This window comes from Lycium barbarum, chromosome 9 (assembly GCF_019175385.1).
Source record: "Lycium barbarum isolate Lr01 chromosome 9, ASM1917538v2, whole genome shotgun sequence".
Lineage (NCBI taxonomy): Eukaryota > Viridiplantae > Streptophyta > Magnoliopsida > Solanales > Solanaceae > Lycium > Lycium barbarum.
In genome coordinates this window covers 10,204,447-10,331,741 of record NC_083345.1, presented here as the reverse complement: position 1 = coordinate 10,331,741, position 127,295 = coordinate 10,204,447, and the positions used below count along the sequence as shown (strand labels likewise).

Here is a 127,295-nt window from a genome sequence, read left to right as displayed (position 1 = left end):
GGCCTTTTTCTTATAATTTTTTTGATATATTTACCCTTCTTAGCCAACTTTTAGGCTATATTTTTCTTTGCCATCTAACTTTCAGACCATATATACCTCCATGTGTTAAATCTCCATCTTTCCACGTAACATTATCTATGTGGCACATTTTATTTTTCAGTTTAATCTATTCGATCATTTAAACTTTTTTAACCTGCGCCCCCCCCCCCCCCCCCCCCCCCCGATCTATTAAAAAATTAAGACCTACTAAAAAGTGAAAATTCAAAAACTTCATTGTTCATCTCTGGTGAATACGATGACCACTCAAATCTCATCCAACCAACTGTTATTCTTCAGATTCATACTAGCTCGAAAATACACTTCCTGCACCACTAATTTTGACTATCACTTGATTCCTTTCATGCCAAAGTTGATACACACAACCAGCCGGAGTCATCCTGTATATAACAGACCTTGCTGTGTTGGTTCTATGGTGAGTCACCATCCAAAAGCATTCCTCAGGCCATTCCCAACACTGCGACTGGACATGTAAAAAATAGGTGATTCGGTGATTCAATTCAAATTAAAACCAACTAAAATGAAGTTTTGATTGACAATATTGATAATATTAACCAAAAGGGTAAGAAATACTAATTAAGCTTTATATTAGCAGGGGCGTATGTAACACATTGGGTGGGGGGGGTTTTCAATTGAACCCCAAACTTTCGACACGGAGTATAAATTTATGTGTAAAAATCTATCAAAATTGCAATAATAGTAGACATGAACCCCATAACTTTTAAATAAATGGTTTATACGCTAAGAATGTTAAAAGGTTGAAACCCTAAAGTTTAAATCCTGGATCCGCCTCTGTATATTAGTGGAAAAACAAGGTTTACATAGCATGAAATAGGGGGTTTTTTTTTTCCAAAAAATAAAAGATGGCTTTTGCCTTCTTTTTTTTTTTTTCCTCTTTCTCTCGTCTTTTTTGTTTTATTTTCGTTGATGTACGTTTTCATCTATCTTGATTTTTTTTGTTTTGTTAATGCAGCATATGCACCTTCAATGGTTATCCTATTGGGGTTTTCATTTTTGTTTAGCAATTGCAGATTGTTGGAGGATATGGTTTAATACATGAATCTTTGTTTACTTATGAATTGAATCTGAAAAAAAACAAGTTAGTTGGACGATATTTGAGTGGTGAAATAGTATCCACCATGGATGAATAATGAAGCTTTTGGATTTTAATTTTGTGGCTTTTAATTTTCTAGTAGAGGATTTAAATGGATGAATAGATTTAATTGAATAAAAAAACATGTCACATATGCGGGAGATGGAATTTTAATGGATGGAGGGTAAATATGACCTGAAAGTTGGATGACAAGGGCAAATATGACATGAAAGTCGAATAGGAAAGGCAAATATATCGTAAAAGTATAACAAAGGGTAAATATTATGTTTTTTTAAGAGTTTAAGGACAAATCTGACAATTTTCATTTTAAAAAAGAGCTTTTGGGCGAGTCCGGAGCAATGCACATTAAAAACGTATTGCAACGTATGGTTGGGCGCAAGTATCATGCAGTGCGATTCCACTCTTCTAGAAATTTATTTGGGGCGTAAGTCCAAAAAAAATTTAATTTAAGACCAAAATTACTTAATAATTTTTTTTTTTAAATGCTTGGCATCAATTAGTTAAAACTCTCTTCTTTTCCTCTTTTTGTTTTGGATTAAATTTCACTAAATCCTTGGCGGACTAGTGAGAAATTGAGATTAAATTTTTTATTTTGAAGTGATATCTGGTCAAACATATTAACTTTTAATTGTATCTAAATTTTTCATTGAAATTTTGATTTGATTCTTGAATATAAGGATAATGGTTTTCGATTTTGTTTTGCATTATTCGAATCAAATTTGGTTTAGTTCAACTCTGTTCTTTATTCAAATAAATTTGGCTTGGTTGTTAAAAATTTAATCAATTTCACCAATTTATCTATTGTATAAGAATCAGTTTGTAGTGCTAGTAGAAAAAATAATTACTCCCTCCGTTCAAATGTATATGAAGGTATTTGACTTAACACGAAATTTAAGAAAGAAAGGAAGACTTTTGAAATTTATAGTCTAAAATGATTCATAGATATTTATGTGGCTGTAAATCATTTCATTAAGGTAAAATGGGTACTTTAAAGTTAAATTGTTACTAAGTATAAAAATGTGTCATTTTTTCTAAGACGGACTAAAAAGGAAAAAGTGTTATATTAATTGAGACCGAGGGAGTACTAAATGCAGTTGATTTCTTTACTTATAGAATAACTTTTCATTTAAATTGCTAATTCAAACAAATTAAAACGGGTATACCTTCTTTAATGTAAAACTTACACAAATAACTATTTTTTAATACATTCTAACAAGTTATAGCTATAAGTTGAATATTTACAATTCGTAATTGCTTTTGGTTATATTTCAGTTGTATCTCGCGTTTTTGAAATACAGTGAAATACAGCGCAGCTGTTGAGTGAAAAAAAGGCAATATTTATGGCAATAAAAATATTTTTCAAATTATATGGTAATTTGTATTAATGGTTTCATGATTCACGCAAACCTCATGAGGTTTTTGTTGTATTTCGCGTTTTTGAAATACACGAAAATACAAAATTTGGTAGAATAAAAATAAGTTGTATTTATGGAACATATTCTCTTCTTTCATTTTAAATGGTAAGTCAAATTAAATCAATCATGTATCATGCATAACGGCTGAAGTTCCATAACAACCCACGTTTCTCTCTCCAAATTACTTCATTCTAAACTTTTAGAAATACTTCCAAATACAAAAAAATATACACTGAAATACAATGAAATATGGTTGATTGTTTAAGAAATATAAATTGTAGTATGCGTATATACAATGGAATACAATGAAATGTATCAGAAACTGTTTCGTAAATTAGAAATACATTGAAATATAGCGAAATATACTGAAACAGTACACTGAAATATACAAAAATATACTGAAACAGTACATTGAAATACACTAAAAAAAATGACGAATATACATTTTCTCCTTTGAAATACAATGCGAATACAAAAAATACACTATAAGGAAAGATATTTTCCTTCAGGTGACGTCTATCTATTTAAGGAAAGGCCATTATCGTCCTTTCACCTTTACTCTTGCCCTAAACCTCAAAATCGAAACCTGCCAATGCCGCCATATCGTTCTTCGCATAATATTCCTTCTTTTCTCTCATAACATTAACACTCTTATACTACCAAAAATTCTTCATTAAACACTCGTTAATTAGGGTTTAATAACTTAATTACAGTGGGATTTTTTTTTTTTTTGAGTTTGGAGATGGAGATGGTAGTAATACAAAAATTCTTCATTAAACACTCGTTAATTAGGGTTTAATAATTTAATTACAATGGTTTTTTTTTTTTAGTTTGGAGATAGAGATGGTAGTAATAGTGGTGGTGGTGTTGACGGCGGGGTGGGTGGTGTAGATAGATAAGGGAGGGAGGGGTATGTGAGGGAAAGGAGAAGAGAGGCCGGTGATAGAGAAAGGAAGGGAGAGAGGCGGCAGTGAGGGGAAAGGGAGAGAGGAGAGAGAATTTTTTTTAGGGTTTGGAGAAGATGATAAATCTTAAATGTGTAGTGAGGGAGAATAGAGAGGTACATGTATTTTAAAAGTTACTGGACCAGTTATGAAATGTAATTTTGAAAAAATAAAGCTATAAAAATTAAATAAACAATAAGGTAGTCATTATTCATAAATAAGTCTTAGAAGTAGTTATGACAAGTAAATTTTACTTCTTTAATTTCACGATTTTTGGTTGAAACCCATCACAAATTCATGTGGGCCCAATCCACTTGGTACTGACCCGACCCAATATCCCTATAAATCTCAAAATCCTCTTTTCCTTTGCCATTTTGACGATTTTCCCTTCAAAAGTACACCCTAGCCGCTCCTTTCTCTTTAAACTTTGCCCTATAAATTAGACCAACGCATTTAACCCGATAGGTTTCAATTAGATTCGGTAATTAAAAAAGCATAATATGTTTCTATATGCATCCCGTGCGCCGCACGTGCATCCCATGAAATAAACTTATAGTCTGTTTGGCTAAGCTTATTTTCCCTCCAAAAGTACTTATTTTTTCAATAAGTGCTTATTTTAAAAAAAGTGAGGTGTTTGGCCAAGCTTTTGGGAGAAAATAAGTGATTTTGAGTAGTAGCAGAAACAGTTTTTCAGAAGCTAAAAAAATAGTTTTTACCCAAAAACACTTTTGAGAAAAATACACATAGAAGCACTTTTAAAAGCTTGGTCAAACATTAATAGCCTGTTTGGCCAAGCTTATTTTTCCCCCAAAAGTACTTATTTTTTTAATAAGTGCTTATTTTAAAAAAAGTGAGGTGTTTGGCCAAGCTTTTGGGAGAAAATAAGTGCTTTTGGGGAGTAGCAGAAGCAGTTTTTCAGAAGCTAAAAAAAATAGCTTTTGCCCAAAAGCACTTTTTTGAAAAGTACTTTTGAGAAAAATACACATAGAAGCACTTTTAAAAGCTTGACTAAACACTAATTGCTGCTCAAAAGTACTTTTTAAATTAATCGGCCAAACACAAACTGCTTTTAGGCAAAAGTACTTTTGAAAAAAGTACTTTTTAAAATAAGCTGTTTTTAGAAGCTTGGCCAAACAGGCTATAATTGCTGCTCAAAAGTACTTTTTAAATTAATTGGCCAAACACAAACTGCTTTTAGCCAAATGTACTTTTTTGAAAAGTACTTTTTAAAATAAGCGGTTTTTAAAAACTTGGCCAAACAGGCTATTAGTTGGAATATGGCTAGTACGAATTTTCGCGCATGAAACGTACATATCGTTATTTTTATCAACCGATTTATGGATAACACTAGTTACAATTTTTCATATGCTTCGAATTATTCAAATCAAATTTAAGGTTTTCTTTTATTTTTGAATTAAAAAATTATACTTTTTACTTTAAATACTCATTTTTTTCATAAACTAATTTATAAACCTATAACAGTGAAAAATGTGGCCCCAAAAATGCCTTTAATTTATCAGCTTCACCCTAAAGCCAACACTGAAGATCAAGGGGAGCCCTATCGAAAACGATACAATTATTCTTCCATATGATATCCTTTTTGAAATCCTTATTAAGGTACACGTTGCATATCTGTTACGTTTTAAATGTGTTTCTAAATCATGAAATGCTACAATTTCTGATAATCTATTCACGAAATCTCAGCGCGATCAATCCAAAGCACTAGGACGTGAAAAACTCTTGTTACAAACAAGTTTTAGTGAGTTTGAATTTATACACTTGAAAAATAGTAATGAAGTTACCATGGAATTCACTACAAACAAATTGGGTAATTTGCGGAGATTGAAACTTGCAATTCGTGAAGATTTTAACCTCCGCTATTTACTAAAGGAGGCTAAAACCTTCGCGAATTGCAACTTTCAACTTCCGCACATTACCCTTTTTTTTTTTGTAGTGAAAAAGCAACAATTTCCTCTAAAAGGATTCCTAGGTGCTCATGTCTTATGCTCATATGATGGCTTGGTACTATTGAAGAAACTTAAGGCTTATAGAAATTTATTTTATGGAGTCCATCATCCGGAGAACACCGCATTCTTGAGTGTCCATATACTAGACGGTGCGCACGGGTCCAACACTTTAGATTATAGTGCATCTATGTGTATGTAGTTGTCTTTGAATAATGATTATATATATTTATATATATATAGAGAGAGTATATATTATGTTCAAAACACGATTAATATAACGTTGTAGTTTGTGCTCCGTATCTAAAATTTTATTATATTAATGTTTGCTACGAATACAAAATCGCTAAATTTATTAATATTTTTTAAAAGAGAAGACTTGTTTAAAAGGAAACTATTTTCCTCTCTTTGAGATAAAACAATAGCAATATTTAAGCATACTTTCAATTTTAATTCGATTAATTTAAAGGTGTAAAATACTTATTATTTTTTATCAAATTTTGATTTGGATAATTCTAATTCAAATTATTAAATTAATTTTACATGTTTAAAACGAAACAAAGTAGAAATTGATTTTCTATTTAAACGAAGAAATACTATTTTTTAATTTTTGGTAAATATTCTCGGTTTAGCTCATTTTACTTGTCATGTTGTCTTTTGCATTAAATTCTATCTTATTTTAAAATATAAATATTTTAAGTAAATTTATTTTAATATTGCTTGATTTTGTTAATATGGGGTTCACTTTTTTTTTCCCGTGAGTTTGGTTGTGGTGGGTTCCACTTTTTTTTTTTTAATACTGGATGGTGTTTAATATGGTTTAATATGGGGGCTCACATTTTTTTTAATATTAGTTGTTATTTAATATAAATGGGCCCACAACTTTTTCTTTTACATTTTTTTTTTAATGAGCCTGTTTAATATGGGGCTCAATTTTTTTTAAAAAAAGAGCTATATGATGTTGTCGAAATTTATTTAATACAATATAGTACGAACAAAGACTTGACTTCTTGATTTTGAGATGCTCGTAGTGAAGTCAATATTTAAATGTATATGGGAAAAATCATACATGTTCTCGTAGTTTCATCAATTTTCAAAGTGGGCTCATCCTGAAAAACAGCCCTATGCTTAATTCTGGTTAATCTTCAGTGGGCAATTTGCAGGATTGTTCTTCACTGGGGTGGTCTTTAATTTTTATCCCTCAAAATTGTTTATTTTTTTAATATGGGATTCATTTTTTTTTATATATATTGCTTGATTTTGTCAATATGGATACTATGTTCAAAACACGATTAATATAACATTATAGTTTGTGCTCCGTATTTAAAACTTTATTATATTAGTGTTTGCTACGAATACGCATGGTTTTTAATATGGGGCCCACATTTTTTTTAACATTGTTTATTTTTTAAATATGAGATTCACTTTTTTTTTTTCAATAATGCTTGATTTTGTTAATATGAGATTCACTTTTTTTTTCCCGTGAGTTTGGATGTGGTGGGTTCCACTTTTTTTTTTTTTTTTTTAATACTGGATGGTGTTTAATATGGGGCCCACAATTTGGGATTCATTTTTTTTTTTATATATATATTGCTTGATTTTGTCAATATGAGATACTATGTTCAAAACACAATTAATATAACATTGTAGTTTGTGCTCCGTATTTAAAACTTTATTATATTAGTGTTTGCTACGAATACGCACGGTGTTTAATATGGGGCCCACAATTTTTTTTTTAACATTATTTGTTTTTTTAATATGGGATTCACTTTTTTTTTTAATATTACTTGATTTTGTTAATATGGGGTTCACTTTTTTTTTCCCGTGAGTTTGGATGTGGTGGGTTCCACTTTTTTTTTTTAATATTGGATGGTGTTTAATATGGGGCCCACATTTTTTTTAATATTAGTTGTTGTTTAATATATATGGGGCCCACAATTTATTTATTTTTACCATTTTTTTATGGGCCTGTTTAATATGGGGCCCATTTTTTTTTATTTTTATTTTTTATATATACTATGTTCAAAACACGATTGATATAACATTGTAATTTGTGCTCCGTATCTAAAACTTTATTATATTAGTGTTTGCTAAGAATACAAAGTCTGTACTTTTTTTTTTATATATATTGCTTGATTTTGTCAATATGGGATACTATGTTCAAAACACGATTAATATAACATTGTAGTTTGTGCTCCGTATTTAAAACTTTATTATATTAGTGTTTGCTACGAATACGCATTGTGTTTAATATGGGGCCCACATTTTTTTTAACATTGTTTGTTTTTTAAATATGGGATTCATTTTTTTTTTTCAATATTGCTTGATTTTGTTAATATGGGGTCTACTTTTTTTTTTCCCGTGAGTTTGGATGTGGTGGGTTCCACTTTTTTTTTTTTTTTTTTTTTTTTTTAATACTGGATGGTGTTTAATATGGGGCTCACAATTTTATTTTTTTTACAATTTTTTTTTATGGGCCTATTTAATATGGGGCCCAAATTTATTTTTATTTTTATGGGGGGGGGGGGGGGGGGGGTCCACAACGGACGACGAAAAAGGAGCACCACGTGCTTCTTAATAGTAGTAATGAAACCTCATGGATACACATATATTTATGCTTGTGGGTTGTGTTATAATGTACATAAAACTTCTGCATTCATATATTTTGATGTGACGTCAGTCGAATTTAAAGAGTTTCCGATACCAACTTCTACAGGTGATCATGATAGGGATCACCACTTCCTTTAGCGGAAGCTCCGATATGAAATAGTTATTCGATAGCGGACATAGTGGATTAGTTAGTAATGCCTAAGTTAACCCATTCAAAAAGTAAGTGTGCGCCATACCTACTCTCGCCCTGGGCCGGGTCTTTCCCTGTTGTTCTGTTCCCGCCACGAGAAAGACGCACGGAAGAGGTATTCCCAGTGCACGGAGGATCCGTTGAGAGTTTGTCTCAGTAGGGAACTGTACGATCTTTTCCCCTATTGTATTAAATCAATAAAAAAAAGAGAAAAATGGAAAGATTTGTACCAGTTATACATTTCGTTACCACTTTGTGGAAAATAGTACTTGTTTGTCTACTTTGAAAGGTGACCTTAGTGCACATGGCGGCAACGATTATTTTAATGAGCTGAACATCTGGATCATGAAACAAGATGGTTGGAAATGGTTGTGAGCATTTGCAACATACCAACCTGTAATTCTGAGCCTTCTTTCAGTAATTATAAGCTTTTGTGCTGCACAGAGAATGATGACCTTATCTTTCAAGGACCAAGGCATCACATTCCTTTCATCTATTGTCCTAAACAAAAACTATTTGTTAGTACCACTTATATATGAAATCATCTCAAGTATTGTGTTTTGTCCTATAGATCCAATATGTATGGATAGCTTATATTTTCCCAGGTTTAATGTCACGCTCAAGAGGAAGCAACGCAGTACTCCATCAGAATGAAGGCCATAGATTTGAGGAGACACTCGTGATATCAAGAGAGCAATGACAAATTTTTCAAATTCAATCATATGCATTGATGTGTAATCTTGAGTTTCTTAAGTTTTATACTCAATTTTCTTAGTATTCTTATCTTCTTCCGTTCCTTCTTATGTTTTTTTTATATCAAAGGGAATTGATTGTTGTTCTTGCAATTCCTGAACACTCATTTCTTCTTGCGGTTTTTATGGAAAATTGTTTTAACTGAGTTCTTCAAGAATTTGAGCGCGGAAATATTGAGGTGAATTTGGATACTTATAGAGAACTTCTCTCTCTCTCTCTCTCTCTTTTTTTTTTTTTTTTTTTGGCAACAAATGTGAATATTACCATTAACACAAACAAATACTTATCAAAAAAAAAGAGCACCCTCCCCTCAGATCCACCTTCTAAGAAGGTTAGACTGAGCAATAAGTCTCTCTAGTTATAAATATTTCTGCCAAAAACTCCCTACATCTATATGCACGTTTTGTGTTCTTAAAAAACTCTATTATGTCTGCTATATCTCTTGTAATCTGCTTTACCGTTTCTATGTATTGTATTGTTGCCTTCTTGAAGTGTTTCCAATTTCTTGCTTTCCATACGTGATACACCATTGCTCCCATCAAAGCAGCCACCACTTCCTTTTTAAATTTTTTCCAGTGTTTCTTCTTTATCTCCCGTAATACTGTCTTCATTTTTACTAATCATTTTTTCTTCTTATTATACTTTTTGTGAAAGGGGGGAAATTTATCTGTCCAACATAATACTTTTGAGAAAATGATCAAAATGATTCTTAATGTACGGGGTTTAGATTGTTTTAGTCCCTGCTATATATAATTAACCAAAATGGTCCATAAAAAGTTAGATGATTTTGGTCCTATACCCTAAAACTTACGGTATACAGTAAAACTGCCGTTTAAATTAACCCTTCTCCCTCCTCAAGGAAAGAGCAGAGAGTGGAAAAAAAATTAAAGAGCAACATACGTGAAAATTGAAGTGCAAAACTGTAAAAAGTAACACTAATTTGTCAATATTATAAGGTTTTCTCCCATATAGTATTCCTGATTCTACTCAAATCTTTCCGATTGTCGTCCTCTCCTAGTTGAAATCATCATCAATATCTCTCCTGCCATACTCTTTATACTTATCCCTCAGTATAGGCCATAGAGGCCTAATTGGTGTTGGTAATACTCCTCTATACGGTATCATAGTGTCCGACAAGAAAAAGATATATGAAGCACTCCATCCGTTCAAATTTTAGTGTCTTACTTTCATCTTTGGTCTATGTTTTTATATTTAGTTAGTTGACAATTCAAACATCGCAGTTTGTAGGGACTTAGTAGCTCAGTTGGTTGGCTACCTGAACTATCACCTTATTGGTGAGGGTTCAAATCCTCACATTGTAATCCCCTCCCCCATTTTCCCTTCCCTTACCCCTATGTAATAATAAAAAAAAAATATCGCAGTTTATAATCAAAAGATTGAAAGGACATTTTATTACATTTATACATCTTTAATTTAGGACCTTAAGATTCAAAAGCTCTTTATTTCTTAAACATCGTGCTTAGTCAAACTAAGATAGTTAAATTGGGACGGTGGATTAGTACTTCTTTTTTTAAGGTACTATTTGATGTGGGTTTTCCATGATATCGCCAAAGACTGAGTTTTTTCAACTTGGGAGTGAACTTTTCTCTTCTGAAATTAATCTTTCTGTTCCTAATTTTCCATATTCATGAATTAATTTGATGTGTTCAAACTCTTGACTGTGAATCTGTTTGTATGTTTCTTCACTTTTTCTACTTCCTCGACCACTTGGTCCATTTGGGGTTCCTTCAATGCTGAGTTAGGTTTTTGGGAATTTTGGGGGAAGAAGAAACCAGACCACACACTCCACTCAATCAGTGTTTTAAAAGACTGTTTTCTGGCGAGTCTCTAGGTGAGACGCACTAAAAATATATAAACACGCACTAGTAGAGTGTAAGTATCGTGGGACGTAAATTCAATTTTCTCAGCATTAACTCAGGTGTATGTCTCAATTTTCTAGGCGTTCATTTGGTGCGTAAATTTAAAGAACTTTTCCTAATTAGAACTAGAATTGCTAATAATTAACCTAAATTAGTTAAAATTCTCTTTGTTTTCTTTTTTAAAAAACAGAATTGTTGGAATCTTCACTAATTCCTTCTGCGATTTGATTAAAGGTGGTTATGATTTAATTAAAGTGAATGAAGTATTCGCGACAAAATTCACAGAATAGTGATAAACCGAGACTATATTTCTAATTTTGGAGTGATATCTGATTAAACATGTTAACTTGTAATTGAATCTAATCTCATATTAAAGCTTTGATTTTGATTCTTGAATATAGTTTTTTTTTTTCCAATTTGGTTTTTCGTTATTTGATTTTTTTTTTATTATTCTTTGAAAACATGTTTTAATCCGAATCAAGATTAAATTTAGTTTGATTCAACCTTTTTCTTGCTTACTTATTTTTTGGCTTGATTTTTTAGGCTTGATTGTTAAAATTTTGATCAGTTTCACTAATTTATCCATTATTATACAAGAATTAGTTTGTAGTGCTAATAAGAAAATATTAATTCAATGAAATTGATTTCTTTATTTATAAAATAATTTCTTATTTAAATTGATAATTCAAACAAATCGGAACAGGTAAACCTTGTCCCATAGATTAAATCTGAGCATTTAAACCAGCAGATCCCAATTAGTTTTGTTAATTAAACCTAATATGTTCCTACATATGAAAGTCCTATTTTCTTCCTCCTATTTATGGACTTACTTTTCTACATGAATTAAGGAAAGAGTTTAAGTTATATATGTTGATCATATATAAATGAGTTTAAGTTCACGCCATCAGGTAAATTAAAAATATTATCACACTAAGTCCTAACTTATTTAACTAAAATTTAGGGGAAAAAATATTAGAAGTAAATTCGTAGTTGTACTCTTAACAAAATTAGTTAAGCTACTATTTCCTTTTATAAAATAAATCAGATCTATTGTTTTAATGTTTTTTTCTCAGCAACATTCTAACACCTCAAAATATGCTAAACTTGCGAGAGTAATTCTTCATGTTTAGATGAGGTTGCTCCTGCCTTAATCAGAGGTCTCGAATTCGAGCTTTGAGTATGAAATTTTTTTTTGGTAGGGAGCACTTTCCCCGAATGGGGCCCTACGCGGCACTGATCCGGATATAGTCGGATTCCAATGCGAATACCGAACACCGGGTGGAAAACCAAAGAAAAATAAAAATCTTCATGCTTCAACCATTGTTGACCTTGGGGAACTTTTGGTGAAAGGGTTTGCTATCACATATTCTTTTTGTTTTCTCGGTGATTTCTCTACAAATGGATTTCAATTTTTCCTCCTCCTTTTAATTAGTTGAAATCCAGCATCAAATTTTATGCGCTTCAATTAAATTATGGGAAGAAAGATACTGGGGTAGAAAGGCAATTTAAAGAGATTCTTATAACTAATTCGGAAAAGGCTTAATTATGCCATTGAATTATCGGAAATGACTCATTTATGTCACTCATCAACAGTTTGGCTCATTTATGTCACTCATTAATAGTTTGGCTCATTTATGTCATCGCCGTTACCAGTGGCGGAGCCACATGCATCCAAGGGGTGTCCTTCGCCGAAAAATTACACTGTGTAAATAAGTAAAAAGAACTTTTTTTATGTATATATACTATGTGTTGAACCTCTTAATTTCATTGTATATTTACAATACCAGATATGACACGTGACCTCCAATTAGAGGTCTATGTCGCTTAATTAAATCAGCCCAATTTAAAATCATTTTTTTGCACGGATTGCCCTTCTTTTGGGGTGGTCTTTAAATTTTGCCCCTCATATTTGTGTTCTTTAAGTTTTGCCCTTCGCTTGGATACCTGAGGTTCTGGGTTCGAACCCCCGCTCAGGCATAAAATAAAAAAATAATTTCGCAAGGCAGGGCTGGGGGGAGTGTATGTCGGATCCGGCATACAATCCTTAAGGAAAAACTAAAGTTATGCCGGAGGGGGCAGATTTTGCCTTGAGACATATATATATATATATATATATATATATATATATATATATATATATATATAATTTTTATTTTTATTTTTTTACTTTTCAAGGCAAATTTTTAATTATGCCTTAAAGAAAAGTTCCGCCTTATGGGGCATACTTTTAGTTATGCCTTAACTAAAAATGTGCCCCATAAAATATAACTAAAAGTATGCCCCATAAGGCGGAACTTTTCCTTAAGGTATAACTAAAAGTTTCCCTTAAGAAAAAGTTCTGCCTTATGAGGCATACTTTTGGTTATGCCTTAATTAAAAGTCTGCCCCATAAGGCATAGTTCCTTAAGGAAAAGTTTTGCCCCATAAGGCATAATTAAACTATGTCTTGAGGAAAAGTAATGCCCCTTCCGGCATAACTTTAGTTTTTCCTTAAGGACTTTATGCCGGATCCGGCATACACTCCCTCCAGCCCTGCCTTGCGAAACTATTTCTTTCTTTTATGCCTGAGTGGGGGTTCGAACCCAGAACCTCAGGTATCCAAGCTAAGGGTCAAACTTAAAGACCACAAATATGAGAGGCAAAATTTAAAGACCGAAAATATGAGGGGCAAAATTTAAAGACCACCCTAAAAGAAGGGCAATTCGCATTTTAAATCTCACATTAATAAAAAAATTCGACCCATACACCTGTAACACCTCGTAGCTTCGGGCGAAAGTTTGACTCATAAGATGATAATATAATGGAACCAATATGAGGGTTATACGAAGTGTTTTGAAAACCAATTAAGTCATAAGAAATGTCTTTGGGCAAAGAAAAGTTGGAAGTCACTCTACGGGGCATGTTTGCAAGTGAGTTTATAGAAGGTCTTACTTCCAACGACCATAACCCATATATTAATTTGGAATTTGGGAAAACTTCCTTGATGAAAGTTGTAGCCCTTTGAAATAGCTTTCCAACGGTATATTATGGGTCCTGAACGGAGTTATGTACAAAAAGTTATGGCCATTCTACGACAGACTGTTCGGCAGAATATCACATTCTGTCGCACTTTGCGGCGCAACATGCGGCCCCGCAGCTCCGCCGCAAAGTGTGCCAGTGACATTTTTGGTGGTTCTGCATGGTTTGCGACACAACATGCGTTTAGCAAAGCATGCTTTGCGTCCAGCAAAGTGTGCCGCATGTTGTGTCGGTCCAGAATTTTCTGGACCACTATATATATATCAAATTCGACCCTAACTCATTATTTTCACCATTTTAGACATAGAATACTCTCTAACCTTCATCCACACGAAAATTCAAGGGAAATCCATGATCAATAACACCAAATCCATGAACCTAAGTGTATGAAACCTAGCCAAAGTTCATCTAATTCAAGAAAACCCAAGGGAAGTGAAGTAGGGTTTTGGTGCTAGAGGAGTAACACCACTCAAGACTTGTTCGACCACTATCTAAGGTAATGTTTCTACTCCCTAATCATTTATAGTTGTGAATTGATGAATTCTTGGGAGAATAGTAAATGGGTTTGATAAAGAGAATTATATGAACTATGCTAGAGTTTTTGGATTGTTGACTTGGGATTGTTGTATTCATATGGGTGATGAAGAATGATGTTAATTACATCTAATTGAGATTGTAGAATCAGCTAGAAGTAATTGAATGGGGATTTGGTGAAGAAAACACCATTAATGAAGGTTGTGGAGCTTCATGCCCACCAAGTGTTTGATAAAATGCTTAGATGATCAAAGCATGGATATTGTTGCTAATATAGAATCCCTATGACCTGTATTGTTATAGATTAAAGTTGAAGGGATTGAAGGACATTGTATTACGCTCAAAGGCTGGAATTAAGGTATGTGAGGCTAACTATCTACGTTAGGGAATATTCATGATTCTCCTTACGCCTCATTCTTCATACTTGTCAGCAATTTGACTCAGAATATAGTTTAGCCCTAGTTTCATGATATGATATAGAACTGTTATCTTCTAGGGTTGCAGTTATAGAATTCATTCATGGTTGTTACTTTGAACATCATGAACTCATCACGTAATCTTTATAGACTTATGCATTGTTATCACATGAGTCTGAGTCAGTGTATAACCCGTTATTTGCATGAGTCCCATAATCAGAAACAGTTATCATGCTATCAGCTATAGCCAGTCTCAGTCTTATAAATTGTTAATGTTGAACACCTGTATCTGTATTTTTGGGCCCTAGGCCACATTTTATGCATACGTATTGCTTGGGCCTGAGGCCACAGTTTTTGTGCACATTATTTGGGCCCTAGGCCACAGTTATATTTACAGTCTTACAGGTGATTCTTCATCCAGAACAGAGTACTTCAGCTTCTTGCTTTCCTATTTAGTACAGTTTCAGTTTCAGTTCCAGTATTTTATTGCTTCAGTTGCTTTATATACCAGTACAATTCAAATGTACTGATGTCCCTTTTATTGCTTGGGGGCCTGCATCGCGATATACAGGTTGACGACTCAGCTATTTAGGAGTGCACGTATCAGCTACTGGTGAGCCCCAAATTCCTTCGGGGCGTTTTCAGCTATCCAGTTATTTCAGTTTATAGACAACTCTATTATTTAGTATTCTTAGAGGCTTCATAGACACAGTTCAGACAGTCAGATATTTATTATGTTAGCCTTGTTGGCAGTTGTTCGATCGTTTTGGTTTAGCCATGTTGGCTACTGTCAGATATATTTCAGATTGTCCAAGTATTTCCGCATTATGATTTCAGTCAGACCTTTAGTATATCATCATGTGTTTAGTTGTTTCCACATTCAGTTATGTTTTGATATCACATGTTGATTCAGTCAGCCAGTTGGTTCGCTCGGTCACATGCAGTCAGGCACCGGGTGCCGTATTACGTCCAGGCCCAGGTTCGGGGCGTGACAACACCCGACCCACCCACAACCATCTAGTTGGAGGTCACGTATCATATTTGGTATTGCAAAACCGGCGTCAATGAAAAATGACATGGATGAGTCATTTTGATAACGACGATGGCATAAATGAGTCATTTCCGATAGTTCGATGGCATAAATGAGCCAAACTATTGATGAGTGGCATAAATAATCCGTTTCCGATAGTTCGATGGCATATTTGAGCCTTTTCCGTAAATAATTTAAAAAAGAAGCAAAGAAAGATAACGTGGTGGAAGGATTTTAGAAGAAAAATTGAATTAGAGGTAGAGTTTCAAAGAAAGTAATAAGTGCAAGAATTTTATTAATAAGTTCAAAATTGGAAAAGAAAAGAAAAACTTGGAAAGAATGTTAACCTGCAATAGCAGGTCATTTTTATCTGATGGTGTAACACTCATTTTATCTGATGGTGTAACACTGACTTGACCGCGGATAATATAAATAGTTCTTACACTAAACCCTAATTATAGAGTTCTAATTTTGTTCTAGCGCCGCAGAACTTAACCCCAAGTCACTCTGCATTGATCTTCAATAATTATGTCAAAGGCAAAATTACGAACGACAAAAGTGGGGAGCCGTATCAAAAAGGATAAATTTGTTCTTCCAAATGATATCCTTTTCAGCATCCTTATTAAGGTATACACTGCATCTTTGTTACGTTTTAAATGTGTTTCTAAATCATGGAATGCTATGATTTCCGACAATGTTAAATTCACAAAAGCTCACCGTGATCAATCCAAAGTGCTAGGGCGTGAAAAACTCTTGTTACAAAAAAGTACTGGCGAGTTTGAATTTATATATTTTAACAATCTTAATAAAGTTATCACTGAAAAGAAACAATTTCCTCTAAAAGAATTCCAAGGTGCACATGTCTTGTGCTCATATGATGGCTTGGTACTATTGAAGAAACCTAAGGCTTACAAGAGATTTGTTCTGTGGAATCCATCATCGAGACAACACCACATTCTTGAGTGTTCATATATGAAACCTCGTGAATATACACTTCCTCGTGCTTGTGGGTTGTGCTATGATTCTACCACTGATGATTATAAGGTTATATTGATTTATAGCTTATTTTATGTTGTGTACTCTACGAGTAGGGATTCTTGGACAAAGAAACCAACTCTGCCTGTATTACAACAACGTCTCCCTGAACTAGAATTAGTATCTAATTCAAGGAGAAACGTGTGCAGTCAAGGAATTGGCACTAAAAATCATGTATACTGGTCTTTGAATCAGGAGCTTGACCATTATGTACGTAAAACTTCTACAATTATATACTTTAATGCAAAGTCGGATGAATTGAAGGAGTCTCCGATACAAATTTCTACCAATGAATATGAGTACTTGTTTCATTTGTCTACTTTGAAAGGTCGCCTTTGTGCATATGGCGGCAATTGTGATTTCAATGGATTGAACATCTGGATCATGAAACAAGATTGTTGGAAATGGTTAATGAGAATTCGCAACATACCAACTTTTGATTGCGAGGGTTTTCTCAATAATTATAAGCTTTTGTGCACCACAGAGAATTGTGAAGTTATATTTCATGGACCAGAGCGTCACAGTTTTTCCATCTATTATCCTAAACAACGACAATTTGTTAGGACAACTTATATATCAAATCATCTTGAGTATGTGTTTTGTCCAGTAGATCCAACATGTTTGGATAGCTTATATTTTCCTAGATTTAATGTCATGCGCAAGAGGAAGCGACGCAGTACTCCATCGGAATGAAGGCCATAGATTTGAGAAGACACTTGTGATATCAACAGAGCAATCACTAATCTGTCAAATTCAATCATGTGCAGTCCTTGGAAATGGTAATTGTGGAGTATCACTGCTGGTGTCACCGGAGATAGAATTAAGTGGTTAAAGTAATGTGTGCCGCCAATAGAGGGTATTTTTTCAGGTGTTTCTGCAGTAACGGTGGCGGCAGTGATGGTGTATTACAGCGCAGCTGAGGCAGAGCATGGCGATGCAATCAACGGTGCTGGAATCAAAAGGAATTGATTGTTGTTGTTGCATTTCTTGAACTCTCATTTCTTTTTGCGGTTTCTATGAAAAATTGTATTTTAAGGTGCATTGGCTATTTATAGAGGACTTTTGCTTATTCTACTTTTTATTTGGTTTACTAGTATATGTACCCGCGCGATGCGCGGTTGCTATCAAAAGAACTAAGCGTAACAAATTTTATATGCAAAGTACTAATGTGTAAAATTATCATTATTGAGTTTTCGAACTCAAGTATTCACCACACTAATCTTGAATTGATATTTAATAGTTTTTTATTTAAAATTATAGCTAATTTATGTTTGAAAAACTGATGCATTGCTGTAAATATTTTTATTAATTTAAATTTCTTAAACCAATTTTGTTGGATTGGTCTTTTCGATAAGCTTAATTGATCTTAATTATATATTTCAACTTTCACTATGTAGATTGAAATAATAAAGACCCTTAATAAAGCTTTTTCCGATAAAAGAAAAAAAACGATTTGTTCCTTGAATTTTTAATAATTTTTGTTTTTGCTGTTGAGATTTTACTTGCATGATTTTCCAAAATTTTATCATAATTCACAACACTTTCTTGTATCAAATTCAAAAAAAATCTTATCCCTCTGTATTTTTATGTCTTTTCTTTTCCTTACTAATCATTATTGCCTATATATTACCTAGTATTGTTATATTATTATGTGACTTTTAATAACTTATCAGATGATTTAGTACTCTAAATGTTTATTACTCCCCTTTTAATACAATATAGATAAACGTAGATTGTTTTACTGTTGTAATTTAATTACTTCACATTTTTATGTTATATTACTCGAAATTCATTCTTTTTTTAATATATAATTAACTTAATTTTATTAATCACCAAAAAGTGTTCAGTACAACTCCACAACTGAACTATACCACAGTAAGTTGTCCAAAGAAGAAAAAAAATCTCAGATTCAGTTTTGTTAGGGGGTGATACCGCTAGAAAGAGCAAAGATGCAGTAATCTTCTAATGCTAGGGGCATCTCTGATGTTGCGTGTATACGTCTTTGCCATAGGTTCCGCAGTTTTACGTACATTTTTTAAATTGCCTTTGGTTTCTCTCCATCTATATACATTGTAAATACCCATCTTTTCCCTGTTATGTTAATTTTTACCAGTTTATCTCATTTAGTAATTTACCTATAATCCAAATAATTTCATATGTTATTCAAAATTGCAATTTTGAATTCCTCTAAAATATAAAAACATGTCCTTCGATTTTTTGTTTTGAAATCTATTGAATGTTTTTGTTAATATTATTTTCGTATTATATGTATTAAGCAATTAAACTTTCCTTCTCTTTAGCTAATAATATAAAATTTGTTGGTTTTAATTTTTATTCCTGAAATTATATGCATGAATAGAATAACTAAAAGACTTATTGTTGGCTATGTATTTGATTTAATATCTTTTCTCATTACTTTCCTTTAAATATCATATCTATATAGCTAAATATCAATAGACAGAGAATTTTTAACTCTTGTTATAAGTTTCTCTTATACTTTTAGGTGTCGTTTGGTACGCGGGATAAGGTGGGATATTTCAAGATTAAGTTTGGGATTAATTTTATACTCCATTTGATAGAAGGTATGGATAAATTTATCTCTTTTACCAAACATAATATAAAATGAAGCTCAAACTTAATTCTGAGATATCCCACCTTGTCCCATCAAACAGGGTATTATTTTATCCCACCATTCAGATGGGACAAATTAATCTCAGGACTATAATCCCGAGATAATTTAGTTCACATACCAAACGACGCCTTAAATATTAATCCATTCCTAGAATTTCTTTCATTGTATATATTGATATATTATATTTTTAGTTATTCGTTATTCACTTTATTTTATTGTCTGAACTAATGCAAAGTATAAATATCCTCACATTATCTCTATTTTATTATCATTTTTCAATATTTGTTTAGTTTTAAATTTTATGTATTGAGATTTCAATTGCGTGATTTTATTACAATGCTCATTAATTTCGTCGAAATACTGCCACGTGACCTTTTTTGAAGCACCACTTGGCTTAATTTCCAAGAGACCTATTTTATATACATAGATTCATGATAATATAAATTATATTTTAAGTATTAAATATATTTAATTTTTGACTTATCTATTAAGACTTTAGTTAGCAGGTCTTATCTACGGTATGACTTTTCTTATCATAATAAAATAACCTTATCATTTCAATTTTAAAAAGGTTTATCTTTCAATTCAAAGTTAGTATTTTCTTTTACTTCACATTTAAATTACATTTTTTTAATCTCAATTTCATATTAAAATTAAAACTCAAATCAATTTTATAAATCTGAATTCAATAACTTTCAAATTAAAAAATTTATACAAACAGTGTGGTGTAGTAATCGAATACATTTATACACTACATTTTCAAGTGAAACCACAAAAGGACAGTTCTGGATTATTGTGAAAAAAGTGTAATTTAAATGTAGTGTTGCTACAAAATGATCAAAATACTGTAAATTTAACATTTTATATTTTAAATGAATCTAAAGTGCCTTTTTGTCTCCGTGATGCAAAGTCTAATTATAAGTTAAAATCATTACCCAAAATAGTTGATAAGATAATGATATATTAGAAGGTTGAATTAAATAAATGAGTTTTACGATGTAAAATAAATATTGAAAGTGTCAACTGTTAAATAATTTCTAAATAAAAATGAATTTTGATCGATTCTCAAAAGATTCATACAAGCAATTTTGCAAAATACATTGTTTTTCAGAAACTCACCATCATAGAGGACAAAAAGAAAAGAAAAGGAAACTCACCTTCATGATATGTGCAAAGCAGTGTTTTAAAAGGCGTTTTTGAGGCGAGCCTCGGGGCGAGCCCCGAGGCGGGGCGTACCAAAAATGCCTCGGGGCGATGGGTCGAGGCGCAAGTCCCCAAAGGCGTACGCCCAGCAATTTGGGGCGTACGCCCAGGCGTTTGGGGCGAGTTTTTTTTTTGTTGGGGCGTAAGCCTAGGCGTTTGGGGCGAGTTTTTTTTTGTTGGGGCGTAAGCTCAGAAAACTTCTTCAAACTAAAACGAAATTTGTTAAAGAAGTCCTTAGTATAATGCCCAAATTTTCAAAAGTCAACATGTAATTACTCAAATATTTTAAAAAGGAACTGAAACATTAAATTTAAAAGTCAAGACCTTTTTTTATTGCTAGAATGCCTAATATATGTTCTTTTCCAATTATTTAACTTGTCTTCTACTATCTCAAAAAAGTAACGAGCAGTCACTTATACTTGTAAGTACGTATAATAGATTGTTCTAATTAATTTTTTTGTGGGGGTGGAGTATGTATATGTGTATATATATATATATATACATATATATATATATATCACTTATTTATTGTTTTCTTCAAATTTTTACGTTATTTAACCAATTTAAAAGTATTTATTATAATTATATCATTTTATAAAATACTAAAAATTAAAGTCCCATGAGGCTTACGCCTCGTGCCTCGGGGCTTACGCCTCGCTGAGGCAGACATAAAACGCCTCGCCTTACGCCCCCGCCTTTTAAAACACTGGTGCAAAGCATTCTGGTTGTGCATTCGAGAACGCATTGTTTCCATTTGCATTCACTCACCTCTTTTTGCTTTCTTTATTAGATAATCCTGCACATATATCAAAGAAAATAATATCAAATGTAGAAAAAAAATACTAACATAAACTTAATAAATTTAAAAATAAACTGCAATCGTAATAACCATATAACTATATAAGTTAGCATCCTAAAAATAGAAATTAAAAACAAACAATATGAAACAACACCAAAATAAGATTATGCTTGCACAATGCTTCTAAGATAGTGAATTATACGGATAAAAAAACTCTTGTTTTGAATGAAATAACTTTTCATCGTGAGAAAATTAATAAGCACGAATAGAGCTAATGATCAACAATTAAAAAAACAGAGGAAAGCTTAAATGATTTGTGTCACTGAAGGGGTATTTCAAAATTGCATGACATATCAGTTTGTTAGAAATAATTATTATTTTTTTTCTAAAAAAAGGACAATAAATATTTGTAAAGATAGGATTGGAAGATCTTATCTCATAATCTGTATATTTGAGTTTGAAATTTGAAAGTAAACATATACGTAATCATCTTTCAAATGTTTTTAAAACCATTTTTTATATAGATTCAATTCAAAATGTAGTATTTGGTTAATTAATTATTAAATAATTATTTCTTGAACTCTCATTTCTTTTTGCGGTTTCTATGAAAAATTGTATTGAGTGAGAATTTTAAGGTGCATTGGCTATTTATAGAGGACTTTTGCTTATTCTACTTTTTATTTGGTTTATGTATTCAACGTTTTTCCTACCCTTTGTGTTGTTTATAGTTTTATTAAATTTGGGTTGCTTATTAATTATTACAAATGCTGATTATTTTTTAATCGGAAAAAGGCTCATAAATACCCTTCACCTATGGAAAAAGGCTCATAAATACCCTCCTTCCACCTTTGGGTCTAAAAATACCCTTAAGGTTTGTTTTTGGCTCAAAAATACCCTTTAAACTAACAGGAAAAAATTGGCTGTTTAAAAAGACACGTGTCATTCTTTAATTGGTGCCATATTTTAACTCAAAAATAATTAAAAACAAACCAAAGTTTTTAAACCCAAACCCATATTGACCCAATGGTTTATAAGCTGATGTTATGTCCTGGTTTATAAGCATAAGATGCACACCAGGACATAACATCAGATCTTGTCCAGTGGTAAGATAATGTTACATTCTCACTCTAGTTAATAATAGTATGTTTCAAGTATCTAACTTACATTTCAACTCATGTAGGTCAAAGGCAAGCACAAAAAAAAATTTCAAGATGAGCAAGCTTCTCAATCAGTAGAGGATGTGAACATGATAGCACCTACAGAATCTCAAGACTCCGAATCTTTATTCATTCCTGTACCTGAATTAAATCTGCCATCTACTCAGCTTTCTAGTAATCGTTCAAGTCGGCCTGAATCTGATCCAACCTTTCTTGAGTCTGATCCGTACTTTCATCCTGAATTTGATCCATCCTTCCATCCTGAATTTGATCCAGCCTTCCAGTCTGATGATGAAGAGATCGAACATGAGTCTGATCCAACTCTAATGCCCAAGGTGATTTCAGAAGCCAACACTAGGCTTAAACAAAGACGGTTGTTGCAAGATCCTACTGGTACAAGGAAGATCAGTTTTATTACAGATGAAAGTGGTGTAAGTTTGCCTACTAATCTGCCATATTCATCAAGAAAGATCAGTTGGAACGGAAAGGCTGCAATGACCTCAAAGCAGCTGCTAGAAGAAAAGGAAAAAAGACTTGGCAAAATGAAGGCTAGAAGGGGTAGACTTTAGGGCAATTCAAACTTAAACTTTTTTTTTTTTGGGTTACTATGGTGTTATGTAATGTCAATAGACAAGTAAATTGATGTTTTTGATGTTTTTGTGTTGCATCAGTTATGCAATTACTACTTTTGAGGTGAATGACTATACTGGTGCTGTTTTAATTTCTGTTCTGGTGTTGATTTTGATTACTATTCTGGTTTTTATTTGGTTTATGTTGTGGTGCTGTCCTGAAGTTTGATAAATATTATCAGTTTATGTTGTGGTGCTCTCCTGAAGTTTGGTTAGACATGTTCACAAGTGTCCTTTTACAATTGTTATTTTGTCCCGTGTATTTTCCACCTTCTGGAAAGAGTACTTCAACATTCAATTTGATGCGCTTTTCAATTCACTGATGCAATAGTAATATTTGTGACACTTCATTCCCCTGAAATGGAGGTGATTGGACTCACAATAATATTTGGTAATCTCCACACAATGGCCGCAAAAAAATCACTAGCTGCATTGGCTAAAAAGAACTGGTGCTAAAAAAAATGAGAGCAGGTAGAAATTAGCTTGAGTATCAACCTTTATAACCCAATTGGCGGTATAGAAACTAGCTTGAGAATATGCCAGTACTAGCTTATTTTGCATCAAGCCTTATAACTCATTAGCATTATACATCAAATGACTATGTAAAGTCTTATTTTGCAGCAACAAAATAGCCTTCAATATAAACCAAATTTTACAATTTCAAAAACCAAATGGATATAGTCAACCTCCATTTTAACATATCACCATTGAAATACTAACTGCATAACTTCAAATCTGAAATTTTACATAAAAAATGGTTACTTTCAAATCTGAAATTTTACATAAAAAATGGTTACTAATCACCATTACATCACTTAAGCAGCAACAAAAACAATGAAAAGAGACATTTTCGCATAAAAGAAACAAACTTTATGCAAAGATAACAGTAGATTTTGATAAACAAGTTTGGAAGAAAGAAGAGGAAGAAGAAAGAGAAAAAGAAGAACCATGGCAGAACCATGGAGAAAAAGAACATATTGTTTAATGTTGAGGTGAAAACGGGTTTGGGTTTAAAAACTTGGGTGGGTTTTAATTATTTTTGAGTTAAAATATGGCACCAATTAAAGAATGACACGTGTCTTTTTAAACAGCCAATTTTTTTCTGTTAGTTTAAAGGGTATTTTTGAGCCAAAAACAAACCTTAAGGGTATTTTTAGACCCAAAGGTGGAAGGAGGGTATTTATGAGTCTTTTTCCATAGGTGAAGGGTATTTATGAGCCTTTTCCGTTTTTTAATTAGCCATCCTAAAAATGAATATTTGTCAAAACCATCCCTTTTAAGCAATAAGGGTGGGGGGTCACTCGTGGGTCCCTTTTAAATGTTACTCACAGATAAATCAAAATCAGACACAACTTACAACAGAATTCACCTTCAGTTTCACAGGTGATGATGAGCTATACATAGGTGGAGAAGCTAAAACTAACCCAAAATTGCTGCAGCCACTGCAGGTTGAATTGCTCATCCCTTAAAATTTCCAAAACTAACAGCCTAACAATACAGATCTGATATACAATCTTTATACACCAACTTGAACTCTTCAACAACAGATTGATGGCGAGTTCATCTAAGCGCGGTTGAAGGTTCCAGGGAGAGACTAGTCGTGCCAAAATTCCGATGCTTACCGTCAGCAATGTTTGTTAGCTGAAAACCATAATTAGGAAGCTGGTTTATTAGAAGAGTTTCCAATTGGCAGGCTATGCTCTTGCCAGAGACTAAGAAATATAGGAATGAAGCATTTTCCATTCCTTCCTTCAAGCGATGTGCACGGACTCTGCCCTCAAGATCATCAGTCTGTACATATAATAGAGAAAAAAGAATGTATAGCATGTAAATGGAAGTAATAGCTCACAATAACTGAAAGGAAGATTAACGTTCGGATGTGCCATAGACTTCATTTGGATATTAGATAGTGAAATCTGTCTACTGGACCATTTATTTCGAAATATCTTTGAACAGAATTACATCCTCAACTTTGGAAAGGCATTTCGGAAAAGGAAACTTCACAAAAATACTAAAAAGAAACTGAAGATAGAACACCTATTCAGTTATTCTCTAGACATTCGCGTAGGGAAACAATTTTCAAGAACAAAATGAGCCTCAAGTATTTATGAGATGCAAAATACGCAGGCATCCTCCAACTCGTAGAGAAGTAATAGTTCAAAATACCCAAAAGGACTAGATTTTGCACTTAAGAGGCACCACAACTTTAAAAATCAAAAACAAAAACAAAAAACTTCTGAAAGAAACTGACAATAGAACACCTATTCAGTTATTCACCAGACGATCATGCAGCATAGCAATTTTTTAGAACAAAATGTGCATGCTTCCTCCAACTAGTACAGCATCACGGTAAAGCATAACATATACAACAATTGATTCGACAGCATATGGTTGCACTTTAAGACACAAACTGGAAGAAGGGATAAATGTACCTGTCCGACGTAAAACTTTTTGTCAGGTCTTAGCATAATATAGACACTTGAAGCACCAATTGTAGATGGAGCTGGCTGCTCCCTGGCAGCAATAAGAACACAATTCACTGTTGCCACTTCTGATTCATTTTTCATTTTATACAGCTCAATTAACTTCTTCTGACAGATTAGAGAGATAGCATCTTCAAGTTCCTTGCTCGAAATTCCCATTCGCTGCATTAACTTTGTGCTAGAATCCAAAGCTATTTGTCTTGTAGCATTTAATTGGTTGGAGCTTTTGAGGTCAATATCTGAACAAACAGGTCTTAATTGGTCTTTCTTCTTTGGTATCTGATTCCCATAAGCTGAATTATACAATTCTTCTGCTCTTCGAACTAATATTTCTGGAATTCCTTCTCTCTGAGCTGTTTCAAATGCTAGACTCTCTTTACAGACCCCATCAATGAGTTTCCAAGTTGGTATTGGTTGACCATCAACATACTCAGCTCCCATTGCTTTATACACAGTCCTCTTGATTTTCAGGGGTAAATCGAAAATTCCATGCAAGTGGGTTGATACAATTCCCAAACAGCCAATTGCATCCAGGGTTTCTATGACACTTCCAGCAATACATGTCCCTTTTGCTGTTTCTGTTCCTCGACATATTTCATCTATAAGTACAAGACTGCTTGAAGTGGCACCAGTAATCAGAGAACGAATTTCAGACATTTCAATCTGAGGCATGTTAGACCACTAAGAGTCAGAATGTTGCCTTCAAAAAACCATGAGACTTTACTATTTCACCAAGGAAAAGTGAAAACTGATGAACAGAAACACCAACACCTAGAGTCAAGATTATTACACACAAAAGAAGGAAATAGCTTCACTCTCAGAAAGAACACATGCTATAAGTGGAACTATCATCACCATAACCTACAGATTAATCAAAGAGACAGATGCAAGGGAAGAAGATCCAAAATAAGAACCAATAATATAACCAGAAGATAATGATTACCGTTTTTACCATGATAAAACTACAGTAGAACTGCTATGTACTAAATTTTTTCTGTCAAGACAGCCACAAAGTTCTTGTCATACATCCACTATACTCGATCCGCTGCGCCAAAATGTCAAACTAAACCATTCAAGGAATTTTGCATCCCTCTTGACTATGGATTGCAGTAAACACAAGTAGTCTTAACAAGCAAAATCATCAACAGCGAGCAAATGCATGCAAAAAGTGAAACGATTAGCTGCTAGGAACTTCTCACCCGAGGGAGGCAGGAAGCTACCACTTCTAGAATGGAAGCTTCTCCTTTACTTTTTCAGAGTGTATCGCTATTTTGAAATTAAAAGAAGGTTTATGGATGAAGTAATCGGAATGACAAGTGGTTACGGTTGCGGAAAGCGGAGAAAGCACCTAAGTCTTGGTTTATTTGCAGATAAAAGTACTGGTTTCTAGCAAATAGGACGAGAAGAGAACCATCTATGCTATAAATTGAAGAATATGGAACATATGATGTACCTGAAATGAACTTTTTCCATCAGCAGGACTATCATATGATTTCATATGCAGCATAATTGAGTCAAAATGAGGAATGACAGCTGATTCAGCTGGAACCATGAACCCGCACAATCCCAACAATGCAGCTGCACATAATGATCGCAGCAAGCTTGATTTGCCCCCACCATTCGGACCTGTCAAAAGAAACACTGACTGCATATCTACTGTATTCTGTACACCAGTCCCTCGTACTGCATCAAACCAATAAGGAGAGAGACCAATTATCTTCATTCCCACACTTCCATTAAGTGCCTCCATGTCCTGCATTTTAATGTCAAGTAATTGGACCACAGGAATATCAGATAAAATTTTGAAGACTTTCCCCACGAAATGAGACCAGGATAAGGGTTGTATTCCATGTCATATTTTTCTCCTTAAGTAGTCTTCCGAAAAAAATACAGCAGAGCATGAATGCACCAGTCATCACACCCGAATTCTTAAAATGTATTTTCCCTCAAATAGTTGTGAAGTTTCTTAAAGTCATCTGGTGGATATGTGTGAAGTGTTGAGTTTAGACCAAGCTGTGGTGGTACTAATATTTAGAAAACGTCAAAGAAGCAAAGATTCTGAAGAGTACCTGACATTTGTTGAATTGTGTGATTGTTGGGAAAACCCAATTTCTTCTTCTCCCTTCACTGATAAGAAACCAAGATTAAGATTATAAGCTCAAATCAGGGGAAAGGTAAACAGGATAAGTGAAAAAGTAATGCAAAGCTCTGAGCACATTCTATACAACTCTTCAAAATGAAAAGGCTTTATTGGCACTTGATGAGAAAATTTTATGAAATACCAATATAAAGAGCCAACAGAATATAACAAAAGACCTAGAGAGAATTTTAGAAAGCCCCACTTATATCCTATATTCACTTTATATGCACTTCTAATTTTTCACAAATCTATGAAATAGATCAAACTAGTATTATATATGCAATATCCTTCTCTACAAAGTCATGCAGTCCTCTAAACACGATGGTATTTCATGTGTAATCCAAAAATACAGCAACAGTTTAGCATCTGGAACAAAGTACTCTCTCATTTTGAAAAAACACCTCAGTTTCCTTCCTTCCAAATCTTATGCAGCATTCATCAGGATAGACAATGCACTATCCTTCTCCTTCCACTTGCTCTGATTCTTCATTAGCACATTAGCGTAACTGAACTCAAAACTACAAGGTACAAGCTCATTCTGTTCATATCACGCAATAGATTAATAGCATTGATGTCACTGTATTCTTTAATGGCTTATAGCAGTATCGCTGTGATTCTTTCTGTAGTGAAGGATTAAGTTGTTCATCAGTGCAATGTCATTTCTGAAAAGGAACCTTCTAGACTATAGCATTTGCGACGGACAAATTCTGTAACTAAACAGCAAAAATCCATTGCTAATCCTATTTAGCGACGGATTATCAGAAAAATTTGTTAACTACGAGCAATTTAGCGACGAAGTTTGTAGCTAATTCCAGTTTTTCTTTTTCTGTAGTGATATGCGAGGAATGGAAATATATTATATCTAAGAAGATAAGTACACTCTTTGGCAGTTTGAGTCAACAAAAACAAGAAATTGCAGAAGTGCCACCCACCCCTCAAAGGCGGAAAAAAGAAGAAGCAAGCCCTTAAGAAAGGAAGAAAACTGCTTTTTCAGATAATCAGTAGATTCGTGTCACTAACCTCACATGAGAAAATAATGCCTTTGCTATCACAATCAAGACGGATGCAAAGATAAGGATATTGATCTTTGCTTGTAATTCAGAAGAAAGTTCCCTTAGCAATTCCAAGACCCTTGACTTTGCCTTGGCACTTGCCTCATGATACCTGTGAAAGAGATCCAAACAAATATTTACCAAAGAAAGTATTTTCTTGTGAGAATCACAAATTGGCTTCAATGTAAACCAAGAAACCTCGCTATTGCATCTTCCACCCTCATTGTAGTGAACCATTCTTCTCCAACCTTCTTCCCCTTTGAATCTAGAGCAGGTCTGAGATGCTTAATTTGTTCTTCTCCAGCGGTTCCAGCCCAAACAGTTGGAATAAATCGCTTTCCCTTAAACCATACAGCTTCATGCTCTCGAGCATACAAAATCTCCCCTTTGGTTCCTCCAAGTGGGGCCATGGTGGCCCTTATTCTTGAAATTATAGGCAGGAAATCTTCTGTTATCTAGAAACAGAATGGAAGGCCACTTAAATATTTGAGAGTTTGGTTGTTAAGTTCATTAATTTCAAATTCTTGTGTGTCTCTTTCTGCTTCTTTTTTCCTTTTTAATTTTCGCTGCCAGTCTTGGGACCGACTTGCACAGTTGCTGCTATAAAGTACAGGTTGAACTTCTATAGTTCAAGATCTATATGCCTGAAGCAATTAAAACCACTTCACCGAAAACTTTATTTTTATAGATCATTTGTTTCAGACACAGAATCTCAATCTGGTTAGTCAACCAGCAAAAGCATATAAATAATTATATAGCCTAGACACCCCGCCCCAAAAGAAAAGAAGCTAAAACCCAATGGCATCATACATTCTTAGAGCAACCAAAGGCTAGCACAGCAACCCCAGAAACAGTACCAATGGTTCAGAGCTGATTGCCCCATTCTTCAAAATCAATCAACATAGATTATCTTTAGGACCACTCAGATTGACAACATTTCAGTTAATTCCGTGCCACTATTAAAATGTTACCTTGTTTATTTGTCTAATGGTTACCCCAAAATTGTTAGTCAGTCAGTATAATCCGTGATAGTCTTACTGTTTATCCACAAGGCTTTCACTTGACATTAAAAAAGCTGACTGCCTTTACAGCAATGAATATTTTAGTTACCAGAAAGAGTACTAAAGCGCACGCAGATGCACAACTTGTAAATCATTAGAATTATTGAAGATAAATAGAAGAGACTCACAGCCAAAGATAAAGCATGTGCAGCCTTTTCTACTTCTGCATATGCTTCCTCCAAATGGATCCTCTTGACACGACCTTTCCACGAAGACTCCATATCTTCAAAAAAATCATTTGGGATGATAGGATAGGAACTTATCTTTTGATCACTTTCACCATGTACAGATATTATTTCACTGATTCTACAAGAAATCTCTCCACATTCATTTACCTGAAGTAATGAGGGGTTAATCTTAATCAGATCTAAAATCAAAGCACCTTTTGAAAGAATGGCAAAAACAAAATCCAAGTAAAACAGCTATGAAGAGCACACTGGGCATGGACCAAACTAAAAAAGGCAAAAAATAAAATCGGTATAAACCCTACAAGAGCAGAAAGAATTATAGAAAAAGCAAGAGGCATGTGCATGTGCATGTGTGTTACCACCAGGAAGCTAAATTATGATCGCCAAAGTTTATATTTCCAGTATATTCAATAGTTATTACATACCTCTAAATGCTGTTAGTCCCATGTATAAGCTATAAAAGAGTATGTTCATCCAAAGAAGTATCACGATCTAGTATTCCTTCAATTCTTTTGATGATCTTCATATCTAAACTTTCTATCGATCACCTACAGTTGTAATAGAGTTGACATAAAAGGTTCTCGCCAGGTAGAAAATGTAGCCGAGCTTTTACAATGTAAGAAGAAATTTAAAAACTTAATGGAGGAGTTATTCAAATGACAAGGTACACTCTCGCTAGACAGTTAGAGCAGCTCCAGACTTTCATCTTTGATCTCTAACCCAATTCAATGCAAAAGCATTTAATGAAAAAAGCAAGAGAAAAGAAGCAATTAAAAAAAAAAAAAAAAAAAAAAAAGAGAGAGAATGATTCCTGTCCACCTATCCCAAACTGAAGTGCACGAGATTATTGCTCTTTATGCACCACTCAATAATATACTGTACGGGAACTCTTAATGGAAGTGGAATAGAAACCCCAACACCACTTACTAGTGTATCAAAATCAACTTTTAACCCAGTTGCCACCCAAGTAGGATCCATCAGTAACTCTAAAATAGCACGAAGCTCTGAATTTCTATACATCTGCAGTATTTCATCAACCACATTCTTTATTTTGCAGAACTCGACGTGATTTGCCTCCCTCAACTCAAGCAACTTGACCAGCTGTAAATAGACAACAAAAAAGCGCAATATTAGTATTTACAAACTGAAGCACAGAAAGCTAAAAATTGTTTGAAAAGCAGCTTGAGGAAGAGAAAAGTTCTTTTATACTCTAATGAAGTTTTCCTACCCAGCACAAGGTTTGAAACTCAAAACTCAAAACACATAACATAATGCCAGAACCAACTTTTTATGGTATGAATGGTAGATAAAAGTATCAATGCTGTTAATCTGATAACAAGTTTCAGAATAGTAGACAGAATTAATGTACTTAACATATCTCCAGAAGTCATGGGTCATAGAAAAAATTCATTGCAATCATCTGTTTTATGTCATTATTCATGGAGGAAAAAGTTTCCCTAACAGTCAAAGTAAAGATAGTAGAACTAAAAGTTCTAGTCCAGAGATAATAATTCGACAAGATAAACCAATCTTATCTGAATCTCAAAGACGAACATACGACAAGAAACATGCGATGAGTTCAGACGAAATAATGTTGGTACACAAAAGGCCTCAAAAACCCCAACATTAAGCTCTAACTAGCTAACAATTCATTCACTTTTGAACTGGGAAAAGAGAGAACTAAGCAGTCATTGGAATCTCACAGCCTCAAGAGTTTATAGGCATCAGCACTAAAATCTAGGCTCTTATTTCAGACAAGAAATACTACTAAAATGAAACAACCCAACTTTACTAGTTAAGAAGCAAAAATTTGTGACAGCATACTTCATTAAGAAATATCTGTGTATCTATTACAAATAGATAGATTTTGCAGTGAGAATAAATTGAATAATGAAGTGCAACCTTTGCAGATGAAATACAAGTAAAATCAGGAATTGAACATGTGACACTCATCATAAGTCTGCATGCCTCTGCAAAAGCAAATGAAACATATTAGTAAATAAAAATTCATTGTGTTGTTATCAGCACTGAAGATAAGAAATAAGGCAGACATATTAGCAATATATGACTCTTCAAGAAAATGCTTGACACAAACAAGTCTCTCTCTCCCCCTCCCCTCTCCTCATCCGGCAAAAGAAAACAATAGCAACTATGCCTCAATTCCAAACTAATTGAGGTCAGCCCTGTGAATCCTTCAACTTAGCTCGCTCCAGGTGAAGCATTTCATTCCAATACTTAAACAGTTGTCTTTTACAAATTAGGATTTCTCTGTTACTAGAGGTTCTCTACACTTTCTCCTATCAAAGCTCTTAACACACTAAAAAGATGGTAAACACCAGACCTAAAGTAAGTTTAGCAACGCGACTAAGCCCTAATCAACTAGTTGGACATTGCCCAAATTAGGACAAATTATTCATTGCTCAGCCTTCTGTTGTTTTATCTCAAAGTCCACCAAGCCCTTGTCTGTAAGAAAACTCTAGCTCAACCGAACATCAAAGCTACAGCCTGATCTTAACTTCACTAGCAAACTGCGGAACCGTGGAACTTCCAATTGCTTTTGACTTTTATTCCTAAACTAGAAGCAATAGAGTTTTATAAGTCAATAGAGAAGATCAGAGAAAAGCATGATCCAAATGTCTGCTTTGAAAGAGAACAATTTAAGCAAAATATGATCTTCAATAACTTCTGTACATATTAGGGCAAACCTTTTTATTTTATTAAAATTATGGTGCACTCCACAAGGACCTAATTGGCATAAACGATCGGATTTCTTTGGGAGAACCATGTTTTTGTGTAGGCTCTCCACTTTCAGTATACCATTTGGTCCACTTATATACGGTGACTTTCCCGCCTATCAATGATATAACTCTTTATAAAAGAAATGATTTTTCAAGTTTGTTTCAATTTATGCTATTTGCACATGAAAACTGAAATAGAGGAAGAGAGAGGGAGGGAAAAATTAGTATAATTATTATAGATTCAACTCGCAATAAGAATGATAAAAAAACAAAAATTTAATTACAACTCTCTTTTTAGAGAACATAGTTGCAGAACCGCATTATTGAGGTCCACCTATGCAAGAGAAAAGAAGATTTTTAGTCCTTGGTTAAGTAAAGAAATAGGAATTATTGATCAAATGCCTGAATCATCTATAGAGTGTTGCAATCATCTAAACCTAAACAATGTGAGAGAGAAAGGGAAAGGTGGGGACGGTACAAAAACTAGTCCTTACGACCTACACACTAGGTGTTTCCTGGTAGTCTGCAGAGAGACGAGATGAGATGAAGGGACAGTCTGAAGGACATAGGTTGGAGGTGGAACAGAGGGCAGTGGTCTTAGTCTTCGCTTGGGTTGTAATATCTGCGTAGGTTGTGGCAGCAATGGGAAGGAATGAAACAGATAGAGAGAAGGGGGTTCAGAATGAGTGGCAGGGAGCATGAAAGGAGGCGTTAACAGAGAACAACAACAAAAGCATCTATGCAATGTCTCACATCTTTTCATGAACCAGCTTTTGACTGAACAAAATAATAAAACTATTTAAAAAAAAATATTTTCCTTATCAAAAATAGAACGAACAAGCCAAATAATGAAACTTCACTCACTTTAATATGTCAAACAAAACAAAGTTAAAGCTGTAAATATGATCTTAAAATTGATCAAACCTATGATACAGTAATTAGTAAAATGATTGTCACCATGAACAAGTGAGGGATGCACGAATATCTACACAAGACGTTTCTCACCTTGAATGTCTGAAGCAATCTCATAGGCTGGCGGATTTAAAAGAAGATCCCTAATATACCTGATAGAAATAATATCACGGACACCAGAAATACCAGAACGACATCAAATGTAAGAAATAGGGAGCAAAAAATGATACAACATAGACAAAAAGATAAATGTTATAAAGAAATAAGTAAACTAATAGGAAGATTAAATAATCACTTCAAAGGAGCACTGAAACAAAATTCAGTATTCAGAAGGTCGGGAAAGTTATTGACCTGAACACTTTCTTCTGAAAAAAATACTAAAGGGGAAGTACAGTAAAAAATGCAGCCTAAGTGAAAACAGTCACATTTCTTATATTAATCTACAAAATCAGACGGAATACCCCATTTCCGTCTGTGTTTCTTAGGGGTTACCCCTCTTATAGCTTGGACAGAATCTACTTAACAGATGCAGTGTTTATCTAATGACCACATGATTTGGGGGTGTAACAAATATAAGATTCAATTGTGTTCCTTTGAAGTATTTCCCTAACCACATTACGAATAGAAAACTCTTTCGGAGCAATTCATGGATGATGACAATATAGTGCACTGTCCCATACCCAACGTGTGAAGACTATATAATCGGCTTACATTGATGGAGTAAGCAACTTAGCTTTAAAAGTTTCTTAATGGAAAGGATTGACTCGTCGCTATTACCATGGAGCAAGGTGAAAGAGTTATGAGTGTGGGAACAGAAAGCTATGCAAAACTAGGCAAAAAGCTATGTGGTAAGACGCGAGGCAAACTCTTGATAATATAGGAGATCACATCCATCTAAAATTTAATAATAATCATTACTTTATGGCAAATTAAACAACAACAAAAAATTCCAAAGCAAAAACAAAGAGGAACATTATTTCTTTTTCTTCTCTAACTAAAACACCCAGATCACAGATTAACAGTTTACGACTCTAATTAACAGTGTTCTTGATGCCATGCCAACCTATATGATGTCTGTATTGCCCATGCCAGTGAATGTCATTGAAAAGCTGGATACCATCAGAAGAAATTTCCTATGGCAAGGAAACAGTGAGACAAAAAAGATTCATTTGGTGAAGTGGTTGACAGTCATAACCAGTAAGCAAGCAGGAGGAATGGGTATTAAAAACCTGAGGACACAAAACCAAAGCCTTCTGTTGAAATGGCTATGGAGATTTGTTTCAAATGAACAGTCTTGTGGAAACAGGTTGTCCTGTCAAGATATGGAATGGAAGGTCAATGGGTCACAAAGGAATTGAAGAATCCTTATGGTGTTGGCTTGTGGAGAACCATCAGGAATCAGTGGCCTAAAATGTGGATAAATACCAGGATCAAAGTAGGCAATGGAGAGAAAACATCCTTTTTGGAATGATGTTTGGATTGGGCGACATTCCTTAAAACACATGTTTCCTGATATATATATAACTTGAACCAACAGAAGAGGGCAACAATTTTGGAAGCTAGGGACAACCGAGGGTGGAATCTCAGTTTCAGAAGACTACTCAATGATTGGGAAGTGCAGAGGTTGACAGATTTCCATAGCACCCTTGAACTTTTCAAGGATTTTTCCACTAATGAAGATGGTCTAGTCTGGCTGAAGGAGAAGAAAGGGACTTTTTCTGTCAAACCTGCTTATAAGTGCTTACAATATATAAGGCCTCAGCCTGGGTTTTGGCCTTGGAAGATGATATGGAAAGTGAAGATTCCATACAAGGTGGCATGTTTTTCTTGGTTAGTGGCTATACAAGCTGTCCCAACTCAGGACAAAGTGATGAAAACAGGCCTTCAGCTTTGTTCCAGATGCTTTTTTTGTGAAACTGAAGCAGAGACAATAAACCATATCTTCTTACACTGTAAAGTGACACAACAACTTTGGCAGATATTCATCAATTTGAGGGGAATCAGGTGGACTATGCCAAGGAGTACATTGGATGTTCTAGCCTGCTGGAATAGAGATGGGAATATGTCAGGGACACAGGGAGAGATGGAAGATTGTCCCAGCTTGCATTTGGTGGACAATTTGGAAGGAGAGAAACGAGAGATGTTTTGAAGACAAGAGGCTGAGGACATTGTCAGTGTTTTAGATTGTCTGCGAAGGTCCTAGGTGGTAGGTTTTGCCTTTGTAACCACTACTTGTAAGTATTACTGAAGTACACCTTTGGTGTAGCCGCGTAGCTTTATCTATAATAGAATGGTAACTGTTTCAAAAAAAAAAACAGATCAATTCATTGAACCCCATGTATCCTTTTCCTCCTAAAACTTAACGGTCACCTCCCACTCCCCCCCACCCCAAAAAAAAAGTCTCCTTCTGTTAAGCTAAACCACGAAAATGAAAGAACCCGTAAATTCTCAGAGACCGTGAATTACCTATACATATGGACCTCTATAAAACAGAAAGACAAGTACCAGTTCGGATACATAAACTTGAGTTCTTAAGGAGCTATAGGCTCTCAATGTCTGGAAATAGAATACAGTCATTATAATATGCTGCTGTAAAGAACAATGATTCCAACACCTTTGCTGCTGATAATTCTGTGGCTGAGACAAGGATTATTGAAATGGCAGTTGGGTGGAGCAAAAACTATAGCAGCACAGGTACAAAAACAATTACTGCTGGTTTACGGGAGCTGGGTTTCAAGAAAGAAACAGAGAGAATTCCAAGCAGTAACGGCAGGCAGTTGTTTGCTGTAAAAAATGTTCACTTACAGAACTGGTAGACCACTGCAATGTGGAGGAAGCAGCACCTTTAATAAACATGGAATTCCTTCGGTTGGAATAGCACCTAAAGGTAACAAACCCCAGAAAGAGATGTCTCAGCCTAGGGTGACACCACCACATAATGACAGAATATAACTGAATTAAACACAATTTTAATCAATTACCAATTTGTGTGGCAGTTCCAAGGTGTAACGGACGGGGCCTATTTTCTGAAACAACAGTGACATTTCTGAATGGGATGTCATCATCGAGACCATAAAGCTCTTTTACCTGAAATTGCATCACTTTGCATGTTGCAATTTCAAACTGAAGTAACAGGTAGTGTCACAAAATGAAAAGATGTGAAGCCAAACCTTGAACAAAAGCTCATCCATAGGATTGCCATCTAACCATTCGTGCTGTCTAGCATTACATTCTCCCCACAAAAGGCCACCTTCACCGAACTCCCCCCAACGCGATGTTCCTGCGAGGAGACCCTCCAGCTAAATGAAGGACTGAACAACATTTACATATATAAATAGAGTAAATTAAGAAAAAAAAATGTTGCCTTCCGATCTAAAGTTAAATGCAACTGCCTAAACATCACTGTGGATTCAAAACACAATATTTGATTAAATAAACCTACCAACCTTCCCTTCTTCTTTCCCCCTTTTTTGGGAGCTGGATAGCAAAACAAATTAGTTGAGAAAATGGACGACCTAAAAGTAGCACAGAAGTTGAACATGGACAGGAAGAGGTCCAAAACAAACTCTTCAAGGTTTTGTTTCTACCAAATCATATCCTATGCGGTTTTCTACATTTAAGTGAAGGCTAATTCTCATCAAACTCTCCTTGCTTCCTTGATTAATATGAAGACCTAAATTATTAACAACCACTCAGACTGACAAAATTACAGAAAAATGTTAATGTAGTTCTATGCTACGGGGAATTCTCCAAATTTTCCTTTTCTTTTGTCAGAAAAAAATATAGAAAATCTGGAGAATTCCTCATAGTAGAAAACTGCTTCTCAATTAGAGTGAATTTTCCCTGAAACCATTCTCCAATGCCAGAACATACAGGAAATGATAAATGGAGCTTTTACATGCTTTCAACTTATCCATGGTTCAACGTAATGAACTAATGTGGTCTTCCATGCAAATTATCTCTTATCAAACTCTCCATTTTATCTATTCTCATCTCGATGTATCTCTAACTGAAACCCCTTCCCCCCGTGTTATCCTATCTCACTAGTCAATTTCAAACTAAAGGTTATTGTAAATTGCTAAACTTCCTAGGCGATATACATGAAATGATGGTACCTATGAAGGGTGGACACCCTGTTGATGTCCTTCCGGTGAAACTTTTTATCTTTTACGGATCAAAAATAGTATTTTATTCTAGTACTTTCCACAAGCATAGTTGGGCCTCTATCCCTAAAGCTCTAAATTCTAAAGCCATCAGGACCATATTATATGCAATCACACCAAATTGTTCTCCTACAGTAACACGGTGAATTGGTCTCTTCTCAAAATTTAACTTCACCTACATTATATACAAACAGATATATGCAGCTATAACTAGATTGACAGAGTACATGGGTACTAGGTCCCTTAGCCAAGCTACTTTACTCTCTAATTAGCAATGGTAAAAACAAAAAGAGCGATCTGCAAACCTGAAGAATTGTTCTTCAATGAATTATGCAAAAACAAATGATGGCATCGACAAGTACGAAGCTTGGTAACTACGGCTTCTTCAGTTAGGCCATCCTCCACAGAGTAAGTCTTCATAGTCTCATAAACAGAGATAATGCAATACCCCTTCGCTGAACGGGATATTCCTGTATCCACCAAATAAGAACTCTTTGTGATTTGCAAGTGAAATTTCTTCATATTTCATAACTATAAATATGAAATGCTAATAACCAGAAAAAATCTTATTTTTTTACTCAAGCGGTCAAGGGAGTAGTCACTAGTCAGTAGAAATGTAGAGGACTCTAGAGTAGGAAGGCTCTGAATTACAGAACCTTGGAATGAAATGGGTCCAAATGGAGCGAAATAGATAGTGATGATTCATATAGCCGAGCCTAATTAGCTTGGAATTGTGAGTAATTGTTGTAGTGGTCAAGCAGTAATGACCGAAGTCAAGCTGGAAAGTGTATTTGCAGGGAAGAAAATATTGATAAACAAGGCCAACATTATGAATACTGATTTGGAAAAGAAAAAAAGTCAGGCTTGGAAGTAAACAATTTAATTAGAATTGATGACTCTTTGCTTGCAAAATCATTACGTAAAAAACACTGGTTCCATGCATAAAAGGGCAGCAGGCACAAAGCAGCCCGCATTAGCAGGGTCCGGGGAAGGGCCACAACCCAAGGGGTGTGATGTAGACAGCATACCCTAATGCAAGCATTAGTGGCTGCTTCCACGGCTTGAACCAGTGTCCTATAGGTCACACGGAGACAACTTTTACCGTTACTCCAAGGTTTCCCTTCTTCGTTCCGTCATGGGCAGCAATTATTTATCTTTAAAACTAAGTAGCAAGAGAAACCAATTTATGCAAGAATAATTTGCTTTGCCATACCAACAACAGGCATTGGTTCTGGGAAATCAAGATCTTGATCATCTCCAACAAGACCAAAAACATAGGGACTGCCTGGATGTGCATGCCTGAAATATTGAGAACAAGTCAATTGTAAGTCGCCACAGATTATGTTTGTCCAGCATCCTTTCTAAAAGTATAAAAATGTCAGTGATGAAGGTCTTATGAATATTTAAGATACTTTGGTTTATGCTAGCATGCTGAAAGCTTAGCTCTCATTTTTCACAATTAATATTTTTGCATCTCAGCAGACATTAATTAATATTTTTGCATCTCAGCAGACATTAATTAGTAGATTCAATGTACACGGAAAAATCCAAGAGATACAAAAACTAAAACTACATAATCGCACCCAGAAATGAAATTATAATTATAAGAAATCTTGAGCTATTCATAAGTAATTACCCTGATATAAATCGGCTTTTACGAGCACGAGCTTGAGTTGGACCCTGAACTTCCTCCACGACACACTACACATGCAAACATGCCACAGCTGTACAAGTCACTAAATCTGTTTTGCGCATGACTAAAAGGAAGCGAGGGACAGAGAGGCACTTGGTTATATGTGGAAAAAAGAAAAAGAGGGAAGAAGTAGGAAAATATCAAGTCAAGTGGTCGAAAGAACATCATAAGAAACTAGCGCTTTAAGACATTAATCAGTTCAAGTTCACTAGCAAAAAGACGTCAATTTTAATTCTTAAAGAGAAAAAAGTGAACTGTTACAAGTTCATTAACACACCAATATAAATCACCACTTCACCTCTCATGTATTAAAAAAATGTATAGGAACTTATCCAACAAAAAGGATAATGAAAGTTCCGACAGATTGTTTGGGGATGGCACTAACCACAGAGAAGCCATTTCGTGTGAGGTCATCCAATGTCTGTCTCAGATTCTGCAAAAAGAACAAAAAAAATGACACACAGTTTACAGGACAAAGAGAGAAATTGAGAGAGTATGACGACAGAATAAGAGTAAATAAATGACAAAAATTAATCCTAAAAAGCAACAAAAGGAACACTGGAGGAACTCACCATACTCTACAGGCAGTTTCTCGGGTATTATTGTGCAGGAAGATAACAGAATAAAACTGCACAGCTTTTATGTTAACATTGAAGTGGAACCAATTCAAGGACATAAGGCAGTCAAAGGTATTCTCACTCAACGAACTCAAAAAGATGGAACCAATTATAATTGAAAGTAATCAAAAAAGTAAAGGGCAAGGAAACAAAATGAAAAAATCAAACGGTCCCCCTTTTTCATTGGCATATTAACAGCTTGGATATATCTAAGCACTTCTTCAACCCTTTTTTTTTTTTTGGTAAGGTAAATAATTTTATTAACAAATGGGGGGAAACCCCATATACACGCCTTCTTCAACCTTTTAAAGGAGATAAAGAAAACAAATCCAGCCTCAAGCTCGGCTTCTACATGGTCACAGACATGTATATCCTTAAGGGCACAAAATCTGGTTCACAAGAGAAATCAGTTCTGAATCCTACGTCAGCATGGAGGTCCATTCATGCAAAATAGGTATTCGTACCGTATAAACTTTTCAAACATTACTTAATTCAACCTTCCCTTTCCAGAGGCTCAAAAACTAGTGGTTTCCAAATTCTTGGTCTTACATGTCTTAACATTATGTATGACTTCACAGAGGAGAAAATCTAAAAAACATATTAACAGAAAATGGAAACAGTACCACAACTGGACAACCAGCTTTTGGTATACTATCTGAACGCAGGCCACCAAATGGATTTAAGCCAGCATGTTCCACAAGAATACAAGCATCGAATCCAATTGCTTCATAAAAATCACCCACCTGAAAAGTCAAAGAATAACAAGAAGCAGTCCTTATTGATTTTGATCACAGTAGTCCTCATTAATAGAGGAACTGAAGCATATGTAAAAGAAGAGTAAATGAAAGAGGTAAAATCATACTCTACAGAGCAAAACTTCACGTGGAAATTTTGACTTGAACTGCAACATCTCTGAGTTAAGTGTTCCTTCTTTAAGACTGATAAATTTACAAAGGTAACCAACTTAAGTAATATGGAACAAGTAATAGACAGACAAAAACACAAGGAGACATAAGCATATGCATATTACGTATATATTATACTTTTACATGTCGGTGTGTAGACCTGACAGTTAGTGGTCTGTACAGATTATTATTTTTTTGCTTCTTGGTATGGACGAACTTGAACCGTACTCAAGAAGCAATAGATCTGTACAAATTGTTTTTTGATGAATTTTTTAGCAGCCTGGATTCTTTTGCTTTTCAGCATGGTTCCCTAAACCATGTCAGAAATCAAATAATATCACTATGGAGTTTTGTGCAATTTGCAAAGCCTGCCAACCATCATTTAGTGCATTTTTATTTTTATATTTATGTCCATGAGAGTATAGGCAGAAAATTCAGCTAAACAATATTGAAAGACTTTGACGTTGGAGTTTTGAACTTTGTGGAATTCACAAGTCAACAACTCATTTCTGATAAGATTATATCTATATGAGGATATTAGACCAAGAATGAGAAAATAACAAAAAATAGCAGCAAGGCTAGGAGATCTCAAAGAAAATCTGAAACTCTTCTCAGCAGAGCTTCAGATACCAATTCATAGAGGATTAAACTAAGAAATACCGAAAACCTATACATGTTAGGTTTACACATTAAGCTTTATGGAGAAAAACAAAGAGATTCTCCCAGGACCCTTCTTTTTTCCTTTTTCAAAATGGTAAGGATTGAGATTCTCCCAGGACCCTTGATTAAACCCTTCTCTAAGTTGGAACACAAACTAGTTTAAACACTTCATAAAGGAAGATCAAAAGACAAAGTGAAAGAACTGACCTTCCGTTTCTCAAATCCGGATCCACACCCAGCAAGTTACAATATGTAAGCCTCTTAGCCAGTAGAACAGAAGAAGGCTTTCTCAAAATTTCCATTCTCTAGAACATAAAATCATGGTGGCATAACATTATACGATAATTAAACTCTTGTTTATAATTGTTAAAAAAAAAAAAAAAAAAAAAGGAAAAGAATCACATGTTCGCATCCCGAAATTATGAATCAACTGAGTCATGAAGAGAAAAGTTAACAACCTCCTTCCACCACATAATGTTAACATAGTCTTTTTCCGCTGGAACACCTTTTGGTTGTTTGAGTTTTCTTGCACTTGTGGCAAACAACTTTCGCTCCTTCAAGCAACATGTCTTCTCTCGCCACCTGACACTATGAGGGTGAATACAGAAATTGGAAAACAAAATTTATTTGAATCCAGAAATATGTCATCAGTTGTTAATATGATAGTCATATAAGATAATGAAATGAAAAGAAACAACATAGAAGACTGAAGTTAGCTTATCCCAAAGCTTAGAATGATAAATAGGAACTCCCTTAGTCATAAATATCTTAAGTATGTCCAACTCGCAACAACTTGTAAAATATACAGTGTATGCCATCGAGCATAAAGTGGCTGATTGTTCCTCTATTTAAGCGTTCTCCGTTTGCCATCAAATATATCAGAAAAATTTATTATCCTCTTTACACCTTAAAACCTTCTACTTTTATTTATTCAGCCCTTAACACTTACAATAACAACAACATACCCAGTGTAATCCCACAAGTGGGGTCCGCGGGAGGGTAGGATGTATACAGACCTTACCCTTACCTTTGTGAGGTAGAGAGGTTGTTTCCGATAGACCCTCGGAAACAGCCCTCAATACTCATTAAAAAAATAATTATTCAGCCCTCAAAACTTTATCTTTCTATAAACCATTTAGAGAACATCGCAGATACAGTTTCCATTCAGCCTCAAACTGATTAAAGACCCAGAAGCAACTCTCAAGAAAGTTTCTACAACTTGTAAATTAGGCCAGAGGCAGGCTTTAATGATGGAATAATCCCAAACTAGACAGCGTCAGAACACCAGGTGTGCTATCCAAATGAAAGTTTCAAACTCTATAGGTAAGGAACAGAAAGCTCCTATACCCATGGCTGAAAGGGCAAGTTTTCCGCTGACAAACTAAACTCCCATTTGTAACTAGGATTACAAGGGATTAGATAATCTATCACGTGCTGATTTACTGTGAAGGAAATCGGTTAAACAAGAAGAGAGAGTCGTTAGCTTCTTATATTGTTCATCTATTTATTTATCTTGTTTGTCATGCATCACTGAGCCCCAAATAGAGTTTATTCAAATCTCTACTCACACGGTGCCTCAAGGAGAACCGAAGTACCCTTATACAAAAGTAAGGCATCAAGTATGGAGTCATATCAACTGCAATATAAATAGGCTATAAAAAGCAGAGTCTTAAACTATGGAAAGAAACTACATTGAGCAACAAGGAAGTTTGACTAAGAAAAGAAGTAAAGAAACAACACTACTTTAATAGCCTTGTCAAATAGGAGAGCCAAGGCGACCTGGAGAAAAAGTTTTGACTTATAAATGAATTTTTTTTCCAATTTACAGAGAGAGCTTTTACTTCATATTATGAGACGGCTCGTTCACAGTTAGATGGAAAAATGAAATTTGACAGGGCCACCAAGATAGAGGATCAGAAGGATTTGTATGAGTGTCCTACTCCTGCCTGACCTTTTTGAAAAAGAATCACCTATTCAAGCACAACTCATTTAGGTAGCTCACGGATTAATATTTGATATGAGCCCATCTCTCTAACCTATCATTTGATGGACAGTCCGGCTTGCGGCTCCTACATCGCTTGTGTCTATATGAGAGCTTATGTTCTCGAACGAGTAGAACAGATGGTCGAGATACTTTTTCTAGTACTTCCATAATTGTGCCTCGTGATATACCTGCACTTCTTTTTTTTAAATTAATGTTTGGGCAAGTAAAGTACCAAACACAACTCCATACTATTGTAATGATTCGTCGCAAATATGTTCACTGACTGCCTTCCAATACTACTGTAATTTCTAACTTCATTCATTCTTTTGATCTATCTAAATTCCAGAAAGTTCCATTGGTCTGACGTAGAAAAATGTGGAAGCTTGGGCAGAACTAGTCACCCTAACGCAAAAGTAGCATGATTAGGTGCCAATTTCTAATTCATTCAATTTTCTTACGCCCAATTACAGAAGTGAACTTATAAGTTACTAAAGATTGAAAGCATTAACCTTTATGAGCACACATGGAGCCGCTGCTCAGAACCTTTGTATCCCCATTTCTTATCCTCAAAATAAGCATAATTAATTTCAAAAAAACTTTACTGTATTCGATCCTCTTATACTGCATTTGGTCCTCTTTCAATGAGTCCCTCTTCTACGCTACTCTCAAAAACCATGATAAAGCCTTACACCACCACCAGCAGGGGCGGAGGGAGAGTATTAGTTACGGGTTAGGACGAACCCAATACTTTTATTTAGATTTTGTATTTGTATTAGGATATTCAATAAATATGTATAATATTTAATTGCGAACCCAATAACTATGATGATTATGGGTTCGGTGGCAAATTTAGAACCCACAAATTCTAACTTCTGGCTCCGCCTCTGACCACCACCACCACATCCTCACAAAAAGCCTACGTAATAAAAAGAGGGTGCTGGTTGGTGGTTCTCACATACACACACACACACACACACAAAAAAAAAAAAAAAAAAAAAAAAAAAGGGAAAAGAACAGATTTGGGGTTGCCCTCATTTATGCTTCAAAAGCTAAAGCTTAAGTAACTTCCTAATCAGCTACTCAACTTTCCAATATAAACGCACAGAAAACAATACAAAACAAGTCCCTCCGTCTCAATTGATGTGACACTCTTTCCTTTTTATTCTATACTTAGTAACAATTTTGACTTAAAACTTCTCAATTTATCCTTAATGAGATGATTTATAGACCCACGATTATCTATAGCTTATTTTAGACCACGAGATTCAAAAGTCTTCCTTCCATTCTTGAACTTCCTGCCCAGTCAAACACTTCACATAAATTGGAAAAGGGAACAAAGGAAGTAACTTTTTCATGAATAGCAAGGTCTGGGACCTTTAGTTCTTCCTACTAATAACACATACAAGGAAAATAAAAATCACAACATTTTCAAACAAGATAACAAATTCTTGCCTTCTGGGCTTCCACCACTCAACTAACCCGACAACAAGTAGTGACCTTTCTCAACACCCATAACTATATACATAAAAAGCATTAAACATTAGGCAAGAAAAAGAAAAATGACAGCATTTTCAAACAAGATGACAAATTCTTGCTTTCTGGGCTTCCACATCCAATGCCCAAACCCAACAACTAGTGACGTTTCCCCACACCCAAAATTACATACATGTAAAAAGCATTAAACTTTAAGCAAGAAAAAATGGGGTCAAGGACTTACATAGCTTGTTTTTCTTATAATTTTTAGACAAGAAGACAAATTCTTGCCTTCTGGGCTTCTTTAGCATAACAAATACTACTACCTTTCCCTATGGTAATATCTTCACCACCACCAGCGCACGCACACACAAACCAACTAACCCAACAAGTAGTGACCTTTCTCCACACCCAAATATATGTATATAAACATAAAGAGCATTCAACTTTAGGCAAAGAAAAAATGGGGGGAAAGGACTTACAAGGGACGATGTGGAGAGGAACACACAGAAAAGAATACAAAAAAGTCCCTCCGTCCCGTGACACTCTTTCTTTTTTAATCAGTCCCAAAAAGAATAACACCTTTTTATATTTAGCAACAATTTAACTTTAGACTTCCTACTAATGAATGAGACATACAAGAAAAAGAAAGCATTTTCAAACAAGATAAAAAATTCTTGCTTTCTGGGCTCCCCCCCACCCCCCCTCAAAAGTAACCCAACAAGTAGTGACCTTTCTCCACACCCAAAAATATATAAAAAGCATACTACAAGAAAAAGAAAAAAAAAATCAAAGCACTTTCAAACAAGATAACAAATTCTTGACTTCTGAGCTTCCACCCCCCACAACTAACCCAACAAGTAGTGATCTTTCTCCACGCTCATAAATATAATACATAAAACTTTAGGCAAGAAAAATGACAGCATTTTCAAACAAGATGACAAACTCTTACCTTTTGGGGTTCCACAACCAGAACTAACTCTAACAAGTAGTGAAGTTTCTCAACAGCCATACATAAAAAGCATTAAACTTTAAGCAAGTAAAAAAAAAGGACTTACAGAGGATGTGGAGAGAAAGAGAACAAGTGGCGACGAAGCGGCGGACGAAAGAAAAGGGAAAGTGAACACCAACGTGGAACTGAAACGACAACGTTTTTCGCCGTTACCCAATACATTGCAATGTGTGTGTGTGTGTGTGTGTTTGTGTTTGTGTTTGTGTGTTGTGTTTTAGTGTGTTTTGTTGTTCCCGCCAGAGGGTAGTGAAGGAAGGAGAAAACCAGGAAATGGCAGCAATGTCGGAAGAAGGGGACCTACTACTAGTTTTTCTTTTATTTTTCAAAAATAAGCTTTTTGGCAAATTATATTTGAGTTAATGGGTATCCTTCCTAGTTTATTGTTTGTTGTCTCTTCTATTTCAATAACCGCATTTTGTGGTAATTATTATTTCTTTTTCGGACTGTTTGTCATGTTTTATATAGTATTTTATTATTGATTCTTCATTTTCGTTATTTCTTTTTCTAAACTGATTTGAATCGCTTTTCTTGAACCGAGGGTATATTAGAAATAACATTTCTACCTTTTCAAGGTAGGAGTAAGTTCTGCTTATACTCTACCCTCTCCAGACCTCCTTTATAGGGCTATTATATGAGGAAAACACATAAAAATCTTGAAAATAGTTAGTGGGCATTATCATAATTCCTTGTGAGGAGACGATTTGTGTATATAGCTCAATCCTTAAATATATAACCTATAAGGCAGTCGTAGAGCTTCTATGACAGAAAATAAAATAATAACATGAAACGTGCTCAAACGTACAATATGAATGAAATACCATATCAATGTCGTCATTGATCTAGCGTGAGGCTCGCTATTAAAAGTGAAGAAGTAGTGTTCGACTTGTAATATATAAAGATATAAAATGATAGGTAAATCGGGTTAGTATGGAATATCTGTGATATTCTTATATGTAACACTAGTAGGATTTTTGGAGCAATTCCTATGATGAAATAATTAGATTATTCCAAGGAGTATTTGAAGAAAATTAAAGTGGTTGTAGTTAACATAAAACTTTAATTTTAATTTCTAAGATGTGCCCAAAAGAAGGCTTCAGTTCAGCTTAAGTATGTATCAAGATTTTCTATTGGACAAACTACAATGTTTTGTATGTTAAAATTTACGTTCTTTATATGTTATGATTTATATTAATGGTAGAATATGTACTTTTCTTATAGTCTAGAAATATTCTAGCATATTTAATTTCCTTTGGGACTCTTGGTTAAAAGACCCATTTAAGTCTTCTATCTAATTAAAAGGTTTCGAGTTTTTTTCTTAGTGAAATGACCCACTTCTTAGATTAGGTAAAAAACTCTAATTTATTTGTGATTTAGAATTTAATTATTATGCCAGATTAGTTCCCATCTTTTAAGAACTACAAATTGATCCAAAATCAACAATAAAAAACAAAAACAAGAAAACGCTCCAAAATCTCTTTCGTCGTCTTTTCTTCTTCTTTCTTCTATTGTTCTTCTTCCACTCTCAATCTACCCTCTCTGCACGTGATTGTGTGTTATTGAGGTCCTAAAGCTCTTCTCTTTTTGGTGAAGTTGGTTTCAACAAGCTATATTTGGAGAAAGATGGTGTTAAAGTTTTAAAAAAATAGTCAAGCTCAATTTAAATCCGATTAAAGACTATTTTGGAGTAGCATTAGCCTGGGCTTCTGTTAAAACATTGTATCAAGACCTCAGTTTGAAGGTACAAATGAATTTTATATATTTTTAGAGTTATTATGCAGATGGAATCTGGTCTGCGATGGACCGATTGACCATCGATCCGACCGATTATATATCAGTCCTCTATGTTATTCAATAGTTGACCGATCATAGTAATTAGTCCAACAGATTCATTATTGATTTTTTTATTTTTTATTTCCGTGTTTGCAATAATGTTTCATTTTACTAGTTTCTAATAACGTTACATTATCTATTGTAGGTACAAAATCATGACAGGAGTTGTCTTACTTGTTGATTATTTTGGAAAGTGGGTGGATGACAAGAAATGGTGGAGATGGAATTCTCAAAATGATACAGTTCGAATAATGCTTGTGAGCAGTGATGTTACCTTTGATAAATTAATGGAAACTATCATTAGAAGAGGTGAATTGAGTTGCGGACATGATCCTATTTGTGTCAAGTATATGACTAATGCAGGTGCTTTTTCGAGGGACAAAGCACCGCCAGTTGAACTAAAGAATGATGAAGATGTCCGAATTTATTTGAATGTTGTAAATGGTGAAGGTGATAGGCCAATGTTATGGGTTTTCTTGATTGAAATTTTTTTGGAAAGCGGTTGTGGTTTGAACAACCAGCAATTTGAGAATGAAAATGTTTGCACGCACAATGATGATTTTCATGGGGGAGGAGAGACAAATACTTTTATTGAAACTAATAAGCGTGTAATAGAAGACGTTCTCCCTTGTCAAGTGGAGAAATTTATGGAAACTAATAAGCGTATAATAGAAGATGCCCTCCCTTACCAAGTTGAGAAATTTATGGAAGCTAATGAGCATATAATATAAGATGTTCTCCCTTCCCAAGTTGAGAAAGAGGTTCCACTGGATAATGAAGATGACGATGTTCAGTTGCCTGAACAATTAGAGGATGCAACGATTGGAACACATCATAGCTATATTTTTTCTGATGGCTTGGGTTTTCATAAAGGATATAGATTTCTGAGCAAAGAAGTCGTAGTGAACAAACTGAAAATTGTCGCAATCAGAAAGGGTTTCGAGTTTGGTACAAAAAAGTCTAACAAATCATTGGTAAGTGTTGCATGTGTTGAAAAAAGTTGCAAGTGGAGGGTTCGTGTTGTTAAGTATATTAGCTCAAATGCCTTTCGTATCACCAAATATGATCCTAATCACTCTTGTGACTTGAGATCTATATCTGGTAGACATAGGCATGCTTCTGCCAGCATTATTGCAAAATTTATCAAAGAGAGGTTTAGAGAAGGAAAATGTCCTATACCGAAGGAAATAATGAACATTGTGAGTATAGAGTTGGGATGTGATGTTAGTTACTTGACATGCTGGAAGGCCAAGCAACTTGCACAAAATATGATATGGGGAACACCGGAACACGGATATGCGGCATTGGAAGCATATCGGTACGAGATTGAAAAAGCAAATGAAGATAGCTTTACGGCTTTGGAGGTTCAAGATGCCAGATTTTTATATGTTTTTGTTGCCTATGGGCCATGCATAAGAGGATTTAAGAACATAAGAAATGTCCTCGCTGTGGATTGGGACTTTTTAACGGGCCAATTTGGTGGTGTAATGCTAATTGCAAGTGGAAAAGATAGTGAAAACCAAATATATCCTATAGCTTGGGCTGTGGTTAACTTAGAGAATGATCTTTCTTGGACTTGGTTTTTTCGTCAATTACTCAATGTAGTGCCAAATACAAATGAGTTATCATCATATCAGACAGAAATGCGAGCATAAAGAAAGCAATTGCTACAGTTTACGATCAAGCTCATCACGGAGTATGTACCAGGCACCTTGGGGAAAATATTCGTACAAACTACCATGTTGGTTCTTCAATCCTTGGTCTATACTATAACGCATCAAATGCGTATCGAGTTGAAGAGTTCAATGAGTATTTAGAAGAAATTCGATGCAACGGTTATGGTAATGTTGTTGAATACCTCGAGAATGATGTTAGTTTCGAACGGTGGAGTAGAGTTCATTTTCCAGGAAGACGGTATGATGTCATGACATCCAATATTGCAGAGTCTGTGAATGCCAGACTTGTAATTGAAAGAGAATTTCCTATCATTACTTTATTAATGCAATTCAAATGATGTTGTGTCGACGGTTCCATGAGCATCGTGGTCTAATGTTGTGCATGAGTAACTATTTAGCTCCCACGACAAATATTTTAGTGCGAGAAACTAGACGTGAAATAGCAGACAAATTATCTGTACAACAACTTCACGTGAATAAGTTTATTGTTCAAGGGTGTGGTCAGGATGCAAGAGTTAACATCAACGCCAAAACATGCTCTTGTAGGGTGTGGGATCTTCAGCAATTGCCTTGTGCCCATGCAGTGGCAGCACTCAGAGCTCAGCGATTACCAGACTATGGTGAGAGAGTTTACAATCTATGTTCACCATATTATTCAGCAGAATTCCATCGGTTGGCTTATTCAGAGATTATAAACCCCGTTCCTCCATAAGAGCAATAGGAATAGGCCATTAAAAATATAATTAATCCACCCATTGTGAAGCGTGTGAAAGGTCGGAAACATAAGAAAAGGATCCCAACAGTTGGTGAAGGTGTTAAAAAGCGAAACAAATGTTCTCTCTGCAAGCATATCGATAAAACTAATCAGGAATAAGACGATAAAGAGCGATCGATACCACATCTGGCGGACCAAAGCATCTGCTGTAATAGGCAGATCACGCATCTGTCTGACAGATGCTCAATTTATCAGCATTTATACGAGAGAAAATTTAATGTTACATTCTTTTCTTTTTTTATGAAAAAGAAAGGAACAATATTACAAACTAAAGCGCAACTTGGACGTATAAGTAAGAAAACAAATATCTGAACTCTACATGCACAAGATGGTGCCTTCACAGAAACAAATAATCAGTCTTTTTGTAAATCCTTTTATTGTTTACTCGAACGATCAAACTTACTATTTTTTGAATTTTTCATTAGTTTTACTCCTTATTCATCAACTCTCAAGTCAATACGAAATATCATCATAAAACTAATAAGGAATAAGATGATAAAGAGCGATCGATACCACATCTGGCGGACCAAAGCATCTGTTGTAACAGACAGATCATGCATCTGTCTGACAGATGCTCAATTTATCAGCATTTATATGAGAGAAAATTTGATGTTACATTCTCTCTTTTTTTGAAAAAGAAAGGAACAATATTACAAACTAAAGCGCAACTTGGACGTACAAGTAAGAAAACAAATATCCGAACTCTATATGCACAAGATGGTGCCTTCACAAAAACAAACTGTCAGTCTTCTTGTAAATCCTTTTATTGTTTCAACTCGAACTATCATACTCACTATTTTTTGAATTTTTCATTAGTTTTACTCCTTATTCATCAACTCTCAAGTCAATACGAAATATCATCATAAAACTAATAAGGAATAAGATGATAAAGAGCGATCGATACCACATCTGGCGGACCAAAGCATCTGCTATAATAGACAGATCATGCATATGTCTGACAGATGCTCAATTTATCAGCATTTATATGAGAGAAAATTTGATGTTACATTCTCTCTCTTTTTTTTTGAAAAATAAAGGAACAATATTACAAACTAAAGCGCAACTTGGACGTACAAGTAAGAAAACAAATATCCGAACTCTATATGCACAAGATGGTGCCTTCACAAAAACAAATTGTCAGTCTTCTTGTAAATCCTTTTATTGTTTCAACTCGAACTATCATACTCACTATTTTTTGAATTTTTCATTAGTTTTACTCTTTATTCATCAACTCTCAAGTCAATACGAAATATCATCATAAAACTAATAAGGAATAAGATGATAAAGAGCGATCGATGCCACATCTGGCGGACCAAAGCATCTGCTGTAATAGAAAGATCATGCATATGTCTGACAGATGCTCAATTTATCAGCATTTATATGAGAGAAAATTTGATGTTACATTCTTTTTTTTTTTGAAAAATAAAGGAACAATATTACAAACTAAAGCGCAACTTGGACGTACAAGTAAGAAAACAAATATCCGAACTCTATATGCACAAGATGGTGCCTTCACAAAAACAAATTGTCAGTCTTTTTGTAAATCCTCTTATTGTTTCAACTCAAACGATCATACTCACTATTTTTTGAATTTTTCATTAGTTTTACTCCTTATTCATCAACTCTCAACTCAATACGAAATATCATCATAAAACTAATAAGGAATAAGTCGATAAAGTTTGCATCCTTCATCTCATCAAACATATTTGCACATAATTCTTTCATTCAACTTCTTGTTCATATCCTTCATCTCATCAAACATATTTGCACATAATTCAATAAGTTGAGAAAGTTTGTCTGGTGAATCACTCAAATTAATATTTTCAGTAACTCCCTCTGATGGTTGTCTTCTAATATCATTTTCATGTCCGTCATGATCCATAGCTACCGTAATCTCATGCCTTTCGAGAGGAGAGTTAACTAATCGTGTCACACCGCTAATTGCTTTTGTCAACCGATCTATATTCTCATCCACCTCATCTTTCAAATCTTCCCAATTGATCAAATATGATTTTTTTGACTCAACTTTAGTAGGAACCAAAGTAGGATGCACCACAACCTATAAGAAATAAATTGTTAAATAAAACTACGATAATAAAAGCTTCTAAAATGAAATATTGCACCAATCAAACTTAAGTATTCACCTCTTTATTTTGCATTGTTAATAACACTGTTTTATAATCTGGGGGTGTCTTCTTTTTATCGTACCATCGGAGCAATCTTGGAAGTGGCAAGGAAGATTCTGTCAATGGCTGTCCAAAAGCCTCTCCTAGTATAGGAATTGCTTCGAAAGCCCACACCTATATTGAAAACAAAAAAAAAGTATCAAATAATATTAGTATATAAATTTCATATTGATACATAACCTGTCATGACCAATTAAATTTCAGATCGATACATAATCTGTCATGACCAATCACTACTAAAAAAACTAAGATTTTCGACCAAAAATTTTGACCACACCAGGTCAAAAAGGCCTTTATTTCGACCAATTTTTCGACCACACGCATAGGTCGCTAATCGATAGGTCGAAATTTTTTTTCGACCACACGTGGTCGCAATCACATTCTACCGAATTTAAGGGAAAATTATTTTCAACCACATGTGGTCGAAAAAATATTTTTATATTAAATTATATATTTAACTTTTTCGACTACGTGTGGTCAAAAACATTATTTATATTTAAATATAAAAAAAAATATTTTCACAATTTCGACCACATGTGGTCGAAATTGTAAATTGGGCCCAGATTTTCGACTACATGTGGTCGAAATCTGGAAATCATATTGCTAAATTTCGACCACACGTGGTCGAAATTGTGAAATATCTGGGTCGAAAATCTGGAATATTTTTTCCAGCATTTGCCTGTTTTTGACATCCCACCTGCCAATTTTCAAATAACCAAATTCATCAACCAAAACAGTCATCCAATTCATCAACAATTCAACACAACAACCATAAATAATGTTCAAACACTTGAACACTTAAACATTGTCCATTCAAACACTTAAACATCATAAACTACGTTCAAACACTTAAACATCATAAACTACGTTCAAACACTTAAACATCTTAAAATTAAAAGTACTTCTAGTTCAAATTAAAACTACATTCAAACCCTTAAACATAATATAAATATCCATTTAAACATAGCAGAATTAGAATCCAAAAGCACATTAATCAAAAAGGTCAATGTTCGGTGTTAGAGACATGATTCGTATCCTCCCCACTAGAATCATCGACAAGAGCATGATTTATGTCAGCTTGTGACCAACGTCGTCTACCTTGGGAAGGTCGGGGTTGGCTAGGAGGCTGTGACCTACGAGCATCCCCAGGACACGGGGGAATCGAAAACGGCCGCGAATTAAGTAAGCTATTAATCTAGGCTTGCATACCCAACATCCTGGCCTCCGAGGAATTAAGTGTTCTTGTTAGCAGGTCAACTTGATGCTTCATAGCTTCATACTCCTTAGGATCAACTGTCCCATCATCAGTAACACCTACGGCTTCAAGTGCCGACGGGTATCGACGAAAGGCTCGATTAGGCATCCCATAAACTGTCCCATGCCTTGTTGGGGGAGCAACCTTCTCAATCCATTGTTGCTGTATTAACTCGTCGGTCATCTGCGTGGTACTTGGCTGAGTGGCTCGAAACTCCCCAAAGTGTTGTTGAAATTCGTTCTGAAATTAAAGGATAAAATGTTAATAGTCTAATTTAGTACAAAAAATATATTATTATTGTTAACTAACGACTTACCCAAGTTTGCTCAGCCCTTGGCTCAACCCATCAGTCTGTACTATTAGCGTTCTTGTCCTTCCTCGTGTGAGTAATCTTAAAGATCTCATCTTGAGGTACCGCCTGACCCATCTTGAGTAATCTTAAATATGCTCTGCTTTGTCCAGTTATGGTAAACCCTATACCCATTGAATCTTTCTTCTTCGGTAACTTTGGGAGGTGTTGAACCCTCGCCCAAATATTCTCACCAGACAGTATTGGAGGTGGACAATCTTGTTCAATTGTGTTATTCTTGAATGCATTTTTCATTCTCCTAAAGGGATGATCCATCGGCAAGAACCGACGGTGACAATCAAACCATGAATTTTTTTGCCGTTTTTTAAAGTGAAGGACTTAGTATTTTCCATGCAGGGAGGACACGCTAACTTTCCGGCTGTCATCCACCCAGACAACATCCCATACGCAAGAAAATCATTAATAGTCCACATTAAAGTGGCCCTCAAATTAAAATTCTGCTTACGCGAAATGTCATATGTCTCAACCCCTTCAACCCACAACTGTTTCAGCTCATCAACCAAAGGTTGCAAGTACACATCAATCAAGACTTTTGGATTACGCGGGCCAAGAATAATGCAATTAAGGAATATATATGGACTAGTCATACACATCTCTGGGGGAAGATTATACGGTGTTATAAACACAGGCCAACAAGAATATGGAGCAGCAGAGCCAGAATGCGGAGTGAATCCGTCAGAACATAAACCCAACCTAACGTTACATGGTTCAGCTGCAAAGTCTGGATAGGTTCTATCAAAATGCTTCCAGGCCTCACCATCCGATGGATGACACATAATACCCGATGGCCTTCTATTTTCACTGTACCATCTCATATGAGGAGCAGAGCTATTAGATGCATACAACCTCTTCAACCTTGGTATTAGAGGTAAATAATGCATCGCCTTAACAGCCACTCTCTTCCCGCTACGTGTATCCCTAAACTGTTCACTACCACAAAACTTACAAGATTCTAGATCAACGTCATCATTATAGTATAACATGCAGCCATTTTCACAGCAATCAATTCTCACCGACGAGAGTCCCAACTTAGATACCAATCTCTTTGCCTTATAGTAATTATCGGGTATCTCTAGAGTCGGGTCAACCAATTCATGCATGAGGTCAATCACAGAATCCATTGCCCCTTGGGGAACATTGTTATCTGCTTTGATACTCAATAATGTAACAACGACAGATAATTGAGAGTGGGTGAACCATCATGTAAGGGCCGACTAGCTTTTTTTAACTTTTTATAAAAACGGCTGGCCTCTTCATTGGGAGGTTCTTCAACATGGCCACTTGATTCAAAGCCCCAATGCATGCCATAACCATCTTGAACCATGTCGTGCATTCTAGAATTCTGGACAGTAGGTTCTACCATCCTACTACTTTCACCCACAACAAAGTTCTGAAATCCACCCAAATTGTTATGCGTTTCTCCATGACTAGTCCAAACTGTATAATTACTTTTAAAACCTTTTTCCATTAGATGTCGCCTAACAATCTCTGGGGTCTTAAATTTCATACATTCACATTTAGAACAAGGACACCTAACCACACCATGAATTGTAAAATCCTCAAGTGTTTTAGCATAGTCAACAAAATCATAAACGCCGGCTACAAATTCATTCTTCAACCCAAATCGACCAGGATTAATTCTATCGTACATTCAACTACGAGATTCCATCTACACAAATTGCAGAAAGTTTGAGCTTGTTAAACCATATTTAATTTATATGATTAGTAAAAGAATTTTATTTCAAAGTATAACCTTTCTACCTGTAATGCGCAGTTTGAAACTAGATAAATAAAGTACCTAAATATTTTTAACTTTAATTAATAACTACATAATAACCACTCATGTATTAACAACTAGAAAAAACAGTACAAAAAAATAGCCAAAAACAGTCCAAAAAAAAAACAGTCCGCAAAAAACAGTCCCAGAAAAAAATACAAAAAATGACCAAAAACGGTCCCAAAATCTGAACCAAAACAGTCCCAAAAAAATGAACCAAAATACTCCCAAAAAAAGGACCAAAACAGCCCAAAAACTTTGCTAATTGACAACTTAAGCGCCCAAAAAGAATGACAACTTAAATTTTGCTACGGAAATATACTTTTATTTTTTTCCATTGGCATACAGATGATGGAGAATACGTATAACCAACTAGGGGAAAAAACAATTAGTAAAGAAGAGATAATTAATTGTTTCTAAATCTACATAACCAAAGTAAACCAACAAAATAATGGTTGATCATGATTAGCACTATGTGGTTCATATAAGCTGTCTTGCCTTATTAAGGACTTAAACTATTGATATTACTTCAAAAAAACATAATATTGGGCGGAAAACAATACGTGCTTAAGTACACAGTAGCCTCAATAATGTTAGCACTTCATAATGGAAAGAAAAAATAAATAAAGAGCAACAAAATAAATAAAGAGCACATAAATAAAGAACCAAAATAAATAAATAGCACATAAATAAAGAATCAAAATAGTCCCCAAAAAAGGGACCAAAAAAGCCCAAAAAATAACATTCAATTTCAACTCAAAATTCAAAAAAAAAAAAAAAACATAAAATAAACCCTAAAACAAATATTGAACACTAAATAAAGTTATCAAATCTACTAAATATAGAAGGTAATGTAGCTAATAACATGAGATTATTATGTATTGGTAAGTGTTCATGACATTGGAATAAAAAAAAAAAACGTACCTGAAAATGCAAGGGCTGCGCCGTCGACGGTGGATTGGCGGTGGTCGGAAGGCGGTGGGTTGAGGGTCTGGGCTGGTGGGGCGGTGGGCTGGGTAGAGAGAGGAGAGGGAGAGAGGTGGTGTGTGTGGGTAGAGAGAGAAGAGGGAGAGAGGAAAGAGACAGAAAAAATACAAATGTGGTCAGATGTGGTCAAGTGTGCGTGAACAGATGTGTATATACAAATGTGGTCCAATTTTCGACCACATGTGTGGTCGAAAATTGATTTTTTTAATTTTTAATTTAAACGTTTCCCATTTATTATTTATACAAAATTTAATTTCGACCACACGTGGTCGAAATTATATTTTCATTTTAAAAAATCGACACCGTGTGGTCGAAATCCTACTGAAAATAAAATAAAAATTAAATTCTTGATTTTTCGACCGCGCGTGGTCGAATTTTTTTCGACCAAAAATGTGGTCGAAATTTTTTGGTCGAAAACGCCATTTTTTAGTAGTGAATTCAATATCTATCTCACCATAAAATTATTTAAACTTACCATAAAAGCCCAAGGGAATCCTTGCAAGTTGTAACCTTTAGATGTGGAATTATTTTCCTTCCATTCTGCAGATTTTTTCTTTAAGTTAACATTTATGAGGAACTCAACTGTCATCTCAAAAGAACACCTATCCCAAGGATATGCATTAAAGTAATCCAAGTTTGTCACCATTTTCATATTCTTTATATCAACAGTTCGCTTTTGATCACCAGCCCATAAAAAAAACTCAGCAAACCACACCATAGCGATTTTCAACTTTGTTTGCGCATCAAATCTGTCACTCTTTAATATTTCCTTTAAATCATTTCCTGTTAGTCTACTATTTTTGTTCAACACTAGATCTAAAAAATCTTTTGCCTTCCCTTCATCATATAAAGCCTTACCAGTGGGAATTTTTCCACAAATCAGTCCGGTAATCATAGCAAACTCCTTCATACCAAATCGAATTGGCTTACCATCAATTATGAACCAAACTTCCTTTTTCTTGAAGCTTACAACACGTCTTTGTAGAAGATAGTGTACGATTTGGCCACAAAAAATTTTGTTCCAATTCTCTAGGTTCACTTTTAATAAGCAGCCAAAACAATTATTCATAAATTGGTTGTACACTTTTTCCTTCTCCAAGTAATATTGTATATTTTTAACAACATCCCACCTTGACAAAATGCTCACAAGTCCATCAAAGTGATCTTCGTCCTCCAATTCCTTACGCAAACTATATTGGGAGAGGTCTATTGAGGTTTCACATTCTGGTATCAATAATGTATCATTCTTCTCAGCAGATTCATCCCCGTTACTAGATGTCTCGGAAGACTCATCCCCATCACTAATTGTTTTGGAAGCCTCATCCCCATCACTAACGGTTTTAGAAGACTCATCCCCCTCGCTAGATACATCATGTTCCTAAAGATATTGTAACAAATGTAATATCAATTATACAAATAAGGAAATCTAAAGATTGGTGTCCATTTTAAAGGACTGATTGTAAATCGATCCGACCAACTATTAGTCGGTCTATTATATATTTAGAAAATCAGCCTGATTTATAGATTGTTCAGGTTAATTTACTATCAATCGCCTGATTTGTTAAACAAAATATTTTAGCCTTTAGGATGATTTTATAAAACAGATCGATGGTTGATTGAGTAGACCAATTAATAGTCGGTCACGTAAATTGTGACAGATTTTTACTTGGTCGGATCAATTTATTATATGTCACTTAATTTATAAAAGCTGTGATTCCTTTCTCACTGATATGAAAAATTTAAGTTGAAAAGCTAAAAAATGAAGGTGCACCTGATTCTCCTCGAGCTCGCGGCAAACATTTTTAGGATCTACTTGCACCATGAATTCTTCAAAGAACAAGTAAAAGTTATGATCAAGAAACAACACCCACAAAGAAAAAGCAATTACTTAACTGTAACTCCATATAAACTTTAATTGCATATCTATTACTACAATATTTTCTTTAGAAAATAAGATTGATGCTAGAGTTAAGGGAGAGTAGAAAATTTACAATTTAAAAATTCAAGAAGAATACTCAAAAAGAAAGTTCTAAAGATGAGTAAATTGGATAAGCAATCTGTCTTTAGCAAGAAGGGAGGAGAAAGAGAGAATTGCCTTCAATGGACATAGCAATTTTTTTTTAATGTGCCGTTGCAATGGGGAGAGGGATAGCAGATTTGAATTGTTGGAGGAAATATTAGGTTTATATGTTTAATTTATTTATAAATAGGTCCCTAGCTTGTCTAATATTTTAATTATAGCCCAATCATTCATTAAGTGTCTTCTCTTATTTATTTTGATATATTTTAAAATGGATAAATAATAGAAGACTATTTTGTGAATTGAAGACTTCAATGGGTCTCTCAGCCAAATTTTCTCACATTAATTGCATGATATTTAGTTTCCTTTTAGTTTAGTAAATATAAAGAAAATAATTTTGTTTTTCTTGTTCCATTTAAATCTCTATAAATAATGATGTATGATGTAATCTTTTAATTTCAATGCAAGAAATAATGTAAGAAATTAATGCAATGAGTTTTGTTCATTCTCTCTTCAATTTCCTTCCCTGCTTTTTTTAATTTCATAACAAAGGTATCAGAGCTTTCTTAGATCTTCATGGATCTATGAGTTTTGTTGAGGAAAAAAAAAAAACTTTCAATCAATTTTAATCCTGCAAAGGACTCAATTTTAACTCTACAAATGTCTCATTTTTAATCTTGCAAAGGGCTAACTTTTAACCTTGCAAAAGGCTATTTTATTCCTGCAAAGGGCTCACTTTTAACCCTGTAAAGGGGTCCAATATTCCTAACCCGCAAGGACTTCAATATTTTTAACCCGTCATGGTTTCAATATTTTTAGCCCGTAGATGAAACATAAAAAATGAAAATGCCAAAAAGAAAAGAAGAAGGGTTACGAAAAGTTAACTAATAGTAATAGCAAATGATCCAATCTTATAAATTTTCAGAATTTTACCAATGATCATCCAATTTCAATTTATTGTAAAATAAATTATAAAATTAATTTTTGTAACAGAAGCATAACTCGACTACGCCAATAAATCAAAGAAAATAGACTTAAGAACATAAAAGAAATGCTACACTCGATCCCGGAAAACACAAGTAGGCATCACAAAAACTTCTACTCTAACTTTTTTGTTTATTGGTGATCCAAAAGTTTTAGCGTGAATTTAGGAACTAGCTATCATCTAATTATGCATCAAAGTCACAAATAGTCATTTAAATTAGGTAAAGTTGAATGACTTTTTGATACTGAAGATAGTTAAGTGACTTTCAATACTAACGATAGTTTAGTGACTTTCACGATACCTATGCAAAGAGGTATTTTTATTACAAAAAATTATTTAATGAATTTGGTGCATTAATTTTTTTTGAGTGATCATCCACGAAATTACCCAAAACTTTATACGTGACAATCCAGATGATTATAGTTACCATTCACATACAATTTAGGCAATTTAACGACATATACATGGAAAGGGATATCATTAGCCGATTCTTTGCATTTGGACAAGTAGAATGATAGACATAATAATGACAATTTATCTAAAACCTAACAAAATGTATGCTTCAAGATTACCCATGTTAATTGTGGACAAGAGAGGGTCGCTCAGATAGTAAGCACCCTCCACCTCCAACTCAAAAGTTGTGGGCTCGAGTCACCAAGAGAGCAAAAAGGGGAGCCCGGGGGAGGGGTAAAAAGAAAACCATATTAATTGTGATTTAATAACATATACTATGAGAAAAGGTTCTCAAATTTTAACCTACAGTCTACAGATATATAGTGCTACCAAATTTTATTTATGGCCATAAAAACCATACGATTGTTATGAAAAGTAAGTAGGGTCAAGGGTGGAAGGCCAAGAATATACCATACCAAATCTTGCTGCTTATTGAATACTAAAGCCTAATTGCTTCTTTCATTTATAATTTGAAGAAGACACACGACATGGGTAGTACTGTACACCCAAAGTATGTGTTTTCATTTATTTATTCTTTTTATATTAACGTTGTGTTATGAAACATATGCTAGTATTAATTAACAGCAAGGTTAGAGCTCGGGAACAAAGGAAGGAATTTAACTTGTGATAGTTAAAAATAAAGATGTGAACAATAGAAGGTATTTGAATTGAAATCAATATCGAAACTAAGACGGCTATTTAAACACGAAATAAATTTTAGAAACAAGATGAAAGAGATCACATACTTTGAGGATCATTTTAGCAATTTTTTTTTTTTTTTGAAAAAACTAGACATTTACATGTTTAAATCTAACTGAAGAATGTTTTAAAAAAATGTTTGACGAAAATCAAAGATATTGACTTTTGACTAATTTAGAGCACCAAAGGTGTTCAAGAATATATATGGGGAACTCCTTTAAACCTACCAACCAGAATAACATATCAGTGTGGTTCTATAAGTAAAGTCTGGAAAGGATGCAGATTTTATTTCTATCTTTATAAATTTGAGAGACTGTTTCCGATATACACTCGCTTAAATAAAAAAGACATCACAATAAATAGTGTATCAAGATAAAAAAACATGATATCAAGGGAATCATGACAACAAAAATAGCATGATAAAAAGTAATGAGGTAACAGAAAGTTGTACACATTGAAGAAACGAATCTACACGACTTCTACCTAATACTAATACTAAGGGCTCTAGACTGTTTTCGATATACCCTCGCTCAAATAAAAAGACATCACAATAAATAGTGTATCAAGATAAAAAACATGGTATCAAGGGAATTATCACAACAAAAATAGCATGATAAAAAGTAATGAGGTAATAGAAAGTTGTACACATTGAAGAAACGAATCTACACGACTGCTACCTAATACTAATACTAAGGGCTCGCTTGGTTAGAAAACAAGTTATTCCGAAATAATTAATTCCGGGATTAGTTATCTCGAAATTGTTATTTCACCCTTAATATGAGATAAAAAACACTATAATTCCGGGATAACTAATTTAATTTTTATTCCAACTAAACGTGGGACCCGATCCAGGGGTTGGGTACAGTTAATCACCATAACCGCCATTTCACAACCTTCAAAATAGCTCCAATTTTCTTTAATAGACAGCTTTAATGACTGCCTCCTAAAAACTAAACTTAATTTCTTTCAACAATGGCTTCTTCAGCTATAACCTCAAGCTCCACACCTTTCATCAACAAGGTCTAATTTGTGTCTACACAAGAAATTATAAACTTGATGCCTACATTAGTCTTAAAAATTTAATCTTTCTTGAATTTAGAGTGACCCATTTTCTTGTTTTTTGTTATTTGTGGTGCAGAAAGATGTGGGTTCATCAGCTTTCTCATCACAGCCTTCATTTTCCATTCAAACTACCAAGAAGAACATGGGTTTCAAGAAAATAATCTGTGTGATGTCACCAAAGCATACTGAAAGGAAACCAGCCACCACTGGCTCAGTTGGGTATTTGATTGTTCAAATTTATTTATTTTCGAAAAAGATTTGATTTTGATTAAGAAAACAAGCTTGGGTTTTCACTTAAAATGATCCTAAGTATAATAATGAATATTATTCAGATTTTGAGACTAAAGAACTCCTTTGCTATCAAAATATCCAATATTTCGAAAAAAAAAATCACTGATTACCCATAGTCAGAAATAGAATAATTGAGGGAAAGATATTACAATGATTAAAAAAAAAATGACTGGCAAAAGATGAATTGGCTAGTTCTCATTATTTAATTAAGAAATGTGTGGGAGAGCATTAATTTGCACATTTTGTCCAATCTAACTTGTCTGTTTATCTAATGGAAAAAAAAAAAAAAAAGAATCACTTGTGTTTCAAACTTACTGAAACTTTAGAAGACTTCCCTATTGTATTGTTGGAATTCAATCTTGATTTCTTCAACTGAAGCTGTTTTATTGTTTATGAATTTCTGTTTTAGGTTTCTCGTGAATCGCTCAATCAGGGATCAAGAATAATTAGGAATAGTAAAAAAATGATTTGAGTCATATACATGGTTTATTCCATTTTAATGGACTAAATCTGCACCATTAGATTTTTGGTTGGATTAAATCTGCACCACTTGGAGGAATATTAGTAACTCCACCGTCTGCATTAACGATCATTTTGAGTAAAATCCTGAATTTAGATAGTTTTTTGGCTTTTTGTTGATTTTCCCATATGGGTTTTTGATTTTAGTGAATCTTGATTGTGGCTTTGTGATAACATTTGTTAGCTTAAGACTGGGATGACTATGACTGAGAAGATATTAGCTAGGGCTTCTAACAAGCCTGAAGTTACTCCAGGTGATAATGTGTGGGTCAATGTTGATGTCCTGATGACCCATGATATTGGTGGCCCTGCCTCTTTTGCAGTTTTCAAAGAGCAATTTGGACAGAATGCTAAGGTATTTTCTGCTGCTAATAGAGTAACCTTATGTTGCTAATATGATCGATAATAAGATTTATCTATTATTACTAACTTGGTAATTGATAACACCACATTTCCTTGCTTACTTAAAAATGCAAATTAGTTATATACACCAAAAATGTGCCTTCACATATATATCGGTATAAAAAAATGTCACTACACATATGATTCCTGATTGTCTGATAATCATTGTTTGTGTAATATGACAACAGGTGAACCAAATAGAGAACTTTCGAATAATAAGCATCCTTATAATTTTTGCAATGACACCTTATTTTATAACTACAAACTTATTTGAACTCCAGTCAATTAGGATTTTTGCTTTTCTTGTTAGTTTGAAGCTTGATCTATTATAGAGTTGAATTGGATTTAGTTGTGAGGTTATAATGGCTGTTCTTTACATGGTCAGTTCTCCTTTTCTTTTACTTTTTGTTCATTGCTTTTTGCCTTTTAGGTATTGGAAATAGAAAAGCTCTCAAATTTCATAAACATGTTCTGGATGTTAAAATCAAAGCAACGTGCAACTAGTGGCACTTTATGTCATTCTTTGTGAAGTTTTTAACGAACTAAAAACTGTTAAGGCCAGAGCTAACTAAGTTGAGTAGACACATATTTGTCCACATAAACATGATGTAGCTGTTCTTGATACCATAGGTCTGGAATCCTGAGAAAATTGTCATCATACCTGATCACTACATATTCACGGCTGATGAACGAGCAAACCGTAATGTGGATGTATTGAGAGACCTCTGCAATGAGCAAAATATTAAGTATTTCTATGACATTAAAGAACGTGGGAACTTCCGGGTATGGCTATGGTCTTTATACAGAATCCAACTTATTATATGCTTTGCTGAAGCTTAGTCCCTTTATCTGGTGTTAGACAAATGAAAAAACTAAATTATGATGACTGTGTAGGCTAATCCAGATTATAAAGGCGTCTGCCATGTTGCTCTTGCCCAAGAAGGTCACTGCAGACCCGGAGAGGTGAAAATTATTCGCCAATAACCACACTATGAAGGTGTCATAAAATGTGCTGGCATATACTTTAACTCTGTAAAATTCTTGTATTGTCATCAGGTTCTGCTAGGCACAGACTCTCATACATGTACTGCCGGAGCTTTTGGGCAATTTGCTACTGGAATTGGCAATACAGATGCAGGTTTTGTGTTGGGTACTGGAAAGCTTTTGCTCAAGGTCTGTTGACGTGCCTACGCCAGAAAATGTGGTTTAGTATCATGGTGTGCTGTTTATTTTTCTTTGGAGCATGAAACTTCTTAATTGCTTTTATTGAGACTAGCACTATCTATGAATATTTATTCTGTTGCCAAAAGATATAAGTTCTGTACTAATGTACGTTGGCCTTTATTATGCATTCTTGATTCCTGATTCAGAATTTAAAGCTGTGATATGCAAAGTATGGTCATTGACATTTTTCACCAATAAAATTTGGATCTTCATCACCTGTGTGTGATTAACAATTTAACATTGGTGCTGAAACAGAGTTTATTTTCTTCAGATTTTGTGTCTACTGTATCACTTTTGGATACTGAACTGAGCTTTTTCTCCTTTGCATCCCACATGATGTTGAGAACCTTCTTTGCTTAAAACCTCAAACTTTCTATTTTTACTGTTGAATGCCTGTAGTTGAGACTTTCATATGATACTTATCCATTAGCCCTCTTAATTTGTATTAAATAAACAAAATAAAGGTTGTTCTTGCTAATGGACATCATTTATGAATTTATATCTGTATGATGTAGGTGCCTCCAACTCTGAGATTTGTCATGGAAGGCGAAATGCCAAGTTACCTGCTAGCTAAGGATTTGATTTTGCAAGTAAGTTTTGTTATATGCATTGTAGCTCATTTCTATTAATTGGATGCCTTATGTGGACAAAACGAGCTGCTATCTTCTGTACTTCTGTCTTCTGCAAACTTTGTTAGACCAATAATATTCCAAATCCACTTGTTGTCGTACTTTCATGTTGCAGATTATTGGTGAAATTTCTGTGGCTGGTGCTACATACAAAACAATGGAGTTTGTTGGCAGCACAGTTGAAAGCTTCAGCGTAAGCATTCTTGAAATTTTGATGGAATTAAGCAGGTTGCATATTTAAGAAGTTAAACAGCTTTTGTTGCTGTAATAGATGGAAGAAAGAATGACGTTATGCAACATGGTTGTTGAAGCTGGTGGGAAGAATGGTGTCATTCCGGCCGATAAAACAACTTATGACTATCTCAAGGTAAATGGATCCAAGCCGTGGGTTCAAGTTACTTCTTTAGATCCTTTCCCCCCTCCGTAATGGGCTTAATGTTATCCAGCACATGCTGTCCAAAATCAATAATATATTAATGTCTTAATTGCTTGGTCTAGTGAAGGAAAAGAGCTGTTACTCGAAAGCTAATGTATATTCATTTGATGCTGTCACAGGACAAGACTTCTGTGCCTTATGAACCTGTTTATAGCGATGAAGGAGCCAGGTAATTAACACTGTATACCTTATTTTATGAAGCCATAATGGTTTCACATAATTCTAGTGTGTATACGGTGTATCTTTTTCTTAATAATAACGTAATTATAAACTTGATTCACATGCTCGACTTTTAGTACTTGAAATAGCAGCACATCCATATTGCAAATATAGAAGGAAATGGTTATGCACCATGCTTCCTCACATTACATTAAGGTCCAGCCATGGTACATTCTAGTGGTTCCCACTTGTCCAAATCCTGTGTGTAGTGTAATATTTCCTCAATTGGAATTTCAAATTGATTTTTCCCCCCCTTCTCATCTCCTCTGTAATATGCATTCATGTATCTGCTTATTTTTCTGGAATGTAGCACAACAAAGTGTGGCTCACTTTCTACACATTACCTTAATGTTATGATCTGGGAAAAATTATGTGGAGCTATTGTACGGGTGTTTGTGAATGCGCCCTTTCTAGTTGGAATTTCAATCCTTAAGCTTTATTAAAGCTTTTTGGCAGTTATTACCCAATGTGGTCATTTTGACATCTATCCTGAATACTATAGCAGGATCAAGTGTATTGATCTTCGTTTTGCTAAACATATAGTTTTTTTGGTTACATTCTCTGGATGGACCTCCTGCACATTCTTTTGCTCTAATAGAGCCTTCTTAATAGCAACACACGCAAGTATGGGTTGCTATCCCACATTTAAGTTTATTTACCAGTGTTATATTGGAAAAAAGATCTCTGATTTCCTCTAAATCATTTCAGTGGAAATTAATGAAACTTGAGATTGAATCAGGAGCAATAGGTTTTAATTTCACTTGCTTTGATCAAACTAGCAATGGGAATAAAAGGGTGAGTCTCAAATTATCCTTAGTCTCAAACTGGTGGAAATGTGTTTGCTCAGAGGAACGCAACTCCTTTTTGTTCCCCTTCTTCATTTTCTGGAATTTGGTCAAATAATGTTTGGTTCTTTTAGTGCGTTTTTGTTGTAACTTCTTGTTACTTAATTGTATTGCATGGCTATCTTTCGAGATCAAACTATGACACACAAGTAATGGAATTGTGAAAAGAATGACACATTTGGTGTCCAATTTCAAGGACACGGAATTGTACTCGCTTCTGTTTATGTTGCTTCATTGTTGTAACAAGTTCTCGTCGTATCCAGAATCGATATTTTGTTACCATTTGTAGGTTCACATCAGCATGACCTTTATGAGATATTTTCTTTTTTCATCTCAGATTTCTTAAAGAGTACAAAATTGATGTCTCCAAGTTGGAACCTTTGGTGGCTAAGGTTGGTTTATGATCTATCTTTTTCCCATTTGTTGAAGGCATCACTAGTATTTAAAAGTGTTGTGCTATCAATATAATTTTGTATGTTTCTTCTAAATGATAAGTCGGCAAAAGCTTGAACATGAGTCAGTAGCATTTTTACAATTTTCTCTTGCGAATAATCAACTAGTATAGTGTCTTGCTTAGTGTTGATATATTTGCTCGGAAGCTTTGTTTTGTGTCATACTCTCATTCTAAGTATCATTTGCTCTAAATGTTTAAAATGTTTTCTGCATTTTGCAGCCTCATTCACCGGATAATCGTGCTTTCGCAAGAGAATGTAAAGATGTGAAAATTGATAGAGTATATATTGGATCTTGTACTGGTGGAAAATTAGAGGACTTCATGGCTGCAGCAACAGTGTTTCTAGCTTCTGTAAGATGTTTACTCCTCTTAATAGTTCTAACAATGTAGTCTTTTAATTGGCCATGGCTCAGCAAGAAGTCATCCACTTCATGAGTTGGTGGCAGTTTAGCCTTTCACTTCTCGTGACAAGTACTTGAAAACTGTTAGAGTGGGTTAGAGTCCCACATTAGTTGGGGAATGGACTGGTGTTCTGCTTATATGGACTTGGGCAATCCTCCCCTCATGAGCTAGCTTTTGGGGTTGAGTTAGGCTCAGGTGCCATATCTTTACATGGTATCAGAGCCAGGTACATCCCTATTTGGGCTCTCGGTCCATGCACCAGTTGGGCCTGGGCGTGAAGGGGGGTGTTAGAGTGAGTTAAGAGTCCCACATTAGTTGGGGAATAGACTGGTGTTCTGCTTATATAGACTTGAGCAATCCTTCCCTCATGAGCTAGCTTTTGGGGTTGAGAGTTAGGCTCAGGTGCCATATTTTTACATGGTATCAAAGCCAGATCCATCCCTGTTTGGGCTCTCGGTCCATGCACCAGTTGGGCCTAGGTGTGAAGGGGGGTGTTAGAGTCCCACATTAGTTGGGGAACGGACTGGTGGTCTGCTCATATGGACTTGGGCAATCCTCCCCTCATGAGCTAGCTTTTGGGGTTGAGTTTGGCCCAGGTGCCATATCTTTACAAAAGCAACCTCATTAAGTTACCACTAATGGTGTAGTAATTGGGCAAATGACGTGACCGCTCACATTTAGATCCCAACAATCTATTACTACTTGATTGTTTTATGTTTCAGCCATACCGGTTTATGCTTACGCAGTTAATACCCATAAACCCATCTTGCCATCTCCTTTAGTGTTGTGCCCCTCTGGTAGACAATTTTATGTGCATGATGCAATGTTGCATGGGTGTGTCAGTACACGTCTTATATGGAAGTCAAAGTTTCTTTTTTCCTTAAGATTTTTGGTCTATACAAGAATGGTGCTTCATATGCTTCACAGACTCTCTACTTCCCAAGGTAGGGGTAAGGTCTGTGTACACTCTACCCTCCCCAGACCTCACTTTGTGGGATTTCACTGGGTATGTTGTTGTTGTTGTTGTATGCTTCATATGTTTCACAGTCTTGTCAAATGATTATAACTGTTCCCCCTAATTTTTTTTTTTATGCGGCACTGCTTCTTGTTTTTAGTTCATCTCCTGCTAGGAGACAATGTAGTTACCGGTTTGCGCGATGAAGTCCTTGTTGTTATGTTTCCGAATCCATAGAAAGAATCTTCCTTTATGTCTTCTATGGTTTCCTTCTGTTTAAAATGTGAACAGCAAGACATGAGCTTAATCAGGAAATCCGATCAAGCAGTTTAAATTAGATCTTTTCAGGCTAAGAAATTGATTGTGGCTTGTGCAGGGAAAGAAAGTAAAAGTTCCAACTTTCTTGGTTCCTGCTACTCAAAAGGTTTGTTATATTATCTTTATATACTAGCCAGCTATGATATCAATGTAGACCGAACCGTATAATGCAAATTTTTTAAAATGTTTCAGGTGTGGATGGACATATATAGTCTCCCAGTTCCAGGATCTGGTGGCAAAACATGTTCCCAGATTTTTGAGGAAGTAGGTTGTGAAACACCTGCAAGTCCTAGTTGTGCGGCTTGTCTGGGCGGTCCTCAAGACACTTACGCACGCATGAATGAACCTAAGGCAAGCTGTTAATAATCTCATGTGAATTGTAGGAATAGAAGATCAATTTTTCCTTTATTGCAGTGTAAATCTTTACCTTACTCTATTACTTTTCAGGTCTGCGTCTCGACCACAAACAGAAACTTCCCAGGTAGAATGGGGCACATTGAAGGTCAGATTTATCTTGCATCCCCATATACAGCTGCAGCATCAGCATTAACTGGCAAAGTCACTGATCCTAGAGAATTTTTGCTGTGAAGTTCTTAAGAGTAACTTTTTCTCGGTTCGAGTTGGACAATATGTTGTGTACACTAGCAGATAACAGAGCCTAAGCTGTTGTTCATACCGTTGCAGTATACTAAAAGAGGGCTGTTTTGTTCTACTTTCATTTTTTTTTTTTTTGGTTATTTTTACCTTTTTGGAACTTGAATAAGGACTAATAGTTTGTCTTCTTAGTTGTACTACTAAATTCTGATAGTCGATGCAATGAGAATAACAAAATTTCGAGGTATATTCTGGCTCAAGCTCTTCTGTGAGCTCAAAGGAACAATGTTAGATGTGGTTTTTTGCTAGTTATGCAGAAACTAACAGAATCAAGAAATGACATTTTGGTAACTTAGAACTTCAAAAGGCCCGGTTGAAAATATTTTTTTTGGTAAGCAAAATTTTATTGATACCAGAAGTGATAATTACAAAACCAAGTAGGAGCTGACCACCTACTTCTCAGAAATCTCCCAACAGCTACAAAAACTCTAAACAGAATATAGCTGCAAGCAACACAGTTGATGCATTCATTTACATTTGCCTAACCTCTTCTACTACAAAATAAAGAAAACAGCAGTACAAGCTAATCCTGAGTACAACATAAAAATCTACAGCTATGGCATGTGATTTAAAGAATCCAGTGTGGCTCGCCACTTCTGCAGCTTGTTTCCTCTGATGTGTATGTGAATTGCTATTTCCCTGCACACCTTGTTGCTGTTGAACTGCCCTGCCTGAAACCTGAGGTTGTTCCTCTCTCTCCAGATAACAGACACCAACATAGCAAATACACTACTAACTATTGCTCCTTGACCTGTCTTCTTCCTTGTCCATCCGCAAGCCCACTGAAGTTCCTCCTACCAAGTGCCAATGGTTCTATGAAGTCCCATCCATTTCAGTAACCTGCTCCATAAACCATCAGTGACAGGACAATCAAATAGCAAATGATCAAGGGTCTCTACAGTATTATCACAGAGATACACTCCATAGGCATATGAATCCCAATCTTGAGCAATCTATCTACTGTGGCAAGTCTTCTCCAAGCTGCTAACCACAAAATAAATTTATGTCTTGGATGGATATTCTGTTAGGGGGCAACACTCTCCCAAGCAACTTTCTGGTACTGGGGTATTAAGCACAGATACAACTTTTTGATGGAAAATCTACCCTGAGTAACCATTGTATTCAGCTTGTCAGAAAGAGTACCTTGCAAAGACTGAGCCTGCATCAAGTATTTCCTGAAATCCAATATTTTCCTTATCACCCAAGTAGCATTTACTGCGATATCACAAGTTTCAACAGTGTCATCCTTCATATAGTATTCAAGTACCCATTTTATCCACAAGCAATCTTTCTTGCAATTGATAGCCCAGATATTGGAGTATTTAAAAGAGAATTTGGAGAAAATGCCAAGGTATGCTAAAATAGCCATATTGTGAATTTAAGTTGAGTTTCATTGTCATTGTTATAAAAGTTTAAAGATTTGTGTTTTGTGGTTTTCGAATTTTTTAGTTTATAAAATTCACAATTGAGGAAAATTTCCAGGAAACATTAAACAAGAGCAAGTTAGAATTCAATTCCTTCCAAGACTTGATTAAATTCGTTACTTCTATGGCTATAATAATAATAATAATAATAATAATGCCAGGGATTGTTTGTTTTCTTCAATATCTTAGGTCTGGGATCGTGAAAAGGTAGTTGTCATACCTGACCACTACATTTTCACAGCTGATGAACGAGCAAACCGTAATGTGGATACTTTGAGGGACTTCTGCATTGAGCAAAATATTAAGCACTTTTATGACATTAAGGACCTTGGAAACTTCCAGGTAGACTATTGAGTCTCATATCTCCAAGGTTTTGTATCATTTATGACAGTTGCTAAAGCATGGAGGACTGAATATGTTGACAGGCTAATCCAGATTACAAAGGAGTGTGCCACATTGCTCTTGCCCAAGAAGGTCACTGCAGGCCTGGAGAGGTGAAGTTTGCGCTAGACATGTAAAGATCCTAATATGCCTTGTCCGTCAATGTACTTCTTTTGACTTTGTACGTTTATCTGCAGGTTCTGGTAGGTACGGACTCACATACATGTACTGCGGGAGCATTCGGGCAATTTGCATCTGGAATTGGCAACACTGATGCAGGTTTTGTGCTGGGTACAGGAAAGATTTTACTCAAGGTAAGTAACTTCTTTATTTCTGTTCCTAATTGTATTTGATTTTCTCTTGGACCGCATAACTCTTTTAGCATGAGAATCATCACTTCTAGGTGGATAAGAAAAATAAAATAAAAAATATGTTCTTTAGATCCCTGTGTTTCAGGTTCCTGCAGTTCTCACATAGATCTACTGTGAAATACAGGTTCCTCAAACTATCAGATTTGTGTTGGATGGTGAAATTCCCAATTACATTCTAGCTAAGGATTTGATTTTGCAAGTAAGTTCTTCAGACAGCCTCTTACTATTTTCATATCTTTCTCATTTTGGAAGTACTAGGAACTGACACGTGCTGCGCATGTGTATATCACTCAGGACTCAAGTATTATGTATATCTACTTAGAATCTTATGGTACACAAATAATTATATTCTATTTTATGTTTATATTGTTAAATATCACATACTAATGTAAAAGAGCTGTGTTACAAAAATGTGATGGTCTATGTTAGTTGCTTGTTAAGGTGTGCTAGCCTTTTCAGGTTGAGCAGCTGCTTCAATCTCAAGACTATGAGGTCTTACTTCTGTATAAGACTAACTAGACCATTTATCCTAATTGAGACTTCATTTTGTATATGACTATTGCGCTTAATATATCTCGAAGATAGTCTAGAATTTCAAGTGAAGCAAACGAGACTTTGTTTCTGTAAGGGATTGATTAACTTATGATAATTTCTCTCCTATTATATTCCTCATTAGCCTTTCTTCGGCGTAAACAAATTTAGAATGACAGGGTGTCAATGATGTTTTTGTTAATTTCTCTCGTATTGGATAGTCTATATTAGACTTTCTTCAGTGGAAGCAAACGTATAATGACAGGTTATCCTAGTCTTAAGGAAAAGGACTGGATACAAAGTAGGAAGAGACATATCACACTTTAAGATTATACATGTGAGTTAAATGATGAATCGTGTATCATTTCTTGTTGAATTTGACATATTTGGTGGTCCCATAAAGTTTCAGATTCCAATAGACATGATTGTAAATTTGACATCCCAGGTTATTGGTGAAATTTCTATGGCTGGTGCAACATACAAAACAATGGAGTTTGTTGGTACTGCTGTTGAAAGTTCAACAGTAAGTTTAAGTTTATTGACTTTACAATGGAAGTAACCTAGTTACATTGTTTTGGCTTATTAAAATCTCTATGCTTTACATTTATTAAAGATAGAAGACAGAATGACGTTATGCAATATGGTTATTGAAGCTGGTGGAAAGAATGGTGTTATTCCAGCTGATAAAACAACATATGACTACCTTAAGGTAAGTGTGACTAGTCCAGTTCAGCTTATGATAAAACAACATATGACTACATGTCTTAATTATTCCCTTTAGCTGCTTCGCGTTTGAGCGAAATAAGACCAGTTCTCTTGCTAATGAACATCATTCTTGTTTTCTTGTCACAGGACAAGACTACTGCGCATTATGAACCTGTTTACAGTGATGACCAAGCCAGGTAACCAACACAAAAGACATTGGAGTAGAACCATTTGTGTTTTTTTTGTGAAGGGTTCGAGCCGTGGAATCAGCTACTGATGCTTGTGTCAGCTACCCTGCCTACATCACACCCCCTTAGGGTGCAGCCGTTCCCCGGACCCTGCGTGAATGCGGGGTGCTTCGTGTACATGGCTGCCCTTTTATTGGGGAAAAAATTGTATATTTTTGGGCTTCCTACCTTTTTCCCAGTTCTCTGGTTTCACATTCTATAGCACTTTCATGATCTTTGTCTTTTGTGCATCAATCTGAGAAAAGTTTTAGTTGCCAACTTGATTCCTGTGACCACTAAGGCATTATAATCTATCCACAAAACCAAAGCTTTCCCCTCCAAAGTAAGGCTTGCCTCCCACTATGGTTGAGCGCTCATGTTAACAATCTCTCTTTATGATATCCATGACCTATTAAAATGCACCATAGCTTTGTTGAAGAATTTGCTTGACACCTTTGCTAAGATGATATGCATGACTTATTAAATGATTGCATTTAATTCCAGATTTCTTGTGGAATACCATTTTGACACCTCAAAGTTGGAGCCCTTAGTAGCAAAGGTGGGTCATAATCTCGCTGTTAATACTTTTGATCATAAGTTCCTTGTTTGTGCATATGATCTTCAATATTTCTTTATAGTTCTCTCTTGCGCATTGAATTTTTAGGTTTGCTTCCTTGATTGACAAAATATATCACTGATTTTGATTCATTTCATTATTAGGGACTGAAAGGAAAGTCGCCAAAAAGTTAAAAGTTCCCTACATTTGATAAATAAGGAACTTATGGGACTTATTTTCTTAGCCTTTCCTGCAATTTAAGTATCACAAAAACTAGATCTTCTCATTAACTTTCTTTTCCCATTGAATATCACATGAAAGGAAATGCTGCTTATCTGATGTTCAAACAAACACTTCTTTGTAGATTAAGAAGAGGCCATGCACTTACTTAAGTGAACTTGAATATATCCTAATCCTTTTTATGTACTTTTCAGCCTCATTCTCCTGATAATCGTGCTTTGGCAAGAGAATGCAAAGATGTTAAGATTGACAGAGTATATATTGGATCTTGTACCGGTGGAAAAACAGAGGACTTCATGGCTGCTGCCAAAGTTCTTCTAGCATCTGTAAGATTATATCTCTTTCTTAAAACTTCACTATGACCATTCTTAGTCAATGTGAGCTTAGATATTTATTATGTTGCACTTGTCAATTCCTTTAACAGCCTGTTTAACTCAACCCTCCAGGATGCATATTGATATGCTTGATTTGTTGTTGATGCACGAGTCCCAAAAGCATATTTTGTACTAATCCAACTAGATCATATTCCTTTATGTTATTGTTAAATAAGCATTTTGTGCTCACATGATGCTTCTAGGTGGAAGTTTGGGATGTGATGTTTTTCCAACCTTTTTCAGACTATTGAAGACATAATTAAGTAATTAATGCACTATCCAAGCTTTTAGATGAGCTGGTTGCACACTTCAACACAGACTATCTTTGAAAAATTGAACAGAACTTCAGGAAAACTGCCAGTCTTTTTAGGGCAACCGATTCTTTTTAACATATTCTTCTGAAAGTATCCTGTTTGTTGCATCTTTGGTGGCTAACGGAGTTTTACAATCATTTCAGGGAAAAAAGGTCAAAGTTCCAACATTCCTTGTCCCTGCTACTCAGAAGGTTTGTGCTCTTACATATTATTTCTCCGGATTTGGATACTCATTTATCCAACATGAATCTTATGGTGTTGTACCACATGATGCAAACCATCCCAATATTTCAGGTCTGGATGGATTTATATACTCTCTCTGTCCCAAAATCCGGTGGCAAAACTTGTTCACAGATTTTCGAGGATGCTGGCTGCGATACACCAGCAAGTCCTAGTTGTGGTGCTTGCATGGGTGGTCCCAGAGACACTCATGCTCGGTTGAATGAACCTCAGGTAAGTTTCACTTTTTTTAGAAGTAAAAATTTGTCAGTAGTCACCAATTCTTGCATTTTTTCTGAATCCCTTGTTAGAATTTCTTGCCTGGCTCCACTATATCGTACCATTCAGCATACTTGACATTGTAATCCAAAATAATAATCTGGTCTTTGCATTGTGGATCAGGATATTTTTTCCCCCTTTCTAATATACCAGTTCAGGATTAAGATGTAGTTGATAGATTGATCTGTTTGTACAAGATCAGCTCATTCTTCTTATGGATAGTTCTTCAAGTTACTTATATTAACAAGGAAATGAAAGTTTATCGAGCTGTTGCAATGTAGAACAACTTTGAGCTGAACGAATGATTTGATTTTGCAGGTCTGTGTCTCGACCACAAACAGAAACTTCCCGGGACGAATGGGACATAAGGAAGGTCAAATTTATCTTGCATCTCCATATACAGCTGCAGCATCAGCATTAACTGGTCATGTTACTGATCCGCGAGAGTTTCTGCAGTAACATGCTTGATTATTAATCTTAAAACGCGCTTAAGCTTGAACGTTTTGTATGTTGTTCACTTGTTTGTATACCTGTGAATTTTGTGTTCCAATGCAGTAAGATTGACAAAATACAGGTTTCTCTAGTTCTCTTAGCTGTAGTTACATTTACGTACTCGTGGAAAGTGAAAAGACGTGCTGAATTTTGTGAATCGCTTCATCTATAAGATTAATGCCTCAATATAACTTCTCTAATGTACTCTTTATTTGCCCTAACCACACGTGAAAATATCTTGTCGATGGGATGAGATTCAACTCCATGACTTCTACTTGTTCTGATATCATGTTGAATTGTGTGGATCCCTTCGGTTATGCCTTTAACTGTTAGTAAGTTAAATTAGTATTTTAGTCCTACACATGACCATTACAGAAGATTAAAAATCAATGTAATGCATGAGCACTATAAAGTACTCACACACTCAACTAGAATGGAGATCTTTTTTTTTTTTTCCCACCCGGTGTTGGCGTTCAGTACTCGCATTAGGGTCCGATTTAATACGGATTCTCGGAGGGAAGTCTTAGTGGTTAATTAGGATAAAAGAGTACTTACTACTTCACCACAACTCTTGTCGGTAGAATAGAGATATCCTTATAAGCAAGTCAGTACAAAGAGCTGAAATATACTAAACCAGAATTTTCATGGGATGGCCTATTTAATGATCAGCGTCTAATTTTTGACTCGACTAAAAAAATGTTGTTCAAATATAGCTATCTCCTCATTAAAATGAATATATTAAACCTATTTTCATATGTATGCTTGGTATATAGCTAGTATTTTTTTAAAGTTATGATAGATATATAGGTAACTATGGCCTAAATGAATTTCTTTTTTGGATGGGTACCACAAAAATGAAGTTGGTCTTGTCTTATCACAGATAGAAGTGTTATAGTAGAAGGTCACTTTCGTGATCCTTTTGAGATATGGAAGTGATACACAACAGTTGGTGACTGATATCCGAACTCAGATAGCTTCATCATTGAGTAGATTTCCTATTGTTGGGAAAAAGTGGAAAAAAAGGAAGAAGCACAATGGATCGCGCATGAGAATTATACAACTTTTATGTTAGGAACCTCCAAGAAACACTTTGCAAATAACTAGTATTTGTTTATTATCAGTATTTTATTTGTATCAAACAAATGAATTTATAGCATTCATTTTTTATATTTATTTATTACTTAATGGAAGGGAAATTTTTTTCAGCGATAAAAACGTCCCTGTGTGACCTATAAATCACGGAACCGAGCCATGTTATCAGCCATTGATGCTTACATCGGGTAGGTTTCCTGCATGTGTACTGTCCTTCGGGATGCAGCCCTTCTTTAAACCCTACGTGAACGCGAAATACTTCGTGTACCGACTTGTCTTTTTCTTATTACCATGCTTTCTTCTCAATCTATCATTTACCTATAGCATACTAAAATGTTGTTTGTTTATTGCAGATGTCGATTGTTTATTGCAGATGTCGAGTGTGAGCAAATCTTTTAATCCAATACAAAAGAGAAAAGGAAAAACGAAAAACTAAAAAGGATCGAAGAAAAGTCAAATTAATATGTACGAAAGACAATTATGTAGCGCATTTATTAATTTAGTGTAAATATTGGATGCGGCTATATTTTTATAAGTACTTATTTTGTCTATCATGAACTCCACGGGTATTGGAATACAGTTGTCACTTGATAAGTGAAATAATTATGTTTAGAATGACTAACATTAGTCATAATCAGAATTATGGCATCATAAGAATATAAATTAGAGTAGTATACAGTTTTTCTTGGCCTAATGTATATGCGGCCCTCTAAACTTGTCCTTTTTTTTCATTTTGACACTTCAACTAAATGTTGTTCCTTTTAAATCTCTGAACTCATCCTTAAGTGTGTTATCAAACACATTCGACTTACATAGTATTCCATCTTCAATGTACAAACATGTTAATATATATTTTAATTTAATTATGTCATCTTTTAGCTAAGATTAACAGCAATTGAGAGAGAAAAAAGAGTAGCTCTTAATTAAGCTAGCACTGGAAGGGCAAAACCAGCAGAAATCGACACGTCCCTGACCTAAAGAATAGCTTACCGCATGTCTAAAATATTACTCCACCTTCATTTCCCCAATTTAATTTTGCTTCTAATAAAAATCAGATTTAAGGGGTTTGATAGACATACTAGAGGATAAGTTCAGGGGTTCAATAGAAATAATATTTAGTTGAGTTGTCAAAATGAAAAAAAAAATAAAAAAAATTAAGGGGCCGCATATGCATTTAGCCGTTTTTTTCTCTTTGAATTCTGACCTTATCCAAACTAAAGGTAAAGTGATTAGACAAACGAAACGTGCTTGTACTTAGAGGGAAATATGCTTGTCCAGTTTTCATATATGAGAAAAAAAAATTAATAGGAGTAGATGGACAAGTTTTTAATAACTTATCTTCTCCGTCGAATTGTTTTAAGCACTTCAACAACAACAACATACGCAGTCAAATTTCACAATGTGGGTCTAGGGAGGGTAAAGTGTACGCAGACCTTACCCCTATCTCGGAAGATAGGGAGACTGTTTCCGAAAGACCATCGGCTCAAGAGAAAACACAACGAGAAAGGTTAGATAAGCACAAGCAATTCAAAGCAAAATGCAAATGAAACTAAAGAAAACGAATAAGTCGAGATAGAGCAGTCTCAAAAAAGGAAGCAGTAGCTACCACAGATAAATAAGATAATCGAAGTACAAGAAACAACATATAGTAGCAAGAATCAAAGGACAATAGACTATAGATCGAAACAGCGACTACCTACTAGCCTTCTACCATAATTTGAGTCCTCCATAACCTCCTATCTAAGGTCATGTCCATGGTAAGCTGAAACTGCGTCTCAGCACCTCTCCCCAATATTTTTTCGGCCTACCCCTACCTTTTCTGAAACCATCCATAGCTAACCTCTCACACCTCCGCATTGGGGCATCTGTGCCTCTCCTCCTCAAATGCTCAAACCATCTCAGTCTCGCTTCCCTCATCTTGTCCTCCACTGATGCTACTCCAACCTTATCCCGGATATCTTCATTCCTAATCCTATCTCGCCAGGTGTGCCCACACATCCATCGCAACATTCTCATTTCCGCAACTTTTATCTTTTGGACGGGAGAGCTCTTGACTGCCCAGCATTCTATCCCGTACAACAAAGTCGGTCTCATAACCACTTTGTAGAACTTGCCTTTAAGTTTTTGTGGCACCTTCTTATCACACAGCACTCCTGAAGCAAGCCTCCGTTTAATCCACCCTGCACCAATACGATGTAAGACATCATTGTCAATATCCTTATTTTCTTGTATAATAGACCCAAGATATTTGAATCTTCCTTTCTTTGGGATGGTCCGGGTACCAAGCCTCACTTCCACGCCAGGCTCATGTGTCACGTCACTGAACTTGCACTCCATGTACTCTGTCTTGATCCTACTCAACTTGAATCCTTTAGACTCCAGAGTTTATCTCCAAACCTCCAGCTTAGCGTACACTCCGCTGCGTAGCTCGTCAATCGAAGACTATTTCATTCGCAAATAACATACACTATGGCACCTCACCTTGAATTTGCCGCGTCAAACAATCCATCACTAAGGCAAATAAAAATAGGCTAAGAGCTGATCCCTAGTGCAACCCCATCTCCACTGGGAAGTGCTCCGAGTCTCTCCCACTGTCCTTACCCTGGTCTTGGCTCCCTCATACATGTCCTTAGTTGTCCTAATGTACGCTACAGGTACACCTCTGGCCTCCAAGCATCTCCATAAAACCTCTCTTGGCACTTTGTCTTAAGCCTTTTCTAGGTCGATAAAAACCATATGCAAGTCCTTCTTCTCTCCCTATACTGCTCCACCAGTCTCCTCACAAGATGGATGACTTCTGTAGTCGAGCGCCCCGACATGAATCCGAACTGGTTCTCTGAAATGGACACGCCTCTTCTCACCCTCGGCTCGAACCCGCGTCCCCAAGCACCTTTGTTCCCCCGAAGAGGACGTCTCTTACCAATTGAGTTGCAGCTCAATTGGTAAGAGACGTCCTCTTCGGGGGAACAAAGGTACTTGAGGTTCCGGGTTCGATCCTACCTTGGGCTCTGCATGAGCTGGTTAAACAAGGGTATAAATGGTCGAATACTGAGCGACTGAGTACGGACAATACTGAGTAGTGAGTCCCCTGAGGGTGGTCGTCACAAAAGGCGTCTTTTTGTGACGACCACCCTCAGGGGGACCCACTCCAGGTATTGTCCGTACAGGGTACTGCCAGCTCACCCATTTATATCCCTGTTTAACCAGCCCATGCAGAGCCCACCCATTTATATCCCTGTTTAACCAGCCCATGCAGAGCCCAAGGGAGGATCGAACCCGGAACCTCAAGTACCTTTGTTCCCCCGAAGAGGACGTCTCTTACCAATCTCCATAGTATAAATTATACAACAATTTTCCACTATATACAATCCTTAGACACCACCATTCCAAACATCGCAATTGGCAACTATCCTTATTTTTTTCAATTTTGTCCATGTCCATTCACAAAGCGAGTAACATCTTACTACTACAAATAGTTAATCAAGGCCATACAACCTCATTCTTTTTATGTTTTAACCATTTGATAGTCGAAGCTAACTAGCTGAAGCTCAATCTGATAAGTATTATAGAGTAATTTTTCGCCGAAGGACTTCAGATGACCCCTTAGACACATGTCGCTCCGCCCTTGCAGCCCCCCCACCCCCCTCTTTTCTTTGGGATGGGTGAGGATGGGAGTGAGGAATTAAAGAATAGAGTTAACTTGTATTATCTTGGATGATAACTCCAGTACCAAAGACTTTTTAGTTTTTACTTCATGCAAGCACATGATAGGATTTTGACAAGCACAACTTAAAATCCCAACTGTTCAGTCATGTAATGATGGACACAATCCACAACTTATATGTTAAGAACTTTCAACAGTCAGTGCCTTTAATGACCACCACTAATAAATTCCAAACAATATTTCTATATACCACCAAACAAAAAGAGATTGATCAACATTAAAATAAACAAATAAATAGAATTTCTTGCAACAGACACAAACACACACAAAGAAGAAAATAGCATTCCCATATTTACATTATGAGAAGAGTAGGCTTGGGCAAAACATTGGTGTATCAACTATATGAGGGGCTTGAGACCTAAACCAAAAAAAAAAAAAAAAAAAGCACAAAAAAAGCGGGGCACTTTTTGAAGAGAAAATGGTGCAAAACAAAAAATGCAACCATGAAAAAGTAACAATATCCCTGGACTCTTTTGACACTTCCCTATTTCTGTTTTACTTTTTTTCTTACAAACTGTTTTTTTCATGCATTTCCTTGCACCAAGCAAAATTAGATTGGTTTTCCTTCGTGTCTTTCCTGCTTCTGAGGGATTCTTGGAGCTGAAAATAAACCAGTAGCTAGTATTAGAGCTAAGGAAACAAAATGACAAAAGGCTATATTGCTCGGATTCTCCAAAATGATGCTGTACCCGACACACCCGACAACATTCTTGAAGAGTCCGAGCAACATAGCAAAAAGGAGGGGCAGAGTTTCATTTGGAAGTATGTTATTTTGGCATGCCTATATACATACCAAGTCCATTAGCCTCAGAAGTCCTCATGATTCTTAGCCTTTTCACAGTGTTGAGAAACATCCTATAAGACGTGAAAGTATTAGAACATATAAGAAATAGAGTGGAAAAGAGAAATGATAACTAGTTGAATTTTCAGAGATGTCGATCATACTTTTCTTTTAATGGTCTTCTACGCCACCTTTTTTGGCATCTGGTATCCAGAACCTATTGGACTGACTAATCCAATCCAGATTCCGAACGCTAAGGCCCACTAAGGGAAGAGCGCTTACAACCAAGAATTTCTCCATTCCCGAAGCTGAAACCCGTGACTTCATGTTAAAAAGTACAGGGATCCCATCTATCCTACCATATTGATGTACTACACTTATCCTTAACAAGGATAGTTTACTACCTATTATTTTATTCATTTTCATTACTATACTTTCACTCTTTCAAAGGGTGGGATGGTTGTTGGGAAGATGAAGGGGTGATCATTTGCTTTCATGAATTAGGTCCACCAAAAGCACCATATATAATATATATACTTGAGATCATCAATACTTCAGGCTTTGCTAATATATTCATGCTTTTGTTTTTGCTTTATTTTATTTTTTTTCATATGAAAACTTCGGGCTTGCTAATATATCCATGTTTTTTCTATGCCAGGGGTTTTTTGCTACTATGGAGTACTAAACGGAATTCACTTACCCCCATGGAACATCTCCAACAAGCATCCAGTCTCCTTCTTTATCCTCATACGTGAGCACAAATTCGGATGATCCATCCAAGAGCTTAAAAGACTTAGTTGCTTGTTCCTTTTCACCACCTATTTGACAGAATATAAATCAATGGAACATCAACAATCACTTCATAACAATAACATCACCTAACAAACAATCGACTCATTACGTAAAATAGCTCTAATTTTTCTGAAAATAATGACCATGCAAAACATATTTTTAGAGCCAATTTAAGTAACAGCAAGACGTAAACTTTGAAACAGAATCCATACTTTTGGTTGATTTGAAGAACATATCCTCCAAGGTTTCGGCTAACAATTCATAGCAAGTGTGAGCATTCAAATCCACCTTTCTTCCAATAGGCAAACCATCCATATTCACCTTAACAAAACCAAGGTTCCCTTTTTCTTTGTTAGAAGCTGCATCATCCTTACTGTTTCCGTGATTGATTTTCTTCTTCGAATGCTCTTTCTTATCGTTCCCGCCAACTCCTTTGTCTTCATCAGCATTTAGAACCTTCGATTGATTAACCAAGCTGTTCATTCTGTGTGCCCTGATGGGTGGCCATCCCACAACCTGACTGCTTTCAGAAATCAAAATAAATGAATATCAATTATACTCTTTCATCCACAAATTTATGAACTTTGCAACTAATTCTAGCTAAAAATGACAAGTCAAAAGAATGAGAAAAAAAGATTGCCATAACTTATCCATTTCTAAATTTCCCATTCCCTGCCTACCAAAAAATATTATAGTAAAGGATAATGTTCTGTACCCAAGTGCAGAAAGTAAAAGCCAGATGTGCGCAATCTCAGAGGAAGAAGGGGGACATATGAACAATTGCAAAATGAAAGAATGTTTTTTTCTTCTAAAAGTGCAAAATATATTGTAAAAAATTATCAAAGTTGCCCTAAAAAAAGGATTAATGTCCAAGAGAGAATATAATGATAGATTATTCAAAATGACAGGGAAACCAAAAGCAACTTTTGGCAGATTTTAGATTAAAGATTTAAAGGTAATGAGATGAACAAAGTGATGCACGCTCTGCCAGCTTCTCAGGATAAACAGCCAGTAATTAATAATAAACAAATAACTCAACAAAGACAAAAGCTAAAACAAATTCAAGGAATATATACTCAACGACAAAAAATCCTAGAAACAAAAATAAAAATTTATTCTTGAGTAAACTAAACATAATTTCATAGATAAACATGAAATTAATGTTAAAATTTTATCTTAAAGGACAGAACTTTTCTTTAAACAGTACTCAACAAAGACTAAAATCCTAGATCCAAATGAAATACTTCAAACTATACATAAGAACCAAGATCATTAAAACCATTCAAGAGATGCACCATTACTTGAGTAAACTAAACAATTCTTCATGGATAAACAAGAAATTCATGTAAAAGTTCTAATATCAAAGAAAAAAAAACTTTGCTTTAGGAACCCACCAAAGACAAAAGCAAAAACAAATTCAAGGAACACATGAAAAAAAATCCTAGGAAAAAAAAAAAACTTACATAAGAACCAAAATCATTAAGACATTTTAAGAGAAACAATTTCTTGAGTACACTAAACATAAACTTCATAAACAAACATGTTAAAAATGCAATTTTTTTTACTAATATCAAAGGAAAGAACTCTGCTTTAAAAAAAAAATCAAGGAACACATGACAAGAATCCTAGAGAACAAAATGAAACTTTACATATGAACCAAAACCATTAAGACCCTTTTGAGAGAAACAATTTCTTGAGTAAACGAAACATACCTTCATGGATAAACAGGTAAAAAAAAATATGCATTTTTTTTACTAGTATTAAAGGAAAGAACTCATTTTTAAGAAAAAAAATATGAAATTCTAACCTTGCACCAGTAGGTGGAGATCCAACCTCGGTGTTAGAACCAGCAAAATCAGCAGCTCTTTTAGTACCACTAACACCACCACCACCATTATTAATTGATCTCCCAGCTGAAAATCCATTAGGAAAATCTTTAGCTGTTAAAATTCTACCATATTCACCCCATGTTGATTTCTTAGCCTTTGTCCCACTACTTAGACTAAGGCCTAAACCCAACTCAAGTTCTGTTTCATCTTCACAACACATGTCCATATTGTAATCTTGGTCCATTTTTGAACCTTTTTTTTCACCAGTATCAAGTAAACCAAGAGTTTGTTCCATTCAAAGGGGTTTCAAGATTTTATGACTAATAAATTTCAAGAAAATGGATGAGAATAAAGGAGTTATGGGGGATGAAGAGAATGTATAATGTGTGGGGGAGGGTGGGGGGGTTTAGGTGCGTGTGGTAAAATGGTGGAGATAGTGATGATTTATGGGACCCATATGTCTGCTAGTGCAACAAGCACTGTAATCAAAAGAGATGGAAAATTCTTCTTCATCAAGTTTCTTTTCTTTTTATTTGCATTCATTTCAATTTTCTTGAACTCATGATTTTTTTTGTTTTTGGTTTGTTTTTGACATGCTTTTTGGTATTAGTACTTGAAAGTGGTTTTTCTTTGTCCCCTTTTGCCACTTTTGTCCAAATGTTGGAAACAAATATTAGTACAGGAATCATTTTGTATTTCTCGAGTTCTGTAAATGTCTAAAATAACTTTACAAAGTAATCCCTCGGATTCAAAATTATTGTGAATTTAATCTTTAAAAGTTGGTTTAAAATAAGAGTCTCTTACTTTGAGGTTTTAGTCTATTAAAAAGGTATTTAATTTTTTTTTTAAAATTTACTCTCGACACATTCTTAAATCAATGAACAAATTTAGTGTTTGTTATAGTTTCAAAGTCTTTCTTAATTAAGGGTATTTTAATTAATACACTTCTTAATTTTTATGAATAAGTAAATTTCTTAATTCATGTGCCCAAATCGAACCTCAATTATTTTGGATCGGAGGGAGTATAACATTGTTATGTACTTAAAAAATAATGTTATGCAAGTACAACTATTATGAGAATCATTTTGTATTAGTCGTGTTTTTTTCAACCATTTCGTTTTTAAAATTTATTGACTCGGTCAATTTGAATTTCTATAAAAAAAATATTACTATAATAACTCGCTTTGACATTGTGACAGTGCACTATGGATTTTATCGCTCCTTACCAAAAATAAGATTATTTAGAGAATTTAAATTCGAGACTTTTAGTTAAAAGCAGATAATTTGGTCACATGATTCCACCGCTTCTTCAATAGAAATAAGACGATGATATTAAATCATTTGATCGCGTTACTTAAAAATTAAAATTGGAGAAAAGTACAAAATTATTTTTATGGTGTGTAAAATGATTTATTTTTGTCCTTTGTTTAAAATTGGGGTCAAATATACCTTGCCGGTATAAAATTGGCTACTCTTATTTACCAACTCAACTAATAATTTAATCATTACTAGATAATAAAAATATCCAAAATTAGCCCTATGGTTTGTTAGATTATCCAACTTGCTCCTTTAATTTACTATTGCTTGATTCACGAGTTGTTTTATGTTTGCTTATATCCATGGGCATTATTTGATATGAGATATATACTTAATTCTAGTTAATTCAGTTTGGAAGATTATAAATATTTTTCTCTAATGGATTATGAAAACATTACCATTTAATATAAAAAACAAATATAAGCATTTTATTCGGAAATGTATTATGAATGTGCTACCTGTTAATCATGTAGTTGCAAAAAGATTAAAACATACTTGTGAAGTGTGCAAGGTTTGTGGTATTAAAAGTGAAACTATTGATCATATGCTTTTTAGACGCCCCAAAGCACAATTGGTTTGGAGAATATGTCCTATGAATTGGCCTAATATAGATAGTATTATGGATTTTGCTAGATGGTGGAATGATATTTTTGATAATGCTAATCAATATCCTGATTCTATTGATCTTGCCAAATTAAGTGTTTCAATTATGTGGCAAATTTGGAAGGCTAGAAACTCAATGAGCTTCAATGGGGATATCTCTCTGAACCTAATGATATTGTAAACAAGGCACTTTTTGATTTCCATGAATACGAAAATAATTTGCTTACTAGCTTTTCTCCTACGCTGTATCTGATAATACTACTGATAAAAATATTATTATGGCACAAGGTGGCATTGTTGTGTTTGCAGATGCGAGCTTGCAAAAGGAGAAAAAGAAGGCAAGCATTGGTGTTGCAGCTATGGATAGCTGTGGAAATTTGCTTCATGCCTTTGATACCCCAATTCAATTTGTTGGGAAGGTCATCACCGCCGAAGCCCTAGCAATACGTGAAGCACTGGAGAGTGCCAAGGAAAATGGATGGTCAAAAGTGCAAGTCTTGAAAGATGCAAAAACTGTGGTGGATATGATATGGAAAAGAAATGTAGTTTTGTGGGAGATAGAGACTACTTGTTAAGATATCTGGAAGCTTATGAGTTTCTTTGAAGACGTATATGTTGTGTATATTCCTAGATCTTGGAATATGCTAGCACATAATTTAGCCAAGTTTTCTATTTCGTTGCTACGTAAGGTTACTTGGGTTTCTGTTTTTCCTAGTTGGATTGTAACTGATGTTGTTGCATCTTTTAACTCCTTGAGACCGTTTATGCATTAATACAGTAAAGTTGTTTATTGTTCAAAAAAAATAAAACTCCAACATCCGAAAAATAATGTAACCTTAAGAATAACGATAAGATTTTGAAAGGAACTATCTTTGAAAAAATCAGGGAACTCTAACGTTTCATATCAATTATGTGCGCAAACGTAAAAAGAAATTAAGATAGAAACTTCATATCCAGTAAATACTACCACAACAAGGTAGTTTGAAATATTATAACAGAATTTATCATTTAAATCAGTCTTGTTCTTAAAATCAGAAATAAAATAAGTATATGCAATATATTCCATAACAAATGAAATTGGTGTTACAGACTTACAGCTATAGTTAAACATGCAGCTATCAAATGATTGTCCTTTCAATTAATCATTTTCGTTCGTATCATTCTTGGTCTCATGCATGTAAAGCAGGACAGATAAGATGAAATGAGAAGGAGATTTTATACAAAAATTATTTATAATGTACTACTAAGATTTTTTTTATTTTTTGCTTTTTCCACCTTTGTGATGTACTAATCCCTTTTTAGAGTAGGTTAGAGTCTCATATTGGTTTGAATGGACTGGTAGTTTGTTTATATGGATTTGGGTAATACTCTTCTCATGAACTATCTTTTGAGGTTGAGTTAGCCCTAAAATCCATTGCCTTACATGGTATCAGAGTCAGCTACATTCCCGTTTGGGTTCCCGGTCCACGCTCCAATTGGGCCTGGCGTGAAGGAGGTGTTAGAGTGGGTTATAGTCCCACATTGGTTAGGGAATAGACTGGTAGTTTGTTTATATGGACTTGGACAATCCTCCGCTCATAAACTAGCTTTTGAGATTGAATTAGGCCTAAGATTCATTTATTTACAACTAATAATAATGAAAGGGTATGTAGTTCATGAACTAGTTATTAATATCGTAATATATACACCGATTTATTACTCGTAAAAGTTACTAGTACTATTATACAGTGAACAATAATAATATAATAATTCTTAATTATTTCACATTCTATCCCGCATTAAATAATTTTGGTGTAAGTTACGTTCATCAATTAGTATTGAAGAGTTCAATTTCGAAGCCAAATATTGAACTAATTATGGAGAGTTTTATTCCAAAAACCAATCACTATAATGTATCAAGATTGCATATTATGTTTTACATAACAAATTAAACATAAATTATATTAGTCGTGCAAAATTTTTATGTTGGGGTTATTCTTTCTTCCGCGGTCTACCAAATGACCGTCGACTTTTGTTTGGTCGTCGAAAGAGTTTTTAGAAATAAATATATTCAATTAAACAATGTTCTTTTTCACACTGTATGTGCATTATATGCCATGGTTTGGGAGAACGATATCGAATGGTAGTAAATTTTTATTTGAATATTGTTAATTCAGGTGATAGAGTTACGAGGCACATTTCGCCCAGAATAATAAACTATTTCTCTGAGTAGTGTTTTGGGTTCTTTTTAGTGGACGAAATGTCTATTTTTGTTTGCCTAAATGAGGAACAAATGCTATCTTACATGTAAGTAATCAGAACATAAAGGCGTTTTATTTAGGATTGAGAATTAGCCCACTTAGTGAATTTTCTGTCTTCCGGGATTGAAGTAATTAAAGGGTTCAAACCCAATCAGTAACCTAGAACGGTGTTTCATCTTCTAGCATTAACCTCTTATGATGGTAAATGTTCACTATTTGCATTTTGTATAATAGTGAGTTCTGTCATTCTTTATATATATTATATTAATCCTGGTGGCAAAGGTTTATGTCTTCCTCTATCTAATTTTTGGATAATTGTATGGATAGCTAGGTAGGGATCCGGTCAAAACCCCGATTATCTGAGGTTAGTGAAGTCTGGATATATGATACTATATATAAAAAAATATTTTCACTGATATTGTAACAATAATCTTTATAGTTTACCCTATCAATATATACCACATAAATCATTAAATTGTGCCCAAAAAGATAAGAATTTAGAGGCAGTAGAAAAGTTGTCTGACCATTTGGAGAACAAATCATGTGTTAGAAAGCTCTCTAATTCCTGGCATTGTCTTAAAAAACATGCACATCGATATTACAATATTTGACAACATTTTGTGCTGAACTATAATACTTTTTGTCCGACAATTATATATCATGCGTGAGGTATATTAAGCACTTTACGTGGTTGATTGTATTAATCTTCTTTAGGATAACAAAGAATCTTTTTTGAAGGCCCATTAATGTCTGCCAATATGTGGATTGACCTATTAATAGTCTTGAATAAAAGCACTTAACTTTTATTAGGTTAAATACTTTATACATGACTTATAGTACAAGATTAGAATTTTAAATATATTGATTTTTCAAGTGACTTTATGTCCAATTTCACCCTTCACATCAAGTATGAATATTGAAATAAATTCTTAGTCCCTTTTGGACTAGTAGATGTCCAAACCCTATTGCGTGTCTTTGGCTCAGAGGAGTGAGTACATTCTTACCTTTGAACTAACTTAATTTAATTAATCTTTTAATAAAACAATCCTAATGCACTCGAGGAGATATTTGACTTAATTAGATGTTTACGTAGATAATTTATGAGATCTTGTAATGTACAATATTCCAAAGATGTTGAGAGGAAGTAATACATTGAACACAAAGATGTTGAGAGGAAGTGATACATTGAACACAAAGATGTTGAGAGGAAGTGATACATTGAACACAAATCTCCTTGATTTTTACAGTAAATCAAATAACATCAGAGGCGGAGTCAGGATTTGAAGTTTGTGGGTTCGGGATTCTAATTCGTTTAAGTTACAGGGTTCTAAATTAACAATTTATACATATTCAATGAATTTTTCAACACAAATACAGGGTTTAGACCAAAGTTACTGGGTTCGGCCGCACCCCCGACTACCATGCTAGCTCCGGACCTGAATAAGATGACAGGAAGGGTCAATATGCCAATTGCCAAATTGACCACGAAAGAATGCGGCCATCGAATAGAAAGTCGGCCTTCACTCTTAAGTAGAAATAGCATATTTAAGCTTTCGAGCAGAGAATTAAAATACTGATAGGGTACGCTTTCCCTCTAAAATGATCAAACACCGTGCGAGCAGGAATGGATCTAGTGCTATAAATGTGGGTCATTTGAATTCATAGTTTTTAACCTAGACATAAATTTATTTGTGTAAAAAGTAACCCATTGAAATTGAGTATTAAAAACGCAGTACTCAAACAAAGTGATGTATTCAGTAGTTAAAACTGAACTCTGAACACATCAATAAAAATTCTGAATCCACATTTGGGTGTGAGTCCGAATTAGTAGGGCGAATGAGTATTGAATACGGATTTTATATATATATATATATATATTATATATATATATATAAGTGTGTGTGTAAAAAATAAAAATAAAAAAGCCAAAGCATATCTTAGTGGTCGGCTTCACTTTTGCCAGGTGAACGTACTTTGACAAGAGAAATCCCTTATAAAAATGGTAAATAAATTGGTTAATGTTATAAATATCCAACTAGTGGATATCCATTAATTTGGAAATATCCCAAAATATCCCAAATATCCCAAAATATCCCAAAATATCTCCTTTGTATGTTGCTCCTATAAATAGGATGCACAGATGCAATGTTGAAAGAGCAGAAGTAAGATAATCTGATATCTCTCTACATATTCTCTCTACATATTTCTTCTGTGTATTTACTTCATAGTTTTTATTTTATAACACGTTATCAGCACGAGATTCTAACCAACTGAGTCAATAACCTCCAAACATGAAACTTGGCACCAGGTGCAGAATCTCTTCGCTGTCCAGGTTTGATTATTTCAAATTAAATACAACATCAAGGTAAGTGATTTATTCAATTAAGTTGAATCAGGTGGATTACTATGCAAGTAAGTATAGTCATCATAATAAGCATAGTTATGGCAGTACGTAATCCATGTCTATATGATAATCAAGTGATAATACCCAAACGTTGTTCTTTTATGTACTGATGAGAATTTAACAAATTTTATGGTATTCACTTTATGATTTGTTTGATCTCGGGGAGATCAATGGTTCACTTGGCTATTTATATGTCTTTGGTTCCAGAAGAACAATATTTTAAGAGGGATTATTATGTTAATTTCATATCCCTTAATAGCTAAATGAATGGTCACCGGAAAGTGACAATATTTCCTATGTATTGTTGTGGCCACAATTGAAGTTGTGTTAGAGAAAAATTCTCTACATCATATGTATGCCTTGATTTGCTCCTGGAGTAGCAATATCTTAAAAGAAATTCTAAGCTATCACAATTTGATATGCTTAAGGCCTGCACGTTCAGATAATTGTGTTCCATTTCTGAAGAATGAGAACTTTTGATGTCAGCTATAAATATAGATCCATTTCCCTGAAGTGAATGTGATAATATGTAGTAAAGCCTATAAATTTAAACGTGCATTTGATTGTGAAAATATCATGATTCATCTCTAGAAGAGGTAGAATAATTGAGAAGAAATATTCTGAATATTGTACTAAACTCATAAATTTGGTACTAAAGTAGCAAACTTTGAACTCTATTCCCGAAGTAGTAGGACATTGAACTCTACTCACGAAATAACAAACTTTGAATTCTACTCCAGAAGTAGTAAGCCTATGTATTTTACTCCTGAAGTAGTAAGACTTTTAATTCTACTCCAGAAATAGTACAACTCTGAAATCTACTCCCGAAGTAGTAGAATTCAAAAATTTACTCTTGAATTAGTCAACCTTTAAACTTTACTCCTGAAGTGGTAAAACTTGAAACTTTACTCCCGAAGCAGTAAAACTCTGAAACTTTACTCCTGAAGCAGAAAGAATTACCAAATATCTGAGAAATACTCTGAAGCAATGTCTTCTTGTGTTTGAGCAAAATAACGAGCTATTGATGAGGGTCGTATTTCAAGCACATTTAAATAATCAGGTTTCATTCCCCGAAGTGAATGGACAAATACCACAACTTATCTCCTGGAGGGATAAAATACAAGGAATGTAGATGTTATATTTTTGTGGTATGAAATTCAGACATTGCTACACGTACCTATCGTACGTCGAAACATATTAAAGTATCATTCTAAGGAAAAGGGAGCAGAGTAGAATGGTTCTGCTATAACCACATTAATACATTATGGTTAGTTGTTATTGATTTCCTCGAAGGAAATAACAATTAATGTATTTTCCCCTGAAGGAATTAATAACTATGTGGTTGCCTCTTTGATACAAAATGTTCAGATGTTAATGATGAATCTCCCTGAATGAGATGTTTGAAATATTGAAGTTTAGAATTCAATGTTTATTTCGTGACACCAGTAGTGTCGAAATTTGCTTTCATGGTACCAGAAGTATTTAAGAAATATTTGGTAATAGAAATTAATGATCAAAGGCTCCAGAAGAGCTAATTATTTATTTACAAGTATCATGACACTAGCAGTGTCCAAATAATATATGATTATGGTGAACAAATTGATGTCTCTTGAAGAGCTTATATATGATAGTACCATTCATCTCAGATCATAATTATTTCGATCGGAAAATAAATTCTAGTAAACCTGAAGTTTACTAGCGAGAAAAATGATCATCATATTGAGACTACAGATGATTGGAAGATTGAATATCTCCAACTTATTACGGGTAGGGTCACGTGTGTAAAGCGTTACCCGAGCATGATGAGATCGCATGTCACAATAAACCAGAAGTTTTGACATAAAATTTCATGCAATAGTAAACCAGAAGTTTATTAAAGGAAATAACACTCGTCATAGTAAACTTGAAGTTTACGGGTACAGATAATTTTATCAGTTGACAAGACCATTTTGATCGTCCTGATTTAAATCTGATGTGTTAATTGAGTATTAAAAAACATATTGAAGAACTAGAAGATTCTTCAAGAATTTGTTTGTGTTGCTTGTTCTCATGATAAGTTGATTACACCAGCTAATGTTGGGACTGAATCCCAAAAATTCTGAAAAATATAAAAGGTGAATGTGGGCCCCTTCACCTGCAATGTGATGTCTTAAATAGATGCATCTATTTAAGACAGTCACATGTATGTTTATTGTCAACTGGCAGTTTGACATTTACAAAGTTGCTTGCTCAAAATAATTGAGTTGGAAGCACAATTTTCAGAATATGTAATCAAGACAATCATCTTGATAATGCTGATTTATATCTAAGTTGGTTTGGCATTGGATGCCTCCATAATACAGCTAAACCATTGCTTATGAGAACGAAGTTTCAGATGTTGGTCTGAGATATGATATATTGCATACAACAGCACTTGTATGCTTCAGATCAATAAATTTTGATAAATTCTCCCCTCATATTTGGTTCAGGGTCAGGAACTAGATATTTCCATCTTTTAGCATTTGATGTGCGGTACATGATTAATGGATATACCATGATGCACACAGATGAATTTTTCCAAAGAAAATGGGGACATATGTCACTAAAATAAGGGGGAGAGAATAAGCAGCTAAGAAATATGTTGTGAATTATCATCAGTATGATCCTCAGATAATTCAAGTCAAATGCTGGAAGCATTTGCTGACCCAACTATTTCATATTTCATCTGCAAAATGCTCTTAATGTCCCTGAAGGACAAAGTCTACAGCGTGCATGGAGCATGGTAGACCAATCGGTTTCAAATATAATAATCCTTGAAAAGGGGAGGAGCAAATGATCATAATAAGGAGGCAATGTGCTCTTGAAGAGCTACGACATAACACTTCATAAACCTTATAGGAGGTTCAGGTACCTGAAAATAATGAAGTGATGAGATCTCAGTAAGTTATGTCGAATTGCGAACCGATACAACATGATATCTTGTCGACAATATACAATATAGCGCGCAATATTGTATAAGGTTGTGAGGATTTGATTTCTACGTCTCTTAAAGCATGTTGACGTAGAATAATTACCAAGTAAAATGATCCATCTTGGTAAACGTAATGTTTATTGGGCCAGCAGTCCAAACAACAGAAGATGTCACATTATTTATACTGATGGATGCTGTCACGGCCTATGTGGCGTACTTGATGAAATTTATATGAAAATTCCTGAAGGATATAAAATGCCTGAAGCATTTGGTTTAAAGTCTCGGGAAATGTATTCAATCAGATTACAGAGATCATTATATGGTTTAAAACAATCAGGGCGTATGTGGTATAATCGCCTAAGTGAGTACTTGATAAATGAAGGATATATAAATGATGCCATTTGCCCATGTGTTTTTATTAAGAAAACAAAATCAGGGTTCATTATACTTGCTGTTTATGTTGATGACATAAACCTAATTGGAACTCCAGAAGAGCTCAAAAAGGCGATTGAATATTTGAAGAAAGAATTTGATATGAAAGATCTCGGAAAGACAAAACTCTGTCTTGGTCTGCAAATTGAACATTTCGCAAAAGGGATCTTTATACATCAATCTGCCTATACTGAGAAAGTTTTAAATCGATTTTACATGGACAATGCGCATCCTTTAAGTACTCCTATGGTTGTTCGCTCACTTGAAGTGAGAAAAGATCCGTTCTGACCTCAGGAAGAAAACGAAGAGCTACTTGGTCCTGAAGTACCATATCTCAGTGCAATAGGTGCACTTATGTATCTTGCTAATGCTACAAGACCTGACATAGCATTTTCTGTTAATTTGCTAGCAAGATATAGCTCTTCTCCTACACGGAGGCATTGGAACGGGATTAAGCATATATTGCGATATCTGAAGGGAACTAGCGATATGGGTCTGTTTTATACTAACAAAGGTAGTACAGATCTTGTTGGTTATGCAGATGCAGGTTATTTATCTGATCCACATAAAACTCGATCTCAAACGGGCTATCTGTTTACATGCGGAGGTACTGCTATATCATGGCGATCGACCAAGCAGTCCATTGTTGCTACTTCTTCAAATCATGCTGAGATAATCGCTATTCATGAAGCAAGTAGAGAATGTGTGTGGTTGAGATCAGTGATACATTTCATCAGAGAAAGATGTGGCTTGAAGTGTGATACAAAAATACCCACAGTATTATATGAAGATAATGCTGCATGCATAGCTCAATTAAAAGGAGGTTTCATAAAAGGAGATAGAACAAAGCACATTTCACCAAAGTTATTTTTCACACATGATCTCCAGAAGAATGGTGATATTGATGTGCAACAAATCCGTTCAAGTGACAATCCTGCAGATTTGTTCACTAAATCTTTGCCAACTTCAACCCTTGAGAAGATGATATTCAAGATTGGAATGTGAAGACTCCGACATCTGAATCTTGGTCTTCGTCAGGGGGAGTGAAATACGCGTTGTACTCTTTTTTCCTTAACCAAGTTTTGTCCCATTGGGTTTTCTTGGTAAGGTTTTTAATGAGGCAGCTCTCAAAGCGTATTTCTAGATATGTGCACTCTTTTTCCTTCATTAGGACTTTTTCCCACAGGGTTTTTTTTTTAATAAGGTTTTAACGAGGTACATCATCTATTAATGGACATCCAAGGGGGAGTGTTATAAATATCCAACTAGTGGATATTCATTAATTTGGAAATATCCCAAAATATCCCATATATCCCAAATATCCCAAAATATCTCCTTTGTATGTTGCTCCTATAAATAGGATGCACAGATGCAATGTTGAAAGAGCAGAAGTAAGATAATCTGATATCTCTCTACATATTTCTTCTGTGTATTTACTTCATAGTTTTTATTTTATAACAGTTAACTTACTTTTTCTTCATTATTAATGTTACACGGTAACAATATAAATATTCACTACGCTTCAATCTCAAATAAATTAGAATTGACTATATAAATGGTTGACGTTCATATCATTCCATTTAAACTCTTCTCCATCAATTATAATAAGAAAAACTAATTTCTATAACCTCATTGCAAAAGTTTAATAAATTAGTTGAATCATTTGATTGGAACAAATTGCAAATATTTCCTTTCTTGTTCATATCATATACGCATATCTTACCGACATTAACGCATAAAAGAAAACAAATACTTCAAGAGAGAAGCATGAAAAGCAAAAGAAAGAAAAGAAGAAAGCAAGCGAAAAGTGAAAGACAAAGTGTCATATTCATGATGAAGACTAATGAAGAAAATTTAGAAAACTTTTGCCTAATAATCTTAATTAAGATTTGTCAATACTTAAACGAACAAAGGTTAAGAAAATCTTAATCAAGCTTAGTTGTCGGCTTTAGCATGAAAAACGATGGTTAGGCTGCTAATATTAGCATGAAAAACGATGGTTGAGTCCTTTCACATGGCAAAAAAACATAGGCTGCTAATATTAACTATTCAATTGTTTTGCTTCTCCATGACAGCCTTCTCTTTTTCTCTCTCCAAATTAAAATGATTTTTTTTTTGAGTCCTAAATATTAGTCATTTAATAAATTAATTTTTATTTTCAAATATGTTACGTTTTAAGAAAATAAGAAGTTATTAAAGTATTTTTTGTCTACAAATAGATCCGTATTGCTTCAATAAGTTGAATGTTAACCAAGTGAGATATTTGCAAGAGAATTAAAGGATATTTCAGTATTCTAAGGGGTGTAAATATATCCTTTTTTGGTTCTCAACAATGCATTATTCTTTTTTTTTTTTCTTTTTTCTTTTTGCTTCTCTCTTTTCTTTATTTAATTTTATTGCTTTCTTTTTCGTTTCTTTTTTGATAACTAATCACTTGTATTAATCATCAAGTAGGAATATTTTATTGCTTTCGATAAATAAAAAAAAGTCGGGATATGATACTAACAATATACTACTTCAGGTCTACAATCCTAGAAGTCCAAAATTTCAGGGATCAAGAATCCCCGATTTGGGGGCTGGGGCCACCGTTAGATAATTTCGTTATTTTATTAGGAAATTGAATAAAATAGACAATAAACATAGAATTAGTGGGTCAATCGAGGGACAGAAATAAAATAGGAACAACAAATAGGTGATCAATTGTTACAGTAGTTTTGAAGATAGTAACATAAAAACATTTTCACATAGAAATGTTGGATCCGAAAGGAACCAAACGATCAATAATTGTATTGCATTTCTGAAATAGACCTCATATTTAATAATTAATATCAGTAGTATATTGTCTTAAAAATCAACTTTTATATTAACATTAAAAAATAGCTTTTTACCATTGGTTTTGTAAAATCAGTGTGTAAGAAAAAAAAAATGAATAGGCTATTATTAAATAAATAGCCTATTCATATGCAGTACCAATATTGTCTTAAAAATCGGTTTGCAATTATTTTTCTATACATGTATATGACATATAATAATTTGTACAAGGTCTATGTTTATGTAAAAGTAAATATGTTGGTAAGATTTTTTTATATTAATAATAATATCTAAGTGTTGACATTCATGATTGCCACAAAATAAGTTGAACAAAAGTTGGAACATTCATAATAAGAAATAATTTCCACATATAATAAACATACAGTACGTCGTTTTTTCTCATTTTAAAAAATATTTTCTTCAGAAGAAAAAAGATTTTTCCTATATCAATTTATTAACACACATTTAATTTCGTGTTCTTTAGTTTTTGGATACTAGAGAACATTGTGTTAATTTGCAAGAACCTAATTATGTATTGTTTTTTCGTTTATCAATTTATTAACACACATTTAATTTCGTGTTCATTAGTTTTTGGATACCAGAGAACATATGTGTTAATTTGCAAGAACCTAATTATGTATTGGTTTTTCGTTTCAAAACTTTTGTTTTTTTTTTCATTTAAAATCATAAATAAAGCGTTTTCATCTAAATACCAATATTCCTTTTTTATTATTATTATTATTAATAATGATTATTATTATTATTATTATTATTATTATTATTATTCTTATTATTATCTAACCAAATCCTAACATAATGGTGAACCTTTGGCTCAAATCTTTAAAATTTTCGTGCTTAACGAAAGTGAAAAGAAAATGTGGAAAGAATACACTCTTTCCGTCTCAAAATAGTTTTTCGCGTTTTTCTTTGACATGTCTCTTAAGAATATACTTTTTCCATCTTAAATGTGGTAATTAATATTAATATAGAAGGTAAAATAGGGGACAAATATTTAATTTTAGGGAAAAAGGGTCAAAAATGTTCTTTTACTTTGGGAAAAAGGCTAAAAATATCTTCCGTTACAAATTTGGATAAAAAATACACCTCTCGCCGTTAAAGTTTTCAAATATACCCAAGTCTTAACAGAAATTCCCAAATTTCTCAAAATAACCCAATTTCATTTTTTAAACCTGTCTAGAATATAGTTGGATCGCTAAATTCATACTAGAAATAAGCCTTTATTACAACTTCGTGTATCAAATCAATGAATAATTCAAGATATTTAAATTGTGGTTTTTTTTTCCTTGATTCATGTCAAGCCAATCAGAACGAAAAATCAAATCTTTGGCTCTATGATCGTATGTTTTTTTTTTTTTTTAATTTATTGGGTCGGGGTTTAAATGTAGCCGGTTTAAAAAATGAAATCGGTTTATTTTGGGAATTTTCGTTAAGACGGAGATATATTTAAAAAATTTAATGACAGGAGGGGTATTTTTTACACAAATTCTTAACGGAGGATAATTTTAGCCTTTTTTTAAAAGCAGAGTGATAATTTTTACCCTTTTTTCTTAGTTTTAACTTAATTTCTTAAAATAATAAGTATTTTGAGATGAATATTTTTAACGAGAAAGCATAAATATTTTGAGATGGAAGGAACAAATAACAGCTTTTGCTGGTCTTTTTTATCGTGCTTGCTAAAAGAAGGAAAAAAAAAATGATTGTGATAATAAACTGAAAATATGGGGAAAGAGACGAGAAATTGGTAATGGATAATAATCCAAGAATAATCCAAAAAGGCAAAACCTTGTCGCATCATAGGGACAATCCGACAAAGTGGGGCGTAAAGTCACGTGACTTAGAGCATGTCCTAATGCCACGTAAGCCGACAATGATCGCGGCTGACCGGGAGGCTTTGTGCTTGTGGGACCCATACTGCTTTTCAGTTAGCTGATAGTCTGAGACAGCTTAGGACTTAGCACCCATTAAGACCAGCAAAAACATAACATTTGTGGTATGTTTTTTTTTTTATGTTGATGAGAAGTTATTTTATGACGAGAATCACTCCTTCCTGTGAAGATATCTGGCATTTAGACGATGTAGGTTTTATTTATATATTTATACATATATAGACGTGTTAATACGTGTAGTCATAAATTAGAGAACTTAGCTTTATCACTATTTATGAAGTTTTTTGGTTTGAGAACTTTCCATGTTGGGTTGTCAAAGAGGCTTTCTAATGCTGTGTACAACTGACTGTTGTTTGATCAATACAAATCAATTTGAGAAAAGAAAAAAAAGTTACTTTATGAATTAATTTTAAATATTTGGCTAATTAAAATATTGAAATTATATATTGCCGCTGTTAGATTTATCTTTTGTAGTTTAAGTCTATATTGAGTTTAAGAAATAAATAAATAATTAAAATTACGATCTTAAATATATCATTATGTGATCAAGACTTTTGAAATTTATAATTTTGAATGTTACACTCATAACAGAGGACGGGATGATAAGTCCGGGTTACAGAGGACTTACAGGTTTGTAGGTTGACAAAACTTCTAAAGAAGGTGTCCACATGAGCCAAATTTCTCATCAGGAATGAGAGAGTAAAGTGAATCACATGATATACATGCTTTTGATCAGCTAATGACGTATTCTGAGAGACAAATCTGGGAGGCTTGTTCGACCAAGATGGACAATACATGCCATGATTTGATCATAAAAACTTCTCAATAAGAGTAAAATAAAATTTATAAAGAGTAAAATAAATTTTTTATAATTAAATTATAAATTTTTGGACTAATTAACACCTCATGTAGACCAGTAAAAACATTTGTGGCATGTCTTTTTGTTGAAAAATTATTTTTAATCTTTGACGAATTAGTTATACAGCAGAAGAGAAGCATATACACGGTTTAAGTCAACAGGTGCCAAATTTACTACAGTTTAGTAATATTGATGGAGTTTTCCATGTGTTAAGTGTGGGTTTGATTAGTTTAGTAGTACTATCATGGAGTTTTCATTCGATAAAGTTGTGATTTTGATTTTCATTATCTTCCTTTCTCTATGTAACAAAAAAATCCAATTAGTCCAATTGTTCATTGCATTTGTTCACCTTTTTGGTCAGTAGTAAATAATAGTAACACTCTTTAACAGTTCTGATGGATGTAACGTTGCAATATTGATTTGTCTGAATTTAATATTTTTATACGAAATATAAATTTACATGTAAAAGCTTATTAAAACTATAACAAACATGTCTATATTAATCCGTAATTTTAGAAATACAAAGAGCTCAATATTAAAAATCTTCATCAGTAAATTCATCCAATTTAAATTCTAGATTCGTTTCTTTCAATACATTTGCCTGAAAAGAAGGTCAATAAACCATATATTTTCATAGTATATCTTTTCTTGGCTTCAAATCTAGTACTGTTAGTTTGGTATACATCAAATTAAGTGGAGGTGAAAATTAATATATGGCCTGTTACGTCTTCTTTTTCGTTTTCCTTAACTTTCCCACAAGGAGTTGTTTTCTCCTTCTCTTTTTCACCTTTAATGGAAGGAACTATTCTTCAAATAGTAGCCAAACACCAAAAGCTGGTTAAAGGAATATATAACATTCTCTTTCAACATCAACTTTACTTTGCCATACTCCTCAGTTGCATTTTGTTTGGCATGTATAGTTTGACACGATATAATTTTTTAAAAGTAAATAAAAATTTAATGGTATAAAGTATGTCATAATATTTGTGTGATGTAGACATTTTAAAATTTGTAATTTAAATATGTTATAATATGTGTGCGGCTATAAAACCTTTTCATTAAGAAAATATAAGTACATATTATTCCTTTTTTAAACAGATTACTAGAAAATAGTGTAAGTGAAACAAAGGAACTACCTAAAAGTTAATAAACAACATGAACTTTAACTTGGAAGAGAGATTGATAAGGAAAAAAATATATGTCTAATTTAGTTATTAACAGAATTATTATAGTGTAATTTTAATTCGTTAAGCTCATCAACCAATTAGTTGCAAAAACACAAGCCCAAAAGCTTAAAAAATTGGCAATTATCTAGTTGAAAAATAATGTTGACCAACTCAATTCTTTTATCGTGCACTTTTTTCTTTCTTTGAACCATTAAGATAAAAGAAGAATTTCCTTTTCTTAATCTCTCTATTTTTTTTTTTCAATTTGCTGTTACTTTTAAAAATATTACTCTCTCTGTTTCAATTTGTTTGAACTTATTTCCTTTTTATTCCGTGCCAAAATGAAGGACCTCTTTCATAATTTGAAAACAAATTCACTTTATGAATGATTTACAGCCACACAAATTTTCAAGACTTATTTGAATCACAAGTTTCAAAAGTCTTCTCTCTTTCTTAAATGTCGTGCTCAATCAAATGGACTCATATAAATTGAAACGGAGGAAGTATATATAAATAAAGCAATAAAAAAGTGTTCTTCAGAAAAACCACAGGGACCCAATGGAAGGAGGAGGATATTCCTCATAATTTGAGAGCTGAAATTTGAAGATACGAACCATCATTCTGTCACCACCTTCCTCCACGCCTTCTTTCTTTTCTTTTTATTTTCACATCTTTTTGTATTAAAATAGGATTTAGTTATGCACCTTTTCTTTTAGCATTCACCAACTTTTCCTATTCTTTGAGCAACATTATTTGTTTTTTTTAATTTTCTCTGCCCGGTATTTGGTACTCGCATTAGAAATTCGGATCCCATATTAGGGTCAATTTTGGTGGTAGTGCTCCCAAGATGCTTTTTTCCGTTCCTAATGCTCGAATTCGAAACCTCTGATTAAGGATGTAAAAACCCCAGTCATTCCACAGCAGCTCATGTCGGTAACATTAAAGAATGATTTTAAAACATGAATGATGAATTAGTTGTAACTTCAAATTATTTGATTTTGTTTTATTGTTCTCATTTGGGAATTTTGTCGGTAACCACGGAACCACTAATTCAAATAAGGGGATTAAAAAAAAAACACAAACTTTATGAGTCCTATTCTTTAAGTAACATTAAAAAATGATTAGTTTTTTTTTGTTTCTACCCGATATCCGGTACTCGCATTAGAAGTTCGGATCCCATATTAGGGTCCATTTTGAGGGCAGCGCTCCCAACATGCTTTTTTCCATTCCTAGTGCTTAAATTCTAAACCTCTATTAAGGATGGAAGAACCCAGTCATCCCACAGCAACTCATGTCGGTAACATTAAAGAATGGTTTTAAAACATGAATGATGAATTAGTTGTAACTTCAAATTATTTTGTTTTGTTTTATTGTTCTCATTTGGGAATTTTGTCGGTAACCACGGAACCACTAATTCAAATAAGGGGATTAAAAAAAAAACACAAACTTTATGAGCTCCTATATAGTTATATGTTTGACATTGATTGTTCTTTTTATTATGTATCGTTTTTGCCAATTAACGTCTGAAAAAAGATAGTCAGCTAAAATAATAAAATTAGGGGGTACTTTAGCAAATATTATTGATAACGAAATGAGAAATAAAATGTTTGGGAAAACCTGCTTTATTTTTAAATTTTTTAGTTTCTTGTCAAATTCTTTTTATGTTCTTTTTATAACAAAAAAATGGCAATTAGTGTAAACTAAGCATTTCCCTCCCTGAAGTAAAATTGACAAAATATTGATGTAACAATTACTTCAGGGACCAAAAAGTGGAACTTAGAAGACATAATAGTCGACAAAACATTTTATGCATTTGTCTGAAGAAGTGTTATATATGTTGTTTACTGAGCAAAAAAAACTTAAAAAGGTATAAGATATTTTATTAATAAAAGATGTTTCATCATCCAATATTTGAGATTTATATCAACACGCTAAACATTAATCATGCTACTATAATTAAACCTCGTGAAATTTGTCTATCATGCTGCTAACCAGCCATCTTGTAAATCTAATTAGTGAAAAAACAAGAAGGCATTACCTAAAGAAAATGCTGATTCAAAAACCAAATCCAATATTTAACAATAATAAAATGATAAAAGCCATTGATAAAGATATAGAGAACAAATATATTTATGTTAAGCTCGAAATTCATTGTCACAAAAGAGAAATGGTACGATAGTATCGACATGCGCTAATTTAAAATCTTGAATCCGTCGCTCGTTAAGAATTACAAACAAGAATAGTGGAAAGCATTGGTGTTCAGCAACTGAAAGAAATGGGCTTTGCTACAGCATTCAATTTGATTCCACCTGGGCCTTCAAAAAAATTTGACCTGGGTTTGGGCTTGGGCTTTTTTCAAAATAATGATCTGCTGCCAACTGATGGGCTATAGAACCTTGTGCTATATTTCTTCTTAGGCTTACCACAAATGCATTGGCATTCATACCCCATAATATTACCAAAACAAGAAAACAATCCACTTGACCCACGTGCATGCCTCCTCGTGTGACGACCGGTCGATTGGTAGCTGCTCGAGGCGTTCCCCCGGTCGTATACTGGCGGCAGTTCTGTCCGCCACCTCTCGAGTTTGGACCTGAGCCCCTCGACGCTCTCGTCCAAACTCCAACCATCCAAAACTGAGCTTTGTTGATCATCCAATGGGTATTTCTTTTCAGCCACAGCCACTGCCGCTGCGACCTCAGATGCTGAAGGCCCAATTTCTGAGTCAGTCCAATGATGAGGATTTCCCTTGATTGGGCCTCCAAATACAAATTTTCCATTGTGTCCCGGCCCTTTTGGGCCTCCAAACTCATATCCACTATAATTTGGAATGGGCTTTCCTATGACCGTTATTGGCTCTGTGGGCTCAACTTGTTTATCACCATCCAATAAGCCTTTGGGCTTTGTGAGAGATTTTTCATCAACTACTTTAGTTGTTGATGGGTCATAGGCAGGTTTCTTTTCATTAGTGGGCTTGTCTTTGTTTTCAAGCTCTAAAGCTATAAGTTTGAGCTTGGGTTTATTATCTTCTTTAGGCCCATTATTATAAAGAGATGACTCTTTGCTTACAACTGAGTCACTAAGAACTGAGCCTGCCCTACCGTTTTTATCTTTGGGCTTTGATTTCTCTTTTAACTCTGCACCACTTATCACAGAACTTGCTTTGCCTTTCTTTTTCACCATCATTTGGGGTGGAGGCTCCAAAGAAATACTAAGAATTGAGCTTTCTTTGTCATAATTTGCCTTCTTCTTTTTTGAGGGTTTTGCAACTTTTGAACTATTAGCCTTTGGAACATCATCATCGAACTTGACGCGTTCGCTACGTTCACTCTTTGTACGTAACAATATTGGTTTTATAGTGGTCACATTGTTATTGGTATAAATAGTGGTCACATTGTTATTGGTATTGTTGTTGTTGTTGTTGGTGGTGGTGGTAGTTTTATCAGCAATTGTTTTCTGGCTATGGTGAGCGAGCTGTTCTTCTTCCATCAAATCGCGATATCCAACTGCTGACTTGTTTAATTCGGTATATAACGGCATACTTCTCATAGTACTATCTAGTAATGCAACACCAATGTTCAATATCCCTTGAGGTCGCCCTGATGGACGGCGTACCTAAACCAAAATAGATCCACCTTTTAAATTTTTAATTACATAAATTTCGATGAAAGAAAATATTTTGAATTGTAATTAGGTTATACACCAATCACAATATGAACCAATTAATCAATATCTTTAACAACTCAATCAAACAACATTTTATAAGCAAATGTGTGAAAATCTTTCATTTGTCAGGGATGATAAATGAAGCTATCTATTGCAATTATAAAACATATAAGGTCATAACAAAAAAAGTTCCTTGACACCAAATTTTGGGAAAGAGAGATATAAATACATTTTATAAATGTGATATATAGTGAAATTAAAAGGAAAGAGGGAAGAATGAAGTAACAATTTACATGCATGCATGCAATTTTACGTACGCAAGTTAAACAAAAATTCCAATGTCACACAAAAAGGGAGAAAACAAGAAAAACAAAATAAGGAGATAAACTAAATGAACAAATTAAACCTGAAGTGCAACAAAACGCATGCCAAGATGATGAGGATGATGATTATGGTGAGTCCGAGCCGGAGGAGGGATGAGATTTCCGACGAGGACGCGAACGGAACCGACGAGAGAATCCTTAAACCAATGGCCACAATGAATCTCTATTTGTACGGCTGAGGTATCTTGCCGAAGAAACTCCTCATCCACCCGAAAAACAAATTTATCGTTCCACGTAGGGTTGTTGCCACCTTCAACATCCACCGCGGTGGTTAGCTTCCGCGTAGGGTGGACCCACACGGTGGCGTAGGTTTTCATCTTCTTGGAAATTGGTTCCAAATCCTGAGCGGAGATGATGTTTATTTCCAAGAGTTGGAACGGTTTCAAGACCCCCATTTTGAAAATTTTGAATATTTATGACCTTTAATGAGGAAATATTGTTCGTGAGAATCCTAGTGGTGGAACGAGGAGGCTTCGCTCGTCGTCCCCTTGAAAGGAACGGCGAGGGAAATCGGGAAAGGAAGAGAGGAGGAGGAGGAGGAGGAGGATGGTGAAGTCTCGCGGAGAGAACATTAACGCATTGTTACAAAGGAAGAAGATATGTTTTGAAATAATGTGTGTGTTTTTTTGGCCATAAGGTTCTTCAACCCTTTTTATTGTAGAAATTAAGTTTTTTGTTCCTTGGATAAATGTCAATTGTGGCCTTTTCGCATCACTAAGCGTATTTAATTTTTAATATATCAAAATGTTATGTCCGTTTACTTGTGAAAATCTCTCAAATCTAACGAATTTACTAGCTACACTATACGCATATCATCCATATGGTTATGATATTTGTGAGGGTAATATACTAATATAGTTTAAAATATAATCTGAATATAACACTTCTGGTTTGAAGTATAACCACAGACGAACCAGAATTTGCGACTAATATATAATTAGACCCGTTTATTATTTGTGATCCTTCCAACTTGATAAGTAAAGAAATATTAAAACAACATGGACTGATGGACCTTTTGTTATAGGGAAAAGTCTTTGTCATATGTGTAAATTTTATAAATACAATCTTTGTTTTTAGAAAGTCTCGTTTATACATATTGAGCAATAAGAAACACTATGTCTTTGTGCATCCAGGATCCAGGATCCAGCAATGAAATTAAAGACGTAGCTTTCCTACACAAAGAATAAAATTAATGGTAATTACATTACTATAATCTAGTGATATCGCGACGAGAGTTTTCCATGCAATAATAATCAGTTCAATGCTCAGAATCTCAGTATATTCTTTTCAGTTATCCTAATGTAATATCTTTTTATTTTATTAAAAATGTAAAAAGGTAACTAATTGTCTCGGATAGCTTGTGAGGTTGACTAGTTGAAAAAGAGTTCACATTTCATAAGCATCATGTGGAAAACATATATAGTGATTTATAGTTTATAGTAATTCTTTTTTTAAAGAATAAGAAATGAACTTCTGAATTTATACGAGAGTTAGGTGCACTGACAAATTTAGAACTTTAACATTCTTTTTAGGACCAAGAGAATAATTTTAACCAGAAATTAAATTTGATTATCTTTCCTATTTATTCATTCATCAAACAAAACTAAAGGGCGCGGGGGGTTGAAACCTGCAACTGTGCCATTTAGGGCTGGTTTGGTATGATAGATAGAGAAAAATAGTCCTGGGATAAAAATTAGTACCGCCTTATCCTACGTTTGGTTGGGAAAAAAACTCGAAATAACTAAATCCGGGATTAAAGTGTTTTTTTATCCCACCTTGAGGGTGGAATAACTAATCCCGGAATAACTTATCCCTGGATTAGTTATCCTGGGATAAGTTGTTTCCAACCAAACGAGCCCTTATAGTTGGAGTATAATAGTACACAAGTTTCTTTTAATAAAATATACCCTACATAAGATCTTGAAATCATTGATGAGAACGAGACAAATTTCTTTATCAAATAGAGCACAAAACCAGGAAACACTCCACTCATCAACTCATTGCATTTATTATTCATGGCTCAACCTCTAACCCACCTCAAAATAATACTGTAAAAATTAAGGGGGATCATCATTTTATGGGCAGCTTACTACATATTTAGCAACTATATGAAATGTAATAGTGAAATAATCATTCTTTTGGCGCAACAAAAAATAATTGAACAAAAATAATCCTAATTAAAATACGAAAGAATTCTCAAAACGATTACCATTTTGCTCCCTTGGTGACTCGAACCACAAGTCATATCCAAGAAAGGTAGTTTCAAGTATTTTGGGTCCATAATCCAAGGAGACGGGGTGATTGATAAGCATGTTGCACATTGTATTGTGGGTGGGATGGGTGAACCGGAGGCTCGAATCTAGGGTACTGTGCGATAAGAATGTGACACTAAAGCTTAAAGGTAAATTTTACAGAGTAGTGGTTAGACCGAATTTGTTGTATGGAACAGAGTGCTGGCTACTGGCCAGTCAAGATTGCCCATGTACAGAAGATGAGTGTAGCGGAGATGAGGATGCTCAGATAGATGTGTGGGCATACTAGGAGGAGGAATATGATTCAGAATGAAGTTATACGGGGCAAGGTGGAAGTGGCTCCCGTGGCAGACAAGATGAAGGAAGCGAGATTGAGATGATTCAGGCATGTGAAGAGGAGGTGTGAGAGGTTGGCTATAACAGGAGTTAGGAGAGGTAGAGATAGGCCGAAAAAGAATTGGTGGCGGTGATTAGACAAGACATGAAACAACTTCAGCTTATGAGCACATGACCCTAGATAGAAAGGTGTGAAAGTCGAAGATTAGGCTAGAAGGTTAGTAGGTAGTTGAGTGTTCTTCTAATTAGCAGTTTTAGTTAGTAATGGCGTAGTTTTAGTTAGTAATTGCGTAGTTTCTTTTTCCCCATTATGTATTAGGTTGGAGGTGAAGGCCGCTTACCACCTGAACAACCCCTTTTGTCAAATATTTTTTCACATTAAAAAATGACTAAACTTGAATGATTTTGAAAGATAATGGCTAAAACCTAATTAGCGTTTCAAAAATGACTATTTGCCTTTTTCTTCCCCTTAAAATATCCACTTTATCCAAATTGGGTCCATAGACTCAAATGCCATTTCCCTTTTATTTATTTTCATATTTCACTTCAATTACTTATTTTTTGTCGCAGTCAAAAGCACAGTATGGTAGCCACAAGCCCACAACTGCACGTGAACACTTTAATTACAAAACTTTATTTATTTTTTATTTCTTATTTTATTTTTTTATTACAATTTCCACAATATTTTCAGTCAAGCTTTAGGAATAGAAAGTCCCAAAAAAAAAAAAAAAAAAAAAAAAAAAGAGAAGATTCTACTAACTTGGATAATACTCCTACTTTTTATGACTCAATTGTCAAATTTTCCTTCTTTCATGGTGCTACAACTACACTCCACAACTTGATTATTTTTCTTGCAATTCTTCACCTGCACACTTTTTTCTTTTATGGTTATTTATATTCAGTCAAAAATGCAATAATCTTGATAGAAAATCATTCAGTAGAGCTCAATCTGATTGGAATTTAAAAGGGTTATCTTGAAATACTTCAATTTGTTCTAATCTTGAAAAAGTGTACAGCTTAAAGGTGACATCTTTATCCTCCCATAAGCAAGAAAGTTCAAAATGTTGCCTAAAGAACCATCATTTTGTATATATAATCCTGATGATGGTGTTGAAGGAATGATGGAAAATCAAGATTTAATGAGGTCTGTGACAATAGGGGAAAATATATTAGATATAGGTAGTTGTGATTTTAGTTTTGGAAATAGGGAAATGGGATTAATTGAGGAAGATGAAAATGAAGAAGTTGAAAAAGAAAAAGAAAGTGAACCAGTAATTAATTCAATGTATCTTGCTACTGGATTTGGGGTTGATGGAAATGGTGTAAATAGTGGTGGAGTTGACTTTGCACCTTTAGATTTTGATGGAAATGGAGATGCTGAGGAATATTATAAGAGGGTTCTTAAAGAAGATCCCTCTAATCCTTTGTTTTTGAGGAATTATGCTCAACTTTTACAGGTGAGTTTTTTTTTTCTTTTTTTTTTTCCTGTTCCTTTAGAAAATTTTGTTTTTTAGTCAACTTGTTTGATTCCATGTGTAAGTTCCTTTGGAGTTTGTATAGTTGTAATGATAAGTTTCTTCAAGGGTTCTATAGCTGCAAAGTTGGTATTCTAATTGGTTAACTGCTGTCACCTCTTTGGAATTTATCTCATCATTGGCTTCTAGTTGTTGAAGGGGAGCCCTGGAGAAAGTAAAGTTGTATGTGTGTGAACTAGGAGTGGCAAACGGGTGGGTTGGATCGGATATGGGTGGGTCAAAAATGGGTTAAACAAAAAGGGATAAAATATCCGACCTGCCCATATTTATCACGGATAAAAAAATGGGTTAGCTTATTGATAATATGTGTGTAAATATTATCCATGGCTTCAGGAATAGTCAGGTGAAAATACAAGCTAAAAGCCAAAATAAGCTTAGACTCCCAGAAAGCAAAAACTCATGAAATAACAAGCAGACAAATGAGTATTGATAATAGGCATATCCATATTATGCATTGGATATCCATTTTTTAGTATTATCCATATTTGATCCATTTTTAAGAAGTCGATTATCCAACCCATATTTAATGGGTCGGATTGGATGGTTACTTGTTTTCTTTAACCATTTTGCCAGCCCTAGTGTGAACTATAGGTCATGGGTTTGAGCCGTGGAATTAACCACTGTTGCTTGCGTCAGGGTAGGCTGCCTACATTTCACCCGCCTGGGTGCGACTCTTCCCCTACCTTGCGTGAACATGGGATGTGTCGTACACTGGGCTGCGCTTTCATTGACTTCTAGCTTTTGCTGTTAAGTTGCCCCTTGATAAAGTATGCCAGTTTGACGAGTATGTCAGGATAGTAACAGTAATTTGAATTACTTGCTAACAAATTAGAATCCAATATAATCAGTTGTCTCATTTCGAAACGTTAATCCTCTACCAAGTATGATTAACAGTTTCATAACCAACTCACTGAGAGGGAAAGTGAGTTCCACTTTCATGATTTTTAGCAATGTATGGCCGTGTGAAATTTGCTAGTTGTTAAAGTGTAAAAAGCATACAAAATATCGCCTGTGTCAAACGCTCTTCCATTTGATACTTCGAAAATCTGGTCATGATAGATCTTCTTATGGTTTGGCTGGAAAAGCACCCAAAACATTACATGCTTTATGTGGTGACAATCTTTGTCGATATAACTTGCTGCCATTTGGTCTATAGTCAAAGGGAGATCTTTCTGGAGCTGAACACTATTACTTTCAAGCTACACTAGCAGATCCAAAAGATGGAGATATCTTGTCACAGTATGCTAAATTAGTGTGGGAGCTGCACCAAGATAAATATAAAGCATCGGATTACTTTGAACGTGCAGTTCATGCTTCTCCTGAAAACAGGTTATACTTGACTTAAACCTTTTTTGTTGATTGAGAGAATGAGTAATTGGTCCAATTAGATATTGATTGTAATCTGTTATTGTTTCCAGCCATGTTCTTGCAGCATATGCGAGTTTTCTTTGGGATATCAATGACGATGAAAGTGAGGATGAAATGAACATGCAAAGTGATAAGACAAAGGTATTTTCCATTCTTTCTGCTTTGCCATGAGTATATACGTGTGAACTCTTTTTGACTGAAGGTTTCTTCTGGATGTGCCAGATTGAGGTACCTGAGGAAGCTACTGTATCCAGGAACCTGAATTACGAAGAAGATAACAGACCTGTTAGCTCTCCCTTACATCTTGCAGCAGGACTAGGAATCGGGGATAATATATTTAGTGGTGGCTCTCCTGTTGATTATTCTGCAGCTGTACCTGATATGGACGGAAATGCGGAGGAGTGCTATATTAGGATGATCAAAGAAAATCCTCATAACCCCATGCTTTTAAGAAACTATGCTAAATTTCTTAGTCAGGTGAATGTTTCTTCTTTTCTGCCTCAAATATTCTTCATTAGTACGTTTTCAACCATCATATGCTGAGACCAGCGCCCACCTGAAATGCGTATGTCCTCTTAACTTGATTAAGAGTAATTGTTCAAAGCTGCATCCATCGACACAGTCATTCTCGTCAAGAGTGTTCAGATGGTAGACAGTTGATTTTCCAGATCAAGCTCTCACTGAGACGTGCTTTTTAAGATTTCAACTCTTTCTCTAAATTGTACAAAATAACCACCACTTTACCCTAATTTAACACAATTGTGATGGAAAACTATATCCACTCAGTTTGAATACGAGTTTTTCTTGTATATTGTGCCATTTTATTTTTTTATTTTTTGATGAAATAAGATGTTGTATTAGGAAGGCATCGAGTAGATGCATGTTACATACACAAAAGAATCATGGTTAACTCCTGAGAACAAAAACTTCAAATCTAAATCAGGGAGTTAACCAGAAAGCAAAAATATGGTCTCTAAGCCATATTGATGGAGCTAATGAAGTCTAAAAGGGGTAATATGTCATTTACAGGGGATAGATTGCTCCAACTGAAAACATTAAAAAGATGGAAAGATTTTAGACTACTGCTTGGAGTTGAGATACCATCAAAACATCTGCGATTCCTTTCCTTCCAAATACTCAAAAAGATACCTGCAAGAATCATCTGCCAGGTGTTCTTGATGGAACTATCAACTTCTTTTAGATTCCAACTTTCCACTGCTTCTTTGACATTCTGGTCACTTAAGATCTATACAAATGCTACAACAGTTTCGAGTGTACTTATCAGAACTTGATAATTCAAGGAAAAACTCTAAGCTGTCATTGTTGATAAAACATTTTATCCTTTCTCATGTTTGTTGTTGGACCTGCAGTCCAAGGGAGACCTACAAGGTGCAGAAGAATATTATTCACGTGCAATACTAGCGGATCCTACTGATGGAGAAACTATTTCACATTATGCTATGTTGACTTGGCAACTTCATCATGACAAATATAAAGCATCATCATACTTTAAGAGGGCAGTTCAAGCTTCTCCAGAAGACAGGTAATGTTGACTTGAGGTCCCTCTCTTTTTATTCAGAACACTTCAAATAAAATAAAAAATATCAACTTCATTGTCTAAAGAATATCCTACTCATTTTGTCACTAAAAAATGGTTTTTAGAGATTTATGTGATGTGAGAAATGTGCAACTATTTGATATCATTAAAAAGTTCAATGAAAAAAGATACTAATATAAGTTTGTTGGCGATCTTATGTATGATGTTCAATAGTTTGCACTTTGCATTTTACATAGTTTGTTGGGAGAAAAAGGTTTGTTGGTTCCTGCTAGCCCATAAAGATCATTGTTTTCATTGTCTGACTGACTTGTTTTTTTTCTTTTTCTTTCAGCGACGTGCTTGCTGCATATGCTAGATTTCTCTGGCAAATAGAAGAAGATGAAGAAGAAGAAGATGATGAAACATTAGGCAGTTACAATGGAGCACCGCTTCTTCAAGGAATTGTGGCTGCAAATGCATAAATCCCGACAATGAATGGAGTCATAACCCAGCTTCCAGTTTCTCCTTTTTGCCAATAGTAACATAATAATAGCTTTTTCTTAAGTTTTTTTGTTAAATTTGAAGACTTAAATTGCTTTTATTGAGCCGGGGGTCTTTCGGAAACAGTCGTCCTACCTTGGTAGGAGTCAGGTCTGCGTACACTCTACCCTCCCCAGACCCTACGATGTGGGATTTCACTGGGTTGTTGTTGTTGTTGTTGTTGTTGTTGAAGACTTAAATGCTTCCTCTTATTGTGGAGATCAAGCATTCAAGATTGAGACACGTTTTAAATGGTAAATGTGGTTTATTGAGCAACAAATATGTGAACAGTAATCTTAAATCGACCCTGTATACTGTTCTTTCTGGAAATAATAGCAGGAGAATAATGGAGACTCTGTATTCATCAGGCAGTCTAATGTTGCAAGGACGGAGTTTCTGATATGAAATCATGTTATTGCATTTTCCGTCACTTTTTTTGCTCTGCATTGCAGGTAATACACTGTTAGTTCCTCTACTATTGTTTACAGTTGTACCATCTTCATAAATCACAACATAGCTCCCTACGGTTTGACATGTTAAATTTTACGTCTTACATATGAGTACAGGCGGGGTAACCAAGGGCGTAATCTAACAAACAGTCGATGAGAACCACAAACTATCTAAGTTCGAAACTTACAGATGCAGAAAAAAGTCAGTGATGTCCTTCAAATAGCTTAAATCTTGGTGGCAAAGTTAGTATCTGTACAAGTAAACAACGTCAATATCCGGTAATCAACGTGCCTGTCTTGACATCACCCTGGTATAAAAAGAATGTAGCATTTCATCCTCGCTGGATCATTTTTCTCTTTCACTTTTTACGATAAGTATGGTTGATGTTCAGATTATCAAATACTCTGTCACCAGCATTGGTAACACATAAGTCGACCACAAAGGACTCGCATGCTTCTTACTGGCCAATACAAATGTTGACAAATGAAAACCTTTGAACACATGGCGCTCCCAAAACCATTTAAAAGTCGAAACCAGCAGCAACGCATCAAGAAGCCAAAACATTAAATAGATCTGATTCTTAAGTGCTGCAACAGTAACACACATGTATTCCTTGCAAAGAGAAGTAGAAGAATACTATACTCCAGTTAATTCACTGTAGGAAGAGGGGATTCTTGACCCTGTTTAGGATTTTATAGTTTGTACTGGTCAGAGTAGCAGATCAATCAGTTAAAAGGAAAAGATCTCATGGAAACTTGCGCAAAACATCCACTAGCAGGGCCAAAACTGCATTAAGAACCCTATCTGATAACTGGTAAGTCTGTTCATGTATGAAAATAAAAGACTTGCTATTTCTGCCAAAAAATATATGTATTTGGATGCTTCCTTCCACAAATCTAAATTTTGATGCTTCTCAAAGTATACTAATCTTTTGGAGAACTATGAAGACAAAAAAGCTGTTTGCAACATGGCTTGTACTGAAGGTGTTGTCCTTCAAAAATACAACTTGCTTATTCCCACGAGTACTGCCCATTTCTCATGCCTTGCTGATTGCCCGAGTAAGCTCTTTCTTGCCGAGGAGCTTGTCTATAGTAACCATCTCCTCTTGATCTGCCATAATCACGGTCACCTCCATCTTGACCACCTCTCCCAAAACCACGGCCACCATAGCGCCCCCTTCCGTCCATGGAGTAGCTAACTCTGCCTCTACCCCTTCCTCCTGTATCCCCATTTTAAAGATAAACCAAAAGAATCTCAACATTTTTGAGAAGCAAAGCAAAATAATTTTTCATGATTTCAAATTTAACTCTAGAAACTTATGAAATGTAAGAAATGAAGCAGAAAACCATCAGACAATTATCAGGCTTGCATAATGATTTCCTAAACAGTCCTACTTTGACTCTTACAAGCGCACACGAATCTAATATTAGGCCCTATTTACTAGAAATATTAAAAAGGGCCTACTTCAAGCGAAAGAAAACACTTAGGGCCTGTTTGGAAAGCCACCGGGTAATTGGAATTGGGTGTAATTACACAGTTTACTAGCAAGGTCCTAAGTAAGTTCCACTGACACCAGCGTATGATTTGTTTTGAGACTAATACCATGGTGAAGATGTGGAAGCCAAATATTTACATCACTTGCAGCCTCACGAGAATGAAAATCAACTACTGCAATTATAATCCCATTGAGCATATTTAATAGTACCAGTTTCCAAAAAAAATAAAAAATTGAGCATATTATTATTCTCTACTCCCTGTTTTTCGTCATTCATTATACCACATTCATCTTGATAATGGGTATTGCAAGTAGATCCAAGAACATTGTTCATTTTATCCTGAATTTCACATGAAGTTAAATCTTTCCTCCAAGAAGAAAGGAAGAGTAAGTTATGAGGATGGTTTGGTTGATCCACTTCCCTTTTATGTCCCTTATCTACGATCAAGTAGGGAACAAAAGTCAATTCCATGACACCGCCAAAACAAAGGTAGAAAAGGTGCCCAGCTTACCCTCGAATCAGGCTGAAAGATGAGTATTTAATTTGATAGGGTAAAAAATGTACGGACTATAGTTAGAGAGTTGAAACTTTCCTTCAAGAAAGGAAGAGTAAGTTATGAGGATGGTTTGGTTGATCCATTTTTCTTTTACGTCCCTTATCTTTCATCAAGCAGGGAACCAAAGTCAACGACATGACACCGCCAAAACAAAAGTAGAAAAGCGGTCCAAGATTACACTTGAATCGGGCTGAAAGATGAGTATTTAATTTGATAGGATAAACATTTATTGACCATAGAAGAGTGCCAAAAACACCTCCTTAAATTGCTAAAAGTGTGCATACTGATCACCAAGTAGAAAAATACTGTGCTTAGCAGATCTTAGAAAGACAACGAGAAAAAATTAGCTTATAGATATGCTGGTTTGCGTGCAACAGCTTATTTATTGACCTACAATTGAGAAGAAAAAAACACTTACTTCCCCGAATTAAGTTGTTTCTGTTCGGTCTCCTCCCTTCAATGTACAACTGGTGTCCACCAATCTGAACAGTAGATGCCTGCAACAAAGTTTACTTAGATGTCAGCAGCTACTCTGAATGTACATGTAGTAATTAGTCTTGGGTGAAATTATTAATTGCATTTGAATGAAGGCGAGAAAATTAGAAAGAGCATTAATCACAACTTCCACACTACTTCACATGGAATACTGCGATTTTCAGTCAATTTATTTGTTGACCCATTCATTAAGAAAATAGCACCATTCTCAATTATTCAAATTACACAAAGATGGGATGTCACTCCAATGCAGACTTGCTTAACAGTGTCTTGTTTGACTAGCCAGAAATGAAGAATTTATGGCTAGAGTATAGAAACTTTAACACAAGAAGTATAATTAAAGATGGCTCAAAATTTTGAAATGTTAGTTCAAACCTCTATTGCATTCTGAACACCAGTTACATCTTCAAATTCGACAAATGCATAGCATACATCAATGTCCTGCGTCACATCAAATTCCAGATGAACTTTATATTGACCTAATAATCTAGATTCAAGAGCAGGACAAAAGAAAGATGATAGAACAAACCTTTCGCGTTCTAATGGCAACAGCATCAGGCTTTAGTTTACCAAACCTTTTGAATTCCTCCTCGATTTCGTAAGCAGCCATCGTTGTAGGCACATTTTTAACATATACAGACTTGACTTCAACTGCGAAAAGTTCAAGGAAAATCATGAAAGCATGTCACTTGAATGAGGTCCCTTGAGAAAGAATACACATTCCTGAGAAGACAGGATGATACATTGTACCAAAGTACGAGAAACTAACCTTCATCATCCACAGCTGAAGCCTCTTCTGTGGCCTCTGTTATAGACCTCTCAATAATAGTAGTCGATGGAACTGATGGCAGAGCAGGAGGCTCTGGTACATGCTGCCACTCTGAAGGAGAAGGTGTAGGTTTGTTGAAAGAAGACTGGGCTGGTCCTCCTTGTGCGGAATGCCCTTTAGCAACTTGTAACTTCCAATTTAGAATCAAGGAAATAAAATTAGTTCATAGCAAAAGCATACTCAAGACAATATGAGAATGCAACCATCAGGAGCAGTAAAGGTAACAGCATACAATAGAGGCATAAGTGTGCTTTTGGGGCTCCGCAACAGGTTCCTCAATAGGACTGGATAAATGATCTTGCACTGCATTAATTGTACTCTGAAGTGAGCCGTTTGACTGCACTGCAAAATTATCTTCAAGGATCTTCTCGGCTTCGGGGACATGCTGAAGCCGTTCCTCCGGAAAACTGTAGTTATTGACTGGCCCGTTATCTTCAATTTTAGTAGCAGCAGCATACTCCCTTGCCTGGATTTCTCCACCAAGCATGTAGTTGGGCACTGCAGAACAACAATCCTTTAAATATGCACATTTTCTTTTGCCTCGTAGTATTGCAAGCACTAGCATGCAGAATTGCAAAAAAACTGACTTCAAAGTCTTCTTTCATTTAAGTACATAACTTCTTCTCACCAGGAAAAAAAAAAGGTATGACAATTGGAAAATTAGTGAGCTTCGGCATTTGAAGCAACTAGAAGTATTTTCCCCGTCGACGACTTAGCATAGGGGTGAAGCATTCACCATGCCCCCCCTTGCAGCATGGTTCTGTTCCTACTTTCACACCCTAACAAAAACTCTCCTCCTCCAAGAAAAGGTAAGAAAGGAAAAGGCCTTAAGATTACACCAATGAATTCCTCTTTTTTTTTTTTTTTAAAAAAAGAGAGTAATAGAAACAAAAAGAAGTAAGACGATCCTCCCATCAAACCTATCTTAGGATGAAAACCTTGAAGATTGAAGATAATACCTTGCTCTTGAAGTGCATTGGAAGCATTCAGCCTGGAATCAAGGTTAGTCTGTGCTAGATAGGGCATTGGTTGCTGCAGAATTTGCTCCTCATCAACATAGTGAAAGATATCATTGAGGACAAAGTATCCTTTTTCCTGGGGTCCAAGGAAAAATGTTTGTACGAACTTCCTACTCCTGTCGATACCTTTCACGTGGACAGAACCTGAAACCATCACAAGGACACCACCGTTCCATGACTCCAAGGAATGAAGTGTTTTAATCTCGATCCCGGTATAATGGAGCGACATGATGAGGGTGTGGATTTGCTGCACAATACAGAAAAAACAATGAGAAAAGGTAGCAGAATAATTCATATTGGGGGCAAAGGAACATTACAGATCATGAACCATGTTTATTAGCTAGTTGAACATGACTTGAAGTTTCATTAAATTGGAACAGAATTACAGAAGTAGTTCAAAGATAATGCTTTCCTCTTGTCTCTTTGAATTTTTTTTACTTTTATTCGTATAGTAATTATAGCACGCAAGTGTCAACTCACAAGTAGTTATGATGTTTTTGGATAAAGTAATGCAGCAGTGATACAAAGAAGGAACTCAAGACACTAGGAAAATAGGAAGGTTCTTCGATAGAAGTATACGCCTTAGGCCTCACTTGACAGATAAGGGGAGTGGTGTTTGAAAAGAGCAATATACACGATGACACTTCTTTCAGATTTCAACTTCTAGAGGACAGAGAAAACACATTACTGCACAGCTGACTGGGGAAATGGAGAACTTGATGGACACTGCTTCTATATTTGTTTTGAGAAAGACGACTTTTAACCTAAAAATCTAGAACATGGAAGTGAAGACTGCACTCAATTGATATTTTTGTCATATTAGTGTTTTTTTCGGAACAGGGTCACTTCGTGGAAAACTCAGAACTAAGGTCAATGACTGCAGAAACCATGGACATGCACCTAGTAAGATCAACCAATCATTGGTTAGCCCAATTATAACCCATATAGTACTAACAATGAGTGAAGCATAATTAGTCATACATTAGTAATGAGCTCCAATTAGCAAATGACAACTGAAACAGCTACACTAAATCAAAAGGGTGCTGGTCCAATGTTAAAAGTCAGCCATGTATAACACATCAAGAGCAACAAATGAAGAGTATCAATTATCTAGGTAATTTCTGTGCATTTGATGTCCAATTCTATGCATAGAAAATTGGAGAGTGCTTTAGTTTTAATGTTTTAGCTTCTGTTGTTATTCTATTCGCAGACCAAAAGACTGTAAAAGCACAAGAATAAGAAACTGCAACTTGGTTTCACCAGTGTACATTGAATAAACTAACTCTAGGACAATGCAACCAAACTCCAACACAAACTACCAAAAGCACTAATGGAGAAATAATTTCAAAGAAGGTTTTGCTCATAATCAAGTACAGAAAAGTAAGGCACTCTAGATAAAATACCAGCATTCCTGAAGCAGTCTCCCTGGTGCTGGAATCAATTCGAAGCACGGTACTAGCATCACTGTAGAACTGGTGAACAAAATCCGGTTGGGTCTGTAACATCTGATAATACTGGCCCACAAAGTATGTTCCCACCTGAAACATTACCCAAACATATGAAATTCAAATCCCAGACATTAAAATCAATCAATCAATCAACGCTTAAATCCTGAACTAGGTGGGATCGGCAATATGACTTCTCTATATATTCTGCTCTATTTAGGCTCATTTCATTCTAACACTGATAAGTGATTTGTCTTCTAAAGAAAAGTAGGACTCTATAAGGAATAAAGGTCCTCCAAATCTCACACTTATCCTTACCTAATCCTATGTGAGTGAATCGATAACAACTAATCCTTAATCGGGTAATCCTAATTATTCCTTAAAACTATTTTGTTTGGGATTATTTTTTCTTAACTAGTTGGTATTGTGTGTATATATCGTTTGTTTCTACTGTGTTATATTCTTAATTAAGTTTTCAATATCATAGCTCTTTTTTCAGAAAACGTGTCCTCGTTTACTACATTCAATCACTGTACATTAAATTTATATGGAAAATAAACACAACAAAATTATTTACCTCTAGTAGTTTCTCTAGCTCTTAAAAGTGGATATAAACATCAATATCCATATAGAGTTCAGCTTTATACTAAACTATTTTTACAGTGTCAAGTCACTTAAAAGTCAATTCAACGTGTATCGCTAACAAGCAAACAGGGCAAACGACTCCTTACAACAGATAAAACTACACTAATAGAGTAAATTAGATTCCACTGTTAGGGTATACAAGTTAAATCCATCCATATATAACCAAAGATATCAAATCCCAACAGCTAAAGCCACTCCCAAACACGTGTTCCTCGGTCTACTCGACCGCTTTACAAATGAATAAACCGACATGGAAAAAACGGTACAAACAAGGAATGCCTTCACATTTCTACTCAACTGTTCTACAAATTAATTAGGCAAACAACGAAAAAACCATTGAAAATTATTTCTTCCATTAGTCAAAAGAATTTACACAAATTTTTTATACTGTAAATTAAATTACACTGTCAGTGGATACAAGTTAAATACATCCATATATAACCACAGATATCAAATATCCAAACAGCTAAAGCTAAAACTACTCGCAAAAAACAAGCATTCCCTCGCTCTACTCAACCGCTTTACAAATGAACAAATATATATAGAAAACCGTCAAAACAACGAAGAAACGGTAAAATAAAGTTTGTTTGTTCATCAGTAAAAAGAATAAACTGAAGTATTTATAGCAGAATTTTTTTTTTACCTGAGCAGCAGTTACTGGCAAGTGAAACGGCGTCGCCATTTTCGTAAAACACGGCGGCGGCGGTTAACCTAAAAACCCTAGATCTACAAAAGATCTGAAATATCGACAATCAAAAAACCCTAGATTTCACAGACATTCACATTCACATTGCCGCTAAGCAAAAAAAGCAGCAACACAATAATTTTTTTCCATTACAGCAAATAAAATAAAAAATATGGAGTGAGAGCTTAGAGGTTTTAGAGAACAGAGACCACTGGTTCTAATGCCTTTAGAGAGAGCTGATCAACTTATACGACGCGTTATAAATAAGAAGAATTTGTTTTATAGACACATGCGTCCGGTTTTTGACACGGTGGTGATGGTTTTTTATTGGTTACGGTAAATGTCCGCACCTTTACAGCCCTTGATTTAGATTAGACTCCCCATCATACGCCTTTTTTTTTTTTTTTTTTTTAATTGCTCCCTCCGTTTTAATTTATATGAATTCATTTAACTGAACATGACATTTAAGAAAGAGAGAAGACTTTTGAAACTTATGGTTTAAAATAAACCTTGGAAATTTGTGTGGCTGTAAATCATTCATAAAGTGAATTTGTTTCCAAATTAGGATAGAGGTCATTCATTTTGGTACGAACTAAAAAAGAAATAGATTCAAACAAATTGAAATAGAGGGAGTATTATTATTTTTTTAATTTGATATTTTGGTTTGACCGGGATTATTTAGTAGTCGTTTGGCCATAAAAATTATTCACTTTTTTTCATAAATTTTTTTCGCTTTTTTTACTTTTAAGCGTTTGGCCATAAATATTCAGAATACAATTTGAAGTTGTATTCCGGAATACCAAAATTTTCAAAAACTTATTTTTCAAAAAATTTCACTTTTTTATAATTACGTGGGTGTTTGGCCATAAAAATTATTCACTTTTTTCCGGATTTTTTTTTCACTTTTTTTACTTTTAGCATTTGGCCATAAAAATTATTCACTTTTTTTCCGGAGTTGTATTCCGGAATACTAAAAACAAGAGGAACTTGTTTTTCAAATTTTTTTTCACTTTTTTAAACTACATTTCACCAAAAATTACAATTTAAAAAATTATGGCCAAACACAACTCCAACTCCAACTCCAAAAATTCCAAAAAAAAGTGAAAAAGTTTTTGGTATTTATGGCCAAACGGACCCTACATTTCACCAAAAACTATAATTTCAAAAACTATGATCAACTCCAACTCCAAAATTCCAAAAAAGTGTTTTTTTTTTTTTTTTATATATCTATGAACAAACGGTACCTTATTATCTAATATAGTACTACTCCAACTCAACTTAGTTGTTGGTAGGGATGGCAATGGAGCGAGAGGGGGACAAAACGGGGCAAGGCAGATAGGACAATTATAGATGAAATTTAAACGATTCCTTCAAATGTATGAAAACTGAAAATAAACACAAGTATAGCACGACGTTTCAGTTGTTTTGCCTTAATTTTATGTCAACTATATATAAAATTTCAATCGAATTTAAGCTTTATTCAGTATTTGATAATATATTATGTAAGCTTAATGTAATTTGACAAGTTTTCTTATCAATCACCCCTAATTCTCTTAGCGTAGTTACTTAATTATTAACTCAAGTAATCTAATTGTGTGAATAAATTTTAAATCATTATTATATAAGATATATACTCTTAAAAAAAATCTCTCCTTTAGATTAAACGAGTCACTCGAATGATAAAACAAATAAATAAAATGTTGAATATTACTTTTAATCTAGAACAATTACTAAATTGAGTTCTACAATGTGGATTTAGGTTTATTGTCAATAATCTCATTACTAGCTTATATGTCTGTCTATTGGTGAAGGTCAAATTGCAATTTGTTTCACATTAATTGTTGTTTTAATCAAGATGCAATCAAATTGCGTGTCCATGATCCTTACGTCCACATTACTTTTTTAAAGTACTGCAGATTATCATATCCGGTCCATCATATCATGAATCATGAAGGGGAGACCATTAAATGCAAGAATTTAGTGCGTTAAAAGAGGATGATGACTCCATAGGAAATACTCCATCCATTTACTTTTACTTATTCATTACTATTACTGCATTACAAAAATAAATTTTTATTTTTATTCGTTCACAAGAAGAAAAATATTTTTTCTTATACAAAAAGAGTGAATAGCCTAACACATACTTGTACAACACCTAAACAACTATTGTCGGAGCCATGTTCCTATCTAATATTCCTTGCGACTTTTGGGGAAATTTTTATGGTCGTTAGTATTTATGGTCGTTAATATTTTGACATTCCGCCTCTTTACTTCACGGAGTTCATTTAGACACCTCAAGCTCAATCAAAACAAGCATTTTAAACGCCTCTGACCAATTTGTTTGAGTCATAATAGCTCTCTTAATATGAAAGGAATAATGATAGCTCACTAGCTCTCTCTAAATAACAAAGGGGAGGAAAAAAAAAAACTCAATGTATGGGGATGTGATTCAAATGGTACATCTCGTTGTGACCTAGTTAAGGCCTTTAGCCATCTTAATCTATGAATAAAACCTGTTCTTCTATAGATGGCAAATTTGAACTTTTACAACTAATATACAAGAATCTTGTCCATCTTATTGTTTCTTCCCTTGTGCTAAGCTAACGCGCAATGCCCTTCCGTCCAATTCCTGAAATTGACAGACACAAGAGGGGCATAAATTGTAGTTTATACATTTTTCCAAGGACTTGAAGTTTTATGTTGTACCGATATGAAATATTTACACAATTAGATCTGATTACATTGGTAACCTGATAAAACATGGTAACCAACCTGCGATAATAGGTTAACTACACGGATAATGTAAAAAAATCTCTATACTGTAAGTGTATATGACTTATATCCTTTCTCAAGAAGTGGTATGAACAAATGAAATGCTTCAAAAACTGAGTTCAGGAAATGCATACCACTCCATTGAGATTGTTGAGAGCATTCTCCATTTCTTCTCTAGTCTCAAAGCTCACAAAACCATAGCCACGAGATCTTCCTGTCTCTCCATCATATAGTACCCGAGCTCCAACAACAGTTCCAAATTGTTGAAATGCTTGTATCAAACTGTCAGATGTGACTGACCAGGCCAAATTACCAACAAAGAGCTTGTGTGCAGTTTCCGGGTAAAGGGGTTCTTTTGGTTTAGGCTTGTCTGAGAAATTCACCCTTAAGGTTCTGCCACCATACTCCTGAAATCAGTAAATATTGCTTCAGTTTTATAGCCTCATAAAATATTTTGTAATATTTAAAGAGAAGGCAAACATCGATTCACGAAATTAAGGAAAATGAATTAATCTCTTACTCTTCCGTCTAGATTTTCGATGACTTTCTCGCAATCTTCAAGAGTACTCATTGTCACAAATGCAAATCCTCTGCTTTTACCTGTGTCCCTGTCATAAAGAACCTGGACAAATTGGATAAATTAGCACGCAAAATACATTTAAGACATAGGAGGAACATTCTGGTTTTGGTTAGAAGAAAGTTTTTCTTAGCACTAAATAATCATTCAAAATCGCATCATACATGCTTCTATAATAGTTCAATTACGAAGATTGTTTACCCTTAAAATGGATAACAATTAAATTTGTATGCGGTGCGAAGGATATGCGGTTTGATTTAATACGAATGACTATTAAGCGATAAATAATAAAGCAAATGCGAGTAAAAACAATCAAACCACAGTGAAGCAACGATTGGTCCTGGGAAGCAAATGATCTGTTGGATCGGGTCCTAGTAACCGGGCTCGTGCTATGGTGGTTAAGTAATTAACAATGATAGAACACTTAGAAAGATGGATGAACACTTAGAATCAAATTGTATTGCTCAGTATGTTTGGGCGTATCCAGGACTGGCCAAACAAAAAGGGGGTCATCCTCCTTATATAGTAAAGGAGTCCTAATCCTAGTACAGGTCTAAATAAGGTGCAAAATCTTCAGTATCTGACGAGCGAGATCGGCGCCGCCATATCCGGCTAATGGCAGATATTTCGGATCCTCACTTATCATGGTTAACCGTCTTCTCATCCTATCTCGGTATCTAGTTCCAACCGGACTCAACGACCCAGGACCAGGTGCGCTCGATCCTGCTAAGATCCAACGTTTGACTTTGACCCCCATGGGGACTCGTTCGACCCGGCAATGATCATCATGAGCTTAATTTCCATGTCGGGAAACCGAGGATACCCTTGCCCTCGGTTTTGCCTATATACAAAGATAATTCCACGTTCGAACCCTTTGCGCGGGTGATATCTTCTTTGTTCAAATAAATATCTTCTTTGTTCTGATTTCGTTGTCTAATATCTATCACTTAAGTAATTCATGTTAAAACTAGAAAGTAACAATTTATAACCCTACTTTTAAAATCCATGTTTCAATTTAAATAGTTACCATTGGAAGTTACTCATCACCAACTTACTAATCATTAAGCAAACAGGTTGCACTTGTCGGAACTGCTAGATGAACTTGTATATGTAAGCAATGGAAGGGTACATTTAGTTTTTCTGGTGATGTTTAGTCTATTTAGAAGGATCTTAATGATGCGCCATCTCTTATCACAGTCGACATGATAGATACATAAGTGAAGGATCCATGTGACATGGCTTGGTGGTATAGCTTATGCTCATTGCCACAAACCATGTTGAGATTTACCAACATGTTAGCACCTACTAATTCCATGAATGTCTAATTCGCTCTTCCTCGTTATTTTCCACGAGAAGGTTGTCAAGATTATCATCGACTGGTTTATGTAAGATACAGAGAAGGTACAGAATGTGGTTAAAAAATGGATACAGAAAGCCTAGCCTGTAGATCAAACACTTAATTTACTTCATGAAGTAACTATAACACAATAAGATGTCAAAAGCTCAATCCCATGCCATGCAAGTCGCTAGCAATTTTTTTTCTTGTGTAGAACTTAAACAATGAAGTAAAAAAGGATAACTAATTTAGCACTTCATGATCCCTGAGATATGCATCATATCCATGACAAAGTGTACCATCTCCGAATTGTTAGATTGTACCTTTGGGGTAACCGAGCAAATTGCACAACAGAGCTCAAAACTTCAGTATGAATCGAATTAAGACATCTTTTTAGACAGATCAAGATGAAACTACATAAACAACAATTATGCCTCAGTTCTAAACAAGTTAGCGTCGACTTTAGGAATCCTAACTGATCATATGTAGGCCATCAAGGCGAAAATACTTGAACCAAAATATTTTGATCATCTCAACAACTAACCAGTAAAAGGAGCAGCTGAAGTCCACTCTTCTTTTTCCCAATTGAATAAAGCCTCGCCCTCTTAATTCGATATGTCAGGAAGACTACAACACCTAGTAGGTCATGTTTTGCTTAAAAGGCCGGATTAGACAAATGAAATCAAATTCTTTTCTTTCTTTTTCCTTGGCAAAGGAGGAGCTTGCATTTCCTAGGACTTATAAAGTTTACCTGTTAGCCCAGCCAGCCCATTTATCATATTTTCCATTTAAGGCCAAGTTTGCACGGTTTTTCTCAAAATACCTCGCACTATTAAGAATATTCCTACACCTTATTTGGTATGTACCTTCTTTTTCTGTTCACACGCCCAGCATAGAAAGATCGACTGTTCTAGCTTAATTCGAATTTAACTTTTTAATCCTTTTATTTGCTATGAGCTAGATGAGAAGAGACTCTTCCGTCTGATTCTGTTATAGAAATGGAATTCAGAAACACGCATGAACTACGTATAACCCCAAAAGAACCAGACTCCTTAAACAACATAGAAGAAGAATGAAGGGAATGTCTTATCAAGGTAATCATATTTAATCATATTTCTTTCGACAAATAGATTAAGAAATTAATCTCTCAACCAAACACAAGAAAAAGCAAAATTTCTATTTTGATTATTTCTTAGATGCTGAATTATCTCGGATCCACTTTCGATTTTAAAGCAAACAATAAGCTTCTAAAGTGCATACCTCAACAAGCTCAGGACTACCATAGTCTTGAACAATCCCAGCAAGTTGTGCACTATCACAAAGATAAGGCAAGTTCCCAAAATAAAGCTTAGTATTAACACCTTCACTTTCACTAGTGTCTTCTCCCTTTTCCTCCGCAACTACTTCCTCTTCAACCGCCGCCTCGGCCTCCACCTCCGCCTCTTCCTCCTGCACCGTCACCGCGGCTTCTGCCTCCTCTTGGGCCACCGCAGCCGCCAGCCTCTTCCTCCTCCATGTCACTTCATTTCCACTACCTAATGATAATGATAATGATGATGAAGTTAAAGTTAGACTTGGTGTTCTAGTGCATGATATTTTAAGGAGATGATCACAGTTGGACCAAGTTAATTTAGAACGTATACAAGGAAGACTTGAGAATGAAGAAGCTACTGCTGTGGCAGCTGTGGCTGCCATCTTGAATGGAATTTGTTGAAATGTGGTGGTGGTGGTGGTTTTGATTGGATATTTTTTTTAGATGGAAAAGTTAGAGAAGTATTATCAGTGAGAGTTTAGAAATATGGGGTCATTACAAAGTATTTTGAGTGCTGATGTGGTGAAATGAAATCCAAAGAGATAGAAGAAATATACATGAGGTGGATATTTGATAAGGTTCTTGGATTTTTGCTTTTTTCTTGTCATCTTGTTGGAATTGGAGCTCTATTTTTATTGCTGTCTTTTTGTAGTGTTGGTGTTTTCTTAGCCACACTTTTATTTTTATCTTGAAAATTTTCTGAAGTGAAATGAGAAAAAATAATTTAAATAAGGAAATACAAGTAGAGTATATACAATTATCATCGTGTAAGAAACTATTATACCATCAGATCTTTACATGTTGTAGAAGTAATCTGTTTTATTTCCAATATTTACAATTTATGTTTTTGGAGAACTTTCATATATTTTCTTTGGATGATCTAATCGTTACGTTGACTCACTAATTTCGTCCCGTGTGTTTCGTTTGGATGATCTGATAGTGATGTAACTCAATAAATTCGTTCTGTAGTCTTCGTTTCCATTCTTTTTATCTAGGAGCCACGATTTTAGTAAGCTTTTGGTAATCGTAATTTGTATGACAAGTGACTTGTAGTGTGATATAAGTATAAAAAAGTGACTTTTAATTTATGTTAAAAAGAATAGATAATTTTATTATTTAATAATTGAGTGACCATTTGAATAATGAAGTCTGTTAAG

General features: G+C 34.7%; 11 protein-coding genes across 15 annotated transcripts; 5 read left to right on the top strand and 6 right to left on the bottom strand.

The window, feature by feature from the left end:
• Positions 1-16,453: 16,453 nt before the first annotated feature.
• On the top strand, positions 16,454-17,929 carry LOC132611622 (F-box/kelch-repeat protein At3g23880-like). Its single transcript, XM_060326025.1, has 3 exons — positions 16,454-17,636; positions 17,728-17,739; positions 17,829-17,929. Exons 1-3 carry the CDS (start codon positions 16,454-16,456, stop codon positions 17,927-17,929), a joined length of 1,296 nt encoding a protein of 431 aa, XP_060182008.1.
• Positions 17,930-22,585: 4,656 nt separating this feature from the next.
• LOC132609557 (uncharacterized) lies at positions 22,586-23,476 on the top strand. The gene is made up of 2 exons (XM_060323605.1): positions 22,586-22,697; positions 22,775-23,476. Exons 1-2 carry the CDS (start codon positions 22,638-22,640, stop codon positions 23,318-23,320), a joined length of 606 nt encoding a protein of 201 aa, XP_060179588.1. The 5' UTR covers positions 22,586-22,637; the 3' UTR covers positions 23,321-23,476.
• Positions 23,477-24,637: 1,161 nt separating this feature from the next.
• Positions 24,638-46,821, bottom strand: LOC132609632 (DNA mismatch repair protein MSH1, mitochondrial). Of its 4 annotated transcripts, none has more exons than XM_060323695.1 (22): positions 46,508-46,821; positions 42,451-42,580; positions 42,200-42,297; positions 41,290-41,365; positions 41,051-41,170; positions 40,196-40,243; positions 39,754-39,818; positions 39,331-39,416; positions 38,423-38,587; positions 37,125-37,234; positions 36,936-37,041; positions 36,760-36,835; positions 34,048-34,106; positions 32,207-32,274; positions 31,232-31,405; positions 30,245-30,451; positions 29,254-29,510; positions 29,024-29,167; positions 27,933-27,990; positions 27,317-27,616; positions 25,813-26,526; positions 24,638-25,171 (listed from the first exon to the last, which is right to left on the bottom strand). In XM_060323695.1, the coding sequence occupies exons 1-22, from the start codon at positions 46,621-46,623 to the stop codon at positions 24,941-24,943; spliced, it is 3,408 nt and encodes a 1,135-aa protein (XP_060179678.1). In that variant the 5' UTR covers positions 46,624-46,821; the 3' UTR covers positions 24,638-24,940. The 4 variants fall into 4 exon arrangements, with proteins under 4 accessions (XP_060179678.1, XP_060179679.1, XP_060179681.1 ...); XM_060323696.1 differs by having other exon boundaries at positions 42,451-42,574; XM_060323698.1 differs by lacking the exon at positions 46,508-46,821 and adding an exon at positions 45,694-45,857.
• Positions 46,822-52,373: 5,552 nt separating this feature from the next.
• LOC132609210 (uncharacterized) lies at positions 52,374-53,009 on the bottom strand. The gene is made up of 2 exons (XM_060323079.1): positions 52,887-53,009; positions 52,374-52,801 (listed from the first exon to the last, which is right to left on the bottom strand). The coding sequence occupies exons 1-2, from the start codon at positions 52,899-52,901 to the stop codon at positions 52,439-52,441; spliced, it is 378 nt and encodes a 125-aa protein (XP_060179062.1). The 5' UTR covers positions 52,902-53,009; the 3' UTR covers positions 52,374-52,438.
• Positions 53,010-62,322: 9,313 nt separating this feature from the next.
• LOC132609964 (3-isopropylmalate dehydratase large subunit, chloroplastic) lies at positions 62,323-70,071 on the top strand. Of its 2 annotated transcripts, XM_060324193.1 has the most exons (15): positions 62,323-62,494; positions 62,613-62,750; positions 63,531-63,701; positions 64,379-64,531; positions 64,643-64,711; positions 64,805-64,921; positions 65,488-65,562; positions 65,717-65,794; positions 65,873-65,968; positions 66,157-66,206; positions 67,439-67,493; positions 67,775-67,906; positions 69,289-69,336; positions 69,423-69,581; positions 69,678-70,071. In XM_060324193.1, exons 1-15 carry the CDS (start codon positions 62,447-62,449, stop codon positions 69,816-69,818), a joined length of 1,530 nt encoding a protein of 509 aa, XP_060180176.1. In that variant the 5' UTR covers positions 62,323-62,446; the 3' UTR covers positions 69,819-70,071. The 2 variants fall into 2 exon arrangements, with proteins under 2 accessions (XP_060180176.1, XP_060180177.1); XM_060324194.1 differs by lacking the exon at positions 62,323-62,494 and having other exon boundaries at positions 62,616-62,755.
• Positions 70,072-70,135: 64 nt separating this feature from the next.
• Positions 70,136-76,197, top strand: LOC132611621 (3-isopropylmalate dehydratase large subunit, chloroplastic-like). Its single transcript, XM_060326024.1, has 15 exons — positions 70,136-70,171; positions 70,487-70,567; positions 71,011-71,235; positions 71,498-71,650; positions 71,734-71,802; positions 71,887-72,003; positions 72,185-72,259; positions 73,037-73,114; positions 73,205-73,300; positions 73,444-73,493; positions 74,028-74,082; positions 74,514-74,645; positions 75,151-75,198; positions 75,302-75,460; positions 75,824-76,197. The coding sequence occupies exons 1-15, from the start codon at positions 70,136-70,138 to the stop codon at positions 75,962-75,964; spliced, it is 1,515 nt and encodes a 504-aa protein (XP_060182007.1). The 3' UTR covers positions 75,965-76,197.
• A 4,795-nt stretch (positions 76,198-80,992) lies between these two features.
• LOC132610799 (auxin-responsive protein IAA13-like) lies at positions 80,993-84,608 on the bottom strand. The gene is made up of 5 exons (XM_060325197.1): positions 84,194-84,608; positions 82,599-82,906; positions 82,295-82,412; positions 81,607-81,668; positions 80,993-81,413 (listed from the first exon to the last, which is right to left on the bottom strand). Exons 1-5 carry the CDS (start codon positions 84,508-84,510, stop codon positions 81,364-81,366), a joined length of 855 nt encoding a protein of 284 aa, XP_060181180.1. The 5' UTR covers positions 84,511-84,608; the 3' UTR covers positions 80,993-81,363.
• An 18,416-nt stretch (positions 84,609-103,024) lies between these two features.
• Positions 103,025-105,531, bottom strand: LOC132610619 (uncharacterized). Its single transcript, XM_060324935.1, has 2 exons — positions 104,977-105,531; positions 103,025-104,519 (listed from the first exon to the last, which is right to left on the bottom strand). The coding sequence occupies exons 1-2, from the start codon at positions 105,346-105,348 to the stop codon at positions 103,260-103,262; spliced, it is 1,632 nt and encodes a 543-aa protein (XP_060180918.1). The 5' UTR covers positions 105,349-105,531; the 3' UTR covers positions 103,025-103,259.
• Positions 105,532-108,289: 2,758 nt separating this feature from the next.
• LOC132608816 (uncharacterized) lies at positions 108,290-112,892 on the top strand. Its single transcript, XM_060322560.1, has 6 exons — positions 108,290-108,998; positions 110,233-110,405; positions 110,495-110,585; positions 110,667-110,921; positions 111,815-111,987; positions 112,334-112,892. Exons 1-6 carry the CDS (start codon positions 108,603-108,605, stop codon positions 112,461-112,463), a joined length of 1,218 nt encoding a protein of 405 aa, XP_060178543.1. The 5' UTR covers positions 108,290-108,602; the 3' UTR covers positions 112,464-112,892.
• An 866-nt stretch (positions 112,893-113,758) lies between these two features.
• Positions 113,759-120,406, bottom strand: LOC132608814 (nuclear transport factor 2-like). Its single transcript, XM_060322559.1, has 9 exons — positions 120,100-120,406; positions 118,770-118,904; positions 117,307-117,613; positions 116,580-116,845; positions 116,288-116,477; positions 116,048-116,169; positions 115,894-115,959; positions 115,442-115,520; positions 113,759-114,190 (listed from the first exon to the last, which is right to left on the bottom strand). Exons 1-9 carry the CDS (start codon positions 120,136-120,138, stop codon positions 113,982-113,984), a joined length of 1,413 nt encoding a protein of 470 aa, XP_060178542.1. The 5' UTR covers positions 120,139-120,406; the 3' UTR covers positions 113,759-113,981.
• Positions 120,407-122,441: 2,035 nt separating this feature from the next.
• LOC132608817 (28 kDa ribonucleoprotein, chloroplastic-like) lies at positions 122,442-126,672 on the bottom strand. The gene is made up of 4 exons (XM_060322561.1): positions 126,087-126,672; positions 123,434-123,535; positions 123,048-123,320; positions 122,442-122,770 (listed from the first exon to the last, which is right to left on the bottom strand). The coding sequence occupies exons 1-4, from the start codon at positions 126,519-126,521 to the stop codon at positions 122,717-122,719; spliced, it is 864 nt and encodes a 287-aa protein (XP_060178544.1). The 5' UTR covers positions 126,522-126,672; the 3' UTR covers positions 122,442-122,716.
• Positions 126,673-127,295: the final 623 nt, after the last annotated feature.

Bases quoted from the DNA above. Each gene is read 5' to 3' on its own strand.
- LOC132610619 (XM_060324935.1), bottom strand. From the start codon at position 105,348: ATGGGGGTCTTGAAACCGTTCCAACTCTTGGAAATAAACATCATCTCC. The intron at 104,520-104,976 runs GTTTAATTTGTT...ATTTTGGTTTAG, and splicing joins TGCGTTTTGTTGCACTTCAG to GTACGCCGTCCATCAGGGCG.
- LOC132611622 (XM_060326025.1), top strand. From the start codon at position 16,454: ATGTCAAAGGCAAAATTACGAACGACAAAAGTGGGGAGCCGTATCAAA.
- LOC132609964 (XM_060324193.1), top strand. From the start codon at position 62,447: ATGGCTTCTTCAGCTATAACCTCAAGCTCCACACCTTTCATCAACAAG. The intron at 63,702-64,378 runs GTATTTTCTGCT...TTGATACCATAG, and splicing joins AATTTGGACAGAATGCTAAG to GTCTGGAATCCTGAGAAAAT. The intron at 67,907-69,288 runs GTAAGATGTTTA...TGGCTTGTGCAG, and splicing joins CAACAGTGTTTCTAGCTTCT to GGAAAGAAAGTAAAAGTTCC.
- LOC132608816 (XM_060322560.1), top strand. From the start codon at position 108,603: ATGTTGCCTAAAGAACCATCATTTTGTATATATAATCCTGATGATGGT. The intron at 108,999-110,232 runs GTGAGTTTTTTT...TTTGGTCTATAG, and splicing joins ATTATGCTCAACTTTTACAG to TCAAAGGGAGATCTTTCTGG. The intron at 110,922-111,814 runs GTGAATGTTTCT...TTGGACCTGCAG, and splicing joins ATGCTAAATTTCTTAGTCAG to TCCAAGGGAGACCTACAAGG.
- LOC132608817 (XM_060322561.1), bottom strand. From the start codon at position 126,521: ATGGCAGCCACAGCTGCCACAGCAGTAGCTTCTTCATTCTCAAGTCTT. The intron at 123,536-126,086 runs GTATGCACTTTA...CAATTTGTCCAG, and splicing joins GTAGTCCTGAGCTTGTTGAG to GTTCTTTATGACAGGGACAC. The intron at 123,321-123,433 runs GTAAGAGATTAA...TACTGATTTCAG, and splicing joins TCGAAAATCTAGACGGAAGA to GAGTATGGTGGCAGAACCTT.
- LOC132608814 (XM_060322559.1), bottom strand. From the start codon at position 120,138: ATGGCGACGCCGTTTCACTTGCCAGTAACTGCTGCTCAG. The intron at 116,846-117,306 runs GTATTATCTTCA...GTTGTTCTGCAG, and splicing joins CAATGCACTTCAAGAGCAAG to TGCCCAACTACATGCTTGGT. The intron at 115,521-115,893 runs GTTTGAACTAAC...ACTTTGTTGCAG, and splicing joins GTGTTCAGAATGCAATAGAG to GCATCTACTGTTCAGATTGG.
- LOC132610799 (XM_060325197.1), bottom strand. From the start codon at position 84,510: ATGGAACAAACTCTTGGTTTACTTGATACTGGTGAAAAAAAAGGTTCA. The intron at 81,669-82,294 runs GTAAGTGAATTC...CACGTCTTATAG, and splicing joins GTTGGAGATGTTCCATGGGG to GATGTTTCTCAACACTGTGA. The intron at 81,414-81,606 runs GTATGTATATAG...GTTTATTTTCAG, and splicing joins TTCTGAGGCTAATGGACTTG to CTCCAAGAATCCCTCAGAAG.
- LOC132611621 (XM_060326024.1), top strand. From the start codon at position 70,136: ATGCAGAAACTAACAGAATCAAGAAATGACATTTTG. The intron at 71,651-71,733 runs GTAGACTATTGA...ATATGTTGACAG, and splicing joins AGGACCTTGGAAACTTCCAG to GCTAATCCAGATTACAAAGG. The intron at 74,646-75,150 runs GTAAGATTATAT...CAATCATTTCAG, and splicing joins CCAAAGTTCTTCTAGCATCT to GGAAAAAAGGTCAAAGTTCC.
- LOC132609557 (XM_060323605.1), top strand. From the start codon at position 22,638: ATGTCCTGGTTTATAAGCATAAGATGCACACCAGGACATAACATCAGA. The intron at 22,698-22,774 runs GTAAGATAATGT...CAACTCATGTAG, and splicing joins ACATCAGATCTTGTCCAGTG to GTCAAAGGCAAGCACAAAAA.
- LOC132609632 (XM_060323695.1), bottom strand. From the start codon at position 46,623: ATGTATTGGGTAACGGCGAAAAACGTTGTCGTTTCAGTTCCACGTTGG. The intron at 41,366-42,199 runs GTCAGTTCTTTC...TAAATTTATCAG, and splicing joins CCGGATTTGAGAAACGGAAG to TCTTAAAGAAGGAACACTTA. The intron at 37,235-38,422 runs GTTTGCAGATCG...GTCTCCTCGCAG, and splicing joins ATTGAAGAACAATTCTTCAG to GAACATCGCGTTGGGGGGAG.